Genomic DNA, 130,416 nt, shown 5'->3' on the forward strand with positions numbered 1-130,416 from the left:
AAATAAAAATGGAGCAAATGTTCAACCTAAAACTTTATTAAGAAATGGAGGTAATGGTAAACATCCTTTAAGAGCATGAACAAGATAGTCCCAAAAAAAATAAATAAACAAAGAAAAAAAACCAAGCAATGATGGATTGCAATCAAGTTGCAAGAATCAGAGGAATAGCCACAAGGCTGTTAGGAGGGGCCAACTTGCCAAGATGGCAGTAGGAAGTTTCTGTAATTCAGAAAATTTCGGTTGTTCTTTATGCAGTCCTAGTAATGCAATAACTAGGGAGTCCTAGATGAACCACAGGGTGTTGCACTAGCTTTTCTATTTGAGAAATACGAGAAATTCTTTATGCACCCACGAAGTGTAGAAAATTCGATGTAGAGCACATCATTTTGCCCGATTGGTCCACGTAGCCACTGCCTTCAACGTGGATTTAATGTCTGCAGCTTTATTTTTTTCATTTGAAATTTTGAATTACGAAAATATATCTATTATTTAAAAAAATTATGACATCTTATGTCCATATTATGTTATTCTACGTATAGGAAGTCATATCTTTTTCCACAGGATATCATAATTGACGTAGGATGTCATATATGCACGAAATGTCATAATTTTCCAATGATCAGGGATATTTTTGTTATTCAAAATTTTCAAATGAAAAAGTAAAATTGTAGGCATTAAATATGCGTTAGAAGTGGTTGGATAAAAATGTCCCTTTCATATTATGACATTCTGGATCACATTATGATTTTCTATGCATTGTGAAATCATAATATGCTATAGGATGTTATAATATACTATGTGTCATATATGCCATAAGATGTCATAATTTTTTTCCACAAAATGTTATAATATGACGTTGAATGTATATATACCATAAGATATCATAATTTTTTTTAAAATAAAATATTTTTATTATTTAAAATTTTTAAATAAAAAATAAAATTTATGAGCATTAGATGTATGTTGACAAGCGGTAGTTACGTGGATGTTAGATTTTCTGCACCGCCTGGGTGCACAAAGAATTTTCCTCCTTCTGAGGCCTTTCCAGGTGCCCATTCCAGTATCCTAAGCCGATGATCCCAATAAGGCCCTACGGGGAGGAACCACTAGAGAAGTGCTCGAGGGCTTCGTCAAGGGACAAGAGCTTGATATATATCTTTGGCTTTGATCTCGTTGACAAAGTGCCACAAGGAGATGAAAGTATCCTTGGGATCACGGCATATATAGATGAAACTCTAGGATTTTCATGGTATGTTTTCTAGAGTGAGAAACACTGGCGATCCCGATGGAGGAATAGGAGAGGGCCACAGAAATACTGCTAGCATACTCATTATATTCCCACCACTTGTGTCACGCCCCCGACCGAGATTTGAATCGAGGGTCATGGCAACCGCCGCATACTTATAGAATACTTTTTCCATAAGCATGCAAGGCATCTCATCATGATATCTTCACAAACAGTTAAATAAATTTTTTTATTCAATAATCAAACCTTGGTTCAAATAACAAATCAAAACTAAGTGTTCAAAAGAAAGTAACTGTCTGACAAAGTCAATACTAAAAACAAAACTAAAGTCTTGAATCAATTCTGAGAAAATCCTAAATCAATGAGTTAACTCCATCTCTAATCGCTCTCCCAACCGAAATCCCGCATCATGCTAATTTTCTGGATCTGTAAGAAAAACATAAAACTTATCATGAGCTAAATAGCCCAGTAAGCAGTGTATACCTTTAACTGAATAATCAGGCAAATAATACTATGCATAACAAATCAATATGTAATTTCATGAAATCATATTCATACTGTCAATCATATATAAAAGTCAATTCATCATAATTTTCAATTATGCTTTTCTTCTTAAATTCATCAATTTCTTAAATTCTTCTTACCAACCATGACTATGACCACATTATCCCTGTGGCAGGGTCATAATACCGCGTATCTGCTTGCGGTGGGCTGCGAATCATCTGGCAGCCAAGTCCTTTGGAACCGCTGGTCTGCTGGCGGTTTTGTCGCTGGTCTATCTGGCGACATGTCGCTGGTCTCACTGGCGACATAAATCCTCAGGACAGTCAATTGCCAACGTATATGCCCCCATTGGCGGGGTCCTCAACACAGTCAGGTTGTCAATTTCATATTGTCTTCCAATTCATATATTATTTTCAAGAATAATAAAATTAATTGATATTCGAGTCAAATCAATTATAACATTCTTTGAGATCATATATCATCATAATAATTGCTCACAAATAACTTCAATCATAAATAATTTTCTACAATTAACTTTCATCATAAATAATTTTCAACAATTATTTCAATAAATAATTACAATCGCAAGCATGCATAAATTTATTTAATTCATAATTTACCAGATAAATTCAGTAAAAGTAAACACTACTTACCTCAAAAGAAAGTCCAAACTAGAAATTCTAGGGATCTCGAAAATCCTTCTCTGAACCTGATATGTCAAATATCATATTTTAAATCAAAATTTCATCGAATTAAAAATAACTAAATTATTAAAATCTAATCCCACGAGGATCAATTCGTCGACAGCATCCAGGGTTTTCGAACTAATCCATGGATACCCTAATTATATTTTTTTTTTTTTTATTTAATTATTTATTTTTTTTTTTAATTAATTCCATAAATCCTAAAATCTAAAGAGAGAGAGAGAGAGAGTTTCTCTCTCTCCGCCCCTCTTTTTTTTTTTTTTTCTTTCTTTTTTTTTTTCTTTTTTCTCTTTTTCTTCTTTTCTTTTTTTTTCTTCTTTTTCTTCTTTTTCTTTTCTTTTCTTCTTTTTCTTCTTCTTCTTCTTCAGCCCTTCCCCGCCGGAACAGAGGATGGTCCTCCGGCCTTGATCGGCCGTTCGGGCCGCGGCCGCCACGCGGAGGCCGGCGGCCGACGGGCCACTCCCCGGTCACGGAGGAAACATGGCCGGCGGTCAATTTTGATCGCCGGCGTCGGAAATTCAGGAAAAAGGCCCAAAAAAAGAGTTTTTCCCGACCAAAAATCGGCGACGCTCGTCGCCGGCCACCGCGCACAAACGACGGGGGAAAGAGGAAGGAAGGGAGGAAAAGGAGGAAGCTTACCTTGACCTCCTGTGACTCGGGAGCAGTCACGGCGAAAAAAGGTGTCCGCGGCTCTTCTTCGGGAAAAATCGGAGAGAAAGAGAGAGAAAGAGGCCGATGGATCGATTCTAAGAGAGGGGAGACCTTCTTATAGAGGGTCCTAGGATTTCGAGGGGTCCTAGGACTCCTAATGCTGGGTCTCCGGAGAAGAAGACTCCTATCGGGAGTCTTCTTCCCGATTTTACTTTTTTTTTTTTTTTTTTTTTTTTGTTTTGGGCTTTGTGGGCTGAAATGGTTTTGGGCTATAACATTCTTCACCCCTAAAAAGAAATTTCGTCCTCGAAATTTTTCATACCTGTAGTCTCGAAGAGCTGGGGATATTTTTGCTTCATTTCTTCCTCTAGCTCCCAAGTAGCTTCTCTTTCTGAATGTCGACTCCACTGTACCTTGACATAAGGAATGTTGCGACGTCTCAGCACCTGTTCTTTACGGTCTACGATCCGTATCGGGTATTCTTCATATGTTAGATCCTTCCTGGCTTGTACTGGTTCAAGTTCCACGATGTGACTTGGATCTGGTAAATATTTCTTTAACATAGAAACATGAAAAATATTATGTACTCCTGCAAGTGAAGGGGGTAAGGCAAGTCGATAAGCCACCTCACCAATTCTTTCCAAAATCTCAAACGGACCCACATATCTAGGATTCAATTTGCCACGAATGCCAAATCTTGAGATTCCTTTTGAAGGAGATACTTTGAGAAACACATGGTCACCGACTTGAAATTCTAATTTTCGTCTCCTGTTGTCTGCATAACTTTTCTGTCTGCTTTGTGCTGCCCGAAGTCGATCTTTAATTAATTGAATCTTCTCGACTGCTTGTTGAACAAGTTCGGGACCCAATATTCTTCGCTCACATCATCCCAGTGAATCGGTGATCGACATCTTCTACCATATAAAGCTTCGTAAGGTGCCATACCAATGCTAGCCTGATAACTGTTATTGTAAGCGAACTCAATCAAAGGTAGATGCTCATCCCATGAACTCTTCATATCCAAAATACAGGTTCTCAACATATCTTCTAAGATCTGAATAGTTCTCTCTGACTGACCATCAGTCTGTGGATGAAAAGCTGTACTGAAGTTCAATTTTGTTCCTAATGCCTTGTGTAAGCTCTTCCAAAACTGTGATACAAATCTGGTGTCTCGATCCGATACGATGGTCACTGGAATTCCATGTAGCCTTACAATTTCTTTCATATATAACTTTGCTAGTCTTTCCAAGGTAAATCCAACTCTAATTGGAAGAAAGTGTGCAGACTTTGTCAATCGGTCCACAATCACCCAGGCTGCATCATTTTTACTGGGAGTCTTCGGTAGTCCAGTTACAAAATCCATAGTGATATGTTCCCACTTCCAAACTGGAATATCAAGAGGTTGAAGTAGTCCCGCAGGTCTCTGATGTTCAGCTTTAACTTGTTGACACACCAAACATTGAGCCACGAATTGAGCGATCTCTCTCTTCATATTATTCCACCAGTACATTTCTTTTAAGTCTCTATACATCTTGGTACCTCCCGGATGAACTGTATAACCGGTCTGATGTGCTCCTGAAGTATTTCATGCTTGAGTGCTGAATCATTGGGTACGCAAATTGTTCGAACCTTAACGAACCGTCTTCATGTATCTTGAATTCAGATTGAACACCAGCTTCCACTGAATTTCTTATTTTTATTAGTTGTGGATCATCATTCTGGGCAACTGAAATTCTTTCAATGAGTGTTGGCTGAACCCTCATGTTGGCTAACCGTACTGTTGAGTCATATATTCGGATGTCTAATTCCAGTTTTCTTATATCCTTTAACAATTGACTTTGGTGTGTGATTAAAACGCCAAATTTCCCACAGATTTTCTACTAAGGGCATCAGCAACAACATTAGCTTTTCCGGATGATAATGGATTGTTAAATCATAATCCTTTAATAGTTCTAACCACCTTCTCTGTCTCATGTTTAATTCTTTCTGTGTAAAAAATGTACTTCAAACTCTTATGATCAGTAAACACTTCACACTGCGCACCGTATAAGTGATGTCTCCAAATTTTTAGGGCAAAAATCACTGCAGCTAATTCCAAATCATGTGTCGGATAATTTGTTCATATGGTTTCAATTGTCTTGAGGCATAGGCTACTACCTTACCATGTTGCATCAATACACAGCCGAGTCCCTTTTTAGATGCATCACTATATATTGTGAAACCTTCATCTCCTGTTGGTATAGTAAGGATAGGGGCTGACACTAATCGTTGTTTTAATTCTTGAAAACTCTGTTCACAATCTTCAGACCACTCGAATTTAACCCCTTTTTGAGTAAGACGAGTCAAAGGTGCAGCTATGCGGGAAAATCCTTCTACAAATCGTCTGTAATATCCTGCCATTCCAGAAAACTTCGAATCTCAGAAATATTTGTAGGTCTGTTCCACTGCATCACAGCTTCCACTTTTGCTGGATCCACAGAAATTCCATCTTAGATACGATGTGTCCTAAAAAGGCTATTTTGTCCAACCAAAATTCACACTTCTTAAATTTGGCATAAAGTTTTTCTTTCCTCAATATTTGTAGACACACCGTAAAATTCTTCATGCTCCAATTTACTTCTTGAATATATCAAGATATCGTCAATAAATACGACAACAAATTTATCAAGATAAGATCTGAATATTCTGTTCATTAAATCCATAAAGGCTGCTGGAGCATTGGTTAACCCAAAAGGCATCACTAAAAATTCATAATGTCCATAACGAGTTCTAAATGCCGTCTTTGGTATGTCCTCTGTTTTAATTTTTAACTGATGATACCCTGAACGAAGATCAATTTTAGAAAAGACTTGTGCACCTTGCAACTGATCAAACAAATCATCAATTCGAGGTAGAGGATACTTATTTCTGATAGTATTTTTTATTCAACTCTCTATAGTCGATACAGAGTCTCATACTACCATCTTTCTTCTTCACAAATAAGACTGGAGCTCCCCAAGGAGATACACTAGGCCTTATAAAACCTTTATCCAATAAATCCTGTAATTGATCTTTTAACTCCTTTAACTCCATAGGGGCCATTCTGTAAGGAGCTTTAGAAATCGGATTGGTATTGGGTGCCAACTCAATAGTAAATTCAAGTTCTCTATCTGGGGTAGTCCGACTAAATCATCAATGAATACATCCGAAAATTCATTTACGATAGGAATATCCTGTAACTTCAATTCATCATGTTCTTTATTCTTTATTGATACTAGGTAACCTCTACATCCCTTTCTTATCATCTGTCTAGCTTGTTCAAGTGAAATAATACGTGGAGGGGTGGTTCCTGTACTTCCATCAAAACTAAAAGTTAATTCTCCCGGTATGTGAAAGTTCACTCTCTTTCCATGACAATCCACAGAGGCATGATAAGTAGCCAGCCAATCCATTCCTAGAATGACATCGAAATCATGCATATCCAGGACCACCAAATCTGTCGGTAATTCTCTTTCTCCTATCTTGATACTACATGACTTGCACACACTTTCGGTACTCAAAATACCACCAACTGGTGTCTCAACATATAATTTGGTTTTCATGGGTTCACAACCTATATCATGCTGTCTAATAAAAGTAGTGGATATAAAGGAGTGTGTAGCACCAGAATCAAACAAAACTGAAGCATGAATACCAGATACAGGAATGGTACCTGTCACCACAGCATTGGAGGCCTGAGCATCCTGTTGTGTGAGTGCATAGATTCTTCCTTGAGTTTTCGGCCTTTGACCTCCGTCCTTTGCTTGTGTTGATCTATTTTCGTCCATCTGGGCAATCTGCAATCTTGTGTCCTTTCTGGCCACATCTAAAACACGAACCAGTATTCCATGGGCAATTAGAAGTCTCATGCTCTCTTCGGCCGCATCTCGAACATCTAGCTGCCTCATTCTCACGATTCTTATCAGTTGCTGGCTTCTTTGCTGGAACCTTATTGTTCTGATTTCGTCCTTGAGTTCCACTAAACCTATTTCTCTTCTTCTGATTCCGTTCACGCTCCGCATGAGCTTCATTAGCTTCTCTCTCAATTATTAGAGCTTTGTTCACAACTGAGGCATAGGTAGTTAGCTCATAGGGTACAACCTTCTCCTGATTTCTGTCTTCAGTCCCATTTCAAATTTGTGTACTCTGTCTTGCTCAATCTCAACTAGTCTCGGAACAAATTTGGCTAACTCCGTGAATTTGGCTTCATATTCTGCAACGGATCTGTTACCCTGTCTCAGGTGAATGAACTCCTGTTCTTTCTGTATTCTGACACTTCGGGGAAATACTTGTCAAAGAATTCATCTCGAAATCTCTCCCAAGTGAGTGGTATCCCATCGTGCTCATATTTTTGTTCCAGTATACGCCACCAGTTGTATGCCTCGCCTTGTAACAGATATGCTGTATAGCGGATCTTCTCTTCATCGTGGCATTCTTGCACGGCGAAGGCCTTCTCCATTTCATAATCCAGTTATCTGCTTCAGTGGCTCGATGGTCCCTTTGAAGGCTGGAGGAGCTAGCTTCTTAAATTCGACGATATTGTTTCTCTGCATCGGATGTTCTCCATGTCCAGGTATCGGTGGAAATTGCTGACGTGGCTGTGCATGTTGTTGTTGAAGTAACTGTTGCTGTGTTTGAACTACTCCGATCAGAGTTTGCATTAGTTGAGTCATGTTCGGCTCCTCCTGTACTGTCGGAGTATTTCGGTAGGATCATGGATTCCCTCCTGCTGAGTTGTGCCACTGTTTAATTGGGGAGTATTATCGCCAAGTGGATTTGATGTCCCTCCTACCGCTCCTTGAGTATTCCTCGCTCGTCGTGGAGGCATATTGACCTATGTTAGATTTGAGATAATAACTTATCCTTAATAAGGTTATAACTTGTGACAGTCAAATCATAATCATCATAACTAACCTTTCAATTTCCTAATGTCTACCCATCACTCGCTCACTTTATTCTACATGTCTCTATCTATCTACTTATGCTCTGATACCATATTAATTGTCACGCCCCCGACCCGAGATTTGAATCGAGGGTCATGGCAACCGCCGCATACTTATAGAATACTTTTTCCATAAGCATGCAAGGCATCTCATCATGATATCTTCACAAACAGTTAAATAAATTTTTCTTTATTCAATAATCAAACCTTGGTTCAAATAACAAATCAAAACTAAGTGTTCAAAAGAAAGTAACTGTCTGACAAAGTCAATACTAAAAACAAAACTAAAAGTCTTGAATCAATTCTGAGAAAATCCTAAATCAATGAGTTAACTCCATCTCTAATCGCTCTCCCAACCGAAATCCCGCATCATGCTAATTTTCTGGATCTGTAAGAAAAACATAAAACTTATCATGAGCTAAATAGCCCAGTAAGCAGTGTATACCTTTAACTGAATAATCAGGCAAATAATACTATGCATAACAAATCAATATGTAATTTCATGAAATCATATTCATACTGTCAATCATATATAAAAGTCAATTCATCATAATTTCAATTATGCTTTTCTTCTTAAATTCATCAATTTCTTAAATTCTTCTTACCAACCATGACTATGACCACATTATCCCTGTGGCAGGGTCATAATACCGCGTATCTGCTTGCGGTGGGCTGCGAATCATCTGGCAGCCAAGTCCTTTGGAACCGCTGGTCTAGCTGGCGGTTTTGTCGCTGGTCTATCTGGCGACATGTCGCTGGTCTCACTGGCGACATAAATCCTCAGGACAGTCAATTGCCAACGTATATGCCCCCATTGGCGGGGTCCTCAACACAGTCAGGTTGTCAATTTCATATTGTCTTCCAATTCATATATTATTTTCAAGAATAATAAAATTAATTGATATTCGAGTCAAATCAATTATAACATTCTTTGAGATCATATATCATCATAATAATTGCTCCACAAATAACTTCAATCATAAATAATTTTCTACAATTAACTTTCATCATAAATAATTTTCAACAATTATTTCAATAAATAATTACAATCGCAAGCATGCATAAATTTATTTAATTCATAATTTACCAGATAAATTCAGTAAAAGTAAACACTACTTACCTCAAAAAAAATCCAAACTAGAAATTCTAGGGATCTCGAAAATCCTTCTCTGAACCTGATATGTCAAATATCATATTTTAAATCAAAATTTTATCGAATTAAAAATAACTAAATTATTAAAATCTAATGTCCCCACGAGGATCAATTCGTCGACAGCATCCAGGTTTTCGAACTAATCCATGGATACCCTATATTATTTATTTTTTTTTTTTTTTTTATTTTAATTTTTTTTTTATTAATTAATTCCATAAATCCTAAAATCTAAGAGAGAGAGAGAGAGAGAGTTTCTCTCTCTCGCCCTTCTCTTTCTTTTTTTTTTCTTCTTCTTCTTTTTTTTTTCTTTTTCTTCTTTTTTCTTCTTTTCTTTTTTTTCTTTTTTTTTTCCTTTTCTCTTTTTCTTCTTCTTCTTCTCAGCCCTTCCCGCGCCGGAACAGGGACGGGGTCCTCCGGCCTTGATCGGCCGTTCGGGCCGCGGCCGCCACGGCGGAGGCCGGCGGCCGACGGGGCCACTCCCCGGTCACGGAGGAAACATGGCCGGCGGTCAATTTTGATCGCCGGCGCCGGAAATTCACGAAAAAGGGGCCCAAAAACAGAGTCTTTTCCCGACCAAAAATCGGCGACGCTCGTCGCCGGCCACCGCGCACAAACGCACGGGGGAAAGAGGAAGGAAGGGAGGAAAAGGAGGGAAGCTTACCTTGACCTCCGGGACTTCGTCGGAGAGCAGTCACGGCGAAACAAAGTGGTGTCCGCGGCTCTATTTCGGGAAAAACGGAGAGAAAGAGAGGGAAAGAGGCCGATGGATCGATTCTAAGGAGAGGGGAGACCTTCTTATAGAGGGTCCTAGGATTTCGAGGGGTCCTAGGACTCCTAAAGTGCCTGGGTCTCGCCGGAGAAGAAGACTCCTACCGGGAGTCTTCTTCCCGTTTTACTTGTTTTTTTTTTTTTTTTTTTTCCTTTGTTGGCGGACCTGAGCGTGGCTTGCTTGGGCATAACAACAAAAGATAAGCAAATGTTGAGCTATGTTATCCTGACATAGTGGTTCTCCGCTTCTAGGTTCTATGACTTGTTTTTCAGCTCCACAGCAATCGCCATGTATGGTATCTACTAGTGATGGTTCTTCAAAGACTTGTTATTTACCTGCACACTAGCAGCAGCAGCATCCTGCTACCTCCATCGTTGATTTCTGATGACTTCCACTCTTAAGGAGACACCAGATTGATTCATTCATTAGCAGGATAACTCTTGTGACAATATTATTTCAGAACCTTTTATGTTTGTTTGTGTTGTACCCTTAAAACCTCTGAACCTGTAATCCTAGGTTGCCGGCACCAGTATGTAATTGCCATCAGCAATTCTTCATTCTTCCTGTCTTCCAGATGGAGAAATCCACGTAAGACATAAGGAGGTGATTTTGATGTTCTCGATCAGTCATTACCTCTTGCAGTTCTATACAACCAAACAAAACACCATATTGCACGGCAAATTATACCGTACACCACATGCACCACATGGCCATGCACCACATGGCCATGCATCATGCCATTCATCTTGTCCCCTCGTGGCTCATCCATCATGTGCTCATCTCTGTGATTAGCCTACAGGAGGACAATGAGATGATTGGGATAATGCACAGCCATATTGGTGCGTCAGTGTGGATATAATTTCTCCATACTGCAGTACCATGATCTGCACCCTGTCCCATGTCAGCAGACTCTATCAGTGTAGGATATCACTCAGCGATCTTTAAATTTTTAAGGGCAGGAAAAGATTAGTACGTTGAACGACCTTCATTGCATAATTTATCTCCCTCACTTAAAACTCCACTTCAACTTCTGGTAATCCAGGGCTTCAATAGGAATCCTCCTTAACTCTCATTACGAATAGTAGAAGTACCAATTTCTTGGAAAATAATGGATGTTACAAGAACAAAGTGACCAATTTGCATTTGATGCAAACTGTTGCTTAGAACCTTGTCATGGATTACTAAGAGCAGCTCTTATATTTGTATTTGCCATGTCCATATGTTTTCATATCAGGTATACAAACGTCATCTTCTCTCAAAAGAACTGGATAAAGGTCATCACTGAAGCAACTGGACACGTACTTCTAATTGCTACTAGTTCACAGAGCTCCATTCCTGCTTCGAACCTAAAATACGCCCAGGTCTTCGCCGATGAATAGGCTGTATATATAATTATTAGACATTCCTACATCTAGCCCAGACCATTTCCTCCAGTGCCCTGATATGGTCTTCATAAACTCTATTTGGCCTTCTGGTGATTAATTCATGTTGGCCTGTTAATTTGCTTCTCCTTTCTAATGATTGGGTATTCATCCATGGGTGCCTTCCTAGCCTGTTTGATATTTTTCATCTGGTTATGCTGAAAATCTGTAGCTTCTTCCCTAGGGCCTTTCTTTTGAAAGCTCTTGTTCTTCTGTTGAAGACCATGATCAGATTGTTCAAATCTTATGAACCGAATGACCTTTTAGAAATGTCATAATTGATATACCAGTTGAGGATTAAAGTCCAAGTAGCAGCAAAGCAGCAAAGGCAAGTATTATCAACTTGATTCACAAGACTTGGAACACAACATATATTCTGCCATGAACTTACAGAAATACATGAATAAAAGCCATTTGTTCTAACAACAAAGGTGAGAAGAGAGCATAAGATACCAATGTGCTGGAAGTCAATCTTTCCTTGACTACAAGCATTAATTTGAAAGTTACTTGATGGGTTATGCAATAGAGAAATATGAACGAGTTAAATATGACTTGAAGATGCTAAACTATTGAAAATTATGAATATAATTACTAGAAAATAAAATCCATAGTAAATTTGAAGATTCATGTAATAATGCAAACAATCAGAAAACAAGTAAATTATTTTGAGACAAAAATTTGCAACTGCATTCTCATGTTTGTCAAATATATGGAAAACGATTGCATTACCTGGTAGACCATATCTGCAAAAACAATCAAGAAAGGGGTAAGTTCTAGCATAACAAAATGGCAGCCCTCTGACATCAGAATCTCACCTGCTTATTGAGGATAATTTCTGCTCATGGCGCAAACCATCAAAATTCACAGTTGAATTTGGACCAAAATAAATTCGCCATTCTGATACCTTTTTTGACATGAAGGATCAGTGTTTTAAAATCCCTCATGGCCATCTGTTTTTTGAAAATAAAACACTCTATAGATTCACTGCTTTTTTGTAGTCCCAGAGTTTCATGGAATGCCTAATTCTCAAACAGGCTCTTAATGGGAAAGTCACTAAGAATTGAGAGATACCACATGGGTTTATTAACTTCGGTTAATCTTCCTCCTAACAGCTTAAGCTTTTAGGCTACAAATCCATGACAATTTATATTAGAGCTAGGCGTATTGTGTGTCGCAATTATTAGTCATGTGGGCCTCTCAGTGGGAGATTCCAGGGTCAATAGGATCCAGGTCATGTATGGGCCCTCTTCTCCTTAACAGGAGCCAATCGTGACAATGGATGTCACAGGAGAGGGTGGAGAGATTGTCATAGTCCAAACTGATTAATAAAAGGAGTGCCACATAGGTTATTAGTTTGGATCAGTGCTCCTAATAGTTTAAGCTTTTAAGTTGCAAAACCATGATATAAGGCATCCTTTCTCGCAGGATGGTATTCATGTGCCTTTTCTTTAGAGGAAGAAAGAGTAACTTGTTAGATATTAGATGCTAGACAATATAATATATGTCTTTTGTGCTAATTCTGGCTGCTAATTGTTTATGTCAAACTCCACAGTTTCCAGCTTGCACATTTTCATAAGCATTTAGATTGGAAAGGTGGTCTCAAGTCTGATCTTGTTGAGACTGACCAGATCTAACCCAAATCTAAATTCTACATCCATATATCAACTAAAGATAAATGCCAACAATTAAGCCAAACAAACAACCCAAAAGATTGTATATACCACCTAACACCTATTTAGAAGGTGAAAGGCCATGGGCTTCTTACAAGCAAAAGATTCTGATTACTAACCTTATCGTTTTGAAGTATATACGCACACATGTACATAGGTGTGTATCGAGAAAAATAATGGGTTGCCAATAATTCTACAGAAATAAGCAGTACCAAAATTAATGAAGTGATACAACAATGGAAGTAAAGGCCAATTTGCCTCCACTAATTAGTCTTGTGTTAGCTTAACATTTCACCAAGAGACGTACACAAACATAATTCTCTGCTCTGTATCCAAACATCTTAAAAAATTTAGGCTTGAATTTAGTTGTCCTGGCACCTCCTAAAGCTACTTCAAGATTTTTCTAGCATTTGCTCAGAATCGTATACAACCTTCAGATTTTCTTCACGGTGCAGCTTCTTGTAGCTATCAATCAGTGTCAACACCCATCTCTTTCCCTTTCCAGTTTATGTCTTGCCCTTTAATCTATGAACGTCATTTTGTTGCCATTTCAATGCCGACCATTCACTTGAAAACAAGAGCTACACGCCAAAATGGAATGAAGAAAACGCGAAGTCGAAAGAGAAACTGGCGGCCATCGGTATGAGCACGCTATCTTTCTGAAACATAACCACCTGAGCTTCTCCCGTGGGTTGCGATATTCTCTTTCGCAACGTAACCGTGGTCCATCCGTCGTGGTGACCGTTATAATGACGTGCGGTTCAATATAGTGTTATCGGGTCATTCATCGTCACCACTGATTAAAACCAGCGGACAAGATTGCTGTAAGGTGGATGGACCACCGGTCGAGTAGCTTCACGTCTTTAATTTCAGAGTTCCGCCAGTTCAATTGAAGCGTTAACCTTTCCGATTTGACGTGCCACGTGCGTTTGTACCCCACGCTCGCGCGGTTTCAAAGGCAGCCATTTGAGTTGGTCGTCGTCGCCGATTCCCGATTGCGCGGCATATGGTATGTCATAATATATATAATATTAATTATATGACATATACTCGAATATAAATAAGTATTACTCTCCTCAGTATATCACTCTTTAGAAATGACAATGGATAAATTTAGATTGAATATTATACTACTCATCCTCAAATTCAAACTTAATATCTATATCCAAATCCTATCTGATATCCGATCGAGTAAAAAAAGAGATATCCATCCCCATACCCAATAGGTTCAAGATTCGAAGATATCCACAGATAACTCATTTTTTTCATATCCAATTCATATCCACTCCATGCCTATCTTATATCCAAAAAAAGTAAATAAGTAAAATAATTTTATGCATATTATCAACCAAAATAAAATTATAAATTCAAGATGGAATATAACTTATAAATCTAAATTTATAAAAATCGAATATGAAAATAGAATTACAATTTAACGTAAATAATTTAAATAATTTTATATATATTATCAACCAAATAGAATTATAAACATGTATATTCGGATATGGGTTTAGATATTATCCATATCTATAGATTCGGATCGGATTCGAATTTAGATTTATATAGAAAATAGCACTACTTATATCCTACCCATACTCGTGCTTTAGTTTTCTAATTTTACCCAAATTCGAATCCAAATCCGATCAAACCCTATTTTTCGGATTTTATCGAATTTGGGTAAGATGCATACCCATCGGATCGGATCGATTTTGCCATCCCTATACTCTCTCCCCATCTCCTTTCTCTATTACCAAAGTGACAGAGCGCCGTGTCCTTTTTCCCCCCTAAACTTCATTAATCATATCCTCTATAAGGCAAATTTGATTGCTGATTGAATGATATCTTATGTAACAGAGCATACGGACGAAACTCTCTGGACTACGGAAGGGATTATCTAAGAATAGCTTCAAAATATTTTATTTTTTCGATTGCCTTGATTATATTTACACAAAATTTATTTAAATATATCTTGTAAAAAAATAAAAAAATAAAAATTTTATTAATTATCACTATAGCAATTTCAAGAATAAAATTATATTATTAATAAAATATTTATCCTGTGATGTTCCTATTTATCACTCCTAATGTTTATTATTTAGATATTTTGTTTATTTTTGAAGATATTTCTACTTATCCATGCCCATTTGTGTTTACTTTCGGATACTAAATTCGTCAGGCAAACTCACAAATATCTAGGGAGCAAAATATAAAAATAAAAAAACTAAAAAAAAACTTTTCATTAAATTTAGTCATGTACAGACAAGAATCACGGGTTTTTATAGCATTTGCTTTACAAGTGATAAAATCAATTATAAGTTAAATATTTTAAAAATAAATTTTATCAACTAGATAAAAATAAAAGATAATGATAAATTTGACCTACTATCCCAAATTAATCCTAAAAGATAGTGATAAATAAGAAATCTAGGTTAATTTAACATATTAAGGCTGTTGGCGTAAGAATTAAGTCATCAATATAATATAAAGGGATATTATTAGTACTACATCATTGGAACGCCTAATTTTCATAGATAAATCATGCTTACACCAATATTTTCAAATTTATTTTCTTAGGCGTATCAATGCACACTTATTCTATACTTTTGGAGTTTGCTCAACCCGTACAACTAGCTAAGTTTGGTTTATCCATTAAAATAAGTAAACTGAAAATCACTGTTATACACTGATATAATTTGGAACTCCTATCGTGTTAAATTATTATACCACGTTATCAATTTTAATTTAGGAAAAGTGGATGCTTATTAATCAAACAACATCAAATGTGGTGCCATGAAATAATTTTTCTCATATAACTTTCGCGAAAGGGCTTTAAACATCAAAGAAAAAAGTCAATATACATTCTCAACGAGTTATAATTTTCCCCTGGTTTCCTTCCATATACATGCTATATATGTCTAGTACACAGCCTTACTACGGACCCACTTTTCTCATTATAGTCATCTAATATCGTTCTTACATTGATGCAAAAGACCCCACTAAATCCATTTGAAAGCAGCCTATGGAACCTTTTCTCGAGTCAAATTAATATACCAAACTGTTTGCACTTTAATAGGTGAAAAACTCCTTTCACCATTTCTTTCTAGGCCCTATCACGCACCATTTCTTGCTGCGCATGCTCAACCCCTTGTGGTCCACAAATATGTTAACATTTTATTTTTCTAAGTAAACATGTTAGCATGTTAGTTGGATTTTTGGGAATATGAGTGTATTAAGGGACCAAGAGGAACCACATGCCAACCAGAAGGGTGAAGAAATGAGTAAGGTATCTTAATTCCAAGGAGAGGATTGGTAAACACCATGAGTAGGATGCACATCATTTGACACTAATGGTAATGTTGCCGCAAATCTCCTACGGGATAGTCGACCGTGAGCCAAAGTATTACGCTTGATTATTGGATGGTGGAAAATCTACAAAATCAAATTCGTTTGTCGAAAATTATCCAATGGAGGACCCTCCAATGCTTAAGTCGGTCGGAGAAAGAAAACAGTTTAGAGAGAATCAAAGTGTGAAAGCTAAGAATTAAGTTTAAAAATCTTTCCTTCAGTCCCCTGCTTGCCTCCCCTTAAATAGGGTGGAGAATGCCATTACTATATAACTCCTGCTCTTCAGAACTCAAAATGTGGAAGTTATTGTACTTACTGAGTGGTTACCTTATTAATCAGTGTTAAAATGAAGTAATGAGTCATTAGTGGGTGATTATTGCATCCCACGATCCCACGATCGTGGACAGTTAATACATGTATCGAATAACTATCGCTCAATTCTTATTTTTTCGGGATCAAGATAGTCGGTAAAATATTTAGGAAGTCATCAGTCGAATATTATTCAGGATTGTCGGTTGTATGTTGAACTTAGTCGGCTGAACTTAAACGATTGGACTTAATCGACTGAACTTAATCGACGGATCTTAATCGGCTGGACTTAGTCGGCGGATCTTAGTCGGTTGGACTTAGTCGACTGAATTTAGTTAGCAAATTTGAGCCGGTTGTGAGCCGACAACTTATCCCGACAGATAACATAATAAGAGAGGCATTTTCTTTCACTATAAGAAATTAAGCTCATAGCCTGCAAGGATTAAATAAGAACAAGTGCACCCGTTTGATCGGGAATCACAACACAAATATGATCAAATGCCATCAAGAAGAAGCCATTCAATTGCCGGTGGTTGGTCAACTCTACCTAACAATCAAGGCAAATGCCCAAACAAGGTGATTTCACCTTTAATAATTAGTTGATCTGGTATTAATAGCCATTTAATAATAGTTGCCGGATCTCCATGCAAGTAATATGTTTACCTTCTAGGATTATAAAAATTGAGACGATGGTCATCAATCCAAAAATCAAGGTAAAAGCCAACCATCTATTAGGTGCGGCGTGAAATCAATTTTTGACCCATTCAGCCAAACTGGAGTGGTCCACAAAAGATGGTGGTATTATCCTTAGAAAGAAAACAAATAATCTCAAGCACACCTATATACTTGGGTGAATAATATTTAAACTCCATAGCATTGGCTACTCTATAAAGTAGTTTGTCAACCATGCAAATCTATAATTTTAATATTCATATTTGTTTAATAAAAAAATACCATATTCATTGAACCAATTAAATTACATCATGCTTCATCATTATATTTGTCGAAATTATTAAATAACATTATTTTACTTTTAAAGAGAATGAAAATGTAGAAGGTCCCACATCGATCCTCCATACCACCACACTCCATAAAACGCATCATATATATAACCGAGAAAAGTTCATATATTTTCACCTCTTATTCTAAAAAAGAGAACATGAGAAACTTGCCTTGCAGAATTTAGAACATATTTATCAGTTATACTAATTTTAAGTAACACAATCGTTCATGCTTTTCTCACATGAACACATGTTAAAATTCTAGTTATTTAGTACTGAATGAACAATGGTGAGCCACTCTGCAAATCAGAAACAAGATGTAGCCATCCACGAGGCATGCTATTAAGATCAAAGATAAAATGGACCCACCAAAAATACAGTGTACAATGATCTTCAGTTTCCCCATCTCATTTCTTAATTGAATCCTCAATTAACAATTCTATAAAAGTTTTTTTTAAAAACAAACCTTACTTTTAGAATTGATCCCAAGTGCAAACTGTGCAATGTAAAAGGATCGATGGTCGATTATTACCTAGCAAAAATTAATATAAATGGATGAAAACTTTTGGTCCACCAAGACACACTGTACCATTTCTCTTTCACATTAGATCTTCGGATTACTATTCCCACTTTCAGCTCCCATAGCTAAAAACTTGCGTGTGCGTCTAGCCAAAATGAATCAACCTTGAAACTACCCAAAAAAAAACAAATCAACCAAAAAATCATGACTACACACGTGCCGCCTACCATTCGCACGCACTTCTGCCCATGCTGCGAGAGAGGAAACCAGTGGGCTGTGTTATAAACCATTCGCACGCACTTCTGCCCATGCTGCGAGAGAGGAAACCAGTGGGCTGTGTTTTTATAACAGCCGGATTTCCCGTGCCTTCCTTCTAATCCCCGACACCCTCTCTCGCCCTTATCCAAATCCCTTATTCCACAGTGCAAATCATCGCATAAGAAAGAGAAAAGAGAAGAAATAAACGTCCGCATAATCCTCCCTTCTCCGGCTTATCTCCTTCCCCCTCCGCTGTCTCCTTGAAATTAATATTATTCCACTAACCTCGTTTCTTCCGCCTCTCCCTATTCTCCATTCTTTATGTATATGATACAGCCCTCCTCCTCCTTTCGCTTTTTCCTTTCCAATCTCTTACCTTATTCCACTTATTCCCGGGATAACTCCACGCCCCCCTCATCGAAGCCTTGGAATTATGAGCAAGGGAAGCGGTGAAACGAGCCGTCTGGGCCGGTGCCTGCGGGCGCCGCTACGGGCTCTCGGTCGGGCGCGGGACATGTACGTGCGGGGCATCACGGGGTGCGCCGGGCACGTCCGGTACGGTGGGGCGATCGGCTATCCGACCTTCGCCTCGATGCCGAGGAGCTACAGCCTCGGGTCGGCGAGGACGAGCTCGAGCGACGAGGACCTGAGGGAGCTCATCCGCGCCGCGTCGCTGAGTCGCGCCGGCTCGCTCAACGCCGGCGCCGGCGCCGGCGTCGTGCCGAGGAGCCAGAGTGTCGCGATCGGCCGGATCGAGGAGGACAAGCCGTGCGACTTCGATGACGACGTCCGGGTCGGCTCCGATTTGCTGTTCCCCCGGAGCCGGAGCTGCGCCGTTGGGGCCAAGCGACGTCCGCAGTGGTTCGCTTGATGTGTTCGGATTCGGATTCTGATCCGGATCCAAGAACGTTTCTCTTTTTTTTTTTTTTTTTTTCCTGTTCTTTTCTTTTCTTTTTCTCTTCACGTTTTCTAGATAATGTCTGGGTGATTTGATTCCGAGGAAGTCCGGCTTGTTGGATTCTTTTTATTTATTTTTTTAAAAAAATGTTTCTAATGGTAATGAGGTCACAGAGAGAGAAAAACCAAGGGGAAGGGGGTCAGGTGGGGGGGGGCTCTGCGGGGATAACGTTTGGGATTGCAAGGTTCGTCATTAATGTTGGGGATGCAATTGTCTTTTACTTGTTGAATGGAAGCGTTAGGCTTGAATTTGAGGGTGATACCAAGCTTTGATATTATGGGGGCAGTGGGCCGTTGGATGGTGTATTGGTATTGGCTGCGCCGACCGTTTGCTACCATCAACTACTGTGGCAAATGGGTCCCACGGGCCTGTGCCGAATTCGTATGGACGTATTATTTTTCCAGTGGTTTCATTCAGGAAAAGGCAACAGACGCTTCCGTATGGAAGGCGTGAAGGGTTCTATTTGTCAAGGTAGCGTTGGCAGGAAAGAGACATAATGTCACATAATAATGAAAAAAAAAAAAAAAACTGTGTGGGAATCACATGGCGGTAGGACTTGAAACACAACCAGAACATCGCACGATATTAGTTTCCCCCTTCCCTTTTTGTTCTAAATCAGAATTGCTCATGTTTCTGGTTCCGAGTATAATGAGCAAACTTATATTTTAACATATTAATCCAAGGGATTTTAATAGATTAGTCCTTGTTCCTAAGCCTAAATTTAAAATAATTCTCTGAATTCGCCATCTCAAAATTCTTACCTGACATCTCAACTCACTTAATAAGGTGATAATGTTTGTCCACTAAATTATAGCATGCTTGATAAGACATGTCTTCGCCGTCTCAATCACCAATAAGAAAAGAACTCTACTGTTATTCAATAATCTAATGACCCTAACCGTGAAGACCCTTATACTCATTTTATAAAATACCCAATAGAAAGAGTTCTTAGATATTGTTGGGGCAAAATTCGTGCGGACCGATGATATGAAGAAGCCCAAGGTCCAGAATATTCAATCCTGACAAGCCCACCTACTGAGCCCTTACTAACCCCTAGTCACCTGTAACCATTATTGCTTTATCACCGACTGATTCTCGGCATCCATCTTATTGTCATTTCGTACCTTGAACAAATGAAAGCCCACTGACTGTCGCTCGATTACTCTCATTCATGACCATCGATATCTCTTCAACGGCTGACTTCTGTAGGCTAAGTTGATGAATCGACAACATGCCTAAACGACCAACTCGGTCCCATCGGAAGATGGAAGTCAAGAGATCACATTCGGCCGACCAATCTCCTTCTGTCGAGCGAATCTCCAGTTTCCGACTTCCTTATCTAGCAGCAACATGGGACATCCGACTTATAATTGTAACCGACAATCCTCGGCTCATTGGCATCAGTTGGCATGCCAATTCAAAATTCAACACCAACCAGACGACAACTATCGCAAAACTGATAAGACAATCATAATCTCCAAATTTCAAGAATCTCGAGCGATAGTTTCATCACTACGCGCGAATTGTACCCTAGCCGGACGGGATCATGTCAACCAAGCTGTCAACTAAAGCAACGACCTCCGTCCTTAAAAGGAGACCCAAAGAAGATCCTAAAAAAAGTACGTCATTACTCTGCCTCTCATATTTTTCTATCTGTTGGATGAAAATTCTGACTGATCAAAATTTTTTTACAGTTCATATTTTAAAAGACCCCATCTCACCATCCACTCCAGCATTTTGGGGCCTTACGGAATCTCATATCCAAAGGTACGGTAAAAAAAATCCAATACATCTTACTTTTCACTCTCATAACTCTTGTTTCCCTTCAAAACTATCTTCCGTCGGTGAATTTACTCTTTTTTTTGAATGTATATCCACTTTAGCGAATCAGCGCTGAGTCCAACTTCCTTGCCTTCATTGAGCAATACAACCCATCTGTCTCTCCTATTAGATTGGATTTTGAGTGGCAACAAAAACAATAAAAGCTTTTCGATTAGTCAATGAAATAAGGCAATTAGCTAGGCTACTATAATTTTTACTTTCTCATGGAAATAGAAAACTGATGAGCTAAACCTCGCTGGTTTGATTTTCTAATTAAATTGAAAATGCACTGAGATCGGTTCAAAACCGTTAAACTCGTTGGTTTTTAAGGGCCAAAAAAAAATAAACCAATGACCCATGGAGGGAGAACTAGGTTCAAATTTGGGTCGTTGCTTATGTATTTGAAATGTTGCATAGGCCCATTATTGATGATTGGAAACTTAGAACATAGTTATTAAACTTGGGCGAGGACGGTGAATAAACTTGAACTAGAAATTCAGTGAACCTAACTCTTGGCCTGTTCAATTTTCTGATGAGAAAGAAAATGCATCTGGGTGAAAACTTAATGTGGTAACAATGGTTGCTCGTAAGAGATTTACACATCAACTATATAACTTTTTCATACAAAATTTCTATATTATACTAGCTTTGCAAGTACTGGCCTTCGTATCTACCAAGAAAAAAAAAAAGTACTAGCCTTCGTAAAATAAGTTAAATTCTTTTCGGAAAATGATTCAGGCTTGGACTATGCCAAGCGTGACATCTGGATAGCTGGAATGCCAGATCACCTATAATGTGCCCGGGATTGGGCTTGAATATAATAAGAATTTTTATTCTTATTACTTTTAAAAAAAAACCTTATACCGGAAATTCTTTAAACAAATTCATAAAATGTACCTGTTGTTAGAGTCCATATCAGGCGAAGAAAGCTTCAAAAAATCATAAGATTATCTGTTTCCTTGTGTAACATAACAAAGAAGTACAATGTAAATGCCAATTTTTCAAAAAAGGTACACTGATCCTGTTACAATTTTATATCCGTATCAAAAAAAATATTTATTATATATGGTTAAATATATATTGAGCACCTCTCTTGCTTTCTTTCTTTTTTTTTTTTTTCTTTTCTTCTGAAAAATTCTATAACATACTAGGAATTGTTTAAAAAAATAAACTATATCATTATGACAATAAAATTGAGGTTTCGTTTGTATAAAGTTCTTAATTTATCATGTAAATATTTATAATAATGGCATTGATATTTATATACTTAGCTATTATTAAAATTTATTTTTTAGTATAATAATATTAATGCAGATGGTGTTAATGTGTTTATCTATAATTAAAATTTATTTTCAAAAAATTTATTATATACACACCACATAGATATCTCATGATGAAGATAGTAATACGCTCAGGCATCATTCGTATTCATTTTCTAATATGAAACATATATTAGTGAAACCATTATACATGCATTCTACCATCATTAAAATTGATTACTGGATTTGCAATATAAATTTGGTTATTGAAAGCTTCTATTTATTATATCTTAAGAGAATTTTTGATCTATCTCTTCATACATGGGATATCTTGAGGTAGTTGAAGGTTATCATGACATAAATTGAATTGTTGACCCTTTGGATCTTAATCAACTACATGTTATTTGTTTCTTCTCGACAATACTAGCATAGATTGGGATCTTCTAAGCAAACTATTATGTCTTGAAGCAATATAGAGATTGAGTAGGACTGAAATTGGATCAGATACTAATATGTCTATATCTATATTTATTTTATTCAATGAATACAGATGTTAGCCAAATAAAAAATTTATATCCATATTTGTTTAAATAAATATAGATGAAAATCAGATAATAAAAATATAGATATAAATACAATTATAAGTTAGATAATTAAACTTTATGACTACAAAATCAAAGATTACTAGATGAATAATAAATCAAGTTAAAAACATATTAATTAGTTATTTATTTCTCTTAAAAATTTATAAATATTATATAAAATTAAATAAGATTATAAATAGCATCAGATATTTGGATACGGATTGGTTAATTGTCCACCCATATCTATATCCATTATTCTTTAATAGATATAGATATGGATACGAATATCAGTTAGATACTTAAATTTTTATCGATATTTGGATAGATTTAGATATGAAAATAGATCCAAATGGATATTATCTGATATATTTTCACCCCTAAGATTGAGTTTATTACTTTGAATACCATCTATATAGAGGTGGAGAGATTAAAAAAATCTATATCAGAGCTATTTTTGATATCAAAACTAGTTCCGACCATATCAATCCATTGAAATAGTTAAGTCATAATTGAATTGACAAATCAAAATAGTACCAACAAAACAATGGATTACATATCTGGCTACATCATAAATACATGAGATAATGCAAAAGGAATAGTATAATTTTCTTGGAATATATCGAGTCATAGAAAAAATTGGTAGACCAGTTTATTGAGCATTTAAAAGTGGAGTTGTAGAATCAACAAGGGGGATAGAGCTTAAGCCAAGTATTTGGTAACCAACAAGGAATACCCAATCTCTATGACTGGAAATTTTATGAAACAGTTCCAATGTAATAGGAATGAACTTGATTCAGTGATCATGTCAATGCATCATTTTTGGAGAACATCTTCTCTTATCCTGGTGGTGAGTGTTCATATCAGCAATAAAGTAAACTAAAATGTTAAGTTACACTCTTAATAGGTTCATGGCTCAAAGTTTGTGGGGAGAACTATCATAAAGACCACAGCTAGGAGTCTAGGCTAATTCTGATATATTGTTATGAAAAATCAAGGTACTAACAGTATAAAAACCCCATTGGTCCAAATTGTATTTGTTATAATAGATATTTGAGATAAATACTTAGTCCAAGATCTAATCTATTATAACTCCTTTGAATGGATACAATCAATACTAAGTACATATCCGTTGCACGATATAGGTTGCCCAGATTCTTTCTTTTCTCTGTGATTTTAGTAGCCTAAGCTTAAACCATTTGTGGGGGATTGTTGATAATTTTTAATTTCTTTTTTTACAAAAATCAAAATTTTAACTAAAATTTTTAATAATTTTTTTTAAAAAAAAGTTCAAATTTAGGAAACCCGTTCTTAATAGTCCCATATTAGATATTTAAATGCAAGTGCCTTTGCATTGATTGATACCTAGTTGTTCCGGGCTTAATTGAACTTTGGGGATAATAAGTCGGTGAACTTACACTCTCACTGGCTCAACTTGGATTGGCCAGTCATGCCATGCACGTGCATGTGGCACGCGTGATACATATGCATGCATGGCTAGTATGTTTGGCCAATATGCCCCAACTTGATTCAATTTGAAATTTGATTTTTTATCCATGCTGAGTTATTTTAATTTTTTTTATTATTTTGATTTTTATTATTTTATTATTATAAATATTATATATAATATTGAATTAATATCAAAATATTGAATTAATTTATTATTGAACAATAAATATTTTTATATAAATAAATAGTTTGAATTAATATTGAAATATTGATCAATTTGTTAGTCAATTTGAATTCACATGTACAACTTGCATGATCACAGTTGTTGAAAGAGCAATCAAAATCTTTTGGATTTTTTTTATGAACAGATTCAGAAATATATTGATTCTTAAAATTTTGATAAACTACTATTTTGTCTGGTGTCTACAATATAATTATATAATTTATTTTTTATTAATTTTATCAGATCAAAAAAAAATTTATGCTCAAAACTGGAATCTCTGAGCTACCTGGGCATTGCTACCAGAGCTGATCATGGGTCAAGACTGGATACCGAAAGTATCAAATTTTAAATAGATCTAGCCGGAAGTGTGACTGAAAATTAATGTTGTTCAGGCCTAAGGCCTAGCCCATGATTAGCTCTAAGTGTAACATATAGGGTATAGGTTTTAATGCACAGTGCTATCTAGGGACCTCTCTCTTAGGTTTCGAACAGCACAATCAGGCATGAAATAGGCCAAGCCTTGTGATATTACTCCTTTCAATTTTCCACTCAATTTCTTCTTCTTGTTGAATTTTTCTAAGCCTCCCCTTCTCTTGTTCCTCAAAGAGTCTACTAACCCATACCTCCATGCGATCGTACTTCTTGATAGGAGGCATCACGCTGAGCTGAATTCATTATACCTTGTAAATGATCTTGTTGTAGACCTTCACGAGGGAGTAAAATTTATTCTTAGTATCTTCATGCACCTCGTTCCAGACCTGCATTCCTTCTAAATTATTTTTTGCAATTTATCTTATTTTTAAAATTTGAAATTATTTATAAATCTTGTTTTATGTATATTGTTAGCAATTTCTAAGACACGGCATAAGAGGTATTCATGCTACCGGAGCTCTCGCGTTGGACTTGCATGCACTTCCTTAAATTGAAACAATTCTCAAAGCAATACCAAAATCTGCTATCATTCCCCCCAACACCGGGGACCATGAAATCCAAGAGCTTTGCATGGTCATCAACAACATGAATATTACTGTTGCTGTCCAAGTGGATGGCTATCTATCCGAGGGTCGTTCAATACTGAAATGGAGGTATAATTCTTCATCTTTAAGATAAAATTTCCTTTGGTAAGTTCACTGCTCCAGCATAGTCCTCCACGCTGCAGAATATGAGGGAGAAGGAGAGTGGTGATGCCATGATCCTTTTAAACTTAAATTTCTGGACCATGAGGTCCATGACCCTACTCCAAAGGCCGGACGTATGCATTACTGGCCATCTCCCCGTTTTGCTTAGCAGAGCCCGTGCCACCGTCTGCTTGCACCTACTTTTGATATCCAAAGAAACTAAAGGTGTGTTTGGTCCATAATCAAAATCAAAATCTTAATAAAAATTAAAATGAAATGGAATCGAAATTGAAATAATCAAATCTTCTAAAGTATTTGATTTATAATCAGAATTGAAATTTGAATGAAAATTTGAATTCTTAAAAGAGAGTAAGGATTGAGTTTTAGTTAAATTAGATCATTCTTTTTCTATTTTGAAATTAAAATCGGAATGAAACTCCTTCCAACCAAATGATTGGAACAAGAGCCATCTATTCTCATTTCGATTTCAAATCCCAACTCCCCCCAATCCAATATCCCCTTATATCTAGCTTTCCTATGATGTCCCAGAGGAATGAGCATATGAGATTCTAACCACTTGATGGATTGAGTGAGAGTACGTAGCAGCATTAGATAATAGGTGCAATGGAGTCTTGTTGTCACTGATTTAACCAGGCACAGCCAGCCAGCCATTAAAATCTCACACTCGAAGCCGCTTGGTTGATGGGAATACCGATACATCCCAAGGCTCTCCGTCTTCTTCATATATACCCTCAAAAAAGGAGCTCATGAACCATATGTGGGTCTGTTCTAGGGCTAAATAACAACATAAACTTGGATGCAGATTTATGTTTTGGCTGGCACACCGGCAAAAATCCATGAAAGCACCCTCTCAACAGTAGGACATCCAGCGGAGTTAGCCTTGGCAAATAGAATTATAGAAGTTAGTCGATGGTGAAGTGAAACAATCACTGTAATAGATTTTTTTTTTTTTTAAGTGTAATATTTAATACCCATCAGATTCTTCGGCAAATAGAAGAGAGCATTTATTCAAAATAAATTATCCTTATTTCTAAAGAGACAGAAATTGGGCATTTTTCCGCCTTCTCTGAGGAAAAACGTTGGGCAGTGCCTCAGTATCCCTGATAGAGCTTAGAACCTTAGACCAGCTCGGGTTCTGAGGAGAGAGACTTTAATCGATCGGTTGGGAGAAAAACAGATGCTGTGCTTTACAGTTTGGTTTCTCTCTCTGCGGTGGTTGGAATAGATGATATCACTTGCTATCCTATCATTTCAAAGATGACAAAGAGGTCCAAATTACTTTCAGCATTTAGAGCTGATAAAGACGAACAAAGGAAGTATGCCTAGAGATTGCTCTACTAGATGAGGATTCTTGTTTCATTCTCAAGGAAAGGATTTGCAACCTTGATTTCATCCATCAATTCTTGTTGAGCTTTAATAGGTCAAGAAAAAAAAAGTTTTTTTTCTTTTATCGTTCTTTCTCTCAAAAATTAGTTGTTGCTGCCGATCCCAAATTGATAATGCGGGCTGCTTCCATAGATCTGCAAAGCAATAAATAAGATTAGAGATTTTGCTGAATTGGCTCTGATCGGACCCTCCAATACTTTAGTCAAAGAGCATTTCTTGGTGGAAAATGAAGAAAAAGAAAATAAAGATAATATAAAGCTTAGTAACATCGGTATTAGGAATGATTTGATCATTAGACAATTCGTGCTTGGTTCATGGCACATTTATAATTTCAAGATCCCAAATATTCTACATATCATATTTTAACAACTTAAAATCATGATGTAAACATCTAGAATTGTGCTATAACCATCTGAAGATTTAGCATAATCATTGAGGTTATCAGGTCCATCCCCTGCCCACACTCACCTCAACCTCACAAGTAGCCTACCTAGCGGCTGGGAAGAATATACAGAGGTGGAGATCCTAGGAATAAAACTAGGCATGGATCTTAGGTCAGAGGTTCTTCCTCAGTCTCCGGAGGGTCGACCTGGATTGTCCGCATCACATGTTGGGGAATATGTGGGCATAAAAGAAATAGCTTAAATAGCTTAAGCGAAGCGCTTTATTTTCAGGTAATCTTAATTTTTGACTCGATGGAGGAAATGCCCTTTTGCCTAAGGTAGAAAAATCGACTGTAGATCGGTTTGGAGAACGCACCGAGCTAAAAAATATCTATCTAAGTTGTGGTGCTTCTCACTAGATGACTAATGACCTCAGAGGTCATTTGGTTTGCTTGTCCTACCTTCCAATTTGATAGAGATGGACTTGGTATGGCCTTGCAGAATACCACATCAATTTTAAGTTAGAATAATCCAATTACACCATGTCGTTAGGTTCATTTTCCATCAAAATATAAATATTTACAAATTGCAAATTGATTTCATTATTATGCCAGAAAAATTCATTTCCCACCTCCTTCCAAGTATAGAAAAAATAAAAAAAATAGTAATTGCCACTCTCCTAATACTTTTTTTTGGTAAAAGATAGAAACTTATATTTAAATAGAAGGAATACAAGGTAAATTGATAGCAGAAACAAGGCCGATGAGGTCATTTACATGACTAGAAAAGATTCAAAGCGAACAACACCAATATTGATCACAAAGAAGTATAGTAACATACCTCTCCAAATTCTTTAATATGGTCTTGTTATGCTACATAATGATATAATGACCCCTCTTGAATTGTACCTATTTTTTTGTGAAAAAATTACAGCCGAGACCTGTTGAAGTTTGACCCACTTACATTTAGATCTCAAAAGAAAACTATTTCAAATAGACCCCAAAATTTATAAATATTGCAAAGTACACTAGCCGTCTATCTCCATTAGACTATGTTATGATGTGAGGGTTATCTGAGAGATTAAATCTTATAAAATATCATAAGTGTCATTCCCTGAGTTTTTTAGTTTTGGCATGAAGTGGAGTGGACGGAAAGAAAAAAGTCACGTGACATACATGTGACCATTATCTTTCTATTTTTTTGGTTGAGCTCTCTGCTCACCATCCCTTTTAGAGAAGTGAGAAAGAAGAGAAAGGAGAAAAAGGAGCATAGATCAAATAGAAAAAAGAGAGACCATACAAGAGATAGAAAGAAGAATATAGATCGAAAGAAGAGAGGTGAACCTAGACCATAATGGCTTCGACGACTAGCGGCCATCCTCCACCTAATACTTCGACCAAAATACCATGGTGTATTGTGACTGTGGGTTAAGGGCATCCATGAAGACCTTATGGACTATACCTAATCCTAGCTGAAGGTTCTTTGGCTATGCCATGTTTGAGGTAACGGACCTCCTCATTCCTCAATTTTTCATCACCCATAACTCACTTATTTCTTGAATTTTTTAATACAGGAAAGAAGAGAATATAGATTTTTTCAATGGTATGATCCTCCACCGTCATCACATATAAGCGATCTCATAAATGAACCAAACCAAAAAAATAAGAACCTGGAAGTAGAGCTTCGTGTCTACAGAGGGAGGAAAATGCGTTTGGCATGGTGTCTGTTTACTTTATGGACATTCACTGGTACATTGTTGGTATTGAAATAGAGTGTTGGGGATGATGTAGGTGCAATGTTGGTACCGAACCACTATAAATCTTTTTATTTATATTATTTGCTGTCTTTTTATTTGCTCTATTGTGTTGTCTTTTTCTCTTTCAATTAAACTCTTGCACATTACTTGCTTCATCCACTTTTTCACTTAAAATATCAAAAGCACATCTTGTAACTCTATTTTTTTTATTTATAAATTTTAAAAATTTAATTCACCCCCTCTCTTGAGTTGCATAGCTGGGTAACAAGTGGTATTAGAGTCCAGTGCTCTAGTCCTTTCTTGATTTTACCATCAAGAGCAAAAGATCTATGGCAACTCAAGTTGGCACTTTACTTGCTAAGGGGCAATTCACAAGCCAACCTTCACTTTTCAATAGATTAAATTATACCTATTGAAAAGCTCAGATGAAGATTTTTATTCAAATTTTTGACTATGATATGTGAAGTATCATAGTGAATGGACCTCACTCACCCACAAAACTAATTGATGGGAAGGATATTCTCAAACCTAAAAATGAGTGGGATGAGATTGACAAGAAGATAGCTTAGCTCAATGCAAAAATCATGAATATTTTAGATGTAAATGAGTTGAATAGAATTTCAACATGTAATTCTGCTAAGAAAATATGGGATAGACGAGAGGTAACTCATGAAGGTACTAATCAAGTAAAAGAGTCCAAAATTAATATGTTTATTCATAAATATGAACTCTTTAAAATAAAACTTGATGAGTCTATTATCCAAATGTTTGCTCATTTCACTGATATCATTAATGAGCTTAAGAGTTTTGGTAAGTCCTATACTAATAGTAATCTTATGAAAAAAATACTTAGGCCTCTACCAAGAACATGGGAGGTGAAGGCTACAGCGATTCAAGAGGCAAAAGACCTAAATATCTTATCTTTGAAAAAGCTTCTCGAATTGCTTATGACACATGAACTCACCATGAGGCAGCATAATGAAGAAGAGACTAAGAAGAAGCAGATTATTGCTCTTAAGTCTATTATTCAAGAAGAAGAAGAATTGGACCTATCAGATAATGAAGATGAAGAACTTGCACTCATCACTCAAAAATTCAAGAGGTTCATGAAGAAAAGGAGGCAAGGAGTAAGAAGAAGGCCATTAACCAAGGGGGAGCCAAGCAAAGAGAAAAACAAAGAGTTGCCCCTTATATGTTATAAATATAAGAAACCTGTGCACTTTAGATCCGAATGTCCTCAACTCAAGAAGACTCCTAAAAAATTCAAAAAGAAAGCTATAGTGGCAACTTAGAGTGACAGCGATAAATCAAGCTTCGATGATGATACCCATGAAGAAACCAATCTTTGTCTTATGTCACATGAAAATGAGGTAACATCTGGATCCTCCAATGAATTTACTTTTGATGAACTACAAGAGACTTTCGATGACCTATTAGATGATCTAAAGAAGTTAGGATTAAAGAACAAGGAACTAAAAATGCAGAATCAATATTTACTCAAAGAAAAAGAAGATGTTTCAGCTGAAAATAAAAGTTTAATCCAAAAAATTAGAACATAAAAACTGAAGTAAATAAGCTGAAACAAATTATAGATAAGTTTACTTTAAGTTCAGAAAAATTTCAAATGATTTTTGAAAATCAAAAGGTAGTGTATAACAAAGCCAGTCTTGATTATAACCTCTTAAAGAAACAAATTTTTTTAAAAAATATATTTGTGAATCCTTCGCAAGATAGATCATCAAAAATCTCATATTTCAGTTGTGGCAAAATGGGTCATCAATCATATACATGCTTTTCTAACAAATTTGGTAGCTCTCGTGTGAAGATGATATGGGTTTCAAAAAGAACCATTATGACTAACCAAAAAAGATCCAAAAAAACTTGGATACCTAAAATTAAAATTTTATTTTCTGTATAAGTGTGTCTTGCATCACAAGGATCAAAGAAAAGATGGTATCTTGACAGTGGGTATTCAAAATACATGACCGGTGAAGAATCTCAATTCATCACTTTTGAAGTAAAAGATGGAGACATGATCACCTTTAAAGATAATGGCAAAGAAAAGATCATTAGAGTAGATAATATTGGTATCACTCCCTTCATATTTATTAAAAATATTTTATTGGTAGATGATCTCGAGTATTAGTCAATTTTGTGATAAGGATTTTAAAGTTATTTTTGAATCCACTATGTGCATTGTAACTAGTCCCAATAACAATGGTATGAGATTCATTGGATATAGATATGGTAATATTTACATGATAGATTTAGATGATCTATCCTTGCAAAACATGCAATGTCTAGTAGCCATGAATGTTAAGATTAATGAAACTAATTGGCTTTGGTACCGTAGGCTTACACACATAAGTATGCATTCTCTTTCTAAACTCATCAAAAAAGATTTGATCGTTGGTTTACCTAAACTAAATTTCGAAAAGGATAAAATTTATGATGTATGTCAACTAGGCAAACAAATTAGAGTTTTTTTCAAATCCAAAAACATCGTTTCAACTACTAGGCCCTTGAAATTATTGTATATGGATTTGTTTGGACCTATTAGAACTACAAGCTTAGGTGGAAAAAGATGTAGATTTGTTATTATCGATGTCTTTTCTCGATTTATATGGATTTTATTTTTGGCACACAAGGATGAAATTTTTTCAATTTTTGCCAAATTTTATCGAAAAGTTTCAATGAAAAAAAGTCTTTCAATTCTTAAAATTTGTAGTGATTATGATACTAAGTTTGAAAATTAAAATTTTAAAAAAATTTATGATGAAAAAGATATTGATCATAATTTTTCTATACCTAAGACACTCCAACAAATGGAGTAGTAGAAAGAAAAAATAGAACTCTTGAAAAAATGATCCGTACCATACTATATGAAAGCAACCTTCCAAAGTATTTTTAGACAAAGACAATTAATATGGTATGTTACATTTTGAACCATACTTTAATAAGACTAATTTTAAAGAAAATACCTTATGAACTTTCGAAAGGAAGAAAATCCAACATTGCATATTTTCATATTTTTGATTGTCAGTATTTTGTTTTAAATAATGGTAAAGATAAGTTAGAAAAATTTAATGCTAGATCTAATGAAACTATTTTTCTTGATTATTCTGCTTCTAGTAAAGTATTTAGAATTTTTAACAAAAATTTAGTTGTAGAAGAATCAGTGCATGTTGTTTTCGATGAGACTAATAACCTTCCATCAAGAAAAAAAAAGTTGTTGATGATACAGATCAAATTGAAGAAGGAATTAAGAAGCTCATCTTAAAGGACTCAACAATACAAAATGAGAAAAATCAAGAGGAGAAACATGAGAATGAAGGTGAGGAACAATAAAAAATACAAGAGCAATCTCAAGGTACACATGATCTTTCAAAAGAATGGAGGTATATTCATAACCAATCCAAGGAACTTATCATTGATGATTCTTCTCATGGGGTAAAAAGTCATTCTTCTCTTAGGGATGTAAATAATTATTTTACTTTTGTATCTCATTTTGAACCAAAAATCATTGATGAAGCCAAAAAAGATCATAATTGGATAAATATAATGTAAGAAAAACTTAATCAATTTGAAAGAAATAATATATGGACCCTTATTGAAAGACCTAAAGATCACTCTATAATTAGAACTAAATGGATGTTTAGAAATAAACTAGATGAAAATAAAAATATTATTAGAAACAAAGCAAAACTAGTAGCTAAAGGGTATAATCAACAAGAAGGAACTAATTTTGATGAGATTTTTGTATTCGTACCTAGATTAGAAGCCATAAAATTCTTGCTTGCATATGCATGTTTTATGAATTTTAAGTTATATCAAATGAATGTAAAAAATATTTTTCTAAATAATTTTATTATAAAAGAAGTATATGTAAAATAGCCTCCTAGTTTTGAAAATCATACTCTTCCAAATCATGTTTTCAAATTAAATAAAATTTTTTATGATTTAAAATAAGCCCCTAGAGCATGGTATAAAAGACTAAGTAGATTTTTGTTAGAAAATAAATTTTTAAGAGAAAAAGTAGATACAACTCTTTTCATAAAAAGAAAGGTTGATGATATTCTTGTGATATAAATATATGTTGATGATATCATTTTTAGGTCTACTAATGAAAACTTGTGCAGAGATTTTACCAAACTTATGCAGGAGGAGTTCGAGATGAGCATGATGAGAGAACTCACTTTCTTCCTCGGACTCCAAATTAAGCAATCAAAAGAAAGGATTTTCATTTATCAAAATAAGTACACAAGAGAATTGTTAAAGAGATTTAGGATGGAGATCTCTAAGAGCATTGGCACACCTATGAGTCCTTTACGCAAAATGGACTAGGACGAACATGATAAGAGTATTGATTTAAAGCTTTATAGAGATAAGATAAGATCTTTGTTATATCTTACTGCTAGTATATCTGATATCATGTTCAATGTTTATATGTGTGTAAAATTTCAATCCAATCCTAAAAATCATATTTAAATATTGTCAAAAGAATCTTAAAATATTTAAATGGTACATAAACTTTAGGATTGTGATTTTCTAAACAATCATCCATAAACTTAATAAGATACTCAGATACAGATTTTGCAGGATGTATTAGATAGAAAGAGTACTAGTGAAACTTATCAATTTTTTAGAGTAAACTTAATTTTTTGATTTAGCAAGAAATAAAATTCGATGGTATTATCTACGATCGAGATCGAATACACTGCTGCCGAAAGTTGTTGTGCTCAAATCTTATGGATTAAGCAACAACTCAAAAATTTTGACGTAAAACTTAATAACATTTTCATAAGATGTTATAATACTAGTGCAATTAATCTAACAAAAAAAATTAATTTAACATTCTAGATCTAAATAAATAAAATATCATTTCATAAGAGAGCATGTGCAAAACCATGATGTGTTGATTGACTTTGTTTGCTCTAAAAAATAATTAACAGATATCTTTACAAAACCCTTAAATGAAGATAGATTTTACGAAATTAGAAAAAAACTAAAAATTTTAGATCCTTATGCTTAGTACTATCTCTTTGATTGCACTAGATTTTTCTTTCAATTCTTTTAGATATATTGATGTAATCACTTCTTATAATCACTTTTTGAAAATCAATGAAAATGTGACTTCTTTTTAAAAATTGAATGTGCTTAATGATTGTTAATTGTTTGATATTTATACTTATTTGGTTGATAATTATATGCTCTATTTATAAATCTAACGATAAAAAATGTAAAACTTATTTTTTTAAAATCAACTAATTATGCATAATTTGGAAGAAAAAGAGGGAGAATCAAAAAAATAATTTTTTTATTATTTATTATTAAAAATAAAAAGAGAAAATATTATTGAAATATTAAAATAGAAATCTTCTTTGTAACTAAATAGGAAAAATTATTTTAAAAGTTAATAAAAATAAAAATTATTAGTTATCATTTGTCTTGATCTATTTATACACTCTTGTTGTTCTATTCATTTGATGTCTTTTTAAAAAATTATTATTATACTTAAAAAAAATTTAATGAATATTTATATTTTGATTAGAACAATCATGATTTTTTTTGACTTATTCATTCATACTTTGCAAGATTTGATCTTATCATCATTTTAGCAATCTATTGGTATCAAATCGAATTTGAAATATATTTTTGTATTTTGCTATGGCTGATCATATTTTAAATAAATTTAAAACTTACTTTTCTTAAATCTTCAACTGGTATCAAAAAAAATTTTCAAGCAAGTAATTATTTGAGTTGATTCTCAAAATAATTGGTATGAGTATGATTATTTTCATAATCGGTATCCAAAAAATTCTTCTTAAAAAAAATTTCATACTTGATATCAAATAACTCATTCTTGTCTTGCATTATATTACTTCATCTTTAAAAAAAGAAAGAATATTCTGATCTCAAATATATTTTTTTATTGATATATTCTTGATATGATACTATTTGAGATAAATTCAAAAAATTTATAATTTTTTTGAACTTAATAGAGTGATACCTCTTAAAGAAAAGGAAGAGATAACTTTTAAAAAAGTAAAACATATCTCATACCTGATTTTGATACTTTAAAATCTTGAGTTTCAAATAAGCTCTATCTTTTTTGAATTTTTAAAGCTCAAAATATTTTTCTTTTAATTGAACTTGAGAAGTATTTTTGAATCTATACTTTTAAAAAAGAAGAGTAGTGTCATCAAATTTGTATAAAATTTAATGTTACACAAAAAAAATGAAACATATTGTCTAAAACTGATCAAGTTTGATTTAAATTTAATAAGGAAAGAAGTTTCATTTTCTTCACTCTCAATTTTTTTTATAAAAGTTTTATTCTGAATTTGAAAGTTAAACTCAAGTTTAATCTGAAAAGAGAAGAACTCAAATCAAATTTTGAAAATTGAATATCTTTAGATTTGAGTTTTTGTTTGATTTTATTGTTGTCAAAAGGGGAGAGAGTATGTATGATAAGTATATACCTATAATGCTTTTAATTTAATTGATATGCTCATGTATGTACTTGAATGATGATTAGAAAAGAACATATATATGTGTATGAAATTTAGTATCAAATGCCTAAAATTTAAATTTAATATCAATTAAATTTTTATGAAGTATCTGTTCACATATGCTTATTTTGTCACTTCAAGATTCATATTAGCAAGTTAATTAAAATATATTATATTTAGTGATTATGGATATGGTTATGTGATCCTTATTATATATTTATAGATTTAGATATGGATGCTATATTTTATATTATCTTGATGTATGTTTTAATATTCTATTTTATCGAATGAAACTATAAACGTTGATTTTTTTTTAATGTATTGGGCTGACATTATATACTTATGTGTAAACTCATTATGATTGATGTACTAAACTTATATATCTTTTATTCATATGAACTCATGTGACTTTTTAGCGTACATTTTGAAGTAAATAAAAAAATGCAACTCTTATTGGCACTATCTTAGGTATCTTCTTCAGTACATTTAGTTATAGACTCCTTTGTTACTTATGCAGCAGATTCATTATATATAATCAAAAAATAATAATTTTTTAATTGATGATACTAAAAAGAGAGAGTAAATATATATTTGGTATAACCAATATTTTTAGAAAGTAAAAGTTTAGAAATAATATGATTTTTAATGGTCATATAATATATGATTTATATCACTTATGCAGCAAGATCTACAAGCTTGAAAATTCCCGAGAGAGTATTATTTTAAACCAAAAATATCTTTATTTTTCTTTATTGATGATGTCAGAAAAAGGGAGTGAATTATGTGTGCAATATAGTATAAGTAAAAGTAAAAAATACTGAATTTTCATAGCAAAAATGAGCCAAAGTGAAAAATACTGAATTTTCATACTTACATACATGCAGCTAAAGTGATGTAAAGTGATGATGTTGAATTTTTTATGAAAACTGCTGAATTTTCTATGAAAAATGTAGAATAGTGATTTTTTTTATGAAAAATACAGCTGTTATATGCTAAAATTCTCTAAACCATATGCATGATACATAACTCGTAAGCTCCTCTAACAGAAATTTGTCTAATAAAAGTGAATATCCTTACAAGATGTATTGAAGTAATCACTTATGCATATTTTCTTGAGCTCCTTCACTTTAAATGGCATATCTCTTTTTCAATATTAAATTTACTTCATTTTACTTATACTCAAATATTTTATCATCATAAAAAAGGAAGAGATTGTTGCTCTAAAGATTGATTTTGCTAACCACAAAATATTTGAGAGGGATACTAATGATATTTATCTTTAGAGATGTTTTAAAAATTTATTTCAGAAGATCCAAGAATTTTTTTAATTGAAAGAAATGATTAGAGATAGCCAAAGTAGCAAATTAATCAAGTTTGATGTGAAATTGATATTTTTTGGAAGCCTCAAAATCATTCATGATGATATGAAATCATTTGAAGGTATTTTCAAAATTTTTAGAAGCTTAAAAATGAAGAAAAATTAGCTTGGGCAAAAAGAGATGACCCTTAGGTCGATCCTTTTCAGTTTGGCAAATCGGTATGCAAGTTTTTGAAGTGGCATGCAAAAAAAGACGTCCCCTAGGGCATCCCATATGAAAAGGGACGTCCCATGAGTCATTCTTTGTAGGTCCTAAGAGCAAACAGAAGCTAATATTTTTATTATTGATGTTGAAAAGGGATATCCTAGGGGGCATCCCTTGCGATGGAAAAATCTGCAATGACTGGTTTTTATCTGATTTAGGTGCATTTAATACTTCTTAAACTCCTTCCAACGGCTCTAAATAGCTAGTAAACCCTCTCCAACATTGATTGAGGATATAAAAATTATTCAAAGAAGAGAAAAATAGAAGAGTAATCAAAAGAGAAAAGCATTCAAATGATTTTTCACTTTTAAGTAAAAAAAAGCATTGAATTCAAGTTCAACCACTTCTCCAAGGCTCATTCAACTCTCCAATCATTCAGAAGGTGTTCATTAAAGCTTCTTCTTAATTGTATAAAGTGCTTTCATAGATTTATTATGCTCATTAAGGAGCTTTATGTACTTAATATTGTAAATCATTTTCTTTCTCTTATTTTTGATTGTTCAAGTGTTGGGAGTTTCCAAAACTTGAAAAGGTTGATCCGAACCTTAAATCGGAGTATAAAGGGTTGGCTTTTATCTAAAAAATAAGTGTCTAGTTGGAGGTAGCTAGGGTCGATATTATCCGACGTTATATTCATTTGAATATGGTTAGTAGATTAAAATTTTCAAGTAGGAGCTTGGAGAGTGGATGTAGGTGCAAGATTGGTACTGAACCACTATAAACCCTCTTATTTATGTTACTTACTCTCTTTTTATTTGCTTTATTGTATTGTCTCTTTCCCTTTTAATTAAGCTCTTACACATTACTTATTTCACCCACTCCATTTCACTTAAAATATTAAAAGCACATCTTGTAACTCTATTTTTTTTCACTTATAAATTTTTAAAAATTCAATTCACCTCTACTCTTGGGTTGCATAACTAGGCAATGGATGAGGATCTGAAATAGTTCAATCCATAGATATAGTTATCAAAAGAAGGGCAAACTGTAATATTATGAAACTTTGAGATCCCGATATTCTTAAGCATAACTTCTGAGACTTAATATCTGTAGTCAAAACTTTTGGGACCTTTATATCATGAGTTTTATTAAGAAATGAATGGGCATATTTACTTTTTAGCACCTTGAATGTCGTGACGTGTCCTTTTTATGGTCAATAACAACACCAAATAATATGTTTCAACAGGCATTGCAATAGTAAATAATTTGTCCATATAAAAAGAAAAATGTATACATCTATAAATATCATTTCTGCCTACAGTCCGTACAATCATCTGTACACATCCATGTACATTCGTATAGTTATCATTTCTGTCTGTAGTTCATACAAACATCTATACACAACCATACACATTAAGGCACTGAACAACTACTAATAATCTATACAATCACTTGTACATATTCATACACATTCATATAATTATCATATCTATTTATAGTCCATACAATCACATGTATACATTTATACATATTTACATGATCACCTGTATACATCCATACAATCCAAACTTTCATCTATATATATTTAATTAGCTATACAATCTAAATGATTATCATTTCCACCATGCACAAATGTGCAATCAGTTGTTTAAATGTATTAGTCATATTTCAAATATATTTTCAATTGAGAAGTAGGCCAAAGTAGTATATCAATCAATATATTCACAATAATATAAAAAAAAGCTCAGTACATGTTTTAGTCATTGAACAATAAAAAATTTTATAAATATATCAATTATTGAACAAAATAAAATTGTGTATCATTCCACATGCTCATAGCAATATCAAAAAGTTCTATATATGTATCAACATATAAACAATAAAAAGCTCTGTATCGGCTATGTATCCCCCAATATAATGAATCTATATATGTATCAGCACATAAGCACCTCCAAAAATTAAAAAAAAATATTGTACATCAAAAAATTAGGATAAAATATGACATCAAGGTCTCCAAGGGGGTCTTGGGCTAGGGCTGGTGCTATTGATGCTAGTGTTGCTGCTAATGATGCTACTACTATTGCTACTGATGGGGCTGCATGGTTGCTGGTCTACTGTCGAAGCTGATGCTACTGCTATTGCTGGTGCTGCTGTCGAGGCTGATGCTGCTACTCTTTGTTCAATTTTTATGCCATCTAAAAATACAAATAAAATATATTTAATTTGTATGAATTTGATAAGGACTTTTATCAAAAAAATTTTTTTTTGATGTTCTTCATTACCTTCTTTGAATTTTTTTTTCTTGATGTACCACCAGATGGAGTGCTCTTTTGCTTAGGTGCAGCTACCCCTTCTTAGAAGTTTCTTTTGTAGGGAGTTTGTTCTTCTTAGGACCTTTGCAGGTCCTAACATTATGCCCGTACTGCATGCAATTGCTACACCTAAGATGGTCTCCAATCTTTTTTACCTTGTGACAGTCCTACACCTCATCTCCACCCTTCTTGATTTCTTTGGCCTGTCAAGAGGTCTACCTCCACCCCATGTGGTATAGCATCGTATGGTCTGTAGCTTTGTTAACTCAATTTTTTTTTAAATCTTAGCATATATATGACCACTGTACTTCAATACAGCTTGTCTTTTGCCTAGAACCTTTATATCAGAAGCCTTCTAATGGTCTCCAGACAAGTGATAATTGGCTTGTTCTTAGTTTTTATGATGTAATTGTTAAATGATTCACATATATTATTCAATATCATATCACACCACAATCTGGAACTAAATGCATGTTTGCACCATAAAGATAACTCTTGTCTAAGCAGTCAATTTACTGCTTTCTGATCCAAGTTAGCTAATACCTTCATCCTCAGCTTAAATTTAGATTAAGTAGAAAGCTCGAGCTGATCATGCATGTAGGGCATCTTTGAACTTTTTTTCTTTGAACAACTTCCTCGGCATACAAATACGGCACACAGAACCTGTGATTAGCATCTAGCATCATGCAGTTGAATATCTCCACTAACTCTTAATAAGATAAGACAAAAGTCGGTATATATTTATAAAATATTAGAAAGCCTAACAAAGATAGAAATATGTTAGTGCCTTCTATCTGTCTGAAATGAATGTCCAATCTTCTTCTTCCCCTATTTCTATAACTGCTAAGAGGTTAGTCAGAGACTATATCCAACTTTCTTTGTTCTCACCTCAACAATAATCCATGCAATAAAAAAAATATCATCATTCCCATCTCTCACATGATAGCTGACAGTAGTTGTCCTCCCATAGCTTCTTTCAAGTAGCACCCATCCAAGTCAATAATAGGTTTGCATCCATCAAGAAAGTTTCTCTTGCAAATATGAAGGCAGACATATAACCTTGGGAATATTGGTTGTTTGGGCAATGAATTGATGAGCATGATACTATCAAGGTTAGTCCTATTAATAACATCACAATATTTCTACAGTTTTCTATATTGCTCTTTAAGCAATTTGTGAATGGCTAGGAGTGCCTTCTTTTTTGTCCTGTAGGCTTGAGCCCTAGCTAGAGAGATCTGTATCTTAACATCCTTCTTAAACCTTGAAACAAATCTTTTAATACCTCATTTGGTATCATCCCTAATATCTTCAATGTAGGCTTCAGAAAATCATTTGGAGTTCATACGGTGATTATAAAAATATTTCCTACATTTATATATGGGTTGAAACTTTTCAATATGATAAGTGGATACTCTCCGTAGGGGGAGCCATATATCCTTAACTATTATTTCTTTTACACATATAGTTATTCTAGCCTTTTCATTATGCTTGACTCATAAGCAAACCCTTGTTGTATAGCATATTTGTTCAAAGCCCTTCTAAACATATTGACTGAAGCAAAAAGCATTCACAACTTTAGATCTATAGGCTTTGAGAGATCTATGTTTATTAAACTTTGAGAGGCTGGAGCTATTCCCTCTCCCATCTGATGAGCTATCAATACTTTCGAGCTTATCACTATCATCAAGCTCAGGCTCTTTCTCAACTATCTCCTCTTCTTCTTCAACTCCTTCCTCTTACCTTTGAACATTTGTATTAACAACTGAATTATCAATAGATAAGGGCAATGGGCTATGCTTGGCATGGCCCGGCCCAGACCCACTGAGCCTGAGGCTAAACGAGCCGTGCCAGGCATGACACGATTAGCATCAGGCCTCAGCTCGGCACGATCCTAGGCCCGATATGTGGTGAGCAGTGTCTGGCACGATCCATTGGCCCACGGACCTTTTTCGTAAAAAAAAATTGCAAATGGGCTGTGTAGTGCCAGCACGGCCCATTTATGCCCGTTACGGGCCATGCCAAGCATGGCCTGTCTGAGACCGTTACAAGCCTGACCGTACCAGGCCCGACTCAGGCCCGTTTCAATGGTACGGCCTGGCTCAAGTCCATTTCAGCCCATAACGATCAAAAATGGTCAAAAATGATTATTTTTTGATTTTTTTACCTTCTTGCCTCTCTCAACAATCATAAAATAGCTATTTTAAGGGGTATTTTGGAAAAAATTATGAATTTCTATAAATAGCCTCTCCTCTCCCATTCTCACCCCACTAAGCTACTCTTCTCCCTTCCCTACTACTGCTATTTCTCTTTTCTAATAATATTGCAAGTGTTCTAGCAATTTAATTTTTAGTTTGTATTTAGCAAGTGTTAAAGTACTACATAAGAGAAGGTCCTTGTCGAAAAGCACAAGAGGAGGTCCTTATCGAGGAGTACAAAAAGAAGTTCACCAATCTCAATGCTGCCTCTACTCAATTCCTCCATCTCTATTGAATTTCTCTACCTCCGATTAATTTTTATTTTTTGATTCATAAATTTAGAAATGGCATCTTATGATGAGAGCCATTTTGGCATTCCTCCTATTTTCAAGAGAGAGAAAACTAATCCCATTGCTCCTACTCTCTCTGAAACTACTCAAAGTCAAATCTCTTCTTGTAAGAGGACTAGTGCAGTTTGGAAGAATTTTGAAAGAGTTCTTGTTGACAGAGTTTGAAAAATAAAATGTAAAAAATGTGCTAAATTTTATAGTTGTATCAGTAGCGAGGAAACTGGCCATTTGAGGAGACATCAAGAGAGTCATAGGATGAGTGACTCTCATCTCCAAAGTACCCTCAATGTACAAGAGAGATCTCTAGTAGATAATTTTGTATATAATTATGAAAATCAAAGAAAAGTACCAGTTAAATAGATAGTTAGGGATGAACTATCCTTTAGTTTATGCAAGTCATTTAATTTTGAAGAATATATTCAATTGACCCTACAGCCTACTTACAAAAAAACTAGTAGGCATACTTTTAGAAGGGTAGTCATGACAAATTTTTTAATAATAAAATAAAATTTAATTGAAACTCTAAATTAAAAAATTTCATTAACTTTTGATATTTGATCAGCATTGGTAGGTAGTAATTGTTTAATTTCTATTACTGCTCATTATATTGATAATAACTAAAATTTAAATAAATATATTCTTGCTTTTCATGCTTTTGATTTTTCATATTCTGAATAATAAATTTTAAATATTATTTATCAAATGATATATTCATTTAAAATTAATGATAAAATCATATCTATTATTTTTGACAGTACATCTAATAATAATTTTACTATTATATTATTGAAAGACTCATTGCATCTCATTTCAAATGGTCAGTTGTTGCATATTAGATGTACATGTCATATCTTAAATCTTTTTGTACAAGCTGCCATGGACATGGTCCAAGATGTAATTTTAAAAATTAAAAATATTATTTTTTTATTCATACTTCAAGAGCAAAACTTGAAAAATTTAAGCAACTATGTGTAGATCATGATAAATATTTTAAAAAATTTAAATTTGATGTAATGACTCATTGAAATTCAACATATACCATGATACATGATGCATATCCATATAGATACTTATTAACTGCATATATTAATAACTGTGGATTAGGTTTTGTATTGACTGAAACTGATTGGACTAAAGATAAAATTTTGAAAGATTTTTTGATTACTTTTTATAATGCTACTAATGTTCTTTCTGATATTTATTATCCAACTTCATGTTTGTTTTTACAACAAGTATTTGATATTAGTAAAAAAATTTGTAGAATATAGATTAGATGATGTTTTAATGCCTATTATTGAATAAATGAAATGAATATTGGAACAAGATATGTCCTATGCATAATTTAGTTACTGTATTTGATCCATGAGTTAAATTGAGTAGTGTGCTAATTTTACTTGATGCATATTGTGAAAATATGATACTATATCCTGAACCTACTAAAACTGAGATAACAAAATTTCTTTATGATATTTATGCATTATATGATGAAAAAATTTGTAGATCTAGATTACCAGTATAAAGCTTTATCATTTTTTCTAGTAGTTGTCGTTCATTATCTACTTTTACTTTTATTGCACGTAGGAGACAGGCACATGCTTCAAGTTTATTTGCATCTTCTTCATCTGTTTTAAATAGTAAACTAAAATTTTATTTATGAAATGATCTTCATTTTGCATATGATGAAAATCAATTAGATCATCTAGATGTATTAGTTTGATGAAAAAGTATTAAAAATTAATATCGTATTTTGTCTGTCATTGCACGTGATATTTTAGTTGTACCGATGTCTATAGTAGCATCAGAATCTATTTTTAGTATAGGTCGGCATGTTTCTGATAAAAAAAAAATTGGATGACTGGCAAGATGTTGGAGATACTGCTCTACTTTAAAGATTGATTGGATGCAGAGACGAGACTCTAAGATAAAGATGGATATTCTACAACATCCTCTGATGACGACTATACAAACAAGATCGACAATTAATAAGATTTTTATCAAGCTAGCATAGAAGAGCGGAGAGTAGAGAGAGGGTCTTGAAGGAGTTCAGTGAGAGCATAAACAAGTTGGTATGATTTTATCTATTTTTTTAATTAATTATATTAAGTTTTTTAATATTGAGATGAGTCTCCTTTATAATTTTATTTTTTTCTCTCCCTCTTCATTATACTCTGGAGGTCAGACCTAGCTCCCCTCCCTTCCTATACCATTTTGATATTTATTAATAAACTGGTAGGGGTCCACATCAAACCCTCCATCTAACAAGGTGGCTTTATATTTAAATTTCTTATGGGCTGTGCCATGCGTGGGCTGCGGGCCAAAAAACCCCAGCCCAGCCTGGCCCCCCCTATGGGCCATGCCAAGCATGGCATGGCATTGTAGCCGATGGGCCGTGCTAGGCATGGCCCATCTTGTACAAGGTCGGGCCGGGCCGTGGGCAGTCCGGCCCTTTGCCCATCTCTAATTATCAATATACTCCTCAAAAACTCATCATGCTCCTCATCAAAATCTAAGAAGTCACTCAAGATTTGACTATGATCACTGTCATAACTGATTGTATCATATCCTTCTCCATCCATGGGCCTTTCATCAGGCCTTCTACCTTGTTCCTGCTACTACTCCTGCTCCTGCTCCTGATCCAGATCATGCCCCTATTATTGCCCCTGCTCCTGATCCTACCCTTGCTACAGCCTTTGCCCCTTCTCTTGCTACTCTCCAGCTGCCTCATCAAAATCTTTGATGGATGGAAGTGCAAGACATGGCTCTACTATATCCAAATAAATCTCATTAATTTCATATTCTATATAAACTACTATATTCCTCTCCCTCTTATAAACGATCAACATTTGGAGCATATCTTGATCAATGTATAGAGGCTTTAGTCCATCTTCCAAAGATTATCGGGAGACTGTATAGTTTAATTATTTTATCTTTTAGTAATCAAGCTCCTTTGTGAGATTTTCTAGAATCATAATTATCAAAATAATTGGCAGCGACCAATGTACTGCATGCTGGGGGAGAAATAAAGATATCCCTTATAATAAATCTATGATGTAAATAGGTCATCCATTCTACATATATACATAAAATCATTGTTAATATAATATTATTACATAGTAATATATTATCTAAGTTAGTTAACATGCAATATTGTTGCCTAACTTATCTCAAAACGGAACACTATTAACATACAACAATATAGTAAGGATAGGGGTTTAATTTTTGGAGTTAGCTCCATAAGGATCAGGCTAGTATAGGATAGAAAAGCTGATATCTAAAAATATATAAAAATAAAAATAGGTCCAATAATGTTAAAATTTTTTATTTTATTAAAATCTAGTATGTTTTGAGTCTTTTAAGTTAGTTTATTCATTAACTCTATATTTGGTTGTAGAGTAATACTAATAGAATAGCATATTCCTATAATCAAGTTATTCCACATATTAAATAATTATTTTTAAATTAGTTCAATCTTTCATATCTAAGATGAATTTCAGTTCGAAAAAATAGAATAAGGACGTAATATGTTTTGCTTATAATCAATATTTTTGATTCAATGATGTAATATATTATTTCATATTTAAAGTCATAATATGTTAATTCTTTTGATTATAACTACGGTAATCAACATTTTTCACTCATAGTTATCATTTAGATTAAAAAATAATTTAAAATTTATATAAAATTAATAAATAAAAAAATTAATATATAAAATATTAAAAATAAAATAAAATTATATTGAATATATATAAACTATATTAAACATAAGGTTAACAGTCCATATGATTTCTACAAAAGACTACTACAATTTAACTACTCTAATAATCTACATGAATATGGGTTGCTGCCTTCTTATCGTACTAAAATTTTAGGATTTAGGATGGTGCAGTAGTTCCCTCTCTTCACCACTTCCAAGTTCTTTAGATCCATTGTCCTCTTATACTAAAATAGCAAATGCCTTCCAATGCATAAGGACAGTGGCCTCGAAAAAATATTTCCAACTTCGACGGAGTAAAATCTCAATAATACATATAGATGGTGGCCCTAAAAATACACAATTTCATACAAACCCAAACCAAAACTAACTATAAAACTCAAGAAATTATACACATTATCAAATACAAGCAAAGTAGAAGTATGAAAATATAATAAATCCATTGTTGTTAAGCATAAATAACTTTAAACGGCAATGGAATCTCTTTCAAGTATAAATATAAGAAATTTCAAAATTTATCTTTTGAAATCAACGAATTCATTGAAAAAATCGTACCAATAAACCGATGGCTAGTAAGAATTCTGACTATTTTGAATTTCTCGATCAATGTGGAGATGAAATCAGATGATTGTCATCAATTAAGACAGCAAATGCCTTATAATGAAATTATAAAAAAGTTACGATGATTTTTTTTTCTCGAAAGCAAACTCTTTGTTTGTTGAAAAGAATTAAAGGTATTTTAGTGTCCTTTATATTGATACTATTAAAATGAAGATAGATAATTGAGATTTTTTTGTGATGCTTATAAAATTTTGAGATTTATTTAAATTTTTTTTTTTAAATCTAAATATAAATGGTTCCAACTTCAAGGGGTATTGTTGAAATTTTATTTTGACAAGAAGCTGAGTAATTGGTACCTCATATAACATGACAACATTATGGTACATAATGATATAACAACGCATCATGAGTTGTATCAGTTTTTTTACTTAAAAAACTAGAAGGGACTGAGTAATCGGTACCTCCTACTCTGGACCCATTTTACTACTCTAAACCGACAACCATCTCATTATCTAATATGACAGGATAAATTATAGAAACCTCTCTAAGGTTTAATATTTTCATTCAATAATTTGAAAAATCTAGCTTTCACCTCGAGATATAAGAGTAGTATTAAAAAGTTTTAGAATTTTAAAAAGACCAAATTATCCCTCGTACGTATAGAAAAGGAATCGATACCTTCTTGGTCCTCCGCGAACCATTTGGACCTAGCCGCCGTCAACTTGGACTTACCGTCGTCGCCCCGCCACCAATCCCGCCTCACCTGTGTTATGGCAAACCCATGCAGTCCTCTCCACCTCCAACACCGCCGACTCTCCGTCGGCCTCACAGTTGTCGCCGTTCGAGCGCTGCATCACTGTTTTGCACCATCTCCCCCTCCGGGGAACCTTCGACCCCGTCGCTCCCTCCGGCTGGTCCTCCTACGATCCTGACGCCCTCATCTTCCAGCTTGAGGCATTTTCTCAGCGACTCTTCCATATTCATCACGACTAACCAAAATACTCGATTCAAACAAGTTTTGCTACAAGACAAGCTTAGCCTTCAGCTCAGTACCCATAATGTCTGGATACTACGCTATCATAGAAGCTAATGCCTCCTTCAGAACACCAAACTCCAGTAGAGCCTCGATATTGGGTTTCACTTGGTCCTCCAAGCCAAAGCCAAGAATGTGAGGCCTTTTCTCAATCAATCTTGCCACTGCCTGCCTTGGTAGACCCAAGCTCTCAAGATATTCGATGAAAGGCTTGATCACTCTCCCAACTCGCATCCCTAGTATCTCTGGATATCGAGTGAGAACACCTCCTAGTTCTCTTCTTGCAACTCCAATTCCAATCAGATAGGCAACCGACGTGCTCATGGTGCCCTCCAATTTGAACCCGAGCAGCTCCAGGTCCCGCTTGAGGGCCCGAGGGAGGTCACCAGGCTTCAAGTCCAGATCTTGCAAGTGCTTCACGATAGGTGCAAGATCGATGATGACACTCACATGGAGGACCAGTGGGTACCTCCACAAGATGTCACGCCCTCGATCCGAAATTTTGAATCGAGGGTCATGGCAACCGTCGCATACTCGTAGAAAACTCTTTCCATAAGCATGCAAGGCATCTTATCATACTATCCTAAAACAACAGTGGAATAATTAGTCAACAATTTAAATCTAAAATATAACGACCTAAATTTTTTCTTTAATATCTCAATAAATTCAACAACGATTCAAAGGCTTTGCATCAAATTCAATAAGCCTTTCAACCTAAAATAAAAGTATGAAGATTCTGCTTCTGATCACTCTTCCATTCATATCTTGTATCATCTTAATTCCTCAACATCTGTAAAAATAATAAAAATAGGAGGTAATGAGCTAGACAGCCCAGTAAGCAATGATCACTTTTCAATAGATTTCATCAGGCATTTAAGTAAATCATTATTTATAGAAAATAAGTATACAGAGTTCATCAATTCGAAATCAATTTCAATTATGCAACATAATTCATGCCAAATTCATTTCTTTTTCGAAAATTCAAGTTTCTTTCCAAATTTCAATTTCTTTTGTTCTTCAATTTCTTTTCGTCAACCATGAGCTATGACCATATTTTTCCTGTGGCAGGGTCATAATACCGCGTATCTGCTTGCGGTAGGCTGCGAATCATCTGGCAGCCATGTCTTTTGGAACCGCTGGTCTCGCTGGCGGTTTGTCACTGGTCTCTCTGGCGACATGTCGCTGGTCTCGCTGGCGACATAAACCCTCAGGACAATCAATTGCCAACGTATATGTCCCCATTGGCGGGGTCCTTTACATAGTCAGGTTGTCAATTCATAATATTTCTTATATCATAATTCTTCATAAATCATATTTCATATTCTAATTTCGATAATAAAACATATAATCTTGTAATATCGAAATCAATCAATATAATGCATCACGAAATCAATATGTTCAATCATGCTTCATCATAACATTTCAAATAAGATATTTTCATAGCAAAATACCATTCATCCAATTCATGCATCGTTTCACAAATCATGTCAGAAAAATACATTATAATTTGCCGATAAATCTAGAAAAAGTGAAACATTACTTACCTCGAACGCACTCCAATAAATCCACATAATTCTATAAATTTTCTTTCAAAAAATTCTGTTCGTAGATCATATCGCAATATTTCATGATCAAACATCCACAATCCTATACAGAATCAATTTCAATAATTAGAAAGAATACGAATACCATATTTTAACGGTTTAGATTGGGTCCGATCATCTAATTTCATCTAATCAAAATCTAATTAAGACCTAAACGATCTAAAGTTTGACTATCAGATCAAATCGGATTCGAAGTGATAGGACCAAGGTTTCTTCATCGATTTCATAAAATCAAGTGGAGAGAGAAAATCAGAAGAGAGAGAATTCATGAGGTAGAATTCAAATTGATCAGGTGACACAATCCAACATTACGATTGATCCAATATCTCAATTGGTGAAATCAACATGATCAAATCAAATCATGGCTAGATCGGAATCATGGATGATCAAATCTAAAGATTCATGGTCTGATTAAGGTGGGTGCCAGTACGTTGTCTGACAATCATGGATCAGGGTTCTTTATTAGAATCAGATCAGACTTATTAAAAAAAATTTCTTCATTCACTAACCTTTTTTTAGAGAGAGAATCAATCAAGAGAGAGAATATTTTAGAGAGAGAAAAATTCTAGAGAGAGAAAATTCTAGAGAGAGAAAACTCATCTTGAATTCTTCAGACAATATGATTCAACAAATTCTGATCGATCAGATCAAATCATGCTAAAATTATCATGTGAATAATTCAATAAGATCATGAGAAATAAAATCTAAAAATACCTGATCTGATCAAAGTGGATGTCGGTGTATCGTCCGACGATCACAGATCAAAAATCCATTACGAGAATCATTTAAATTCATCATCATTCTTCTCAAAATTCTAAAAATCTTAGGAGAGAGAAATAATCTAGAGAGAAGATTCTAGAGAGAGAAAGTAGAGAGAGAAAGTCTAATTCTGGAGAGAGAAGATACTAGTTCAGGCTGAAGAGAGAGAGGGAAGAGAGAGAAACTCTCTTTCTCATATTTTATTATTTATATCATTATTTATTAATTAATTTAATGATTTTTCTTTTCTTTTCTTTTCTCTCTCTTTTTTTTTTTTCTTTTTCTTCACGGAAGAGAGAGGAGAAAATCCTATTTATTATTATTATATCATTGTCATTTTATTTTTCTTCTTTCTTCTTTTTTTTTTCTTTTCCTTTTTCTTTTCTTTTTCTTCTTTTTCTTTTCTTTTTCTTTTCTTTTCCTTCTTCTTCTTCTTCTTTTCTTCTTCTCCGTGGGTTCCTTTGGGCCAAAACAGGGGACCTTGAGGTCCCCTCGTTGGGTGGCCGGCCGGCGGCGCAGCCGGCGTGGGGCGGCCGTCGGCAAGAGGAGGGTGACTCGCCGATAAGAAGAGGGCCAAGATCGGTGGTCAGCGGCGACCACCGACATCGAAAATCAAAGAAAAACGAGCAAAATATAGAGGTTCTTCCGCAACAAAATCCGGCGACTCCGGTCGCCGGCGAGCGTGCACATCAGCACGGAAAGGAAGAGGGAGAAGAGAGGAAGGGGAGGAGGCTTACCTCCGTCGCCGACGAAGCTTTTCCGACGAGAAATTGGACGGCACAGGGACGGTCTTCCGCGGGATTTTTCCGGCGATTGCCGCCGTTTGAGCTTAGGATTTTCGGTGGAAAGGAGAGAGGAGGGATCTCCTCCTTAAATAGGGCCGGCGAGAACTTGTCTTCTCCCCTGTTATCTATTTTTTTTTTTCGTTTGGGCTGGCTGGGTTATCACATTCTTCTCCTCTAAAAGAAATTTCGTCCTCGAAATTTTTCTTGCTTGAGTCTTCATATTTTCTTACTTGAATCTCATCCTCAAATATTTCAATATTCTAATTTTTGATATAAATTCATTCTTAAATCATTTCATAAGAAAAAAGTCGGTACATCAAACATCAATCTAAAATAGAACCATTCATTTTCTTATTTATCAAAATCAACGTCTCAAAGATTTTCAATGTTTCAAGATTTTGAATTTATGATCTCATTTCTTATAAAAATCATGTTCAATATCTCACGACTCAAATTAAAATCAAATCTATCTCTTGTGAATAGAAAAAGGTCAATGTCTCTATTCTTGCATAAGAACTTCATTCATCATCATTCATTTATTTATTTATTTATTTATTAAAAAATATTAATCACTCTTAATTTCAATCCATCATAAGATACGAAAATATACTTTTATGAATCATTTGATGACATCCTAATCAATCAAAATTCAAAAATATTTTCTCTTATTAGTACTTTCAAAGGTTGAAGATTTATCATTTCAATCTCATTCTCGAACTTTTGATATTTTAATTCTCGATACAACTTCATTATTGAGTCATTTCATAAAGATCAATATCACCATTGTTGATTGAATCAATATCACTATTTCTAGTCATTGAAATTTTCTTACTCAAACCCTCAAACGCTTAAATATTCTAATTCTTGAAGCAGATTTTTATCATTAAGTCATTCCATAATAAAAATTAATAACTCAAAAATTGATCTAAATCAAAACTATATTTTTTTCTTATAACCAAAATCAATGTCTCTATTCTAAGTAAGTATATCAATTTTCTTTATCTAAACATTAACAACTCTTAATTCATCGATTCATTATCAAACTAAATTATAAATAACTCCAATCTATCTTTTGTAGAACAATCGTCAATATCAATAGATAACCTCAATCTTTTCTATTCAGTCAGAAAAATAAAAATGATCAAAAGAATTCAAACTTCAAATTTTATTATACTCTGGAGATAAATATTTGAGTATAATAATCTAAGATCAAAATCATCATCCGATAAACGATCTCAAATTCTTTCTAATAAATAAAAAATTATAAAATTTAATTTTAGAATAGAGAAAATTTTTTTCTAAATATTCTAAATCTAAAATCAAAAATCAAAGGTCCACTCATCCTAGAATTATGATGCTAAATATTTTTTTTGTAGCATAGTAGGTGGAAGCACTACTTTTTAAAAAAAATCACATTAGGATATCCAAAATAACTCAAATAAAATATTATTCTTTCTAATATCAATAAATTTTTTTGTATCAAACAATATCATCTATCAAAATTCTTTGACTCAAAGAATCAACATTCCTGACTTACTCAAAGTAATCCAGATTACCATGCTTCCGCTACGCACTCTGATCTAACAATCAAAATTTCTTAGGTTCACCAAAAAGTTTGATCAAATTATTTCTTTACCTTATCAATAGAAAAGATCTAAAATTTTAAATTTTAATTGAAGTCAAATATTAACTTTCGATTTTCATTCATACTTTTACTGGTGTACAATAATCTTGATTAACCCTTGAGTCCAATATCATATTTAAACCATCATATAGATTTACTATAATCAATATGAATCAAATCTTAATTCTCATATCAATTCAATTCGATAATTTTCAAACCAAAAATCTTTATAAGTCAAATCAATGAGAAAATCCTTCGATGTTCCACTAAATTTGGACATAATCTGAATATATATGAATTTCAAATCATTATTATTATTATTATTATTATTATTATTATTATTATTATTATTTAAAATTTCTATCATCAGGATCTTCAATATCTATCAAATATCCTTTCATAACAATCATACAAGCTTCAAAAATCAAATATCCATTTAATAGTAGATTCAATTAGAGATCTCGTTAACAAAAGCAAAGGAACTCCATATCAATTCCTAAATCCCAAATTTCTAAATTGTAAATTCACATGGATCCCTTGATCTAAAATAAATATAAATCAGATCTTAATCTAAAAAATATCAACCTCAACAATAATATCAGAAAATCTCTTGATCAACTTAGATACAAAATCTTTAAATTAAAATTTCATACACATCAGGTAGTCTCCAAGAGACATAATAAGATCCATTATTTAGATCTAAGGATGATGATTAAAAATTCCAGTATGATGAATATTCTACAACCTCATAATCGATTTCATCAATAAGAAATAGATTTCTTTGCAATATCCTCAAATATGCATTCATCCTAATATGCCACTTTATATATAATCCACATACCAAATTCAATTTCGATAAATATTCCAATCATGCATCATAAAAGATTTTTCTTAGTCCATCCTGGAACAACATTTTATTATCAAATCTTTATCTTGTCAATAATAGTCAACTTCTCAACTAAAAGTAATATCATAGTATTATTCTCACATCGAATTTGAACTTACGATTCACTTGAATAACCTATGATCAAATTAATAACCACAATAAAACTTTATGTCAATCTTTTTGTGATTACTTTCGATCAAGATCTAATTAATCATATCATGATCTACAGATCATCCATCATATTTCAAATTCTATATGTTATAATCTCTTGTGATCCTTTCATATATAATCCCAATGTTTAATCAAAATTTATAAATATTTCTCCCACTATAATTATCAAAGATCTACACTATAATGTCCCTGGTGTCTATCCACTTACACCCATTCTATATCTGATTCTATGTTTCATAATTCATCCACTCATGCTCTGATACAATATTAATTGTCACGCCCCCGATCCGAGATTTTGAATCGAGGGTCATGGCAACCGCCGCATACTCATAGAAAACTCTTCCCATAAGCATGCAAGGCATCTTATCATACTATCCTAAAACAACAGTGGAATAATTAGTCAACAATTTAAATCTAAAATATAACGACCTAAATTTTTTCTTTAATATCTCAATAAATTCAACAACGATTCAAAGGCTTTGCATCAAATTCAATAAGCCTTTCAACCTAAAATAAAAGTATGAAGATTCTGCTTCTGATCACTCTTCCATTCATATCTTGTATCATCTTAATTTCTCAACATCTGTAAAAATAATAAAAATAGGAGGTAATGAGCTAGACAGCCCAGTAAGCAATGATCACTTTTCAATAGATTTCATCAGGCATTTAAGTAAATCATTATTTATAGAAAATAAGTATACAGAGTTCATCAATTCGAAATCAATTTCAATTATGCAACATAATTCATGCCAAATTCATTTCTTTTTCGAAAATTCAAGTTTCTTTCCAAATTTCAATTTCTTTTGTTCTTCAATTTCTTTTCGTCAACCATGAGCTATGACCATATTTTCTCTGTGACAGGGTCATAATACCGCGTATCTGCTTGCGGTAGGCTGCGAATCATCTGGCAGCCATGTCTTTTGGAACCGCTGGTCTCGCTGGTGGTTTGTCGCTGGTCTCTCTGGCGACATATCGCTGGTCTCGCTGGCGACATAAACCCTCAGGACAATCAATTGCTAACGTATATGCCCCCATTGGCGGGGTCCTTTACATAGTCAGGTTGTCAATTCATAATGTTTCTTATATCATAATTCTTCATAAATCATATTTCATATTCTAATTTTGATAATAAAACATATAATCATGTAATATCGAAATCAATCAATATAATGCATCACGAAATCAATATGTTCAATCATGCTTCATCATAACATTTCAAATAAGATATTTTCATAGCAAAATACCATTCATCCAATTCATGCATCGTTTCACAAATCATGTCAGAAAAATACATTATAATTTACCGATAAATCTAGAAAAAGTGAAACATTACTTACTTCGAACGCACATCAATAAATCCACATAATTCTATAAATTTTCTTTCAAAAAATTCTGTTCGTAGATCATATCACAATATTTCATGATCAAACATCCACAATCCTATACAGAATCAATTTCAATGATTAGAAAGAATACGAATACCATATTTCAACGGTTTAGATTGGGTCCGATCATCTAATTTCATCTAATCAAAATCTAATTAGGATCTAAACGATCCAAAGTTTGACTATCAGATCAAATCGGATTCGAAGTGATAGGACCGAGGTTTCTTCATCGATTTCATAAAATCAAGTGGAGAGAAAAAATCAGAAGAGAGAGAATTCATGAGGTAGAATTCAAATTGATCAGGTGATACAATCCAACATTACGATTGATCCAATATCTCAATTGGTGAAATCAACATGATCAAATCAAATCATGGCTAGATCGAAATCATGGATGATCAAATCTAAAGATTCATGGTCTGATTAAGGTGGGTGCCAGTACGCTGTCTGACAATCATGGATCAGGATTCTTCATTAGAATCAGACCAGACTTATTAAAAAAAATTTCTTCATTCACTAACCTTTTTTTAGAGAGAGAATCAATCAAGAGAGAGAATATTTTAGAGAGAGAAAAATTCTAGAGAGAGAAAATTTTAGAGAGAGAAAACTCATCTTGAATTCTTCAGACAATATGATTCAACAAATTCTGATCGATCAGATCAAATCATGCTAAAATTATCATGTGAATAATTCAATAAGATCATGAGAAATAAAATCTAAAAATACCTGATCTGATCAAAGTGGATGTCGGTGTATCGTTCGACGATCACTGATCAAAAATCTATTACGAGAATCATTTAAATTCATCATCATTCTTCTCAAAATTTTAAAAATCTTAGGAGAGAGAAATAATCTAGAGAGAGGATTCTAGAGAGAAAAAGTAGAGAGAGAAAGTCTAATTCTAGAGAGAGAAAATACTAGTTCAGACTGAAGAGAGAGAGGGAAGAGAGAGAAACTCTCTTTCTCATATTTTATTATTTATATCATTATTTATTAATTAATTTAATGATTTTTCTTTTCTTTTCTCTCTCTTTTTTTTTCTTTTTCTTCACGGAAGAGAGAGGAGAAAATCCTATTTATTATTATTATATCATTATCATTTTATTTTTCTTTTTTTTTTTTCTTTTCCTTTTTCTTTTCTTTTTCTTCTTTTTCTTTTCTTTTTCTTTTCTTTTCCTTCTTCTTCTTCTTCTTTTCTCCTTCTCCGTGGGTTCCTTTGGGCCAAAACAGGGGACCTTGAGGTCCCCTCGTTGGGTGGCCAGCCGGCATGGGGCGGCCGTCGACAAGAGGAGGGTGACTCACCGATAAGAAGAGGGCCAAGATCGGTGGTCGGCGGCGACCACCGGCGTCGGAAATCAAAGAAAAACGAGCAAAATATAGAGGTTCTTTCGCAACAAATTCCGACGACTCCGGTCGCCGGCGAGCGTGCACATTGGCACGGGAAGGAAGAGGGAGAAGAGAGGAAGGGGAGGAGGCTTACCTCCGTCGCCGGCGAAGCTTTTCCGGCAAGAAATTGGACGGCACAGGGACGGTCTTCCGCGGGATTTTTCCGGCGATTGCCACCGTTTGAGCTTAGGATTTTTGGTGGAAAGGAGAGAGGAGGGATCTCCTCCTTAAATAGGGCCAGAGAGAACTTGTTTCCGACTCTGATTGGGAGTCGACGAGAGGAGGAAGAAGACTCCCTTCGGGAGTCTTCTCCCCTGTTATCTGTTTTTTTTTTTTTTTTCATTTGGGCTGGCTGAGTTATCACACAAGAACTCCATGATGTTGGCCTTGCGGACACCCAGCTTCTCGAGGCAATTGAGAATGGGAATCATGTTCTTCTTGATGCTGCAAGCAAGGACAAGGGGGTAATTGTTGATGTCTTCCATGGTGAGGCCGAGGGAGTGGATGAAGTCGATGCGCTCCCGCATGATGTCGACGGTGATGGGGAGATCGAGGCCATCGAGCTCGTTCGAGATGACACTGAGCCCGCGGAGTAACTCATAGAGGTTGGCGCGGTTGGTAGCATGCTCGTTCCTTATAGCAGGTTGGGCCGAATATAGAGGGAAGAGGAAGGGCTGGCAGCGGCGCTGCAGGTGGAAGGGGCACAGGGTGTCGAGGAGGCGGAGGAAGTGAGATTCATTTTTTTTATTCTTTGTTCAAGGCCGTTTCAGTTATTCCAAAAATTTATTACGACGTGGCAGTCATATCTAAATTAATATTAACAGACTCTCTAATGGCATAGATTAAAATATAGAATTGAATAAAATATAAAAAATATTTATATAGATTTTATAAATTATTAGATATGACTATAATTTTAATTTAATTTTAAAAAAATATATAATTTATCTAATATAAATAACATTTATAACGTAAAATTATAGTTTACGGTAAAAAGCAAGCTTTTTCTCCACATTTATATCTCTTATATCATCCATGCATATGTAATGTGATTAAAAGGGCACAAATTTAATCCTGCCTGTAGAATTCGTTTGCAAACCTTGATAATTAGCAAACCTTGCTGCATGTCAGAGCTTGTGATGACTCAAGTGCATAATTAGCACCATCAACATATTCTCTACTTCCTATCAAAAAAGACTTTCATTTTTTGCCAATAAGATCCTACAACTTTTACCCCACATTTAATTGAGATCATGAAAGAGAGGATGGATAAGATTGAAAAGATGAATGACCCTATTTATCATTTGGTTCAAAAAATTTTAACAAAAATGGATGAAAATGAGATATTGTCAATCCTCCTTGACTTATCAATTTGCATTCTTCTAATTTGAGAGTATGCAAGGAATGATGAATGCAACATATGAGAGGTGTATTTCTATGTTGACAAAATATCTTTCATTAATTTTTTGATAAAATTATAAAATTTTTTACTTTTCGTTCACTTTATTTATTTTTTTATTTTATCTATACTCTTAATCCTATATTATTAAATTTTATCATTGATTATTTCAATTTTAGTACATAATTTTTATAATTATAAGTAAATAATTAGAATTATCTTCTATTTTTTTATTTATATTTACTATTTTTAATTAAATTTTTGTATAGAATTAATTAAATATCTAAATTAAATTATAAGATAATTATTTATTTATAATTAATATACATGAGTTAATTAATTCATATATAATTGATTAATAAAATTATTTATTTAACTAAACTATATTAAAACCAAATATTTATTTGATTTTTATATAATTATAAATTGTTAGGATTGTAAGTTTATATATTGTGCTACTTATATTGATAATAATAATATTTTTTTCTCAAAAGATGGTTTCATGAAAATATTACATAAATATCATTCATCCCTCCTATATTCCTCCTATACCAAATAGAAAGAAAAATCATTTTAAACTATCCTTTCATACTTCACCAAATATTTGAAATAGATGGATCCATCCATCCTAGAGATAAAAATGGATCAAAAAATATCCATCTAGATCTGTTTTCATATCCAAATTCATTTAGATATGAACAAAAATTTGAGCATCTCACTTATATCCATATTTATATCTATATTCGTCAAAAAAGAAGATATAAATATAGATAGATAATTATTTGATCCATATACAAATATCTAATTCTATCCATAACTCTATTTGATTCGATATGGCACTTATAGCTTTTAAGAAAAATATACAACCATATTAATATGTTGTTAAATTGATTTATGATTCATTTAGTAATATTTTTGATTTAGTATCCAACTTATATCTATATTTATATCCATACTTCCACTATCTGATTTATATCCGTATCCATTTAAAAATAAATATGAATATAATTTTTTAATTAGACTAGTATTTATATCCATATTTATTGTTGTCAGATAAAATAAATATAGATATACTGATATTTGATTCGTATGCCATCTAGTTTCAGCCATAATCTATTTTCTCTCTATCCATCCTTCTTCTTCTATCCATCCTTCATATCAAACTGTTGGGTGGATGTCTGGCCAAGACACTACCTCCCAAGACCCTTTCAGTACCACGCGATGCAGCAGGAAGAAAGAAGAAACAAAACAAAAGGAAAAACAATCAAAATACGTGGATCAGCCACAAAAGGACTCGCCTCCACGGGGCATGCAAACTTCACTATGAAAAGAAAATTTTACAAAAGGAGACCTCACCCTCAACCCTTGTACACCCAATTCTCTCTCACTTAAAGTTTCCCTCACAAAAGCTCTCTCTCTCTTGGAGACCCCCCTGAACCCCTGAAGAGCCTGGCGACCGCTGTCCAGGAGCCTCCTGCTCCTTCTCTCACAGCACACCCGTGCCTCTCTCTCTTGGTTCGTACGGCTCCGTACGATGAAAACCCGAGCCCCTCAACCTCTTCTGTTCGTTCTCAGGCTTTTTAAAGCCTTAAACATAGGTTAGAGAGTGATTAGGAATCCTAAACATAGCCAAAAAATCTCCTGACCGTCGGATCAAGATCGGGAGCGTCCTCGACCCTTAGATCGTGCTCCGGTTCACGAAATAGGGCCGTGGACCGCGAGAAACGCGTGGGAAACGCCCACGCGGTCCACAGGCCGCGCCGTGGACCACCCGGTCCACGGTGGACCGGGGCAAGGGCCAGCAGGCCCGCTGGCCTGGGCCGGCCCGCGCGCGTCCCGTGCGCCGCCGCCTGCGCCTGGGCCTGGGTCGCGCGTCCCGTGCGCCGCCGCCTGCGGCCGCGCCGCCGCCGGTCGCCGGCGGTCCTCCACCGCCTCGATTTTCGTGCCATCTTCGAAAGCTCGTATCTTCTCCATCCGAGCTCCGATTCAGGTGATCTTGGTCTCGTTGGACTCCGTTTTTCGCTGCGAACCTCGCTGTGGGCTCAATGTGGACTGAATCTCGAGGTGTCAAATCCTAACAATCTCCACCTCGACTCGATATTCGGCTTCCTCCAAACTCCGAGAGCTTCTGGATCTCCTCGCCCCCATGCCCTGGGGCAATCGCCTGCTGATCATGGATGGGCAAACATGGGAGTCGAGCCAGGCTGCTCGATCCCATCTCCGTCGTATGCTGTGCTCCTCCTGACCTGAGACCTGCTCGGGGCATCATCCTGCGGCAATAGGAATCTTACCTTGCGACGTCGCCTCTCGTCCTCCCGAGTCTCCTGTCTCGTGCCCGATCCGCCTCCTGGAGCTCCACCTCGCTCTGGGCTCCACCTGGCTCCCGATGCTCCACCTCGCACTGGGCTCCCTGCCAGGTAATAATGTCCTCTGCTCCCCTTCTTCCCCTCCAGCACAATCCTATCGCCGCGTAGCACCCTCAGGATTCCTCCACCAGCTACCGTCCTGTAGCCTCTCGAATCCAGTCTGCTAAGTGAGATAAGATTTCGCCTGAAATTGGGTATGTATCGGACCTCCCCCAATCTCCTCACTACACCGTCATGTGTCCTCCAGCTGACCGTCCCAATGCCTCTGATCGCACAGCTCGATCCATTCGGCAGATATACAGTGCTCTCACTGTTCTCCAGGGAGTCAAACTGCTCCTCTCTGCAACACACATGATAGGGGCATGCAGAATCTAATATCCACTGCTGGGAAGAAGTAGATACCTCGTCAGATATCTCTAGGACATCTCCATCTGAATCGCTGCCGGCCGTCGCTACAGCAGCCACCGTCCGATTTTTCAGTTGAGGGCAATCTCTGGCTAGATGCCCCAACTCTTCACACCGGTAACACCTGGTTTTGCTCAAGTCCCTCCTGGACTTAGATCGCCCTCGATGCGATCTCCTGTCGCTCCGTCTACCGCCTCCTGCACCTCCAGAAGCCACCAAAGCTGAGCTACCGCCACCTGAGCTCGAAGCTGGGTTCTCCCTCCTGAGAACCTCGTTCTGGAGTATCGCCGTGGTGACCTCGTCCATCTTGATAGTGCTCTTCCCCACTAGAAGAGCAGTCACCAAGGACTCGTACGAAGAAGGAAGCGATGCCAGCAAAACCAGCGCCCTGGTCTTCTCCTCAACGTTCTCGCCAACGCTGAGAAGGTCGGTGAGGATCTTCTGGAAGTGGCTCAAATGCTCCTGCACGCTTTGTCCCTCAGTCATCCGCAGTTGGTAAAACTGCCTCCAGAGGAAAAGAGTGTTGGTGAGAGACTTCGTCATGTACAACTCCTCGAGCTTCGACCACAGCACCGTCGGGGAAGTCTCGCTTAGCACATGGATCACCACCTCATCCGCCAGGTACATGCGGATGGTACTCACCGCCTGCATCTGTAGCCGTTTCCAATCCTGCACCTCCATGGTGGTCGGTTTCTCATCGCACAAGAGAGCATCGATCAACCCCTGTTGGATGAGCACGTCCTTCACCCTTGCCTGCCACAAGGAGAAATTGCTCTTACCATCAAACTTGTTGATCTCCATCCTGATTGTTCCTGTTTTCTCCATCTTCAGTCTTGCTCACCACCACTGCAATCTGCGTCCTTGTACCGCCTTGCTCTGATACCACTTGTTGGGTGGATGTCTGGCCAAGACACCACCTCCCAAGACCCTTTCAGTACCACGCGATGCAGCAGGAAGAAAGAATAAAACAAAACAAAAGGAAAAACAATCAAAATACGTGGATCAGCCACAAAAGGGCTCGCCTCCACGGGACATGCAAACTTCACTATGAAAAGAAAATTTTACAAGAGGAGACCTCACCCTCAACCCTTGTACACCCAATTCTCTCTCACTTAAAGTTTCCCTCACAAAAGCTCTCTCTCTCTTGGAGACCACCCTGAACCCCTGAAGAGCCTGGCGACCGCTGTCCAGGAGCCTCCTGCTCCTTCTCTCACAGCACACCCGTGCCTCTCTCTCTTGGTTCGTACGGCTCCGTACGATGAAAACCCGAGCCCCTGAACCTCTTCTGTTCGTTCTCAGGCTTTTTAAAGCCTTAAACATAGGTTAGAGAGTGATTAGGAATCCTAAACATAGCAAAAAAACCCTCCTGACCGTCGGATCAAGACCGGGAGCGTCCTCGACCCTTAGATCGCGCTCCGGTTCACGAAATAGGGCCGTGGACCACGAGAAACGCGTGGGAAACGCCCATGCGGTCCACAGGCCGCACCGTGGACCACCCGGTCCACGGTGGATCGGGGCAAGGGCCAGCAGGCCCGCTGGCCTGGGCCGGCCCGCGTGCGCGGGCCTGGGCCGCGCCTGCGCGCCGCCCGCGCGTGCCTGGGCCGCGCGCCTGGGCTGCGCGCGCCTGGGCCGCGCGCCAGCCTGGGCCGCGCGCCCGCCTGGGCCGCGGGGCCCCCCCGCACGCGGGCCTGGGTCGCGCGTCCCGTGCGCCGCCGCCTGCGGCCGCGCCGCCGCCGGTCGCCGGCGGTCCTCCGCCGCCTCAATTTTCGTGCCATCTTCGAAAGCTCGTATCTTCTCCATCCGAGCTCCGATTCAGGTGATCTTGGTCTCGTTGGACTCCGTTTTTCGCCGCGAACCTTGCTGTGGGCTCAATGTGGGCTGAATCTCGAGGCGTCAAATCCTAACACAAACAGAGGGTTAGATGATTGTGACTCCTATCACTGGTTCTAAATGTAGAAATTAAATCCAAAAAATTATTGATGACCCACAGTTGGTGTCATCAATATGATCTTTGACTTTGCAGGTGGTAGGGGCATAGAGGATCGAGCAGAGGAGGCGAATAGGCATTGTACAAGAGATATTATTTCTTTCTCTGATGATAATCTCTTAGGAGTTTAGACTCCTTATGATGATGCTATCATCATATCAATGATGATAGCAAATTACAATATAAAAAAAAAATTTAATCAATAATAGAAGCTCTACTGATGTGTTATTTTATGATGCCTTCCAAAGAATAAAATTACGTACTGACTGACTTAAACAAGTTAATACACTTTTGGTCGGATTCTTTTGGGACTCGATGGCTGTAGAAGGAGAAATAATCTTGCCCATGATTGTCGGATAGGAGCCTCGAAGACTATGCAACTTACCTTCCTGGTCGCTTAGGTGCCCTCCGCTTATGCGATCCTCGGAAGGGTCGGATTGAATACCTTGCGAGCTATAGTCTCTACATACCACGTACTCAAGAGATTCTCAACATTATAAGAAAAATGAGCTTTAGCAACGGTCATTAGCGATGGCAATTTTGCCATTGCTAATAATCTTTTTTACTGACAACCAATGGCGACCAAAAGATAAGCCGTCGCAAAAAAAAAAATATCAGCAATGAAAATTTTGATTTTTAGTGACAGCTAATGACGTCACTAATAAATAGTAATTTTATTTTTTTCAATTTAATAATAAGATTATTAACGATAAAAATATCTTATTAGCGACGGCTTAAGTCGTCGCTAATATCCTTAAATTTTCCACCATTGATTCCCCCCACCTCTCAATTTTTGGCTTCTCCACTGTTTTGAGGATCCCCACGTGCCCTTGTTTTCCCCCACCCCCTCTCAATTTTTGAATTGGCTCCCCCACCGGCGACTGACTGAGCCTCCCCCCATCCTCTCGTTCCCCCTTACTCCCCTCCCCGACCCTCGATTTTCATCACCCCCACTGACGATCGACCCCCCCTCTCCCCCTCTGCCGATTCTCCAGCTCATGTGTGCCACTATCCCCGCCGGCTTCCCTATGCAGCTTCCCCATTGTCGCCATTCGCCATTGCCATCCCCATTCCCACACCATTGTTCCTGTGCCGCCGGCGTTCCTACGCCCATGTACTCATTCTTTTGGTGAGTATTAGTGATGGCGGCGGCGGCGACAGCAATGGTGGCAGAGTCATCGCTAAAATTTTTTTTATTATAATATATTAATTAATTTTAATTAGATAATTAATTAATTAATTAATTAGATATTAATTTAATTAATTAAGTATTTTATTTAACTATGATTAGGGCAGGAATTGGATCCGAGCTGGCTCGATGTGCTTTGTATTATTTATATAATTAATTCATAAATCTATTTATTTTTATTTTTAAAGATTATAGATCATATCTTCTAGAGGTCAGAGCCATCACAATCGAAGAAAGAGCTCTTATGCAGCCAGCTTGCATGATTCTACACCACACATACTATACGATAAATTTTAATACTTTAGATATTCTCTTTTATATTGTTTCATTATTTATTATCTAATATAATATTCTTTATGATGTTTTGATACCTCCAGTTCGGACGACGTGGGATCATCAGTGACCCCACAATCACGTGGAGCAGCACCCGACTCTCAGAGTCAGTAGCATGGCAGAGGATCTATCCGGCTCACGGTACCTCTGACTCGATCAGAGGATAGAGAGCTCGTCTACATTCAGAGTCGCTCGTAAGTACTTTATCTTCACTGAATATGTTTAAAATTTAGTCATTTTATAGTCTAACATTTATTGTTCAAAATCAATTTTGTAGCACATTTAGAGAGCTTGGGATGTCTCGTGTGATTATCGACATCATCCGACGATTGATGATAAGGTAGGTAAACGAGTTCTTCAGTTGACCGTCGGAGGCTTGTGATGCAGCCTAAGAGATATTTCTAGTAAGTCAAAAATATTTAATTTTTAAATTCATGATAGGTTTATATTTTATTTATTAATATATATTTATTTTTACTTACAGGAGTACTATTGATTTTAAACTCCTCAAGATGAGAAGGCTGGCCGTCGGACCTTTGAGGAGATGGCCACGCGTAGGCTCTGGGATGGGCTGTACAGCCTTAGGTAGTCTGTCATAGAGCACTTCAATTTTGGATCACCATCGGACTGAAAGTCTTGCACAGATCACTGGATACAGATGGACATATAGGAGGCCCTCTGTGATCGATGGAGCATTAAGGAGTACTCTGGTAGGTGCAGTTTGGATTTTACATGCAGTATAGATTTTAAGATCACCACCGTACAAATGATTAAAGTCGTAGCAAAGATCATTTACTTAAAAAATTATCTTAATCGGATTCCGTTTAGCCTTTTGATCACTCATTATCATTTAACGATTGAAATCATCTTATGCTAAATTGATCATGATAATGATGTTCGATTGAGATAAAATTTTGATAGTATACTATAAATATTATCAAGATCATCGTTGTAAATTTTTGAATCCATGGATGGTATCTATCTATCAGATCATTATACGGTCGTTTGTGACCGTCAAAATTAAATTTTATTGATCGACATAGCTAAGACTATCGAATCGAGATGATCTTTTGTGATGATACTCTAACGATAATTATTTAGATAATTAACAGTAAAAATGAACTTTAAATTTTAAAATTATATCATATTCAAAAAAAAATAGCGATGAATTTTTTATTAATTTGACCTATGATTATTAGCGATAGATTTTTTTATTATTAGCGACGGCTTTTAGTCGTTGCTACTAACTTTTCCTCTTCCCACCTATTATCTTTCCCATGCGCCCTCATTTTTCCCCACCCCCTTCCCCATGCACCCTGGTTTTCCCCCACCCCATTTTTTCGCGCACGTATTATCTTTTCCAAGCTCTCCCCTTGCCGTCGATCGCCTCCTCCTTCTCCCCCACCGCCTCCCCCTGTCGGATCAAGCCGTCGACTGCCTCCCCCTTCTCCCCTCATCACTCTCCTTATCGGATCGGCCCCCTGCCACCTCCCCTTGTCGGATCGGACCCCCCACCACCTCCTCTCATCGCTTCCCTTGCCAGATCGAGCCCCCACTGCCTCTTCTTGCCGGATCGACCTCCCGATCGCCTCCCACCTTCTTGAGCCTCCAGCCACCTCCCGCCTCCCCGAGCCCTTAGGTGCGAGCCCCCGACTGCCTCTCCGAGCCCCCAGCCGCCTCCCACCTCTCCGAGCCCCCAGCTGTGATCCCCTAGCAACCTCCCACCTCCTCAAGCACTCGACTGCCTCCTTGAGCCCTCGGTCGCCTCTTGTCTCTCCGAGCCCCCAACCCCCTCTTGCCTCCCCAAGCCCCCAGCTGCGAGACCCCGGCCACCTCCAGTAGCCTCCCACCTCCTCGAGCCCCCGATCGTCTCCTGTTTTCTTGAGTCTCGGTTATAATCCTACTAAGGTAATTGTAAATATCTTTGGGCTCAAGGGCTTCATGGATTTCATGTTCACGCTCGTGGTGACACCACCAATTGTTGCATGTCTCCTGGTAGTGAGCTTTTGTTTTGAGATTCAATATTATCTGTGATTGAAGTGTTTGATTTGTGGGTTATTCTAATATTCTTTTCAAATGCAGGACCACATTTTAATCCTACCAAGAAAGAAGACACCTAAAGATGAGAATCGCCATGCTGGTGATCTTGAAAATGTGATTGCTGTTGAAGATGGTAAGATCTATTTGTCGTGGTTACTTTATGATGCTGCATTGTTGTTTCCATAACATTTAAAAATGACAACTTGGTATTAGAAGTAGTGTTTTACTTATGCTTGAGTAGGTTTACTGAAGCATTATGCATAGCTGGTTACTGGAATACTAGATATTTATGTGGTTTTGGTTTGATGTTTCAGGGTCTATTAATTTTAGCATTGTTGACAAGCAAGTTATTTACTTTTTCCTTATGTTTAATATATTTTTAATGAGATATTATTCTTTCTACCTTTTAAACTCTTTTATGTTTATTCTCTTTTGCAGATTCCTCTCAATGGACCAAATTCTATTATTGGAAGGGTTGTTGTTGTCCATGCCGATCCGGATGACCTCAAAAAGGATAAACTTTACTCCTCAGATATTCATGTTAACTTCATATTTCATTAATTTTAGGCATTAATATTGAATAAAATGGAACAATTAGTTATGATGTATTGAGCATCAATTTATGTATATATATATATATATATATATCTGTTAATACTAACATGTAATCATTTGCTTGTTTCTCTTTGACATGTTGAAACTATGTTAGAATTTTTATAATCACCTTAATCGGTTTATGTCACTCAGTATCATTTTATTATCTTGATTGCATGCCTAACATAATTTTTTTAGTATATTTTTTTTGTACCTGATTTTTAGATTTTAATTTTTTAAGATGCTCACTCATGGAGATGCTACATCCATATGCTACCTATTTTTTTTATATGTACGTAATTTTTAAACTTATGAAGTAGATTTATAAAATTATATAATTTATATTTTTAATATAGTATAATTAATTTTTTATTTATAATTATGTTAAATAATTATTATTTTATTTATAATAAATTTTAAAAAATAGTTATAAAATAAATTTTAAAATATTTAATTATAAATTTTTTTAAAAAAATAAAAACTATTAGCAATGGTATTACCATCATTAATAGTTTTTTTTAATTTTAATTAAAAAATAAAAAATTATTAGCGATGGTATTAACAACGGTCAAGCCATCACTAATAATTTTTTTAAAATTTTAATTAAAAAATTAAAAAATTATTAGCGATGGCACTGTCGTCGCTAATGCCGTCGCTAATTGTCATTATTAGTGATGGCAATTTTGCCATCGCTAATAATGGTAATTAGCAACGAGGATATTTTCGTCAGATTTTTAGCGATGGCAAACTGATTATTAGTGACGTAATTAACCATTGCTAATAGTTAGTTTTTTTGTAGTGTATCATGTGTATTGTCATCTATAGTTACTCTCCCATCATCAAGACTCTTCAGAAAAGTATCTGAGCATAAGTCTACAGGGCTGCTTGGGGTCGATTTTAGCTTGTTAAAGTCTTGAAGTCATCGATCATCTGATCCTCTAAGAAAATAACATTATAGCTGCGCATGATCTTCTGCTCTACAAGATCCCATAATCGATAGCCAAACTCCCTGTCCTCACTATAGTCCAGAAATATGCACTGCTAGCTTTATCTTGGCATCTAATTTGGATCTCTCATCTCTAGAAATATGTACGAATATCTTATGTCTCAAAACTTTCAAATAATCATAAGAAATATTTTTCTCCAACCATACTCTTTGTGTTGTATCACCCTCAAGAGTATAGGAAGGAGAAAGATTAATGATGTGCACTATAGTCATCAATACCTCTCTCCAAAATATCTTTGGTAGTTTGACATGAGAAAGCATGCTCCTGATCCTCTCACAGATCATCATGTTCATCCTCTCAGCAACTCCATTCTGCTGTGGCATCTTAGGTACCATCTTCTTCAATTTTATGCCATTTTATTGATAGTTTTTCTTGAAAGGACCTCTGTATTCACCTCCATTGTTCGTCCGTATGCACTTCAATAATCAGCAATTTTTTTTAAAGTGACTCTGTTTGCCACAGTTGTAATTCTTGCTACTTTGGGACTTACATTCCCCCATGATTTAGCATGGCCATCATTCGAGTTAGATTGGAAGTCCCTATTCTTGTTTCTTCCTTTTCTTTCCGTGACAAGGACCTCATTATGGCTCGAGATCCTTTACTCCTTCGTTCTGACTTTCTCATTAAGCATACAGTCTTTCACCATTGCCAAATCTATCGACCCCTCAAATGAAGAATTGCTTAGAGACACCACCAGAGTCTCTCAATTATCGGGCAAGAAACTCAACAACAGTAGGGTCTGAAGCTCCTCATCTAATGTCATCTTCATTGTGGTGAGCTGGTTCACTACATTTTAAAAATTGCTTAGATGCTCCACCACAAAAGTCTACTCCATATATTTTATATTCATCAGTTTGCGAATTAGAAATACCTTGTTCTATGCTATCTTTCTCTTATACAGGCTTTTCAATTTTAACTAGAGTCTATGGACGTTAACCTCCATTGAAATATGATGGAAGATACTATCATCAATCCACTACTGGATGAGCCCAATGGCTTTGTGATTCAGTTTCTCTCATTCTTTATCAACATCTTATCGGGCTGAGTAATAACTCCCTCGATTGGATCGTGAAGATCTTTGCAGCAAAGGAGGTCTTCCACGCAAGGTTTCCAAATCGAATAGTTGGTTGACGTCAGCTTGATCATGATGCCGATCGAATATTGGTCCTCCATCTGTTAGCATCTCAACTATTTTTTTAGTATTCTAGATTTGGGGAATCGGCTCTAATATCACTTGTTGGGTTTGTGAGTACTAAAAATAATAGATAAAATGAAAGCAAAAATATCATGCTAACGACAAACACAGAGAAATCATATTTACCACAAGAACATCAGAATTTTTTCGTAGTTCGACCGAAATCTATGTCCACATAGGGACCAGAGAAAGAAGGAGCTTTTACTATAATAATAGGTACAAAAAATTTCTCTGACACCACATCTGAAACACCACTTCTAATATAAAAAAAAAAAAAGAAATTTAAAAATTAAACAAACCTCCAGAAGAGCCCTTCTCAATGGAATAACTATAATCCAAGATTGAACGAACTCCTTCAGTCGACGTTCTCCAATCTTCTTTTTTTGAATGAATCACTCTCCAAACCTCACTTCTTCTCTCTCCCTCTCTCTTTTTGGTGGCTCATGATGTCTCTCTTTTTTTTTTTTTTTTTTTTTCACATCTTCGTTCACCATCTCACATCCATAGGGCCCTTCTTTTTATAGGCAAAAGGAAAGAGTTCGTCTCAAACTCCCTTTCCACACATCACAGGTTTTTCCACATCATCGAATGATTCCCGCGCATGCCACCTTGATGCCTTCAATGCTCAACCTTCTTTCTTTTGTTTTGTTTAAGCAATGGGTCCCATTAAGGAGGGACCATACCAACAATTATAAGATATCTATGGAGTGCAAAGGATTAGGTCCTAAATAGATGAAACTTGATATATGGGAGAAGCTTACTGGTAACTGTTGGGCCAAGAAAAAATGACTAGAGAAGTTTAAAGTAGAGAATGCTAATCAGATGACGGAGAAGGAGGAATCTATTATGAAACATTCATATGGTTCGATATCCATCATGACACATAAGAAAAGGTTGGTGAGTTAATTAGTTATAAACATAATTTTAATTATTTTAAGTACTTGATCTTAAATCTTTTTATTATTCTATCATGTGTTGTTGAGTATAGATACAAAAGTATGGGAGAGAACCGAATCACATGAAGTCATTCAACTACACTCATACACTGAAAGGGAAGTCAGAATATATCGATACTAAGTCAAACAAAGTTGCTGTGAGACTTGAATTTATTTTATTTAAATATGCTACTTACTACTTAAAAATTTATATATTTATTATATTTGTAGAAGTCTTATACATTGACCATTTCAGTCAAGTATGATGATGCCCCCAATAAGGATCGATTATATGATTTTAGATCCATGGTGAAAGCAACGTCAATATTTTGAAGTTCTTCCATATCCTACTTCTGCAAGCAGCCAGACAGCTCATTTCAGCCTAATTGGATACAGGAGAAATTAGAGGATATGCTCAACAAACAAGTAGAAGAGTGCTTGCAAACAAAGACCGTCAAGATAAGAGGTATGAATTATAGCTCGGATAATGATCTAGATTCCTCACTTGTTTTAAACTTGGGCACATTCAAGGGGCATAGAGGCATCAGCTTTAGGCCTATTTTCACCTCTCCTCATTATAGCAACGATCCTTCAACTCCCGATTGATTACATATTTGATATTTTGGATTGAATATTTATATATATAATGCACTTTTACAAGTATATGAAGAACATTTTATTGTATGAGACTTGACATATTTTAATATATTTGATGGTAAACTTTAGATCTTCAATACCTAATTGGTTGAATATTGACAGGTAAATCTAGATATTCTGTTTTGTCAAATTTAATATTCATTTCAGGTTTATAAAATTTTGATAGATTTTTAATAGATTTTCATCTATAAATTTTATGATGAATTATCTGTTAGTGAATGGAAAGAATGTTAAGAAGAAAAATGATAGATTTTTTATAGATATTCTATCAAAAATTTTTCTAGTAAAATATCTGTGCGATATCGTAAAAAATTTTTGGACAGATAGTTTATCACAAAAATTTCTGATGCACTATATGTCAAAAATTTTTATCATAATTATATTTTTTGACAAAAAATTAATATTTATTGAAGAATATGAAAAATATATTTTTGATGGATTATCCATCACAAATCTGTCAAAATATTTTCTGACGGATACGATCTGTCAAAAAAAATTACTGACATCATTTTATCTGACGGATGAGAAGCTATTAGAAATATGTTTTTTAACAAATTTTATGAATTTTTCTGACTAAATTGTCCTTCAGTGAAGCCCTCATTTCTGGCAGTGCAGGATTCTTTTTTGGAATGGAGATTTAATCTATTGTAGATGCATCTTGGTTTTAGTATATCAAAGATGCTTGAAATTAGATTTAATGAAGGTTGAGTTGTCTCTCTTTTTGATCTAATTTCCCTCTTTGGTGTCCACCTTATCTTGTCTTGGCTTTCTTAATCACATATATTAGATGCATCAATAATATTGTAAGAACTTGAATTAAACAAAGATTGATGCAGTCGTTTATTTAATTTTGTTCATGCTTTTGGTATGTCCTTTATTTTTCTTTTCATATTTATTCACTTTGGCAAATTGAATTTCCTTCTGCTAATTGATCTAAATTAACTATGACCTATTGCATTGAAGGAAGTTATATATGTGCAAGCAAGACACTTATCAATTATTAATTACCTAAGACAAAACCTACTTAGAATGATGTGGACCATAATCCCTAACCATTTTGCAAGCATGAAACATCTGTAATATATGATCACCCCTACAACAGATACCATTTTGATAATTACTTTCATAAATGAATTAGTTAATAAATTTTTTTAGATGGTTGATGTTCTTATATATATGTTAATCATTGGATCGCACCATATACAAATCTCAGAGTATTCTAAACTCCTTCATAGCACCCATCTATATAAATTATTTGATCTAATAATACATTCATATAAAAATGAATCCTTCTTTTGCACTGAAGATACAACCATCGCCCAGTAGCATGCTAATGATCTATTTAACACAAGCCATGCATACAACGTATAATGCATGTTTATGATACAAACCAAAAGACAAAGGATAAGCCGTAGCAGCCGCCGACGCTCCGCTCATCATTCATGTGGAGGTCCTATGCCTCGCAGGCGAGAATTTTTTACGGTACTGATGTAATTAAAATTTTTTTTTATCAATTTAATATAAATTTTAATTTTTTTATAAAAATAATATAAAAATTAAAAAATATTATTTGAAATTATATTTTTTTTGAAAAAATATCATTTAAAATGATGTTTCTTTGATCCAAATCAGTCATTTACGTAGAATCTAACCATAAAAAAAAAAATGAAAATGCTATTATGAACGGCATTTCTTTTAAAAAAACACCATTCAAACCATTCAAAATGATATATATATATATATATATATATATATATATATATATATATATATATATATATATATATATATATATATATATATATATATAATTCAACGTCCCCTTCTCAATCCTTCTTTTCCGATGACACTCCTTCTCCAATCCTTTTATATATATATATATATATATATATATATATATATATATATATATATATATATATAACTCAACATCTCTTTCTCGATCCTTCTTCTCTGATGATACCTCCTTCCCGATCCTTCTTCTCCGATGATGCCTCCTCATATATATAACTCAATATCTCCTTCTCGATCCTTCTTCTCTGATGACACCCCCCTTCCCCGATTCTTCTTCTTCGACGATACTCCCTCCCCGATCTGTTCCAGTAAGCCTCTCTCTCTGATCCGTTCCGATGCATGATATTATTTTTTAAACTAATTTAGATAGTTTTTGTAACGTGACATTTTCTTCCTCAATTTTTTTTCGAGACACATTTGAAGATCATGATAATGATCGAGGAGGGGACGTCGTCGGAGACGAAGGATTGGAGAGGGGGCGTCATCGGAGAAGAAAAATCAAAAAAAAGATGTTAAGATTTTATATATATATATATATATATATATATATATATATATATATATATATATATATATATATATATATATATATATATATATATATACACCGTCATTTTGAATAGCGTTTCTAAAAATTAAAAATATCGTTCAAAATGATATTTTTTTTAAAAAAAATATTATTCAAAATGACGTTTTTAGAAATGTCATTCACAATAATATTTTTTTTTGACTAGATTCCATGTAGATGTTGATTTGAATAAAAAAATATTATTTTAAATAATATTTTTTTCAAAAAATATTATTTAAAATAATATTTTATAAATTTTTTTATCATCATCGTAAATAAGATAAAATTTATATTAAATTGATAAAAAAAATTAAATTATATCAATACGGTGAGAACTCTCGCAGATGGACCGGCCGTGGAGACGCCCGTAATATCCAGGTCGTTGTTGCATGGCGTGTCGCTTATGACTTTGTGTGGCAGATATCGGCAACTCCCGTGCACCGAGGGCACGTCAAAATTTTATCATGATTTAGAAAGAACATAGTAAAATATGCAATTACTGATATCGGAATTTAGCGGATTGCATTCAAAGTCGTGCAGATTGCAGAATAACTGGAATCACGAGAATTAGCGAGTCTCATTTTAAAGTTTCCATAAAAAGCAACAGTTCGGTATCACACGTGCGCTTAAAGAAGGCAACTTTAAAGAGCAAGAAAACCTGCCTAAAACAATAACATTAAGATCAAGTTGTGGTTTGGAATGAACCATTTAGAAGAAAACATTTGCTACCCCATACTAAGAATAAAAATTAATAAAGATCTATTAGAAAAATCCAGTAGAATTAGATTGAATTTTCTTTAGAAATCGGGCCTGTTACCCTGCTCAGCCCATATTTTCTTTTAAAGTCCATCCTAATTGTAGCCTAAATTCTATGTGTGAGCTTATTGGTCTGCAAGAAGGAAAAAGGATCATTAGATCTCTAATGATCCTTTTTCCTTTCGTAGGATTTGGGTAGAAAGATATTGGTTGATATGGTTCTATTCAAATATATTGCCTATTTTGTAAATCCAATGGGAAATCCAGCTCAACTCTACTGCAAACAGGCCTTAAGATTCTCCTTTTTCTTGAATTATTGACAAAAAAATGGTCAAAAAAAAAAAAGAAAAGAAAAAGCTCAACCATCCTATTGTCTATCACCTTGAAATTCTTTACTTGCTGGCCTTCAATTAAGAACCCTACATCTTGTTCTTTTTTCCCCATTTTTTTTGGAAACAAACTTGGAACAGGAAGTATGAATGGTGGGTGAAACTTGAGACCAGTAGGTGGGTGGGCAAAGGTTTACGCAAAATAAATTTACTGGATATAGATTTACATTTTCCAACCCATTGCCTTTCCAATATTATATGTTCTATATATTTTAAACTTAGAAAGCAAAATTGTATAAGTTGATTGACTAGGGACTTATATGGTAATTAGCTTAATTTGCTGAACCTAATTTCCTATGTACCTCTTCATCCATCTATTCCTCGGATTCTACTTCTCGAAGCCCACTTGTGTGGCACATGTTGGGTTCTTTACTAAACTCATGACTCCTGCATGCCTTTTAAATCCCTTGTGCATCTCTGCCACTCCTTGCATTTGTCATGTTCTAATATGTTCGATAAAAGTATCAATTTACACTCTGACAGGTTGGTCAGTCTGATTAAAGTGAGATTTATCCTCACATGACTTGGACTTAGGCATCTACCAGTCTATTTCAGTCACTTATATGGGGCAGCATCCTTTAGGAAATTAGGTGACTCCAGTCCAAGATTGTGAAGTCACGGGTCCAGAGTCCAGATTCAAGCCCTTTCACATGCTATCAATACAAAAAATAATGAGATCTTCCTAGTGTCATGTGTAATGCTAGGAATTCATCCTTGAATGTACTACAAGAGTAATCCAATTTTGACTCCTATTGGCTATTTGTTGTACAAATATCTCAGTGCTGCCTAAGAAATAAAGAGCTAGATAGGTTCAATGTCCCCTGCCTTCTCATTTTTCTTAGAAGATTACCCATATGATTGCATCAGCTGAAAGCTCTTAATTTATTCCTTCTGTGATTCTGTCAACATATTATACATGGCGAGGTTTGGAAATGGGTGGTGGAGAAATTCTCTCATGAGTTTGTCAACTAAGATTGCTTGCATCCATTCCATCAGTTTGCATAAATTTGGTTTCTGGATAAAAAAACCAAAATATTTCTCACAAAAATAAAACCTCCTAATGCAATAGATCGATGAAGTGATATTTTTTTGACAGAACAGGCATTTGGCTAGCTTATAGTGAAACTATGATACTTCCACTATTCTTGCTTATTTTTAAACATGCTTTAGAGAGGGGTAGTTTAGGAGGAAAAAATGTTATTAGTTAGTGTCTCAATTGATCGCACATCACTGGACAAGTAAAGTTTTATTGACTTCAAAAGATTCAATGGCACATGCAACTTGGAAGATATGGTTGATTGGTTGACATCCACTGCAGCAGTGTACTTTGTTTCTTCAAGCACAAGCATCATTAATCTCATCTGTTGTCGTCCCAACTGTCAACTACGTGCTGAACTTCTCTACCAAAAAAAAAAAAAACTACGTGCTGTAATTTCTTTCTAGAAGGGATATCCACTACCTAAAATGTTGCGTTTCACGCTTAGATGCGTACGAATGAATGTCGCTTAGATGCGTATGAATGAATGTAGGATGAAAACAGCACATTTTTGTGACCACTTGTGTCTTCTCAAACAGAGAGATTTTATTATTATTATTATTGTATATGGTAATTCTTATCTCTTCTTCTTGCAACAATAAATTTGCTAGAACATTTGGCAATTTTTTTTTTGTTCAATGAAGGGTCATAATACAGGTAGATACCAAGTGGGTTAAAGAGGAGTATGAACTAACATACTATGTGTGCTATTCGACCCTTTAGCTGCGCTATCTGTGGGAAGGATAGTCTACGCTGTCTGTGAAAATGATGGTCCCCTTCTATATAAGCCAGAGTCCTCTTGACTCACAACCAATACGATAAATTAGTGTATAGGCAGGAGGAGCCCTGCTCAATCTAGCACATAAGGTATTGCTTAACCCAATATGTGAAGTATTGTCTGCTCCGATCAGGAGGTCTCACGATTAGAGATGTTAGTAGATACCCACCCCTAGCCGCCGAGAAGGATCGGATTTTTTTAAAAAAAAAAAAACCTATGATGGGTCAAGTTAGGGTCTTGATTTTGAAAACCCATGGATCGGATTGTAGATTTATCCTTAAACTCTATCTTATCCGGTCCATTATGTATATGTATTTATTAAAATATCTCCCTTCCATAATAGCATATTTACAAATATACCTACATATATATACCAAATTCATTAGAGACTTGGGGTCTCTTTTGTTATGGTATGTATCTTTTTGTATTGTATAGATTGATGGTTGAAATAGGTTTTAGAATTTGTTTGATTTAAAATAAATATGAAATTTGATAAATTTAAAATATATTTGATTTGATAGTGTTTGAATTATGTATTTGCTTTGGTGGGTTGTGGGTAGGGTACTACCCACCACCAGCATGGATAGGGTAAGAATTTAAAATTCCTGCTCGCTATGGTGGGTAGGGTCGGATGATGGATAGGCGGTGGATAGGATACGGATTTAGCAAAATCCATATTCTACTCTATCTATTGACATCCTTACTCACGGTTTTGCCTCTCTGGATTAAGACTCAAAAGACGCCCCATGTGGGGAGATAGCGGATTTTTCTCTATAAGTGTGAGTTTTTCTTGACTCATAACCGATGTAAGTAGGGGTGGGAATCGGATAGGATCGGATCATAAACGGGTCAGTTCATAAACGGATCGGATCAGAAAATTGTCAACCCAAACTCGATCTGTTTATTAAACGGGTCAAAAATTCCAACATGAATCCGACCTGTTTATTAAACAGGTAACCCGACCCGATCCATTTAATCCGTTTATTAAATAGGTCAAATTAGGTTAAATGGGTTAAACAGGTTAAACAGATCAGGTTAAATGGGTCAGAAACAGGTTAAACGGATCTTAAACAAGTTAAACAGATTGGGTTAAATGGGTCAAAAATAAGTTAAATAGGCTAAATAGGTTATCTGACTCAACTCGATTTGAATATTAAACGGGTTAAATGGGTTAAACAGGTCAGATATTTAAAATTCAAATCCGACCCACTTATTAAACGGGTGAAATTGATTGATCCGTTTATGACCCAAATCCATTTAGCTTAAACCCAAATCTATTTATGGCGAGTCAAATACGAGTCAGATTGACGGATCGGATCATATTTTACCAGCCTTAGATGTAGAACTATTGATACCCTTCATATTATTAGAACCACAATAAAAAGCAACTAAAATTTTATAAAAAAATTGAAAAATTTATTAATTTTAATGCCAACTCATTAGATGCATACGAACTACATGATCGCACACCCAAATTCTTGAGTGTCATGCTGTTTGTGAGATCCCAAACCGTTGAGCTCCCACTACTTTCTTCCTACCAACAATCTTCTATCATACTTTCATTTTAAAATAATGACAAGATAAAGACATCTTCCAAAATTGGAAATGTATATATTAATTCCTACAAGTAAAAGTGAAAATATTTTTCAACTTTTCAATGCCCATATTTCCTATTTCCAAACCTATTATAGCTAGGGTCCTGGACAATTTTGTACCTAGAAAAATAGCAAGTATGTGTGTGTGTGTGTCTATATATATATATATATATATATATATATATATATATATATATATATATATATATATATTATAACAAATTGTATGAAAAATAAAATTTTAGTTGAAGAATATAGCCATCTATATCTCTTAACGCATCTCACTTGCCAAGACTGTAGTTTGCATAACAGAAAGCAATGTGCAGTGTCTGAAATTTTGCTAGTTTCCGTGCCCAATCCCTCTTGCATGCACCAATTTCTTTGCTGGTTTGTTTTTGGGAGCCCATTTACTCCCTTGGTCCCAATAGAGCTAGTCCACCAATGAAGGGAAGACTCTAACATCACCAACCGTCCAAAAATCTCAGTCTTCATCAGACGGCTATAATTCTTCTACGGAACCAGCTCTCAGCATCTTCCAGATACCTCACTAGATGTCCACACTCCATGATCTTTCCATGATCCCATCTCCCTCCCACTACCACCCATCACCATCTTTTCGAGATAATTGTGATTAGTAAGTAGTTAATTAGAAGTTAAAACTCATTTAAGACGCCTCTTCCCCTCATGTAAACCTCCCCATTTTCCCTTCTTAAAACCCCTCCTCAAGCGTCTCTATCTCCCCTTCTGTTTCCAATCCCCCCCTCCTCTCTCTCTCTCTCTCTCTCTCTATTAATTTCTAATCCCCCCTTCGTCTCTCTCTCTTCATTAATTTCTTTTTCTTCCGGCAACGCCAAGACTTCTGTAGGCCTCGTTGGACCCTCCAATCTCACCCCGCGTTTCGGTAGTTTCCCTCGCTACAAGGCCTCCTCTCATGGCCCCACCCAACTTCCGGAGTGACCGAACACTTTCGTAGCCTTCACGGCTGCTGGATGAGCCTGAGAACGTCGCGTATTTATTCGCCGGTTTCCGAAGGCCATGTGGAGATAAATGCCTGAAGGAGAGACGGCACTTAACCGCCCGACCAAGGCCATATCTTGGATTTCCTTCTCCCGAGGAAGATCTCTGCTTCCCGGGAAGCTCTCCAATAAGAATCAGTCGGAATTCGAGCTCCTAAAAGGTAAAGATTGGATCTTTTTCGCTGTTTTTCGATCAAAGTTGCGATCTTCGATTTGTTCTGAGGGTAGTCGGGCAGTTTTGCTGGAACTCGGACTACTACAAGGTAAAGATCGGATCTTTCCACCGCTTTTTATCTGAAGATACAATCTTGGATGCTTTCTGAGGGAATTGAAGTAGTTTTGTTCGAATATCTTCGAGTGTTCAATGAAGAGTTGTTGTTAATTGACCGGAACACTTGGAATTGAAGGTTTCACAAGTTTGAAAATATCTTTTTGGCCGCCCTGTTTGACGTGGTTAAGATGCAACCTAGGGTTTTGCCATCGGAGGATGGCAAGGATTCGTCGCAGAGGACCCAATCGAGGGTTTTTCCGGCGAGGATTCTCAAGTTTCTCACGCTGTTCGTGGTTCTGGGTTTTGGATTTTTTGTTTTTAGCGTGTACATGACTCGGTATTTCGACCTTCAGACGATTGGGTTCCAAGCTCGCCCTGTCATCAAGCCCTGCATCGAAGAGGAGCAGAGTGATCTTAGACGTTGGATCAAGCCCCCGCGCAGCCTGATGCACAAGATGAGCGAGGAGGAGCTCTTTTGGCGTGCTTCCTTTGTTCCTCAGGTGAAGAAGTATCCATTCAAGAGGGTTCCGAAGGTTGCCTTCATGTTTTTGACTAAAGGACCTCTGCCCCTCTTTCCACTTTGGGAGAAGTTCTTTAAAGGCCATGAAGAGCTTTACTCCATTTACATTCATTCCCTTCCAGATTACCAGCCCAACTTCCCGCCATCTTCTGTGTTTTATAACAGGCAGATCCCTAGCAAGGTAACCTTTAGATTTCTATCAACTGACTGGTGATTCTTATAACTCTACAACTGATGACCAATAAAAGCATTTTCTTTCCTTACTTGGATGCCAATTAAGTGCTCTGCATGTTATCCTGTGTATTTGTGACCTTTCAATTGACTTATATTAGATTCTAGTTGTTGATTAAAGAAAAATCTTTTCATGGATTGTGTGTCTGTCTATATATTATTTTACAGGTATTCTTTATTACATGTATAACTGGAAAATGAGCAAGGATAATGAAATCATGCTGTTTCTGTTAGGTTTAAATTGACTTTGATTAAATTCCTGCCATCCCAATTTATTTAATAGTAGTTTCCCATATGTTGATGCTGTGTTGTGCCATTTCTCTCTTAATCTCATTCTGCATCTCCTGTACGATTTAACAACTCTCCTCCAAAGTTCCTTATCTGCCGCAATTACAAAATCAGTTGTACTAGTAGCGAACAACAAAATAATACTTGTAGTAGTATTAGTTTATAGAAGCTTAAGTTTAGAATTGCTTTTAATGTTTATATTGACTCAGTCTAAATGCACTAGCTTTTATTTCTTTATTGCACTTATCTGTTTTGCTGGTTAATGGTATATATGTTTTGCTATAATGTGGGGCCTTGAATTGGTATAAAATAGGATCCTTGATTTGTCTGCGAACTGGAGCTGTCATGAGTTAATTTATCGACTAATTTAAGGGCCTTGTTACTGATGTGGCTAACGAAAAATCAAGAGAGAATCATCTAGAATGTGAATGACTAGAAGCTTGCCTTGTTAAGTATCATTCAACTATTCAATGAATTAATGTAATGTGGATATGTATTAGATGTTCAAGGAGTAAACAATGTTGAATGCATGGATTGATGCCACCTTCTCACAGTGACAGAGAATGATACCTGTGCTGAACAACCAAATGGAGATTACGATGCTACTTTAAAACGTAGTCGGTTTTTATACTAATAATACAGAATAAAATGATGCTTGAGCAAAAGATTGTGATGCATGGGAGGCAAAATATTAGGATTTCTTAAGATGATTTTTAGTCTTAGAGATTTCCATGACCTAACAATGTTGACATAAAATTAACAAAGGAGGTATTTGTAAGGCCACATATGTTGTTGCTGGTGAATATGTGAATTTTAAAAAACTTGCTGGATCACAGAAGCAGCTTACAACTTTGGTTTCCTATAATCAGACAATTAATTTATTGATCTCAATAAGAGTGCAAAATTTGTGTGACAACTATATACAAGTTTATGTACAAAAAGCAAAAAAAAAACTATGTACAAGATTCATTTGCTAAGCAATTACTGGTGAAAATGGTACCAAGGATAGCTTTATGCATGAGCATTTAATAGAGATTCATGGATCTTGTTATAATTTTTAAGAAAATGAATACTTAATCTAAAAACCGAGGATTCATATCCAAGTGGTACAGGTGGGAGTCACCGAAACAGTACCATTTCATATCAACTGCCCAAAATGGGTGCGAGACACCACCTCTCTCTTGAACCAAGATGTCTCGAACATCTTGGTTATATCCTGACACCCAGGATGCACCGAGGTGGTCAAGATGCAATTTTTTACTTTTTTATTCTTCATGTTAGGGACTTTTTGGTCTATGTCGATCATGCTGTCTGCACCCGTCCCTACCATCCCAGGAGCAAACTGGGATGGGGAGATTTAAATCCTTGCTAGAAATAATTGCAGTACTGAAAACATTCTAATTCTAGCAGCAAGGAGGACCATTAAGAGTAATTGCCAAAAAAAATTTAAATTGGTTATTTATGTCCAATTTCCATCTATTGAACATAATGTGCTTATCTAAGTACACTATGTTCACATTCTTCTAAATAAAACTGGTTTTGCTATCTTTAATCAATCAACTTAAATCAAGACTTTTTCCTTTTCAATTAATTCTTCTGATAAAGTTCTAATCTCCTTTCCTACTTGAGAGGAAACTTCTTTTATGATCTTGCTCCTCAATCAAGGTTCAAAGTCAGCATCATGTACCAGTACCAGTCCCTTTCTGGTGTACATCCAATATCCACTGGTACAGTATGATACAACTCTTCAATTCATGTCCTATGTTCTACCTCATTTTCAATAGTATTAGTCTTGTCTGCCTTAGCTCATGACAGATTGTTAAGGCATTCTTTCTAGGTAAATCCTCTAGGGTCAATTACAATACAAGACCAGCGGTTTTAGTAATGCATTTCGAAAATCATCTAGGGTGGAAAAGGTGTTCCTTTGTTTCCGATGCACTGTAACTTTGTCATAAGATAGCTGCATCAAGCCGATGTGTTTTGTCAACATGAACTTTAGTCCATTTAACAAAGTTCAAAATTCAGCATTTTAAACAGGCTTTTCAACTTTCATTCACTAGAACCAGATTCATCTGCAATGCAGTGGCTACTGCAAAAGCAAAAAAAAAAAAAAAAGAAAAAGAAAAAAAAAAGAATACCGAACTATTCTGCAGGAAAAAAAAGGGTAGCAACATCAGAAATGTGATTAATAGACTCACTCTAGCTGAGCTGCTGATTTCCTCACAAAGCACCCTTATTCTCAGTTGCTGTTGAATTCGGATGCTGGAGGAGCAGAGTTATAGGATGTTTAGCTCTTCAAACTTTTTCTGGTGATTAGGCCTTTTTAAGCTTGATGTTAGATTTTGTTGGGTTTTGATATCTATATATCTGGGTTCTTTCTTATATTTCAATACCTTATATAAATTAGCATGATCTTGTCGAAACAGAATTCAGACTAAGAAATAAAAGTATGAGACCAGTTATGCAATTTTTCCTTTCCCCAAGAATTGGCCCGAGCCTGATCTTAACAGGCTGGTTCCCTAATCCCTAGTCCATCTCTTATGAGGCCAAGCCTTGGATATTGCTGAGAACCAACCTGATCTGCGTAAGGATGGCTTGCGAGGTTAATTTATCATTTCTGATAAATTCTTATTGATGCTAATATCTTTTCTATTATGGTGTATTTTTTTGGCGAGTGAATTTTTAATGTAGCGTGTTTATTCGTTGGCACCATAGGTTTGCAATGCCTTGTAGAGTTGCTCCCTACAATTTGTTTCTCTTCTCGTCCCATTACTTTGTTGCCTCCATCAGCAATCAGCATTGATGAATAAACTTGTGCAAGAGGAAATTGGTTGGATGGCTATTTTCATCCAATGGACATGATTTTTTAGCAACATAGATAGCTTATAGACAATGATCCATGAATTGATTGGCACAGAAATATGGTGTGGTAGCTATGCGCATGACGTATGATATAGAGGGATAAGAAATGCTACCACTGTCTAGGACAAGTCCCTAAAGCATCTACATATTGAAGTATTAAAAAATAAATTATATCATAATTTGCAATAAGTTTAGATCATATCAATTTTAAGATTTTATTGAAATTTCATAAGCTATTCTGTGCTAAATTAAATGAATTTGTAAATTAAAGTTAGGATGGGTCATGCAATATTTGGCTTTTCCTGTAGATTACTGCAGTATCTTCTTACTCCAAAAGATTGAGGTAATGTTGAGAGTTGGTTGTAGATGTTCATGAAATCTGATATATCCTACCTTGACTTGTCCAATCAACTCCATGTAGATAACAAAAGTTGGTTGAGCCTCATGAAGTGCAACTTTTATGTAGGCGTAGATGTCTATATACATATTGATATAAGTCTGAAAACCAAAACAGGTAAATCTTAATAGCTATATTACGGCTTCATCCTTCACGTAAAACGAAAGCAAAGAAGCCATTTCTTAGCCCAAATGTTTGTTACTCCCCTTGGCATGGCAGGGATCATTGGTTTAAATGTATCCATGTTTTCTCAGGTTTTTAGCATGTGTGGTGCTGTTGGAGGCTCTTCTGACTGATGTGTTTGCGGAGGCTCATAGAGCGAAAGCTAATTTTTGTTGGCCCTACCGCCTTAAGAGTTAAGACTATAGGGCCTTGTGCTCGTGGCATTCTATAAATTAAAATAATGTATTTCTATACATTATTTCTTGTAAAATAATTAACATTGGTTGCACTTTATTTACTAATGTATGCATAAGAGGTTGCAATGTATCATATAACTTCATGTCACCGGCAAGCATTATCTTATACAAGGAAGTCAAAAGTTTTATTGGTCGCAAGAAAGAAGCACAAACAAATAGCTGTGATCATTCCGTGTCTATGTGATGCCATCATTACTGCTTTTCCTTTACTGGATGGTTAGAGATTGACCGTGTAAAGAATATACATTACAAAAAGCTTTTTAGTCTTAGAACTGTATTAACTGACAATTAGCCAACCTTTTCATGTTGGACTGCTGTAGAACAATATCTGATTGTTACTTCTGCTGCTTCATATTTATGTTACTTTTCAAATTTAGAAGTAGATTAAATAAGTTAACAGATTTGCTTTAGCCATTGCCCTATTGTGCTTTAACATCTCGTATGTTGCATCTCAAGATGTGATCCTTGTTGCGCAAATGCTGTTCAGTGCTTAGATATCTTGTAAACGGTCACCTAATGCAAATTATTCTCTTTGCACCTTGTTTTGACTGGTACTTCCAATTCAACAGGTGGCTGAGTGGGGGAAGATGAACATGTGCGATGCAGAGAGGCGGCTCCTTGCAAATGCATTGCTTGATCTATCCAATGAATGGTTTGTCCTGCTTTCAGAGTCATGCATTCCTCTGTACAACTTCAGCATTATCTACCAATACTTGATGAGGTCTAGGTACAGTTTTGTTGGGTCATTTGATGATCCTGGTCCCTATGGAAGGGGACGGTACAACCTGAGGATGGCACCTGAGATCGACATTACACAGTGGCGTAAAGGGGCTCAGTGGTTTGAAGTGAATCGAAAACTGGCAATCGATATAGTCAGAGACACCAAATATTACCCAAAATTTAAAGAATTCTGCAAGCCATCATGCTATGTGGACGAGCACTACTTTCCCACCATGCTCACAATAGAGTCGCCACATCTTATAGCAAATAGAACTTTAACCTGGGTGGACTGGTCGAGGGGTGGGGCTCACCCTGCAACCTTTGGAAAGGGAGATATTACTGAAGCATTTTTAAAGAAGATTTTTGAGGGTAAGAGCTGTTTATACAACGACCAGCCTTCATCAGTTTGTTTCCTTTTTGCTCGGAAGTTTGCTCCAAGCGCCATGGCGCCTTTGCTACAATTTGCACCCAGTTTGCTTGGGTTTGAATAATTAGCAGTGAAGTAGAGAGCAGAAAAAACACAGATTCACAGCACATGATAGTTGATCAGGTTTACGAGGAGATCGTAAGAGAGCTATTAGAAATTAGTAGGTAATATTGCAGTAAAGATATATAGTAAATAGCTACGTTTATAACCAATTTTCTTGTGTACAGCAAACTAGAAGATACCATGTTTACGATTCAAAATTACAGGTTTTCTATTGCAACTTTTCTTCCACAAGTTCATCTGTTCTCCATCTTGTTCTGCATCCTTAGGATTATTTAACAGCAAGCGGGTACCGCATGTACTGTTACTCATCGTAGTTTAAGTTGTCCAATGGTTCTATTTTGATGACCTGTGGTCTTGTTAGAAAAGAGTCGAGTTCATGTGTATTAAGGGCTCCCAAAGCTGGAGGCCAGTGGGCACGGAGGATCACCAGAACTCCCGAGCAATGTATAAAAGAGTACACTGTTGTCATTGATAGTCATATGATGCGCAGAAATCTCTAGATGACAAACCCTTTTCAAATTATTATTTCTTTTTTTAAAGCAGAAATATGGTGACCATCCATCCTTCTTTATGTTGATGGTGAAATGATACAAGGGGAAGGCTCCAATATGAGATAGACACGACAAATAGAAAAACAAGGATGTTAAAAAGGAATGGATGGATGCATGCATGCATATTATATATGTATATGTATATATGTATGTATATAAAAGAAAGAACTGCAAACCCAATCAAACCAGATGAAATCCTATCCATGAGGAAAATCAGAGCAAACATGAATACACGAAGAAGAAGCCTTCAATAACTGTTAATTTTCAGTTGTAAAGGAAATTAGTCATTATTATTTGCCCACTTCAGCTTGTGAGTTGGTTTATTTTTCAAAACAAAATAGTGGCTGCTTTTCTCACTTTCGTCAATAATAAATTATTTAGTCTAGTTAGCATGGCTACTATTGCTGTAAGGCTTCGGGCTGAAGAGGAATAGCTAGATTGGCGGTGATCCGAGGTAACGCTCGATGGTTGGTGATGATCCAAGGACAATGGAATGCTCCTGGGATCTATAAGAAAAGTCCAACCACTATAGATTTTTCGGTGGAGGATCCTTTAATATTTAAGTTAATCGAAGTTTTGAGAACAGTGAGAGAGAATTTTAGCAAGAAAGTGGTATTCCAGTCCAAAAAAACTTATCGAAAGATCCTCTGTATTTTTCTTTTATAGAGGGAGAAGAAATATGTTACCTCAACAATCGATAACCATCATGGAGAATCATGATCTACATTGTCGTGGTGGATAATAGATAATTAATGGCATTAAATCATGTGTGACATTCTGCTGTAACTGTCAGAAGTTTCATCGTAACCATCTCATATTTAAAGGGCATGGGGTTGGCCCATGTTCTCTTTATAACGGCTTAGTGTCTTTAGAACTTCGAAAGTTGTTGGCTTGAGTCTGACCATAAGATTGGCGGAAGTACGATAAAGTCAGCAGTAGTTGGCTGAGCCTCTTTTTCAGAGACAAGGGCTCTCTCGCAGAAGGAGTAAGACATCCAGATGATGATCACCACCGAGGTCTGTCTCGATGCAGAAGGAGCAAGACATTCAGACGATGCTTACCATCAAGGTCTACCTCGACACCTCAGCCACTGGCCGAACAATGCAACCGAAGACTAATTTAAAGGATAAAGGCCAAGGTGGTATATTTTCATAATACTTACCCTCAACTTCTGAGCTCGAGGTGTTTACCTAGGGTGAAGAAAGTAGAAGTCCTTGATAGACATCCTCGATTTTTATCCATTCTGACGAATCATCCAAGTTGCATGAATTACAGGCGAATCGTCTCATCGCCTTGCAGTTCTTGAAATTGAATCAATGCGTCGCTTCACAAATTTTGGCGCCTATTCGATGTGTTGCTTCACGAATCGCATCTTAATTATTGGGGAGATACAACACTTCGTAAGTCCTATCGCATTTATAAGGGATGAACGGCTCTAGGTAGAACATCATTTCTGCTTGAAAAGGCAGGATTCGATAATTACGGACTTGCTAATAGCGAGTTGCCACGTGTCAAGCATTGACTAGCTTGATGACGTTTCTTGTGGATCGATCTATATGGCTGAATCAGAAGCATGAGGCAACGAAAAGTCGCTTGATCTGGTAGCCTTGATCTATGCCATGTGGGTGAAATCTGGTAGCTTGGGGCTCCGATCTGGACCATTGGTGCATAGTATAATAGGCCAGTCCTTCTTCGATTTTCATTCTTTCAGTCAGTTACTTCCACTGCTCTCACGTTCTGTTCATTGAAAAGATTCTTTGCTGCTACCCATACCATCATCTTCTTTGGCACTGACATGTCGTTGTTTTCTCCGACCTCCATTTTTGCTTCTTCGAGTCTATCTTTCGATTGATCCCCTTATCTCCTTCCAATTTTTCTCACTTTTTCTCTCTTTAATTCTTTATTTTCATCTAAAATGCCTTCTGGTAGTGAGGCCAAGGGTGAGAACTATCGGGGCAGCCAGAACTCTTAGCCACCTCCTCTCTGAACCAGGTTCGAGGACACTCCTCAAATCGCTATCGAGGTTGGTTCCTCATCTAGGTGTCGAAGATCTGAACCCCGCAGCTCAGACAGTCCTGCATGGGGGTTCTGGGACTTCTGAGGCCCCGACAATGAGGAATCGATCATCTCTGAAGCCGATCTCGAAAGGCTTCGATCTTCATATTCTATCCCTTCCTCTTTCTGGCTAGAAGTTTTGAGCCAAAAAGATCATGTTTCTAGTGCTCCAAAGGGTCAAGTCGCCTTATACGAGAAGACTCTCCGAGCTGATCTTCATCTTTCTTTTTATCCCTTCACCAGCAACGTTCTTGATTTTTTCAAAGTTTTTCCTACTCATATCACTCCAAACTCTATTCAGGTGATCATCATTTTTATCATTTTACATGATTGGCTCAGCATCCAACCAAGGACTTCGCTCTTTAGAGTGTTGTTCACTTTGAAAAAATATTTGCATGAAAAAGGGTCGTGGTACTTGTTTTCTCGATATGGATACAAATTCATCACTAGGCTTCTTACTTCTGTCCATGGTTGGAAGAGCCAATTTTTCTTTGTATTCTCGGATCAACCCTGGGCCTTCAACTAAACCTAGGTTAATCCTCAGCTTTCTCTAAATAAGAAGAAGTCAGTCCTTCCTAGGGACGAAGAGGCCTATTACAAGTTACTCGATGTCGAAGCATCCCAGTTGAAGGAACTCGTGATCAAGCAGACACTTTATGATGTCGGCTTTAGTTCGATGCTTCTTTGGGGTATGATTAGTTCCTTTACTTGATAGATTATATAGTCATATCTAACTTTTATATTAATCTTTTGTCTTTAGTCCTATAGCGATGAGGCCCACACTTGAATCTATCAAAGTGGTTCTATAGAAGAAAAGGTTAGGTATGCCTGAAGAAGAGTCTTTGGCAAGAAAGAAATCTAGGCCGACGACATCAACCCTGACCCCTTCGTCTTCGTTGGCTCTTCCAACTCTGTAGGCTTCCATTCGATCAATAGGGAATTCGAGTGTTGACTCATCAAGATCGACAGTGTCCCTAAAGTCATCATGATGCTTCCACTGGGGGCAAATCTCTCAGCCACCCCAGAGTCAGTTCGAGCTCCGACTTCATCTCTTATTTACTGAACCCTATCTCCAATAAGGTCAGGGTCACTTCCTCTCTCCCAATCGTGCCAACTCCATCAGTTCGGCATGAAGCGAGGCCCTTCTTGTCTTCAACCAAGGAAGATTTTGTTATCCTAGCATAAAGGGTATGGAGGGATGACTTGACCTTCCATAACCATTAGCTCGCGTAGGAGCTAATGAGGATGCTACTGCTACCGTCAGATTGGTTAGAGATGAGATCCTGACCATTGGACTAGGCCTCATACAGCAATCTCCTTAGGGTAAGTTCTTGACTTTATTTTTATTTCTCCTGATTTTGAGATTTTTTATTTCAGTCTCTTTTTGCAAGTGATTCATGACATCACCCACCTCAATGAAGGACTCGTTGGCTTCAACTTGGTCCAGCGAAAGCTTGAAGGAGATCTTCACGATGTCGAGAACTAGAAAAAGGCTGTGGAGGAGGCCAAGGCAAAGGCCAAGGAAGAAGTATCTTAGGCAAAGCCTGATCTCCTGGTGGTGCGGGAGAGGGTCGAACAACTCAAAGGCTCCTTGATGGTGGAGCACAGCATTGTTGTGATAAGGCAACAGAAGATTATCGAGCTAGAGAAGGCCTTAGAGCTCAAAGAGGCAACAATTAAGGCTGCTAGGGAGAAGTTGAAGCTGGTCGAGGCTCGTGCCGAGGTCGAGAAGGCGAAAATGATTACTGAAGCCAAAATGAAGGGGATCAATGAGTTTAGAGCCCCGTTAGACTCTAAGGCCAAGATCGTAGAGGGGTCCTCGATCACGTACGAATGTGGGTTTATTATCCGACTATTCTCTAAGGTTGATGTCAACCGGTTGGACCCTTATGCTTTTGGGGTTGAGGTCGAGGAAGAGGATCAACATCCAGTACTAAGACTCTAGTCGAGCCTATAGCCTAGTTTGCTCCTGAGTTGATCGTCACTGAGCCTTCCACTATCAAGTCGACCATCAAAGCCAAAGTCAAAACTGAAGTGGTGGCCGAGCACAATGCCAAAGCCTCAATCAAAGACAATTGAAAATACTTGTACTTTTTTCTTTTGTTTGTCTTCCTCATCATGTATATAAACTTTGAAGTAATGAAATGAAAATTTTCTTTTCAAATTTTGATGTCTTCATGCTTATTTGATATTTAAATCGATATTGAAATGAAAGTCCTCAGATCGAATACGACATCCAAGTCGTCTGTCTATCGAGGTTATTTTCTTGAAGTCAATCTGAAGTTGCTTCTAGGCATAAATTTTGCTAAATCATGAGCATCGTCCAACATCCGATCTCATTTCATGTGGTCAATACGTTTTGGAGGTCAATCCATCCAAGATCAATGCCCATGTTTGGAGTCTGTAGTCGAAGTCATATTTTGGCCAATGTAGATTTTCAAGGTTGATTACGAGTAGATCATTTGATAGATTTTTTTTTCAAGTTAATTACATCGTGCACTATCCAACTTGAAAATATGTCTTTGGATGACTTCTGAGATAGTAGTTTGTGGAGGTCCTAACTTAGATCAGGATATCTCCTCATCGTCAGTGCTTAGTCGAATATAATTTCAGAGATTTCAATCGAAGCTAAGATATCTCTGAGAGATCAGTTCAATCCAATCCAGACGTCAGAATTTAGACTGATATCTAAATATCCCTTGATTGATATTATACTTGGCTTATGGCTGAGGATGTACGCTTGGTGGCCGGCCATTATCCGATCTTGTTAACTTGAGCGTAAAATTTGTATGAACTTGAAGAAGAGTAACTTCATTAATGAAATTAATTAACTAGAAGCCTTATTGATAGTACATTCGGAGGTTTTCAAAGTTTCACATTTAAGAAATCTGAGTGTCGTTGAGAGTCTCCAGCCTATATGCTCTGAATCGGATGGTCTCGGTGATACAGTATGGTCCTTCCTAATTTCGGGCCAATTTGCCCTGTTCTTTAGGTTTGGACACTTCGGCTCACCTCAAGACAAGCTCTCTGAATTGAAAGATCTTTATTTTGACTCGAGTATTGTAGTAGTGAGCCACTTATTGTTGATATGAAGTCATCATGATCCAAGCTCATTGTCTTATTTCATTGAGCAAATCCAAATTTGTCCAAAGCCAACCTACGTTTTCTTGCTTGTCATAATGCTTTAGTCTAGTTGATGGCATCCCGATTTCAATAGGAATAACTGCTTCAACTCCGAAGGCCAAGTTGAAGGATATTTTCCTGGTTGCCGTCCGATACGCCCACAGGATATTGTAGATCTCTTCTATCGTTATTCTCTTCACCTGGTTGAGTCTAATCTTCAGCCCTTGTAGAATCATGCGATTGGTCATCTCGACCTCTCCACTGAATTGTGGATGACCTACCAAGATGAGTCTATGGTCGATGTGGAGTTTTGAACAAAAATTTTTGAATCTCTAATTGTCGAATTATCTCTTGTTATCAGTGATGATAGTTTGAGGTAGTCCAAATCGATAAATGATTGATTTTTATACAAAATCCCGAGCCTTCACTTTGGTGATCTATGCCAAAGGCTTGATTTCAACTCATTTGGTGTAGTCAAATACTACGATCATAAATTTTCTTTAACTAGTAGCTAGAGGGAATGGCCCAAGGATATCAATTTCCTACATAGCAAAGAGACATAGAGCAACAATTGATGAGAGCTCGACCGCCAATCTTCATTGGATGTTAGCATACTTTTGGCATTACTTGCATCGTTTGACAAGCTCGACTACATCTTTCTGCAAGATTGGCCAGTAATATTCTTATTTGATATTTTTGTAGGTCAATGACCTATCCCTAAGTGATTGTCGTAGATGCCTTCGTGCACCTCCCAAAGGGCAAAATCCATCTTGGATGGATATAGACAGCATAGCAGAGGCAATGAGAGGAACTTTTTATAAAGTTTTCTCTCCAAATAGACATACCATGGTGCCTGATGCTTGACTTTACGAGCTTGGATGGGGTTGGTAGGCAGCTCTTCTTTGACCAAATAGTTGATGATTGGATCCATTCAGCTTGGCTCATATTGAACCTATAGTACCATGGGCTTTTTGATACTCTGAGTCTATAGATGCTCGACGAAGACTTATTTATTGTGGTCAATCAGGTCTGAGGTGGAAAGATGAGACAAGTCGTCAGTTTAGATATTTTTCAATCTAGATATTTGTTGAACCTTGAGAGTTTGAAATGCTGTTGATATTTTCTTAAGTTTTTGTAGATATCTCATCATTATGGGATCTTGAGCTTCGTATTCACCTTGGATCTGTCCGACGACGAGCTACGAGTTAGTGAAGACTGTGAGATCCTTTACTCTGAGCCCCTTTGCAAGATGAAGTCTGACAATTAAAGCTTCATATTCAGTAGCATTATTTGAAGCCTTGAAGTCAAATTGAAGGGTGTGCTGCATCACAGCTCCTTTTGAGTTGGCCAGAATGAGGCCAACTCCATAGCCCTGTGAGTTCAATGCTCTATCAACATGCATGACCCATCATGGGAGTTTGGTGTCTTTAGATTATGCCGAGGATGATTCCTTTTCTAAGATAGTACACTCCATGAGGAAGTTGGCTAAGGCTTAGACTTTTAATGTGGGTTGAGATCAAAAACTGATGTCGAATTCTTTAGACTTGATTGTCCACTTTGTCATGCACCCAAAGGTGTCTATCCTTTGAAGGATCACCTTCAAAGGTTGATCGGTTAAGATGACCACTGAGTGGGCTTGAAAATAACATTGGACGTGACATGTGAAAGTTATCAATGCATAGATCATGATCATCTTCTCGATCTTGGAGCATTTGATTTCTGTATCTTGGAGAATTTTACTTGTATAATAGATCAGCTTCTAAGTCCCTACATCTTTTCAGACCAAGATCGAGCTAATAGCATCAAGTGACATAGCTAAGTACAATAATAATTGCTCACCTTCTTCTGGCTTGGAGAGAAGCGGAAGGGATCCAAGGCACCACTTGAGATCCTCAAAAGCAGTTCAGCATTCTTCTGACCACTTGAAGATCTTCATTTACCTCAATACCTTGAAGAAAGAAAGATATTTCTCAACTAACTTAGAAATGAATCGACTGAGAGCTACCATCCGATCAGATTAGCTTTGCACATTCTTTTTGGTACTCAGATGTTTCATGTAGTGGAGTTCTTGGATCTTCTTTGGATTGGCTCTGATATCCTACTAAGTCACTAAGAAATTTAAAAATTTTTCTGAAGTGACTTTGAAGATGCACTTATTCGGATTAAGCTTCATCTAACGCCACCTCAGCTGGCCAAATATTTTTTCTAGATCAACAATGTGCCAATCTGCTTCTATATTTTTTATGAGCATGTCATCGATGTAGACTTTCATGTTGTGATCGATCTAGTATTTGAACACCCTATAAATGAGGTGCTGATATATAGCACCTACATTCTTTAAACCAAAATGCATCATTTTGTAGCACCTACAAACTTTCATCGATTATGAATGTGGTCTTTTCCTCATCCTCAAAGGTCATCCGAATTTGGTTGTACCTTGAGAAAGCATCTATGAAGCTCAAAAGTTTGTATCCCAAAGTAGTATTTATGTGCTGATCTATCCTTGAGAGAAGAGCAATAAGCTATCTTTCAGATAAGCTTTGTTAAGATCAGTGTAGTTTATACAAATCTTCCATTTTCTGTTGGCTTTCTTAACCATAACGATGTTGGATATCCATTCGGGGTGGTGAGCTTCTCAAATGAAGCCTACCATCATGAGCTTGTCCACTTCCTCTTTGATAGCTTGTTGTCGCTTCGGGGCTAAATTCTCTTCTTCTATCACATTGGTTGGTGTTGTAGGTTCACATTCAACTTATGGACTAGATGAAGATGTCTTCATTAGCTCGTAGAAATATCATTAGTCGATCCCTATGGTCGGACGTCAGCTGAGAATCGATCCTCATTGTTTGGGTCAGATCATCTCCAAACGGGATCATGACGAGCTGCTCGACTGACTCTCCTCAAGATTTCTCCGATTCTTCCCTATGATTCTCAATGAGTAAGACCTCCATTAGTTTTTTCTCTTTGATGATCGTGGAAAAATATTGTCGAGCGAGCTAGTCTCCTTGGGTTTTACCTACTCTACTTCAAGTCAGGAATCTAATCAGTAAATGGCTGGTAGAAATGATCGCTCGAAGAGCATTCAATCTGGATCTTTCGAGGATTGCATTGTAGGTAGATGGCATGTGGACGATAAGGAAGGTGAGCTACATAATCCGTTGCCAAGGTGCTTCCCCAATGGTCACCAATATAGTAATCTCTCCTTCGACCACTATAGAATTTTCTGAGAATCCGACTAAAGGAGTATTGACTTTCTTTAGTCCATCAATTGGCAGTCTCATACGTGAAAATGTATCATAAAACAACACATCTATCGAGCTTCCATTATTTATAAGATTTTTTTTATATCATAATTTGCTCTTGTTGCTCCATGAATTGATTTTGATGATTACAAAATATTTAAGGAGGTTACTAATGATTTTGATTTGAAAAAAGATTTATTGTATTTCAGGGGCAAAATCATAATTTTATTAAGTTCTGATTCGAAAGCCTCAAAAGCAAGAACAGAAGATTTGTGATCTATTGGAGATAATTTCATATTTTTTGAATGTATATTTTGAGACAAAATCAAGTTTAAAGAAAAGTATCGACCCTATGAGTCGACCCCTGTCAAAAGGGGCTGAACAACACGTTATTTTTGACTGACACACCCAAAAGAAATGATCCTAGGTGTCGATCTCTGTTGTCTGTGCAAGTCAAAGATATAGAACAGTCACTTTCTGTTCTACATCACAAAGGTCGACCCCTGGAGTCGACCCCTGTGCAGGGGACGACCCTATGAGTCGACCCCTGTGACAGAAAATCTCCGTAATAGTTAGTTTTTTAGCTCATTTTGACAGTATTTAATGCTCATTTAATACACTCCAACAGCTCTAATCCTGTTCAAATTACTCTCCACCATCTATTGAAGATAAAAAGGCATTTAAAGGAGGGAAAAAGGAAGAGATTCAAGCATTCATTTCAGCCCTAAGTAAAAAATCCTCTTCAAGTAAAAGAAGCTTTCATTTCAAGTTTATGAACCCCTCAAGAACTCATTCAAGTCTTCAACAACTTTGAGAAAAATCAGAAAAGCTTCTTTCTTATTGTGTAAAGTGTATTTAAGATTTTATTTGCTCATTAAAGGAGCTAAACTTGTATTTCTTTATCATTAATTCTTATACTCTATTTTTGCCTTATTTTTTAGTTTTGGAAGGATTCTAAAACTTGGATAGGTTGATCCGAATCTTAAATCGAATTATATTAGGTTGGCTTGTACCCGAAAAATAAGTATTCTAGCTTGGGATAGCTAGAGTCGGAGGTACCGATGTTGTATTCTTGTTGAATACGTTTTAGTGAATTTAAATTCTCAAATAGGAGCTTGAGGAGTGGATGTAGGTGTAAGGTTGATATCGAACCATAATAAATCTTCATTATTTGTGTTATGCTTATTTGCTCTCTTTCTAAATTTTTTTATTTTCTTGTATTCTTGTATCTTATTTTTACATCTTGCTTAAATCACTTACTACATATAACTTGCTTATCATTACTTAATTCTTATAATTTTAAATTAATTTTAAAATTTTAAAAATTCAATTCATCCCCCCTTTTGGGTTGTATAGCTGGACAACAAGTGGTATTAGAGCTCGGTGCTCTAGCCCTACTTTTATTTAACCATCAAAGAGCTAAAGATCTATGGCAACTCAAGTTGGTGCTTCACTAGCCGAGGGGCAGTTCACAAACCGACCTTCACTTTTCAATAGATCAAACTACACCTATTGGAAAGCTCGGATGAAAATTTTTATTCAAGCACTCGACTATGATATGTGAAGTATTATAGTTAATGGACCATACATACCCATTAAGATAATTGATGATGTAGAATCAACCAAATCCGAAAGAAAATGCGATGAAGTTGACAAAAAAATGGCTCAACTCAATGCTAAAGCCATGAATGTTTTATATTGTGCTTTAGATGCTAATGAATTTAATCGTATTTCAACATGCATATCGACTAAGAAAATATGGGATAGGTTAGAAGTAACACATGAAGACACTAATCAAGTTAAGAAATCAAAAATTAACATACTTGTACATAAATATGAACTCTTTAAAATAGAGCATAATGAATAAATAACTGAATATTTACTCATTTTATGGATATTATTAATGATCTAAAAAATCTTGATAAGTCTTGTCCTAACAGCGATCTTGTGAGAAAGATTCTTAGGTCTTTACCAAGGACTTGGTAGGCTAAAGTAACCGCAATCCAAGAAGTCAAAAATCTGAATGTTTTACCTTTGGAGGAGCTTCTAGGATTGCTAATGACACACGAGCTAAGCATGAAACAACATCAAAAAGAAGATGTCAAGAAGAAGAGGACAATCGTCCTCAAATCTCCTACTCAACTTGATGAAAAATTCGATGAAACAGAAAATAAAGAGCAAGATGAAGAAATAACTCTTATCACTAGAAAGTTTAAAAGATTTTTGAAGAAAAGAAAATAAGGGATGAGGAAGAGGCCACCTACAAAAAGGGAGCATAGCAAGGAGAAGGATAAAGAGCAGTCCCTTATTTGTTATGAATATAAGAAGTCGGGGTACTTTAGGTCGAATGTCCACAACTTAAGAAGGGCCCCAAAAAGTACAAGAAAAAGGCTATGGTGGCTACATGGAGTGATAGTGATGAGTCAAGCTCCGAAGAAGAAGATTCACATGAACAAGCCAACTTGTGCCTTATGGCATATGAAAATGAGGTAAACACTGAAACTCCTAATGACTTTACTTTTGAAGAATTTTAAAGAAATATTTTATGATTTAGTTGATTATCTAAAGAAGTTAGGAGTAAAGAACAAAGAATTAAAATCAAAGAATCAATCTTTACTAAAAGAAAATGAGATTATTTCAAATAAAAAATTGATCTTGACACAAGAAAATTTGAATTTAAAAAATAAAATTGTTAAGTTAAAATCTATAGTAGAAAAGTTCACTCTAAGTTCAAATAAACTTCAAATGTTACTTGATAATCAAAAGGCCATTTATGACAAAGCCGGTCTTGGCTACAACCCTTTAAAGAAATAAAAATTTTTGAAAAATATCTTTGTGAACTCATCAAGCAACAAGTTTTCAAATATTACTTGCTTTAAATGTGGTAAAGTAGGACACAAATTCTATACATATTTTTCTAGCAAATCTGAAAATTCTAATGTGAAGAAAATATGGGTTCCAAAAAGAACCATTGTGACTACCCAAAAAGGATCCAAGAAAATTTGAGTACCTAAAGTCAAAACTTAATTTTTGTATGTAAGTGTGTCTTGCATCCAAAGAACAAATCAAAAATGGTATCTTGACAGCAGGTGCTCAAAACACATGACCGGTGATGAATCTCAATTCATCATATTTTATGCAAAAGATAGAAGGATGGTCACCTTTAGAGACAATAGCAAAGGAAAGATCATCGGTATAGGTAATATTGGTATCATTCTCTCCAAGTATATTGAAAATATTTTATTAGTAGATGGTTTAAAACATAATCTATTAAGCATTAGTCAATTCTGTGACAAAGGGTACAAAGTTACTTTTGAATCTTCATTATGCATAGTAACTAGTCTCAATGATGAAGGCATTAAATTTGTTGGGCATAGACATGATAATGTTTATATGGTAGATTTGAATGATCTTTCCAAGATAAACATGCAATGCCTAGTAGCTTTGAATGCCAAAATTAATGAGACTAGTTATCTTTGGCACCGTAGGCTTGCACATATTAGCATGCATTCACTTTCAAAACTTATTAAAAATGAATTAGTTACCAGTTTACCTAAATTGAATTTTGAAAAGGATAGAATTTGTGATGCATGCCAACTAGGTAAATAAACAAAAGTCTCATTCAAATCTAAAAATATTATTTCAACTTCTAGGCCATTAGAATTGTTACACATAGATTTATTTGGACCCACTAGAACTACTAGTTTAGGTGGAAAATGATATAGCTTTGTAATTATTGATGATTTTTCTCATTTTACATAGATTTTCTTTTTGGTACATAAGGATGAAATTTTTTATGTGTTCTCAAAATTTTATCAAAAAATTACTAATAAAAAAAAAAATTCAATTCAAAATATTCGAAGTGATCATGGAACCGAATTTGAAAATCAAGATTTTAAAAAATTTTGTGATGAAAAAGGCATTGCCATAATTTTTCAGCATCTAGGACATTCCAACAAAATGGGGTAGTAGAAAGAAAAAATAGAATCCTTAAAGAAATGATCCATACCATGCTATGTAAAAGCAACCTCCCAAGATATTTTTGGGTGGAAACAATTAACACGGTATGTTACATTTTAAACCATGCTTTAATTAGACCAATTCTAAAGAAAACACTCTATGAGCTTTGAAAAAGAAGAAAACCAGACATTGCATTCTTTCATATTTTTGATTGCCGATGTTTTATTTTGAACAATGGTAAAGAGAGATTAGAAAAATTTAATGCAAAATCCGATGAAGCTATTTTTCTTAGTTACTCCTCTTCTAGCAAAGCTTTTAGAGTTTTCAACAAAAGAACTTTAGTAGTAGAGGAGTCAATACATGTTGTTTTGGATGAGACTAATGATCTTCCTTCAAGAAAGAGTGAAGGTATTGATGATGCAGATCCTCTTATAGAAGGGTTGAAGGAGCTCACCCTAAAAGACTCAATAATTCAAAATGAAGAAGAACATGAAAATAAACAAGAGGATGAAGGTGAAGAATAATAAGAACAACCTAAAGGTACAAATGATCTGCTCAAAGAATGGAGGTATGATCATAATCATCCCAAAGAATTAATCATTGATGATCCTACACATGGAGCAAGAACTCGTTCTTCACTTAGAGATGCATACAATCATTTTGTATTTGTTTCTCATTTTGAACCTAAAATCATAGATGAAGCTGAAAAAGATTATAATTGGATAAATGCAATGCAAGGAGAACTTAATCAATTCGAAAAAAATAATGTATGGACTTTAGTATCAAGATCTAAAAATTATCCAGTAATTGGCACAAAATAGGTATATAGGAATAAATTGGATGAACATGAAAATATAATTAGAAATAAAGCAAGATTGATTACAAAGGGTTATAATCAAGAAGAGAGAATTGATTTTGATGAGATCTTTGCACCTGTTGCTAGATTAGAAGTAATTAAGCTTTTACTTGCATATGCATGCTTTATGAATTTTAAGTTATTCCAAATGGATGTCAAAAGCACTTTTCTAAATAGTTATATTGCTGAAGAAGTATATGTAGAATAACCATCCGATTTTGAAAATCATACTTTTTCTTTTCAAATTAAACAAAGCATTATATAGTTTAAAACAAGCATCTAAGGCTTGGTATGAAAGGTTAAGTAAATTCTTGCTTAATAATAGTTTCTCAAGAAAAAATATAGATACAACCCTTTTTATTAAAAAAAAATCATGATGATATCTTAGTTATACAAATATACATTGATGATATTATATTTGGGTCTACTAATAAAATTTTTTGTCAAGATTTTGCTAAGTTCATACAGGGAGAGTTCAAGATGAGCATGATAAGAGAACTTACTTTCTTCTTCGGACTCTAAATCAAACAAACAAAAAAAAGAATCTCCATCCCCCAAAGCAAGTACATAAAAAAACTATTCAAAAGATTTGGAATGAAGGGCTCCAAAGCAATTGATACCTCGATGAGCCCATCATGTAAGCTTGACAAGGATGAAGGAGGTAAAAATATAGACTCAAAACTTTATAGAGGCATGATTGGTTCATTATTGTATTTAACTGCTAGTAGATCAGATATTATGTTTAGTGTTTGTCGATGTGCACGCTTTCAATCAAATCCAAAAGAATCACATTTAAATGTAGTTAAAAAAATTTTTAAATATTTAAAAGGTACACAAACTCTAGGATTATGGTATTCTAAGGACTCATCAATTGACTTAATAGGATATTCAGATGTCGATTTTGCTGGATGTAGATTAGATAGAAAAAGTACTAGTGAAACTTGTCAATTTTTTGGAGTTAACTTAATCTCTTGGTTTAGCAAGAAGAAAAATTCGGTGGCACTATCTACGGCCGAGGCCGAATACATTGCAGCCGGAAGTTGCTGTGCTCAAATCTTGTGGATTAAGCAATAACTTAAGGACTTTGGCATCAAACTCAATAAAACTTCTATTAGATGTGATAACACTAGTGCTGTTAATCTAACTAAAAATCTAATTCAGCACTCTAGATCAAAGCATATTGAAATTAGACATCATTTCATAAGAGAATATGTCCAAAATAATGATATAATTCTTGATTATGTATGTACTGAAAAATAATTAGCTGACATCTTTACCAAAACCTTAAGTGAAGATAGATTTTGTGAAATTAGGAGAGAACTAGAAATCCTTGATTCATCAGCTTAAGTATCTTTCTGATTCTAAGTTCTTTTTTGTCAAAAATTCATTGAATCAAATTTAGAGCTCAATTTCTCATCTCTCCTTTCTTAAAAAGCTCAAAACTATCCTTCATATGATCAATCTCTTAAATAGACACCATTCTCCTCAAGTTTTAAATTTTTTTAAAATTTTTTCATAATTTTTTTTGAATTTTTCTAGCCATGAGTTGACCCCCGGGGTCGATCCTAGGATAAACTTATAATTTTTATTAAAATTCATCGGGCGCTCTGTTTTATTGGAAAATCTCCGTTCATAAAGGAGCCGACCCTTTGCCTTTCATCTTCCTCATCCCACCGAACAAAAATCTCCTCTCTCTCCACTCTCTTAACTACAAAAATCTCTTAAAGTCCCTCTTCCCATCGGGTTTCTCCCTTCAAATCATCCTTTTAGGAACTAAATCCCTTTTTCTTTTCTTCTTCGTTTGGGTGGATCAAATTTACCCTAGCTTCAAATCCTCTTCTCCAAACCGACGGTCTATCTCTCCAAAATTCTTATTTTTTTCTCTAAAATTCTTTCCACTCTATCTCTCATTAAGTCTTCTAAGCTGTTTACAAGTCTCTCTTATCTGAAGTGGCTCTCAAATTGAAGCTACCACATAGAAGAAAGTCTGTTCATGGGTTAGAGGAGGAAGTGCGCACAAAAGAATGGCAGCCGAGTCCTCTTCTGCTCCAACCCCAGTTTCAAGTCCTACTCCAGCTTCTTCACAGTCCCCACTTAGTCCAAGCAAGGTACCTCTCTCCAATCAAAAAGTAGAATCCAAAAAAAACATAGATTTTAAGTTTTTTGAAAAAAAAAGGTTCTCAATTGGATCAAAAATTAAAAGTCAAGGATGGAAGTTTTACTTTCTATTGAAGAATAATACTTATGTTGATTTAGTCAGAGAGTTTTATTTGAATTTAAGTTACTGCAATGGAACAATAAAGTCTTTAGTGAAAGGTGTTAATATTGTTCTTGATCTATTGCATTTGGGACAAATCCTGCACTTGCTTTGTGAAGGTTATACTCATATGGAGCTCCCAATCAAAGAAGAGGGACTAAGTGTTATTTTAGGAAGAGCATTTACTAAAAATTTAAATAAATTAGAGGCAAGAATACTTTCAGTAGAGATGAGACTTTTGCATCATATGGTGACCAAACTTTTTATCCCTAGGAGTGGTAGGCATGACCTCTTATCTGGTAGGGATATATGCATCATGTACCATGTGATCACCGAGACCCCCTTGAATCTTCTTGCTCTGATGTTTGAGGCCATGAGAGAGACTTTAAATAGGTCTAAGGCTTACCTGCCTTATGGTATGGCACTCATCCTGATCTTTAGGAGGTTCGGAGTCTGTTTTGAGGGGGAGGCAGTCACCAGATTATCACATTCTGACATCATCAACCGTCACACACTACATCGCATGGGTTTTTCAAAGACTGATGATGGTTGGTCGAAGGGTGTTGAAGAGAGAGCAGAGGAGGAGGGACCGTCTTCACCTTCTCGTGATCACAGAGCATCTCCTGATATTCAGTTCGTGTCTGATCACGAGACTGATCCCTCAGAGTCAATGAGGAGGGATGCTTCCGTACCACAGTCAGAGAGCAGAGTAGATCCTTCAGAGATCAGACTTGCAGATGATAGATTGAGTTGATGTCCCAGCGTGTTGCTTTCATTTTATCTCAGCAGTTTGCCACCTCAGATTTTACTCAGAGGATGACATCTCAGGCTATTTCAGATCAGACCTTGATTCCTCATATCTCTACTATCTTTCAGATGCTTTCTGCTCAGTCCGCACGACTTGAGCAGCTTGAGGGATATATTCTGAGACTGATGGGTAGAGTTTTAGATTTGCAGAGACAGGTATTAGCCTTAGTCCATCCCCAGCCGAAAGAGGACATCATGGAGGTCTCCAACCTGTCTGCAGAGGTGGCTAGGCTTTGAGATATTTTGGAGAGTGGCTTTGATTTTTTTTAGGAGAGAGATCAGGGGCTCCAGTGAGGCTGTCTCTACTCAGATTGGTACCTTGATGCAGTCCATGTCGAGAGCTTTGAAATAATTGGATACTATCAGACTTGTTCTCCTAGTAGAGTCCATATCTCCCCAGGCTCCAGGACCTTCTCGCCCTTCTACTCATACTGGTACTTCTACCTGTGGCCGAGGCAGACGTGGTCGAAGACGTGCCCATGGCTTTGATCCTCTAACTCCTCATCATATCTCTGACTCTTCTGATTCTGATGCCTCTAGCCATGATATTTATTAGATTTAGCATAGTTAGTCCTTTATGTCTAGGATCTAACTTATGGCCTTTGTATTTATTGGCTGATTGACTCATGGATAGTTGTATTTTTTATTACCCATGATTTTTGTATGGCCTATGTTTTTTTTTACTTGACTCTTATGTATTGTGACACTTATATATTCAGTCATATTTTAGATATATATATATATATATATATATATATATATATATATATATATATATATATATATATATATATATGCTTTTAACTTCTATGAATGTCATTTGGATTGATTTTTATGAACGGCATCAATTGAAATGTCTTAATTATGTGATATGAAAAATACCTCATATATGTACTATAAAATATTATGAATGGTAATATCTTCTATATGAGTAAATTGAAATGTCCTTTCTGATTGCTATAGTGAGGGGAGTCTTTTTCATTTTTTTTTTTAAAATCTCTTAAGATCTTAATTAATGTTGTCAAAAAAGGGGAGTAGAGAAATAAAATAGGACAATAAGCAAAATTATCAAAGAAAATAATCTTATAAGCAATTTTCAAACTAATCTTCAAACTACTCATGATGCATTCTATTCAAATAATTGACTATAATATTTAAATGATGCATCTTCATAAATTTAAAAATTTTTAATCAATACTTTATATATGTTATATTTTACTTTTGCTCAAGTATTTTGTCATCATCAAAAAGGGGAAGATTGTTGCTCCATGAATTGATTTTGATGATTACAAAATATTTGAGAGGGTTACTAATGATTTTGGTTTGAAAAAAGATTTATTGTATTTCAGGGGCAAAATCATAATTTTACTAAGTTCTGATTCGAAAGTCTCAAAAGCAAGAACAGAAGATTTATGATCTAGTAGAGATAATTTCATATTTTTTAGATATATATTTTGAGAAAAAATTAAGTTTAAAGAAAAAGATCGACCCTATGAGTCGATCCTTGTCAAAAGGAGCTGAATGGCATGCTATTTTTGACTGGCACATCCAAAAGGGATGACCCTAGGGGTCAACCTCTATTGTCTATGCAAGATAAAGATATAGAACAGTCACTTTCTATTTTGCGCCATAGAGATCGATCTTTGGGGTCGACCCCTGTGCAGGGGATGACCCTATGAGTCGACCCCTGTAACGAAAAATCTCCATAACGATTAATTTTTTAGCTCATTTTAACAGTATTTAATGCTCATTTAATGCACTCCAACGACTCTAATCCTATCCAAATTATTCTCCACCATCTATTGAAGATAAAAAGGCACTTAAAGGAGAGAAAAAAGAAGAGATTCAAGCATTCATTTCAGTCCTAAGCAAAAAGCCCTCTTCAAGCAAAAGAAGCTTTCATTTCAAGTTCACCAACCCCTCAAGAGCTCATTCAAGTCTTCAACAATCTTGAAAAAAATCAGAAAAGCTTCTTCCTTATTATGTAAAGTGTATTTAAGATTTTATTTACTCATTAAAGGAGCTAAATTTGTATTTTCTTGTCATTAACTCTTATACTCTGTTTTTGCCTTGTTCTTTAGTTTTGGAAGGGTTTCAAAACTTGAATAGGTTGATCCGAACTTTGAATCGGATTGTATTAGGTTGGCTTGTATCCAAAAAATAAATGTTCTAGCTTGAGATAGCTAGAGTCGAAGGTACCGACGTTGTATTCTTGTTGAATATATTTTAGTGGATTTAAATTCTCAAATAGGAGCTTGAAGAGTGGATGCAGATGCAAGGTTGGCACCGAACCACTATAAATCTTGATTGTTTGTATTGTGCTTACTTGTTCTCTTTCTAAATTTCTTTATTTTCTTGCATTCTTGCATCTCATTTCTACACCTTGCTTAAATCACTTACTACATATAACTTGCTTATCATTACTTAATCCTTGTGATTCTAAATTAACTTTAAAATTTTAAAAATCCAATTCACCCCTCCCTCTTGGGTTGCATAGCTGGACAACAGCTCTCGTCATTGATATGATGATAGCATCATCATGAGGAGTTTGAACTCCTAGAACATCATCATCAGAATAAGAAATCATATTATCGATCCTTTGCCTCTTTGTACCTTCAGCTCGATCTTCTGCCCCCTGCTGCCTCCAAGACTCGAGATCATGTTAATCAGACCAGTCGTTGGTTGGTTATTATTGTTCTCCTCATCAGACTGGTGTCAGGGTTGCTCCTCGGATGTTTGGTTCTACTACTCTTGGATGTATTTGCTGAGACAGCCTCATCAGATGAGAACCTCGATCTCATCTTTTAATTAGAGGCATTCCTCAATATCATGATCATAGTTACGATGGAAGCGGCAGTACTTTCACTTATTTAGTCAGATTGATAGAAGTCGGCAAAGATATCTTTGGCCCTCTATCTCTATGAGAACTAGCTTAGAACCTCGTGTGATGCACGGTATGTAATTATTTTTTTAAATAATATTTTTATAAATTAAAATTTTAATATAATATAAAAGATATCATAGATAATATCAAATATTCTAAATCAAAATATAAACTCAGACACATATATCCTTTTATCTGATTCAAGGTTTGCAGTATATTTAAATCCCCTCATTTTCAATACTCTATGGGAGCTAGACAATCCAAAGAGAGCTAAGCATCCTACAAATACTGGTAGGCAATAGATGGGCTGATGTACCATTCAGTTTAAATTTTAAAGAATTGAAATTAGAAAATAGATATTCATAGTGAGTTAAACCGTTTACTATTTACCATAAGCAGTTACAAAATTTATGAGAAATCCATAATCAGCTATTACTATGCCATGATAAATTTGTTTAAAATCATCAAAAAGCTATGAAATATATAATCAAACATGCAAAAAAAAATTATTTGAATAGAAAAAAATAAAAGATTGAAGGGTTAAAAACTATTTGACATCAAAAATTTTAAATTCTCTCAACAATCTTCGATTAATATTAATTTCATCGTCCAGTAAATCAACGATCGAAAGTATATATTATCTCTTTCTTATTTTTCTCCTAAAAAAATTATAAAATAATAGAATTATATTTTGTAAAGAACTGAATGTAAATATAAAAAAAATAATAAATATTTTATCAAATTTAAAAATAAATAATCTATTATCATCATAACAAACGTCAATTTCTAACGATCCTTCTTCTAAAATAAAAGGCCGCCAAATAAATTCAAACTATCTGAGGTCATTTTCACTGCATCTTGTTTCACTGCATCTTGATGCATGTGAAGCTCTTGTTTCTCCGATATCCGTATATTTTCTTTGGCATTCTGCTCAAACAAAGCACCAGAACTTTCTCCCAAAAAAAAAAAACAAAGCACAGAAACTCAACGTCTCCTTCGATGATGTGGAGGGTATTAATTTCCTAGCGGCAATTCCAATGCACTTGCCTCCCCTCCTTCTTCCCTCGGAAAGTAGACTCTTGTAGGTTATGAATGGTGGTGAGAGTGATAGGGAGAAGGAGAGAGCGCTTTGAGTTTGGACCTCGAGACGAGAGCGAGACCTTGGCGTTCTTTGACCGACCTAGCAAGATCGTATCCCTGCTGCCGACGCCGTCCAAGAAGACGACCGTCGCCAACATCAATCACTCCTTCACCACTTGTGAGTCCAACCCCAAGAAGCCCCTCACCTTCACACTCCCCGCCACTGTCCGTCCGGCATCACCGTCTGGGAGGATTCTCCAAAAGCAAAACCCTCCCCCCTCCCCTGCATGAAGAGTCTGGAAATGGCGTTATCTCTAACAATGCTGCTGATCTCGCCTAGGACTCGACCACACCCTCATAGCTGGAGGAATTGGAGGGGGAAAGGTCACATGCAGAGTTAATCGGTCACGTGCAAGACGAAGGATGCGAAGAGCGGCGAGAGTGGAGAGATAGAGCTGGCGACGGCGGTGGGAGGCCTGTGAAATTTAACATTGTATGACCCCTATCTAACAAAATCATTTTGATAAATTTATCATTTTGATAAATTTAACGAAATCAAGTCTCGAAAAGATAAAACAAAAAACAAAGAGTGGATGAAAGAAAGAAAAAGACATCGTCTTTTAATTTTTTATTGTGGAGAATCAGAAGGGAAAAGGAAGACAGAGGGAGAGAGATTGCTACCGATGCTAATGCCGTTACCCTTAACTGTTCCTCCTTCACTTCCTTTTGCGATGGGCTCCTCCAAAATCCCGCATCACAGAACTTAGCCTACACCTCCTTCTCCATCTACGTCACCTTCGCCGGCGATGGCTTCATCGGCCATGCTTCCTCTGCCACAGCCACCGCCACCACCACCCCATGGAGAGCCATGCCATCATCCCCGGCCCGGGCCCTGCCGCCGCTACCATCCTGCTTGGGGCCGAACCGCCCCTCTGGCTTTTTGATTATGACCCGTCGCTTCGTCCTGATCTTCAACTCCCGCTGACAGAGTACCGTCGACCGTCGTACCACCATGAGCATCAGGAGATTTACCAGCCCGCATAGGAGAAAGAATGGCTCCATCGGACCCACAGTCGTTCGCCGATGTGAGCCAACCATTCACGATCCACGTCTCCCTCATCCTCTACCTGGACTTCGTGACCTCCACCATCCTGGGCTCTGCCCTCCGCACCCTCCCCTTCCCCCACATGGGACCCCTCACCCTCGACATCCACTGTCTCTCCAACCTCTCCGCCCTCAACCCCCTCTCCCTCTCCCACCTCCCCTTCTCCCTCTCCCCCTCCAACGCCAACCCCATCCTCGGCCAATCCCTCACCGTCTCTGTCTCATCCCATCCCTCCCTCCTCCTAACCTTCTCCACCAACCCCGCATCCTCCGCCCTTTAGTGGCTCTTCCCCGCCCAGACCTCCTCCCGCTCCCACCCCTTCATCTTCATCCAGTGCCTGTCCATCCACGCCAGCTTGATCTTCCCCTGTCAGGATATTCCCTAGCGATCAAAGTGTCTCTGTACATGCTGAGGACGACCGGTTGTGGCCTCCCTCCGGGTCTCGGGGGGTCGATCGGGGCGGCGGAGGAAGTGAGTTACCTGGTGGTGGGCAGCATCATGACGTGGTCTCTCTACATCAAAGTTCGGACGGGGTCTGGCCTCCCGACGGGGCCCTATGGCTTGCTCGGGGCCGTGGTGGGCCTCTCCTACCTCACCGTTCTTGCCGTGAACCTCCTGAACAACACCTCCGCATAAAAAAAAAAAAAAACATTTTTAGCCGTGCATCATACATTTTCTTTTAACCACGTGTTGAATGAGAACCTCTTTACGCAGCTGCTCCATTTTTATATATATATAATAGATTTGAGCTCAAGGACAGCCCACAAAACATAGTTGTTGAAACATTGAGGTAGACTCCTCAAACAAAGAACTTTTGTAGGTTGAGAGGATTCTCCAACAATTCGGTTCAGGCACTTATCCTCCTATCCATGCTTCTTATTGGGAGCTTGACTTTTCTCTTGCCGACATGCGACTCGGCCCTCTTCAACATTCATATACTTCCGAGCTCATACTAGAAGGTCAGCGTAGTCCTTTGAAAATATTTTATTGAGGGAGTAAAAGAGATGCTTGTTGTGGAGGCCTTGCTTCAGCACCGACATGGCAACTGCGTCATCAAAGTTGCACCCTTCTAATGTGGCTGTGTTAAAACGCACCATGTAATCGTGCAAGGATTCACCCTCCTCCTAATGGATGAAGAAAAGGTTATCCGAGTTCCTAGATTGAACTCGATTATTGTAGAAATGAGCAACGAACAGGCATCCAAGTTGCTCAAAAGAAAAAATTAACCCCACTGAAGTCTGGAGTACCAAATCCACACTACCTTCTTCAGAGTTGCTAGGAAGACAAGATAGAGGAGGGCGTCCGAGGTACCTTGGAGCATTATGAGGATCTTGTAGCCCTCAAGGTGATCTAGAGAATTGCTAGAGCCATCATACAGCTCTAGCTGCGGCATTTTGAACCAACCTAGAATTGGTTCTTGAGGGATGGAGAGAGAGAAGGGCAGTCAGGATTTGAAGCTGAGGACATCATTATTTATCTGGCTGTCCATTTGAACCTCACCCCGATGACATGATCTCCCAGACTTTGTGCTCGAGATCCCCCTCCTGGTGAGATTTTTTAGGGTGCGAAGAGTAGTTTGGGGTCGAATATCCATCGGACGAGGTCGGAGATTGCTAGCATCATTCTTTGTGTTTGGATCCTCGATGCGATGGTGATCATCGATCGATCGGGATAGACCAGTGCGCACCTTGAGGAGGGTTCTCCAGGATCAAGGAGTGATTCTAGTGGCTGTGCTGGGAGCCGGGAGGGTACAGTTTGAGGAGCAGGTTGCAGAGGTTGTTGTTGCTCCATGGTTTGCTGCAAGTACTGAACTGTGTTGGTCAATATCTGGATCTGTCGGACCAGGTTCTCAAACTATTGCAGATCTACCGTCATAGGTGGTGGCACAGGTCCTTGAGGGATGGGTGCTTGCGCTGCACCACTCACGCTCTACTGGGAAGATTAGCAACAATAAGTGGCAGAGTTATTATAAACTTTGGTTCTTACCATAATTCTCTTTATTTTAATCAGCTCTACTCCCCCTTCTAGCGTCAATCTGTTGCCGCAAGATTTTAGATCAAGGAGAAGTAGCTAGGTCGGTGGTGATTTAAGGTGGAGCTTGATGGTCGAGGATGACCCAGGATGATTGGGTGCTCCTAAGACTTGCAAGAAATGTCTGAGTACGAGAGACTCTTTGATGAAGAATTTTTCGATGCTTGAGTTAGTCGAAATTTTAAAAATAGTATAAAAAAATTTTAATAAAAAAATAATATTTTAATCTAAAAAAATTTATCAAAATTTTTTTTATATATATATTTTTTATATTATCTCAATAATTAATAATTATTATAAAAAATTACTATCGACACAGTAAATATAATTTTATACCTGCTCAGAAAAAAAAACCTGCGCATGAATGTACTGGGACACTCAAATGTATCTATTACCGGCCAACAGATCATGGATTCAAAGATTCCGTCTTCTGAACGTACCCAATATTTGGTGCCGTCAAGTCTGTGGGACTCTGTCCCCTGGCCCCCCGCCGGTCAGAATCACGAAAATTTGCAGTACCATCAACTTTTTTATCATCCATCCCATGGCCCGGCTGGTAAGCATCGCCGCGCCGAAAGCACATGGCGTCGCGTTTGACACGGTCTCCTCAGCATGACACCATTCACTAGTGGACACTATCCTCACGGGAGTGGAGTCAAGTAGTAGCTCTTGTCTTGCAAGCATCCAAAGTATAGTATTGTCCTTGTCTATCAAGTAGAGTAGATCCGTCTTATTGATAAGTAGATCCACAGTATTCACGTGGAACAAAATTGTGCAGAATTTTATATTACTGCAAAATCAAAAGCAAACTATTCTTTGAAAAAGAGCATTTTTTTAGGGAAGAAAAAAATATTTTATATAGAAATTATGTCGTACATCATGCATGCCACATCAGCATTGTATTATAGGAACAAACCGAAACAAGATGCGCAGGACAGCAATTCCACACGAGCGCATAATATATGTGGTGCATGCAGCGCGCGCGCGCTCTCTCTCCCTCTCTCTCTCTCTCTCTCTATATATATTTGGTATGTGACGATGATCATTGTATAATATATATTGCCACATAAATGTAAAAATATAACAAGTCATTATTATTGTATTTTGAGTAGGAACAATTTGAAGGTTGCAACGGAGAGATATAGGGTCTTATTATAGTTATCCAAGTATCGTATCAAATTATCTCAATATAAATTGATATAAAATTAATCTAAAATTTCATAAGTCAACATAAGTTCTAGCAAAAAATCTAAAAAAATCAAAAGCAGCATTGTCAAAAGCGTAAAATTTTTACTTAAGTGACAGTTTCATATAAAAAATCGACTTCTTTCGTCCTTAATAAACAATTATGGGTTAAATCAAATCCATCACTCATCTAGTGAAAGCAACATGTATAATGACAAAAAAATATATATATATATATAATATGATATACATATTTTTATGTCTGTTGTTTTGTAGTTGGTTTGATATTTAAGTTAGTAGTGGATCTAGTCAAATTAAAAATTATAGTTTTTAAATAATAATAATAATAATAATAATAATTATTATTATTATTATTATTATTTTGGGTTAGTCTTAATGTTCTGGAATATGAACTTTTTTATTTCAAGGGAAAAGATCGATTTTTTCTTTTATAGTTTTTTATTTTTTCCTGACAGTCAATTAAAAAATTCGAGAAAGCGGTAGCCGGTCTTAGTCGCGCGGCAAGCGTCTGGCTGGTGACCAAACCTGATGATATAACTTTTTCTTACTAAAAAGCCCACTCAAGCTCCGGGTTCGGGTTGTATCTTTCACGCGAAAGAATGATTCACCCTTTTCCGCGACATCCACCGTTGGATCGAGCAATGGCCGCCGGAAGACGACGTTGGAATGCTTTGAGAGCTGTGTAATACGCAATCCAACGGTTGATATCGCGATAGAAGATGAATCATTCTTTTGCGTGAGGGATACAACCCGATCCACTCCTCTCCACCACACTCTACACCACAGGTGAAGCGAGCGACGGAGACACCGAGGCACCACTAAAAGTAGCCATTAATCTACTACTGCCACGATTGCTAAAACCATCACTCTCACTCACCAACGGGGAAAGAGATCGTCTCAGAGAGATGAGAATCGGAGGAGCTGCCCTTCGGCCGAAGGCCGGCCCGGCTGGGGAGGACGAGCCGGAGCTGGCGGGGGCCCGGCCGGGGAGGAAGAAGGCGTCGGCGGCTGGGGTTCGGGCGTGGCTCACGGTGGACGCTGCCGGGGAGGCGCGGGTGGTGGAGGCCGGGCGGCACTCGGTGATGCGGCGGACGGGGCTGCCGGCCAGGGACCTGCGGATCCTGGACCCGCAGCTGTCGTACCCGTCGACGGTGCTGGGGCGGGAGCGGGCCATCGTCGTCAACCTGGAGCATATCAAGGCCATCATTACCGCCCACGAGGTGCTCCTCCTCAACTACCGCGACCCCTCCGTTGCCCCCTTCGTCCAGGAACTCCAGCGCCGCCTCCTCCTCCACCACCGCCACCCCCATCCCGCCGACGACAATCACCATGTCCTCTCTCTCTCTCTCTCTCTCTCTCTCTCTCTACTTCACTTTTCTTCTAAACTTTAATGGAGTATACTGCACATATTTAATTTGCTCACACTCTGAGTTTTTTTTAATATATTTTTCTTTTTTTAATAAAAAAGATCATCTTTGATACTTCAGTAGTGTTTTCTGGTTGCTTCATTGGAACTTTTAGTGCTTTAAGTGTCAAATGCTGGGTAATTGTAGATCACGTCTCTCGTATTTCTTTTCTTTTTTCCGGTAACTGGTTCTAAATAATTAAATTTAATTGATAGAAAGGATTTATATCTCTCATTTTCTCTCTGAATGCATTTGCTTCCTCTTCTTCTTCTATTTTTTAACCAATTCTGGATTTTGCTTAACTGCTTTTAATATATGTTCATAGTATTTATGAGGATTTCTATGTGACATGTGTATGATGAGTATATCTTGACTCTGTCAGATAGTCTGCAACTTTAGAAACTTTATTTTGTGAGAATAAGAGATTTTCTCTACTGAAAATAGATAGGATGCCAGGCAATCTCAAGTGGATGATTGATCTATTAATCACATTTCGTCGCTTTAAGGAAATGTTTAAGTGGTATACCTCTCATAGAGAAGCCCCCAAAAAAATCCACATGATGTATGATGAATTATCTGAGATCAGAGGATTGCGTCCTATAGAATAGAGGGTGGAATCGAATGGAGGGTGGATTCAATAGATGGGATGTATGAGTAAATGGAGTAAACAAATTTTGTACTGAAATTTTTGAATGAAGCAGTGTGAATGAAGCAGTGTGATTGAATGGACATTGAAATGCCTTTTAAAAGTCCTACATGATCTGATCTAGCAATGCATGAAACCAAAACAGAGAGTAAGGAGAACTCAACAGGATCAAGTGTTCATAGGGGGTTTTTGTTTAGTGCCTGCAACTCTTTCATGATGTTTTTATGAGTTCACAACTTCTGAAATGCATATGGTTTGTTGTATTCACTAGATAGTTTTGCTTGAGCATTTGCAAACAAAGGTGAGAATAATTTCTTTAACATTATGTGATTCTTTAAATACAACAACCAATCTTTGCATACAAGTGATTATAGTCTTTTTTGTATTTTACCTATTTTCCTACTTGTGCCAATAGAATAGCCTTTCTAAAGAGGGTTGGGTGACTGAACTCAGCACTAAGCTGTCCCATGTACTAACTTTCATAGCTGCAGAAAATGGCATTTGTTCTTTGTGAATCTATAAGCTTTGTTCTCTTGTATATTGTCTTTTATTCCTTGTGTCTGTTGTTAGTTTCTCATGGTTATTTTTGTCAAAATTGTTGTATGTTTAAAGGAAGGTGGTGTTGGCAGCAGTGAGGATTGGACTAATGGATATGATTTGGGGGAGCCAAAGTCAAGGACTGCTAGCCCTCCTCAAGGTTCTGACGATCTTGAGTATCCTGGATCTCTTCATGCAGAGTCAGAGACAGATGAGAAAGGAAAGAGGGAGGAAATTTCCAGCAATGGGCCGAGAGATCTTCCATTTGAATTCATTGCACTGGAAGCTTGTCTAGAGGCTGCTTGCAGTTGCTTAGAGAATGAGGTCGGAAGCCTTACTTTGAGAATTTTTTTTATCCTTTTGCAGTCATTGTGTTCATTATCATAGTCCACTACTACTACTGCTGATTACTTGCTTAGTTACTATGTCTTTTGCACAGTACTGTTATATCCATTTTTGCTTTTGCTGCTTTATAGAAGAATCTTTCTCATACTTTTTGACACATTTCAAGGGATATAAATTCTTCATGACTTCAATGGCTAAGATAATCCAATCTCTATCTTTGCAAGCCAAATTAAGTAGCGCTCCCAATCAACAAGGATAGATGTCAGCTGTAGAAGTTACCCTGTACAACCATGTTTGTATTGCTTTCTGCAGTAGATGGAATCATGAATATTTTGCTGCTTATTTGAATTGAAATAGTGCCCAAAAAAAAAAAAACAAAGAGAGAGAGAGAGAGAGAGAGAGAGATCCTGTTTCTTCCCGATCTAGTTGATTGTCTGAAGACTTCAATATTTCTTGTGTATTAACATATACCTTGTATTTTCTCCTTTCCTTCATTTTCATCATTTCTAGTGACATCACATCAATTCCTCATTCAATAGTTTTCTTCCGGCTTATTTGCTTTTAAAATGTTTACTATTTTTGTTCTTTTATTTTCTTAATAAGGCAACAACACTGGAGAAAGAAGCACATCCAGCCTTGGATAAGCTGACTTCGAAGATAAGCACCCTTAACTTGGAACGTGTCCGCCAGATCAAAAGCCGATTGGTTACAATAACAGGACGTGTTCAAAAGGTCAGTAATTTTTTCTTCATGATTATATAAAGCATATGAAATCTCTATGTTGTCCATCAAGTCTTTTGCTTCTACTTGCATTAAATTTGTGCTGTTTATCATTTCTGGACAGTATACAAATTTTCATTTTGTCTAGAAATCATATTTAACAGATAACAGGACAATACTAATGGTGTAACTTTTCATTCTTATTAATAAGAAGTCTTGAAGATGTGAACTCTGCATAACCAACATTGAGATAAAGGACAGGGATAATGTTAATCATGGACACATTTGACAAGCCTAAAAATATCATGCATGTATTTATGTACAGACACCCACTCAGAATTCCTTTCTGATCAGACCATTTGCTCTTTTGTGTTCATCTATTTCTTGCTGCAATGACTGAATTTAGCTATTCTGACTTTACAAAGGACTATGCTGGTTGTATACGAGCTAGAGAAAGCAGGATATGGTGATGTCTAATTTTAGTTTGAATTTTGCTTTGGTGAAAAAAGAATCTTATAATCTGAACCATCCAAATCATGAGGGATAATATAGTAGCTTAATATTTTATCCAGTGATTGGTGAAGTGTTTTAGATTGTGCACAACATATCAAAATGGCAAAGTGATGCAGTTGGACAGGGGAGCACATGGGTCAAGCAATTATGGGAGCAGTGATAGGATGAGCCACAGCACCCACATGCATGCATGCACATCATGGGAGCCCATGGGTCAAGCAATTATGTGTGCGCCCCACCAACCCCAAACCACAACCCCCCTCCCCCGCCCCCCCCCCCCCCCCCCCCCCCCCCCGCGCATGTGTGTGGGAGAGAGAGAGAGAGGTTGTATGAGAAGGCAATCCCCTGAAATACCAGCATACCAGCTCCTGCCGGTATCTTCCAATCAGTGCTAGCCCCTCAAGGTGTCTAATGAATCCAATGACAGTACTTGTAAGTTGTGAATCCATAACTATATCTTGACTAAATCGACAAGAGAAGGATTAGAACTAGACTGGAGATTGAAGGGGAATCAAGCAGATTAAGCTTGAGGGCATTTGGGGTTTAGGAGAAGAAATAAGAAGGGAAGGGAAAGTAGCCGGCAGCATTTTGCGGGTGGGAGAGAGAGCAGCATGTTGGTTGCTGAGTGAGTGTCAGGAATGTGAGAGATATAGATGGAAGAGTGAGATTTATCCCCTCCATTATGATTGATCTTTTAATTGCAATATTTCCTGCCATTATCTTGAGATAATCTCCCTAGTTTTAAACATATTTACAGTTGAACCAGTACAGCTCTTCTTTATCTGAAGTACATGATTAATTGTGGCTGGTTAAGTGAATGAATTTGGAACATCAGATTTGAAAACATGGATGGCTCACCATTAAAAATCGTAGTGAAGAAAATTTCTTTTAGTTATGAAGATGCAGATACTTTGAATTCTGCAGATATAGGTTGGGGTAGCTGATCAAGAATACAAGCAAAAGAGAGTTTCTTGTGGCGATTTTAGCCAAACCAAAACTGAGATCATGGGTATGGATGATCTGAGAAATATTGATTGTGAGAGGCTCTCTGTTAGGGTGGAAAAGGGTGTAGGAGGTATGGTGAATGTCTGGAAGGTTAAGAAAGATGGTGTCTGCTGCCGATAAAGAATGGAAATTAAATTCTGTTTATATTCTTTTCTTAGACTCTACTCAATGTCCTGTAGTGTCTCTACTCTTGCAAAACCATTTCTTTTAGTACAAAATGAGTTTGATGGTGTGGTATACTTGGTTCTATGATTCTTTACAATAAAATGGATTGTGTTGATCCATCTAAATGGGTGCTAGAGGTAATTCTCTAGGTAAAGAAAAGTCCCAGCACTTATTCATTAGTTTATTTCCTCTACTGTTAATCTTATTAGATCAACAGATCAATGTGGATTTGGAGTGGAAGATTTCATTTCACCTTTTATTGGCAAAAAATAATATCTCTATTTATTGAAGCTTATTCATCCTACTATCCTAATGGATATTCACATTATGTTCTCATTCCAATAGTTGTTTGAATAGGTGTATAACTATTATAATTACACTTTCTCTAAAACCTGCTGAATATTGTCATGCCCTGGCCCGAGGCCTGAGCTGAGTGTGCGACAAGCGGCCAGATGTTCTTAGGGTTCAATCCTAAAGGACATGCAAGGCCTGTTTTTTCCTTCAAATATTTATATTATTTTAGATTCATCATTCAAGTAGTGGGAGAATACTTTTAATAATAATGAGAAAATCTAATTAATTTCTCCATAGAAATATGAATCATAAGTCTTCTAGATCCTAGACTTCTTACTGCTTCGTCTTATGCCCTACATGCTCTTCTGGATCTGAAAAAATAAAAAGGAGTGAGCTTTGCAGACTCAGTAAGTTTTCAATAGCTTTGAGGAATCAAGCATAATTAAATTCTTTTCCTAAATATAGCAGTTGACAATAATAGATGCATATATCAAAATAATTTTAATTTTTAAAAATGTATCATGCATAATAGTAAAACATAAAATCCTCTCAATCTTTGGTGACTATTGTCATAATCAGTCCTGTGATAAGGTCCGGAAGAGACAAGCTCTTGAATATAGAACACGCGATCCATCAGTATGTACCAGTGATCAATCCCACTTCTAGGCCCAGAAAGAAATTACTTCTGATTCACACGGTCATGATTAACTTTGTGAGAAGGTAAAAAGATTAGTCTTACAAATAAATACGCGATGCATCAGTGTGTGTCAGCAATCAACCCCAACTAACTAGATCCAGAAAGATTAATTTTACTAGCAATCAGCTCCGATTGCTTAGGCTCAGGAGAAGCTAGTTTCTTGTCATGTGGCCAATGATCAGTTCTGTTGGCTAGACCAAGATCATAGTCTAACTAGAGAGTTTTTTTATAATCTCCACAATAACCAACATATTTATTTTCATAACATTTGTCAATATATTTTCACATTTTATTTCTAACAACAATAAAAAAAATTTCAGTCAAAAGTTCTTGCAAGCGTAATACCATGCAACATAGAGGAATCATCTTGTTTAAAAATTTTACAATCACGTTAGGATAACACTATACTTGATCCATAATTTTGAATTTCATTTTATAAACTACGTACTTTTCCGAACTTTCAATTTTTTAATACTATATTAATTTTTGTACAATTTTTAAATTAGAAATACATTAAACAAAATCTTAGAGATAAATGGAATTTACCATTTTAGATCAATCAGATCCAAAATTCGACTCGTGGTCTGATCCTTAAATCCGTGCTCCTCTTGATCTAGATCAAACCTTGGATTAGATCTATTTCATTAATCAAAAAAAATTATGCTAATTAGACTAGATTCAGTCAATCAATTGAGGTATAAAGGAAAGAGTAATTGAGGTTTGATTTATTTGATCTTACTTGACCAACATAGAAAAGAGAGAGATGCTCGATCTAGGCCAGTTGAAATTCTTTTCTGGAGGAGGGGTTGGATTAAGGGTGGCAATCGGGTTGGATCGGATATAAATGGATCAGGTCAGATACGGATCGAATTAAAAAAATTTAAATTCGGATCCGACCTATTAATTTAAATAGGTCAGATTTTAAAATCCGAATCCGATCTATTTAATAAATAGGTTATCCGATCCAACATGATTACGATCCATTTTTAACCCATTAAAATAAAATCCAATCCGTTTAATGACCCATTTTTAAAATAAAAAATAAAAAAAATTGCTCTCTCCATCTTCGATCTCTGTGGCTTTGCCCTTGCCGCATCTCCGCCCAACCGCCTCTCCGGCCTCTATCCTCGCTGCGCTATAGGTCGCCTCCAGCTCCACCCAACCGGCCGCCCTTGCCAAGCTTGAGGTTCTCAGAGTAGTCGGAGAGGGAGATATCGGAGATGTTGAGCTCCAGGATGCCGTTATGGGTGAAGCCGAACATATCGAAGGAGATGATGGTCTGCCCGTCGGATCGGACCTCCATCATCCATATCTCCATCGTTGACGGTCGAAAACAAGCCAGAAGCACCACCATGAGGAACAAGCGGAGGAGGGCCATTATTGCCACTGAAGGCTTCGAGGTTTCCAGATCGAGCGATCCGGACCTCCGTCATCTGGATCTCCATCGTCGATGGCTAGGAGGTCAGAAGCTCCACTACAAGGAGCAGCAGGTGGAGGAGGACCATTGTCACCGCCAAAGGCTCCGAGGTTCCTAGATCGAGTGATCCGGACCTTCGTCACTAGGATCTCCATTGTCGATGGTCGGAAGGAGACCAGAAGTGGCACCGCGAGGAGGAACAGGTGGAGGAGGGCCATCATTGCCGCTGAAGGCTCTGAGATTCTACCAGATCTCAATTGCTCAATTTGATGGCGACTAGTGTGAGCTGCCGGTGGGAGCGAGCAGTGAAGCGAACGGCTGCGGGGGCAACGGCATGGAGGAACTCACGAACCTCGACGCGCTGGAATGGAAGAGGGAGGTGACGGAGGGTGAGACGATGAGAATTTAGGCTCTAGGGCTTTTTGGGAAGGAGAAGAGGAAAAGCAGGAAGCACAGATGCGAGGCGATGGGGCGTTGAAATTTCGTGGATCCGATTCACAGTCATGGGAATCTTCAAATGGGTCGCTCAAATTTTGCCATGGGCCCATAGTCCAAATATGTTAAATAAAAATCATAAATGGGTTAAACAAGTGAGCACGTTGAGAAATTTAAATCCAAATCCGATCTATTTAATAAATGGGTTAAACAGGTCGATTCGTTTACGACCTGAATCCATTTAAATCAATACCAAATCTGTTTAAGACGAGTCGAACGTGGGTTGGATTGGCGGGTCGGGTCATATTTTGTCGCCCCTAGGCTGGATCCACTTAATTTAGGTCTAATCAAGGGCCTGGCCTATTCGGATTGGGTCGACCAACAGGTTCTTGGTTCGAGCTTAGTTAAATTATGGGCCCGATCCAACAGGGTGAGACTAAAATGGGTTTCCTTTTTCATTTTTTTTCTCTTTTTTTTTCTTTTTTTTTCTTTTTTTTTCTTTGCTCTTTTTTTTCTTTTTTTCCTCTTTTCCCCTTCCCTCCCCTCCCCCTTCCCTTGGCCACCAATGGATGCTAAAATAAGGGTTTCCCCTAGCCTTTTAAGGGAGAAAGGAGGAAAGGGAAAAGGAGATGAGGTTCAAGGATCGGGTGGTGGGGGCGCAGCCAAGTGCTGGTGGCGGTAGTGGTGGCTCAGCCAGTGTTGCTGGTTCCCGACAAAACAAACCAAAACTCTTGGAAAGAGGAAAATAGGGGAATTTGAGAGGAGGGGGGGGGGGATTCGGGTTATTAAGCTCGATTGTGGCAGCCGATGGCCACTCGGTGGTGAGGAAGAAGGGAGAGGAAGGCGAAGAGGGGTTCAATGGTGGCTTGATCACAAGTGAAGTGGGGTTTAAAAAGAAGAAATTTGGATAGGATTAGCTCGGCTTAACAGCAGATAAGATCAGCCTTCGCTGGTATAACCACCCCAGACGGCCTTCAGCCATTCCTCACTCGCCTGTGACACCTATTTGGCCATTCGTGCAGTCTTAGCCCTCCCATGGCAAGGGATTGGATAGGGGATTAGATTCCCCTGCTCCGATACTTTTTTTTTTTTTTTTTTTGAAATTTTTATGATGAAGTCGGCAAGCCTTGCTGACTTCAACACAAACCAGGCCCAATTGGATCGGTTCTCACAATTATGCTTTGACAAAATATGAAGAGCTGCACCACAGAATGCAATCAAATAAAATGTAATACTTTGGTGTTACAGAAAAGGGGGCGTTCTGCAGAAAATTAAGTTAGTCCAACTGGTTGACAATTGTTCTCTATATTGATCTGGTTTGAATTTATATGGAACCTAGCAATACCTCTTTATTGTGTTATCCAGTTTTGCTTGTTAACTTAATTGGCTGTCAATATATCATAGGTCAGAGATGAACTTGAACACCTCTTGGATGATGATGATGATATGGCTGAGATGTATTTGACGGAAAAGTTGATGCAGCAAAATATCTCTGATGGTTCTTCTCATTCTTCTATATATAATCGTGGTGATGACATGTATGATGACAGGTACCTTAACAGTTGCTTTAAGAATGTTGTCCCTGAGCTGTGTTGTCTCTGGCCTGTGCTTGTCCAGTGAGATGTTAAAATGCTTCATTTTACCGTTTGAGTTACTTTGTGGAAAATATTGTTTGTTTTGAAGGCTGCATGCTGAGAGTTTGTCGGAGGAGAATGATGTTGGCAATAATCATGAAGATGACTCGCAGAATATTGACCATGACCGCTCACTGTCTGCGCCCAGTGTTATCAATGGGGATGGCCATGGAAACCATACTTGCAGCACAAGAAGTGGTGTCAAACATCTTGATGTAGAAGAGCTTGAAATGCTTTTGGAAGCCTATTTTGTACAGATTGACAGCACATTAAACAAACTATCCACGGTATGTAGCATCTGAACTGGGAAAAAATAAAAAATGAAGAAGAAGAAAAGTAAATGTTCATTATTGCTAAATTGTTGTCACGCCCCGAACCCAACACCCGGGTCGGATACGTGATGGCCGCACACTCCTTAGAGCAAGCCCTAAAGAATATGCAAGGCCAAAATAAATCATTACAACCTTAACATCCATAACAATTAATTTCAATAATAATTCATAAAATTTTGTATAATTACAATTAACATTTCTTCAATTCTCTGATCAGATACTATGACACTCTATTTATCCTTCTGCTCACCCGTAAATCCAAACCATAGCCAATCTAAGTCATCCTGCAACTCTGAGAAAAAAAAAAAAAGATGAAGGGATGTGAGCTTTACAGCCCAGTAAGAATTCCCATATCACACTGATATAGTAATATAGTCTGAAAATAAGGATAAGCAATAAAATATAAAATCTCATGTTCAATGTCCAAAATAATGCAAACATTCATAAATTTTCTGTCTTGTCAAAATAGATGCATCATCATATGTTAACAGGTAAAATACTTTTGTTCAACAATTATTTCATGTCTTATCTTTCATTTCTCCTTTCATAATCACATGATTTTTAACAGTTTCCTTCTGGCTCTGGACTATCCAAGTCTATACCTCAGTCATCATCCGGATCGAATCCATTTAAAAAGTCTTTCAAGACTGTCCCAGGATGAGCTCCTGGCCGGCTGTCCCACGTACCAAAGCCCGTGAGAGGCTGTCCCAGGCATAAGCTCCTGGCGGGCTGTCCCAGGCATGAGCTCCTGGCCGGCTGATCCACCTGTAAGCTAGTGGGGGCTGTCCCAGGCATAAGCTCCTGGCGGGCTGTCCCAGGCATAAGCTCCTGGCCGGCTGTTCCACATGACAAGGCTAGTCCATACCATATATCTCTTTCTTTTCATTTAATCATTATGTGTTGTATTCATCAATCAATTCTGTCTTCCATTATGATCAATTCAGATATGTCATATCCATATAATCATGCCATCAATCTCTGATACATATATATTAACATAACATACTCATGCTCAAAATCAAATAACAGTATCTCAGATATAATAATTTCATCAATCTCAAATCCGACGATGCAAAACCAATAATGCAAGACCAACAGTAAAATAGCATATATATAATGGTGATCATGTACAGGGATTCTTACCTTTACCGGTGACTGATCCAAACACAGAAATCAATGTTCTTCTTTGATTTATGAATTTCTTTAACAAAATATTCCACTCGATATCATATGCAGACAATCATCTCTTCATAACCCTGATCAAATATAAAAATCATATATAGAGAAAATTATCGATAATCGATCCTAATAACACAGATCGAGGACCTCTCTTAGAATTAATCAAAATTAGGATTTGTCTATGTATCAGGATCCTCCACTGATCCATAAAACTTCTAGAGAGAGAAAATCCATGAAGAGAGAGAAAATTCTAGAGAGAGAAAGTGGAGAGAGAATCTTCGTATCTTTTCGATGAGGCAATCATGGTCGAGACCATCAGAGGTCCTATCAGGATGACTCAATATGAATCAAGTGTTATAATTTTGAATAGAATCAGACTGGAATCAGATCTACCGCACGAATTTCGGAGCAATCTCAAATCATCTTATTTTCATCCTCAAGTTTATTCTAGGGTTCATGATGCAATCAAAGAGGAAGAAAAGATCCTAGAGAGACAAAATCCGTAAAGAGAGAGAAAAGTCTAGAGAGAGAATCTAGAGAGAGAAAATGTAGAGAGAGAAGGTACAGAGAGGAGAGAGAAAAGAGAGAGAAAGAAGAGAGAAAGGAGAGAGAGGAGAATTCTCTCCTTCTTCTTCTTTTTTATTTTATTTTATTTTATTTTTATTTTTATTTTTTTTCTCTTTCTCTTTTTCCTTTTTTTTTCTTTTCTTTTTCTTTTTCCTTTTTCTTTTCTTTTTCTTTTTCCTTTTTCTTTTCTTTTTCTTTTCTTCTTCTTCTTCCTTTCTTCTTTTCTTCCCGCGGCCTCCCTTGGCTGAAACAGGGGAGGACCGTGAGGTCCCCCCCCTCGATGGCTCGGGCTCCGACGGCTTGACCGGAGATCCGGCAACAGGTGGAGGCGGCGGTGAGCAATGGACGGCCGGCGGCAAGGTTCGGCCGGCAAAAATCAAAAAGAGATCGAAAAAATAGGGGATTTCTTGTTCATGGATTTTCCGGCGAAGACGGTGGCCGACGGCGAGGCTTTGGGCCAGGGGAGAAAGGAAAGAGGGAGAGGAAGAAGGGGAGGGGCTTACCTCGAGCTCCGGCAGCCGAGAAGAACTCCGGCAATCTTTTTCTTTTCCATCTAAGAACCCGCGGATCTTTTTGAAAAAAATCCCTCAATCTCTCAAAATCCCGTGATAAAAACCTAAAGGAAGGGGAAAGGGAATTTTATAGAGGAGGAATCCGGTTTTTACTCGGATTCTCCACTCCTTTTCATGGTGGGAAGAAGACTCTCAACGGGAGTCTTCTTCCTCCCGATTCCTCTGTTTTTTTTTTTTTTTTTTTTTCTAGGTCGTTACATTCTCCCCTCCTTAAAATAATTTCGTCCTCGAAATTAGGTTATGTCGTTTGAGATATCTATTTCAAAGTATACATTCTTCATGTCATTCTCAAGCTTACAATAATGTCTTTTATTTCTCATGATCTTGTTATAACAAAATTATTTAAAATTTCAAACTCATCCCTTCTTATTGATTTCTCAACTTTTTGAAGAACTGTAACATTTTAAACTTGTATTAATATACCACCGTTATTTGTCTAATACATTTCACTCGAAATTCATAATTATCTCATACTACCCCTGATAAATAAAGATCAAACATCGAGCACTCTTTACAATCATCGATTTCTTTCTTCACTTGATTTTTTTCAACAAATTTTTATATATATAGACTCTCATCTTAAGAAAAATCTCAATCTTCTATATCAGTTCAAGTAACAATATTAGATTTTTTTTAAAAAAAAATATGAGATCTATGTCAGGACATTCTAAATTTGAACTAATATCAGAACTATCAAGCTATTAATAAACTTGAGATATCTAAAATTTTTTTTGCATTATCTATAATGAAGCAACCTACTAACAAAATTTATCTGACTATGATCAGATTAAAAATTATTCTTTATTAACAACTAATGTATTCCATAATATCTTCAGAATCAAAGAATTAATATTTCTAATCAATTTAACCCACCATGCTTTTGCTGCGCATTCTGATCTTGATTTATCAAATTATATAATTATATCAAAGATAAAAATATCCTTATATGTTAGATCGATCCAAGCTAGATCCAACCTTCAAATTTTAGATAAAACTTAGGGCAAAATTTTAAGTTTCTTCATCTTTACTACCTTTGGGTATAGCATATAAAAATTAAATCTTGATCTACTTCCTATATTTGAAATTATTGTATAAGTTTCATCACTCTTTCAAGAATCCAACATATCTAGAATCAATTAGAGTTAACTTTAGATTTACCTTACAATCATTTAGATAATTTCTAAATCAATCTTCTTTTTTTTTAAAAGAATTAATTCTAATTTGACAACTAAAAGAACTCAAGTCAACATCCTTAAGTAGAATCAACTTGATTATTTCTTATAGAATTCTCTTCATCATAACTATTAATATTAATCAATAAATCTATACAAAATCTTGTCCCTTGTATAAGTCATTCAAACTTTAACACTAGTAAGATATCTTATTTCAATTCAGAAATTCAAACTCTGACTTGAATAATTAATACACTTCACCATCTTCAACAATCACAAGAAAAATTAAAAAAAATCTAATCCAAAGATAGTAATATGAATTATTAAAGATTTCATCATAACCTGTATATCGTACTCTGACAAAATAAATTTTCTTCTTTACTTTAACAACAATATCAAAATACTTTTGATCTACTTAGAAAAATAAACTTTTGACTTGAAATTCAATGCAACTTGAAAGATCAAGGAATCATATTCAGAATATAATATTTTGAGTAACCAAAAATTTTACCAAGATGTGTATCTCATATTCTCATAATAAAATTCAAGTATATTTTTCATTTAAAATTGAGTTTCATATATGATCCTCTTATAGATTCAATGTTCAAAAAATATTTCTCTCTCATATGATGAAATTTCTTCTTAGACCATACCCTAATTAACTTTCTTTTGATAAATTCAAAATTCATAACGCATCAGACAATTATCATCGAAATTAGAAAAGTATCATGATCTTCAATCATAAAATCATCTAGTATTCTCAACATAACTTATCAATACCTCCCACTTCATTCCAAGGTCAACTCTTTTCATACTTAGGTCAACCTTACTAATTGAAATCCAAGATATAACTCGTCAATTTTATTATAGATAACATATGCCACTTATGCATAAATTCCATCTTAATATCTATTGATTCGAAATCTAAATATTAAATCTTCTCTTTCATATCTATCGTGTTCCTCATGATCATAACCTAAGTTCAGATATCACTAGAATTACAATTCTGAATAATTATAACCTTAAACTCAAATACCACTTAAATCGTATTTTCTAGTGATCATAACCTAAACTCTAATATCATTTTATCATACCTTTAATGATCAAAATCTTAAACTCTGATATTATCAATCATACTTTAGTGATTATAATCCCAAAGTTTTGATATCACTTATATGACAATCCCTAGTGACCTTAAACTTGGCTCTAGTACTATTCTGTCATATCCTAATCACTTATATCATTGTCTCCAAATGAACGTAACCTAAGCTCTAAGCTCAGATGCCACTCTGTCACATCCTACTGATCTTACATAAAGTTTTAATATCTCTTCATAATCTCTAGTGATCTTAAACCTAAGCTTTGATATTATTCTATCACATCCAAATCATTTATATTGTAATCTCCAATGATCATAACCTAAGCTCTGATATTACTCTGTAATATTCTAATCACTCATATCATAATCCCTAACGATCATATCCTATGCTCTGATACCATTTTGTCACGCCCCGAACCCAACACCCGGGTCGGATACGTGATGGCCGCACACTCCTTAGAGCAAGCCCTAAAGAATATGCAAGGCCAAAATAAATCATTACAACCTTAACATCCATAACAATTAATTTCAATAATAATTCATAAAATTTTGTATAATTACAATTAACATTTCTTCAATTCTCTGATCAGATACTATGACACTCTATTTATCCTTCTGCTCACCCGTAAATCCAAACCATAGCCAATCTAAGTCATCCTGCAACTCTGAGAAAAAAAAAAAAGATGAAGGGATGTGAGCTTTACAGCCCAGTAAGAATTCCCATATCACACTGATATAGTAATATAGTCTGAAAATAAGGATAAGCAATAAAATATAAAATCTCATGTTCAATGTCCAAAATAATGCAAACATTCATAAATTTTCTGTCTTGTCAAAATAGATGCATCATCATATGTTAACAGGTAAAATACTTTTGTTCAACAATTATTTCATGTCTTATCTTTCATTTCTCCTTTCATAATCACATGATTTTTAACAGTTTCCTTCTGGCTCTGGACTATCCAAGTCTATACCTCAGTCATCATCCGGATCGAATCCATTTAAAAAGTCTTTCAAGACTGTCCCAGGATGAGCTCCTGGCCGGCTGTCCCACGTACCAAAGCCCGTGAGAGGCTGTCCCAGGCATAAGCTCCTGGCGGGCTGTCCCAGGCATGAGCTCCTGGCCGGCTGATCCACCTGTAAGCTAGTGGGGGCTGTCCCAGGCATAAGCTCCTGGCGGGCTGTCCCAGGCATAAGCTCCTGGCCGGCTGTTCCACATGACAAGGCTAGTCCATACCATATATCTCTTTCTTTTCATTTAATCATTATGTGTTGTATTCATCAATCAATTCTGTCTTCCATTATGATCAATTCAGATATGTCATATCCATATAATCATGCCATCAATCTCTGATACATATATATTAACATAACATACTCATGCTCAAAATCAAATAACAGTATCTCAGATATAATAATTTCATCAATCTCAAATCCGACGATGCAAAACCAATAATGCAAGACCAACAGTAAAATAGCATATATATAATGGTGATCATGTACAGGGATTCTTACCTTTACCGGTGACTGATCCAAACACAGAAATCAATGTTCTTCTTTGATTTATGAATTTCTTTAACAAAATATTCCACTCGATATCATATGCAGACAATCATCTCTTCATAACCCTGATCAAATATAAAAATCATATATAGAGAAAATTATCGATAATCGATCCTAATAACACAGATCGAGGACCTCTCTTAGAATTAATCAAAATTAGGATTTGTCTATGTATCAGGATCCTCCACTGATCCATAAAACTTCTAGAGAGAGAAAATCCATGAAGAGAGAGAAAATTCTAGAGAGAGAAAGTGGAGAGAGAATCTTCGTATCTTTTCGATGAGGCAATCATGGTCGAGACCATCAGAGGTCCTATCAGGATGACTCAATATGAATCAAGTGTTATAATTTTGAATAGAATCAGACTGGAATCAGATCTACCGCACGAATTTCGGAGCAATCTCAAATCATCTTATTTTCATCCTCAAGTTTATTCTAGGGTTCATGATGCAATCAGAGAGGAAGAAAAGATCCTAGAGAGACAAAATCCGTAAAGAGAGAGAAAAGTCTAGAGAGAGAATCTAGAGAGAGAAAATGTAGAGAGAGAAGGTACAGAGAGGAGAGAGAAAAGAGAGAGAAAGAAGAGAGAAAGGAGAGAGAGGAGAATTCTCTCCTTCTTCTTCTTTTTTATTTTATTTTATTTTATTTTTATTTTTATTTTTTTTCTCTTTCTCTTTTTCCTTTTTTTTTCTTTTCTTTTTCTTTTTCCTTTTTCTTTTCTTTTTCTTTTTCCTTTTTCTTTTCTTTTTCTTTTCTTCTTCTTCTTCCTTTCTTCTTTTCTTCCCGCGGCCTCCCTTGGCTGAAACAGGGGAGGACCGTGAGGTCCCCCCCCTCGATGGCTCGGGCTCCGACGGCTTGACCGGAGATCCGGCAACAGGTGGAGGCGGCGGTGAGCAATGGACGGCCGGCGGCAAGGTTCGGCCGGCAAAAATCAAAAAGAGATCGAAAAAATAGGGGATTTCTTGTTCATGGATTTTCCGGCGAAGACGGTGGCCGACGGCGAGGCTTTGGGCCAGGGGAGAAAGGAAAGAGGGAGAGGAAGAAGGGGAGGGGCTTACCTCGAGCTCCGGCAGCCGAGAAGAACTCCGGCAATCTTTTTCTTTTCCATCTAAGAACCCGCGGATCTTTTTGAAAAAAATCCCTCAATCTCTCAAAATCCCGTGATAAAAACCTAAAGGAAGGGGAAAGGGAATTTTATAGAGGAGGAATCCGGTTTTTACTCGGATTCTCCACTCCTTTTCACGGTGGGAAGAAGACTCTCAACGGGAGTCTTCTTCCTCCCGATTCCTCTGTTTTTTTTTTTTTTTTTTTTCTAGGTCGTTACAATTGTCTTCATCTCGAAAGCACAAATAATAAGCAAAAGAGACAAATTACAGAACTAAAGAGAATTCAAAATTTTATATGTTTTCTTATAAAGCAATTTGTTTATTTCATAATGTTGCCCGACATTATTTGGAATTGAATACATTCCATTGTTCGATGTTTTAGACTGAAGCCAAATCTCGTCCATGACTTTCGCTGTTGCCATGGTTTTAAGCATTTGTGAAATATCCACTACTCTCATGATTCTTTCTCATTCTTCTTGGACATTGATGTTGGAGAGGCATATCAAGAAATAAATTAATAGCCAGTTTTCAATATCCATGACTACAATGAAGATGTATCATGCTTGATGATTATATTTCTGTTAGAAACTAGATTTGGTATGCGGACTATCTATCCAGAGGACTTTGGGTCTTGAAGTTTAAAAGTTTCCAAAATTACATTTGATATAACCTGTTTCCATGGTTTCTCTATGCATTTAATTTGGTAATATTTATTGTAGATTTTACCATGAACTTTTAATATTTAACCTTGTTGCAGCAACAATGGCTGTAATATATATTGCATATTTTGTTCTGTTGACTTAAAATTGTTCGCTACTTTGGTGGTTGTCATATTTTTGCTACGGTTATCAGTTGTCGTTCACTGGTTCCCTCTTGCCATGTAGAATGGCAGACCAGCTGATTGAAAGGGGAACAAAGGAAACAAAAATCTTAATAACAATATGCAACTGCTCTCTGATTACTGATTTTGTCAAGTCATAAGTTGCCTTTGTTGACCATCCCATGCAATACCTTCCCCAATTCTTCTTCCACTCACCTCCTATTATAATCTGATCATCCATATATTTTGCAAAGAAAATTGAAGCAAATTAATGTTTAAATTACTTGCATACTAATAACTTGAATGGTGCTGGCTGAATATAGAGATAGCTGGACGATGTACTTTCCTACTGCAAGTAAATTAACTAAAATTGATAGGTAGCGCACCTGCACTCTCACCGGAAGCATATATTCACTCACCCCAGATTGAAAATTACTCGTTTCAGTCATCTGCTACTGTTTGGAACCAAATTGATGGCTCCCATAACTTTCATTTACAATGTTTTTAAAACGAGCATTGTTTGACAAATGCTTTTGCATGTGTATTGGGTTGAGTAGATAACTTGTACCAAGTAACTTCAATATGATGTGTTCTCATTGTTGTCTACTTTCATGTTTTCCATGAAGCTGAGGGAGTATGTTGATGATACTGAGGATTACATCAACATCATGCTGGATGACAAACAGAACCATCTATTACAAATGGGGGTCATGCTAACCACTGCAACCTTGATAGTAAGCGCCTTTGTCGTACTAGCTGGCATATTTGGCATGAACATCCAAGTTGATTTGTTTGATGAGAAGAAGTCTGGTATGCACGAGTTCTTGTGGACTGTGGGTGGTGGAGCTACGGGAAGTATATTTCTGTATGTAATTGCCATTGCATGGTGTAAGCATAGACGTTTGCTTGAGTAATACCTTTCAGCCATCTTTATTTATACGAGTCCTTTTAGTTGGGACAATACTAGGTTAGGAGTTCTTCATTATGTGTGTATTTTGTGAACTTATATTAGAAGAGGCTTGGCCCTGGAGTTAGTGTACTGCTTTATTGTCCTTGTGTTTTATGTTGTATGCAACAAATAAAACTCCTACTGTTGTTGTATGAAAATTTTATTGCCTTTGAACCGATCTTATGGCAAGATCGTTTTTTTGTTTATTTTTATCCATTTTAGCATCTGTGAAGTCTGTCTGTCTCCATGTCATTGCATATTTACTATAATGCAATGCTTCCTTTCTGCATCTGATCTTTCCTCAGCCTGAGGGTATTTCTTAGAATTTCAAACAGGCGATCAAAGGCTTATACCACCATCTGGAAGGCTGCCTTTGGGGTGAAATCATTGGAAGGTGGTTGGTTATTCAACAGAAATTTCTCAAATATAGCCGGGTATTTAACTTTATCTTATGGAGACCACAGCTTGTACAAATGGAAAAAAAAAAAAGGGCCATCCCACGGCTTTATTAGTTGGACCAGGTCCAATGGACCACGCCAAATCCCACGGTAGATAACATGCCACGTTACCCTTTGTACTTCACCAAATTTCCGATTGCGCGTTACGCGCCGTGCATATGCTCCGAGATTTGACCTGGTCCATGCAAAGACTCTTCTCCCATTTTACCGTGTTTCCCCGGGGGTTGGCATGAAACTTGTTTGGGACAATTTATGGGTATAAGTAATCTGCGGTTCAATATATAATAACGAAGATAAATATTTCGTTTAATATAAAACCCAAAGCCCCCCATTACGGGTTTGTTTTGGTTAAAGAAATGGGTTATTCACCAGAAATGGACGGTGATGATACTTGCGGCGTCAAGCAACGTCTGGCCGAACTATTCTATTGGGTACCAAATTAAAACGCCTCACATCAATTTTCCGGTATATCTGATCCGCGAACGATACCAATAAAAGCTACGCCCCGTGAAACGCCGCTTGAATACCCAGCTCCCCTACTCTTCCCGCTCTTCCTCTGAGGTTTCCTCACACCTCTCCTGCGATCGCTAGTGGCGCTTGATACCGTCCTGTACCGCCTCAGCTGCGACGTCCGAGCTCACGAAGGCGACGTAGATCTTATCTTGTCTCTCCCTCTGTTTCGCCCTCTTCTCTCGTTTACGTGCGAGCCTTTGATCTTATTCTCCGCTTCGATCTTCTTGCTTCTGAGATTTTCTTAAAGTCATCTCCTAGATCACCCAAATTCTGTTCAGGATCGGAATTTCTAGGGTTTTCAGTGAAAACCCTGGCATCGAAACTCCAAGATTCTTGGTTTGATTGCTCTGAATTTTCGTGATCAGGTTCGTCGCATCTGTATGGCATCGAAACTCCGAGATTCTTTGTTTAATTTTTCTGATTTTTCGTGATCGGGTTCGTGGCATCTGTATCTGTGGCGATTCTGGATTCACGGCGTCCTCCAGGGACAAGACGATTAGGTTCTGGACCCCGAACCTGGACCAAAAGCACCGATACGTTCCATGGAAGACTTGCTGGGCTCTCCAGGGGATCGTTTCGCTGGGGGGTGGGATTGTGTCTGGAGGGATCGACAC

General features: G+C 36.4%; 3 protein-coding genes and 2 pseudogenes across 3 annotated transcripts; 4 read left to right on the forward strand and 1 right to left on the reverse strand.

The window, feature by feature from the left end:
• Positions 1-18,597: 18,597 nt before the first annotated feature.
• Positions 18,598-19,514, forward strand: LOC140858593 (uncharacterized). Its single transcript, XM_073259709.1, has one exon. The coding sequence runs from the start codon at positions 18,945-18,947 to the stop codon at positions 19,380-19,382; it is 438 nt and encodes a 145-aa protein (XP_073115810.1). The 5' UTR covers positions 18,598-18,944; the 3' UTR covers positions 19,383-19,514.
• A 27,717-nt stretch (positions 19,515-47,231) lies between these two features.
• On the reverse strand, positions 47,232-63,535 carry LOC105060133 (uncharacterized; annotated as a pseudogene).
• Positions 63,536-63,563: 28 nt separating this feature from the next.
• LOC105060132 (superoxide dismutase [Cu-Zn]-like) lies at positions 63,564-66,544 on the forward strand (annotated as a pseudogene).
• An 11,800-nt stretch (positions 66,545-78,344) lies between these two features.
• On the forward strand, positions 78,345-84,732 carry LOC105060052 (glycosyltransferase BC10). Its single transcript, XM_010943638.4, has 2 exons — positions 78,345-79,275; positions 83,861-84,732. The coding sequence occupies exons 1-2, from the start codon at positions 78,763-78,765 to the stop codon at positions 84,500-84,502; spliced, it is 1,155 nt and encodes a 384-aa protein (XP_010941940.1). The 5' UTR covers positions 78,345-78,762; the 3' UTR covers positions 84,503-84,732.
• A 25,762-nt stretch (positions 84,733-110,494) lies between these two features.
• On the forward strand, positions 110,495-129,037 carry LOC105060051 (magnesium transporter MRS2-3). The gene is made up of 6 exons (XM_073259710.1): positions 110,495-110,989; positions 112,323-112,571; positions 113,196-113,324; positions 119,243-119,388; positions 119,522-119,759; positions 128,509-129,037. Exons 1-6 carry the CDS (start codon positions 110,564-110,566, stop codon positions 128,794-128,796), a joined length of 1,476 nt encoding a protein of 491 aa, XP_073115811.1. The 5' UTR covers positions 110,495-110,563; the 3' UTR covers positions 128,797-129,037.
• The last annotated feature ends 1,379 nt before the right edge of the window (positions 129,038-130,416 follow it).

The sequence above is a fragment of the Elaeis guineensis genome, chromosome 6 (assembly GCF_000442705.2).
Source record: "Elaeis guineensis isolate ETL-2024a chromosome 6, EG11, whole genome shotgun sequence".
Classification (NCBI taxonomy): Eukaryota; Viridiplantae; Streptophyta; class Magnoliopsida; order Arecales; family Arecaceae; genus Elaeis; species Elaeis guineensis.

Bases quoted from the DNA above. Each gene is read 5' to 3' on its own strand.
- LOC140858593 (XM_073259709.1), top strand. From the start codon at position 18,945: ATGAGCAAGGGAAGCGGTGAAACGAGCCGTCTGGGCCGGTGCCTGCGG.
- LOC105060052 (XM_010943638.4), top strand. From the start codon at position 78,763: ATGCAACCTAGGGTTTTGCCATCGGAGGATGGCAAGGATTCGTCGCAG. The intron at 79,276-83,860 runs GTAACCTTTAGA...CCAATTCAACAG, and splicing joins ACAGGCAGATCCCTAGCAAG to GTGGCTGAGTGGGGGAAGAT.
- LOC105060051 (XM_073259710.1), top strand. From the start codon at position 110,564: ATGAGAATCGGAGGAGCTGCCCTTCGGCCGAAGGCCGGCCCGGCTGGG. The intron at 110,990-112,322 runs GTCCTCTCTCTC...GTATGTTTAAAG, and splicing joins CCGCCGACGACAATCACCAT to GAAGGTGGTGTTGGCAGCAG. The intron at 112,572-113,195 runs GTCGGAAGCCTT...TTTCTTAATAAG, and splicing joins GCAGTTGCTTAGAGAATGAG to GCAACAACACTGGAGAAAGA.